The following is a 112,089-nucleotide window of genomic DNA, read 5'->3' as shown; positions in this document are numbered from 1 at the left end:
CAGTTTAACATCTTATCCGAAAGATGGCACCTCCAACAGTGCTGCACTCCCTCAGTACTGCATTGGAGTGTCGGCCTTGACTTTTGTCCTCAAGCCCTGGAGTGGAACTTGAACCCAGAACCTTATGCTTCCAACTGAGCCACAGCAGACACTTTAGTTGGTTGAGCAATGTTTTGGTCAGGGCACTACTGGGAAAACTCCCTTGTTCTTTGAAAGACTGCCACGGGATTCTGTGTCTTTGACATTCATCTGACAGAGCTGTGGGGGTCTTATAGTGGAGCACTCCCTCAATATTGCACTGTGGTGTCAGACCAGATTTCCAGAGGTTGAATTTTTCTTGTATTCCAAAAACATCCAACCAGTACTCTAGCTGCAGTCTAGCTAGTGTTTTTATAGAGTTCTAGCATAGCCTTCCTGCTCTTATACTCAAGGCTTTAACCAATAAAGGAAAGTATCCCTTATATAATAAAAGCAAAATACTGCAGATGCTGGAAATCTGAAATAAACACTGAAAATGCTGGAAAAACACAGCAGGTCTGGCAGCATGAAACAGAGTTAACGGTTCAAGACCAGTATGTCTCTTCTTCTGAAGTCATCCCTTGTACCTTCTTGGCTACCTTATCTACCAGTCCTGGTGCCTTCAGGGATCTCTAGACATACACTCTGAGCTATCTCTGTTCTTCTACATCGCTCAGAATCCTACCAGTTATTCTGTATTCCTTTGCCTGGTTTGTCCCACTTAAATGTATTACTTCACACTTCTCCGGATTGACTTCCATTTTTTTCTGTCCACCTGACCAATTAACTGATATCTTCCTCACTATCAAACACCTTTAAAGAATAAAGGTGACTCCATCCTCTGCTCTATTCACCAGGACACCTGCAGCTTCTTGGCTCTCTAGCTGGGAGCTCCTGGCGTCGCCATGGCAACGCTCCCCTCACCGGGAATTCTGGGAGGGCTGATGGCGAGCGCTGATTGGCTGCGCCTCTGAGGGCGGGGCTTCTGTCATGGCGGCTTCCAGAGTGGGGCTGTTGTCGGCGCGGCTTCGAGCCGCCGGGCCCAGGTAAGGAGCTGCCCGAGGAGGAGAGGGGGAAAACTCGGTCAGATGCGGTGCAGGAGACAGACTTGTGGCTGTTGGTTTCGGTACCGGGAGAGAGGGAGTGGGTTAGGCTGCGCTCAGACAGCCTCACCTCACCCGTCCTGTCCTGTCAGCCTGAAGCAACCGGTGCTGGGGCTTCGACCTTGCGGCTTTATTGCTAAAATAAACATTCAAGCAAACCGCGTGTGGTCGGTCACTCCTCAGGACAGTAGTTGCCCCGGGTTTACATTAAGTGCAGGCTCAGGAAGCACTCTTGGTAAATCGAAGTGATTTTCATGAGCTCATCGCCCTCGCACCCCCTGGATGTGCCACAAGTTGTAAAGAAGGATAGAAACACTTGTACTTCTTTCGGACGTCCTTAGGATGCCTCGGCACTTTTGGAAGTGTTGTATTGCAATGTAGAAAATGCACAGCAAGGTCCCATAAACAGCAATAAGGTACAAATCAGATAACTGATTTTAGCATAAAAGCAAAATGCTGCGGATGCTGGAGATCTGAAACAAAAACAAAATGCTGGAAAAACTCAAGCATGTCTGACAGCATCTGTGGAGAGAGAAAAACTGTTGACGTTTCGAGTCTGTATGACCCTTCAGAGCTAAAAAGTAGAAATGTGATGAAATTCATACTGTTTAAGGGGGGGGGGGTGGAGCAGGTGAAGGATCGAAAGTGGGATAAAAGGGGGAATAAAAAAGGATAAAACAATGAATAAATGAATTTTAAAAATTAAAAATTATAGATAAGTGGATAAAAAATAATGAATATTGAAAAAGGGGTTAAAAAAAGGGTGAAGATAGAGGAAAGAGTTCTGAAGTTGTTGAACTCAATGTTAAGTCTGGAAGGCTGCAAAGTGCCTAATCTGAAGATGAGATGCTGTTCCTGTGGTTTGCGTTGGGATTCACTGGAACACTGCAGCAGGCCAAGGACAGGCATGAGAGCAAGGTGGTGTGTTGAAATGGCAAGCAACAGGAAGGTCTGGGTCATGCTTGCGGACAGACCGAAGGTGTTCTGCAAAGTGGTCACCCAGTCTGCATTTGGTGGCTCCAATGTAGAGGAGGCCGCATTGGGAGCAGCGAATGCAGTAGACCAAATTTAAGGAGGTGCAAGTGAAGCGCTACTTCACCTGAAAGGAGTGTTTGGGCCCTTGACGGTGAGGAGGTAAAGGGGCAGGCATTGCACCTTCTGTGATTGCATGGGAAGGTTCCGTGGGAAGGGGATCAGGTGTTGAGGGTGGTAGAGGAGTGGACCAGGATTTTAGTGGTGTTGATTGAGGGATAAATATTGACTTGGACATAGAGAGAGCTCCTGTGCTGCTCTTTGAAATAGCGTCATGGAGTATATACGCCCACCTAAGGGCAGATAGGGTCTCAGTTTAACATCTTGTCCCCCTTTACTGCACTGGGAGTGTTGGCCTGCATTATGTACTCAAGTCACTGGAATGGTCTCGGACACACAACCTTGTGACTTGAATGAGTGTGCTATTGGTAGTCGTGGCTTTTAAACCATCACAAGCTTCAGTCCCTTCTCTTTTTTGATTTAAGTTTGTAGGTGATTCAAAAAAGGGCTGTGTGTTTGATAGGAAAATATCTGTAGACTCCAGGAAGATATCAGTGGACTGGTCAGGTGGACAGAAAAAATAGAATTCAATCTGGAGAAGTGTGAAGTGATGCATTTGGGGAAGACAAACAAGACAAGGGAATACACAACAAGTGGTAGGATTCTGAACAGTATAGAGGAACAGAGAGACCTTGAAGTATATGTCTACAGATCCCTGAAAGCAGCAGAACTGGTAGATAAGGTGGCCAGGAAGGTATAAGGGAAGCTTTCCTTTATCGCTAAGGCCTTGAATGTAAGATCAGGAAGGTTGTGCTAGAGCTCTATAAAAACCAGTTAGACTGCAGCTGGAATACTGACTGAAGTTCTGGGCACTGTATTACAGGAAGGATGTGATTGTACTAGAGAATACAGAAGAGATTTATGAGAATGTTGCCAGAAACGGAGCATTTTAGCCCTGAAGAAAGATTGAGGTTATTTTCTTCGGAACAGAGGAGGCTGAGGGGAGATTTAATTGAGGTGTATAAAATTGAGGGGTCTAAATAGAGTGGGAAAGAGGTATTTCTGTTAGGTCAAGAACCAGAAGGTATAGATTTAAACTAATTTGTGGAAGGATTGGGTTCTAGATTTCTCTGAGAGTTTGGGTTCCCTTGGGTGCTGAGGATCTGGAGTGTCCTACTTGAAAGGGTGGTAGGGGCAGAAATCCCGCCCCCCCCCCCCGCCCCCCCCCCCCCCCCCAATTGCGTTTTTAAAAAAACACTTGGATATGCATGCAAGATGGCGTAAGCTGCAGGACTACTGACCAAGAGCTTGAAATTAGGATTAGTCTTGATGGCTCTTTTTTGATTGACATCGACAGGATGGGCTGAATGGCCGCCTCCTATGCTATAATTTTTGTTTTCACACCTGCCCTCCATCCTTGTTTGCCACATTACGCCCAGGTTGTATTTTTTGACTGAAGTTGGCATGGTTTTGTTTCTTGGCATATCAACGCCCTCATTCCTTGAATGCATTTGGGGAAAAACATTTTTCAAGCTTGTTACTTCCACCCTCCCTTGAGACCTTCAGTTAAAACAAGAGGAACACAATGTTTTAAACTGTCACTGTCTTCATGAGTTGTCAAGTATATAAATCACTCAGTTCTTATTTGTAAAACTTGTGTTTGCAGACTTCAGTGCTGTTCAAATGAGGGAGTAAAGACCAAGCTTGGTTTTTGTTACTTAATTTTTTTTTTCTTTTTATTAAAACACAGCTCAGTTCTGTAATACTCTAGCTTAGAGATTTCAGGCAACCTTTAATTAGAACTTAGAAATATTTAAAAAGCAGAATGCTGCAGATGCTGGAATTCTGAAACAAAAACAGAAAATGCTGAAAATACTCAGGTTAGGCAGCATCTGTGGAGAGGGAAACAGTTAACGTTTCAGTTCTGCTGAAAGGTCATTGACCAGAAATATTAACTCTGTTTCTCTTTTCACAGATGCTTCCTGACCTGCTGAGTATTTTCCAGCATTTTCTGTTTGTATTTCTGATTTCCAACATCCACAGTATTCTGCTTTTTTTACAGTTTGATTCACTGCCACTTCTCTTCCAGGAAAGCCTATCTTAAAGAAGTTCTGCTCTTCTCTCTGTGATTTCTGTTGTTTCTTTTACTCTGTTCACTTTCATTGCTTTCTATTTCCCATTCTGTATTTAGTTAGAAATAAAAACAAAAATACCTGGAAAAACTCAGGTCTGACAGCATCTGCAGAGAGGAATACAGTTAACGTTTCAAGTCCATATGACTCTTCATCAGAACTAAGGAAAAATAGAAATGAGATGGAATATAAGCTGGTTGAAGGAGGGGTGGGACAGGTGAAGCAGTTAGAAATAGTTGATCTGATTTTTTTCCCCCCCAATTTAATGAAGCTCTGCACCTTAATTAATATTGAAATGTTAATCAAACTATGATTCATATACTTGTCAACTAATTAAAATGGTGACATTTAAAATGTTATGCTCTTGTTCTGACTGAAGGCCCTAAGGGAGGTGGGAGCAAATAGCTTGAAGAAATGTTTTTTTTTAATTGCATTCAAGGGAGTGAGGATGTACTAAAATTGCATTCTTTTCAAAAGGAAGACCAATTTCTCCTTTGTACTCGCCATGATTGTGGTGACTGTTCTGATGCAACTTATGGTGAGCATCAGCAATCTTCCATTAGAACTGGAGTAGACCATTTAGACTATTAGCCTATTCTTGCATTCAACTAGATCATAAGGAGAGGTTGCATTAACTTGCCTTGTCCACCCTTGTGTTTAAAAGACTGACCTGATTAAGATGTTTAAAATGATAAAGGAATTTGGAAAGGTAGATACAGAGAGACTATTTTCCCTGGTGTGGGAATCCAGAGCAAGGGGCCACAGTGTTAAAATTAGATCCAGGCCATTTAGGACTGAAATCAGGAAGCACTTTTTCACACAAGGGTAGTGCAAGTCTGGGACTCTCCAAAAAATTGTAGGTGTTGGGTCAATTGGACTTTAAGATTGAGATCGATAGATTTTTGTAAGGTTATCAAGTAACTTCTCTCTCTCATGCTATGATTCCCCCCCCCTATCCTGGCCCTAAACCTGCATTTGTCTCTAGTTTCTCTCCTATCTTCCCTCATGCCCTCCCCAAGCTGCCCATGAGAGACTCTTAGCTTTCAACTCTATTCTTGCTAAATTGCTGACCACCCTCCAAGTCACCTGCCATATCCTGATTTGGAAAGTTATCACCATTCCTTCATTGCTGAGTCAAATTTCTGGAACTCCCTTCCTAATAGCACTATGGAAGTTTACTGTGTGAACTGCAACAGCTCAAGAAAGCAGCTTACCACCACCTTCTCAAGGGCAAATAGGGGATGGGCAACAAATGTTGATGTTACCAGTGATACCCATATTCTGTGTATGGATAAGTTTTTTTTTAAAAAAACAGTAAAATAAATGCTGCTGAGATCCCCATCCACGCTATTGTCACCTCCAGACTCGACTATTCCAATGCTTTCCTGGTTGCACTGTTCCACCCTCCATAAACTTAAGTTTGTCTAAAACTCTTCCTTTATAACCTGCATCGAGGTCCTCTCACTGCTATGCTTGCTGACCTATGTTGGTGCCTTGCCCATCCAACTTGCCTTCCTGGCCTCATTAATTCTCTTGTTTAAATTCCTCCGTGCCCCTCCATATCTCAGTTACTTCCTCCAGTCTTAACTCTGGCTTTGTGTCCATCTCCCACTTTGTTCACCCGAGCATTGGCAGCTGTGCTTAAGCTCTTGAATTCCATCCTTAAATCTCTTCGTCCCTCCACCTGTCCTCCTCATCCTTTGAGACACCTCTTAAAACCTACCACTGAACAAACTTTTAGTTACCCCACCTAATGTTTCCTCCTTTAGCTTGCTGTCAAGTTTTGTCTGATTACACTCTTTGAAGTACCTCGTTGTTGTAAAGATGGGAGGAGGCTCAAACACTGGTCTGAGTAACCTGTTTCTGTGACATATATCCTACACAATGTTTTGTGCTCCTCCTATTTATATGTGGACAACAAAGATTTTGAAGAGTTATTCTGCTGAAACAAATTGAGTTCTGTTACAATGAAAATAATAACATTGATCCTGCAAGCTGTTGTAATGATGTAAAAACCCTCAGAGAAAGAATCCTACCCTCCCCTGGCCTACATGTGACTCCAGCCTCACATTATGTGGTTAGCTCTTCAATTTGCATAAAATGTTGAATTATCCAGTAGTTTAAGTGCCTTTAACAAGGGTGGGTTGTACATTCTTCGGGCTTAAAAATCCCTGTGTTCCCTCTCTTTCCCCCCTACCAACGCTGCCTCCAGTAATGTTTTACTGTGCTTTTGTGTTAAGGTGTTTAGTATCTAAGTTCTGCATTCAGTGAAGTCCACTGCCCTGGCGTGCAGTCAGCTGGTTTACTTTAAGGCTAAGGTGCTGCTGTTGGTAGCCTAGAATAAGAGGCGAGGTTTAGACCATAAGACGTAGAGGAGAGTGTGAGAGGAGGACCCTGGGACAGGCAGTCAGCAGCACCTAGAGGATCTAGCATCTAGTCTATACTCAAGTAGGAGTAAGGGTGAAATAAAAGCAAAGGTCCATATTCTATTGAGTTAAGATATGTCTGGGGAGCTCAGTCCCATTAATTTGCTCATCCTGTGCTATGTGGGAAATCCTAGCACGTTTCAGGACGTGGTCACCCTGCAGCTTAAGCGAGGGAATGGATGTCTGCCAGATAGAAGGTGACCAGGCAGGTAGCGAGGGAATCCTCCGAGTGCATCTTGCTTGCAAACCATTTTTCGGCCTTGGAAAATGGTGAGAGTGTTTTTGGTGTAGTGAATGATGATTTATGTTCATATCCTACTAACTGAATTGATAACCTGCAGGCTGATGTGTGTTTTATGACATTTAAACCTGATATGCAACCACATAGCTGTCCTGACTCCTTTCCCTCTTTTTTTTCTGCTGCATGTTAGTTTGAAGTTTCCCAATTGTTCAAGTAGTATCTGCACCTTCCAGGGGGCTAGACAGCTGGATGGCATTAAAGGTTTGTCTCATCTGCTGACTAGGGTATGGTGGTGTAATGATAATGTGACATGACTTGTAATCCAGGGAATGAGAGTTCAAATCCCAGTTTGATAACTTGAATTCAATTTCTTTTTTAAATCTGGAAATAAAAAGCTAGTACCAGTAAAAGTAGCCATGAAGATCTTGGATTGTCATAAAAATCCAAATGGTTCAACATGTCATACAAACTATGAATTAGGTGCAGGAGTAGGCCATTTGGTTCCTCGAGCCTGCTCAGCCATTCAATAAGATCATGGCTGATCTGATTGTGGACTCAACTCCACTTTCCTGCCTACCCCCGATACCCTTTGACTCCCTTGTTAGTTAATAATCTACCTCAAAAATATTCAATGGACCCGCTTCCCCCTCTCTCTGGTGAAAAGAGTTCCACAGACTCACGACCCTCTGAGAAAATTTCTCCTTATCTCCATCTTAGGGAGACCCCTTATTTTTAAACTGTATGCCCTGGTTCTAGACTCTCCCACAAGGGGAAACATCCTTTCAGCATCAACCCTGTCAAGCTCCCTCAGGGCCTTATATGTTTCAATAAGATCGCCTCTCATTCTTCCAAACTCCAATGGATTCAGGCTCAATTTGTCCAACCTTTCCTCATAAGATAACCCCTTCATCCCAGGAATCAGTGGTGAACCTTCTCTGAACTGCTTCGAATGCAATTATGTCTGTCCTTAAATAAGGAGACCAAAACTGTACACAGCATTCTAGATGTGGCCTCACTAATGACCTCTATAACTGTAGCAAAACATCTCTACTTTTACACTCCATTCCCCTTGCAATAAATGACATCCTATTTGCCTTCCTTATCATTTGCTGCACCTGCATACCAACATTTTGAGATTCATGCACCAGGACAGCCAGATCCCTGTGCACCTCAGAGTTCTGCAATCTCTCTCCATTTAAATAATTTGCTGTTTTTCTATTCTTCCTGCCAAAGTGGACAAGTTCACATTTTCCTACGTTATACTCCATCTGCCAAATCTTTGCCACTCATTTAACCTATCTATATCTCTTTCCAGACTCCTTATGTCCTCTTCACACTTACTCCTACCTCTCTTTGTGATCAGCAAATTTAGCAACCTTACATTTGGCCCCTTCATCCAAGTCATTGATGTAGATTGTAAATATTTGAGGGCCCAGCACTGATCCCTGTGACACTCCCCTTGTCACATCTTGCCAACCTGAAAATGGTTCCGCTATTTAAGAAGGGTTGTAGAGATAAGCCAGGGAACTACAGGCCAGTGAGTCTCACGTCAGTGGTAGGGAAACCATTGGAGAAAATTCTGAAGGAGAGAATCTATCTCCACTTGGAGAGGCAAGGTTTGATTAGGGATAGTCAGCATGGCTTTGTCAGAGGGAGGTCATGCCTAACAAATTTGATTGAATTTTTTGAGGAGGTGAGCAGGTGTGTAGATGAGGGTAGTGCAGTTGATGTCGTTTATATGGATTTCAGCAAAGCCTTTGACAAGGTCCCACATGGGAGACTTATAAAGAAGGCAAATGCACATGGGATACAGGGTAATTTGATAAGGTGGATTCAAAATTGGCTTAATTGCAGGAGACAGAGGGTGATGACAGAAGGAAGCTTCAGTGACTGGAAGCCACTGTCCAGTGGCATACCACAGGGATCTGTGGTGGGTCCCCTATTATTCGTCATTTATATAAACGACATAGATGAGTATGTGGGGGGTAGAATTAGTAAGTTTGTGGATGACACAAAGATTAGCTGGGTGGTTAACAGTAAGGTTGAGTGTCTTGGGCTACAGGAAGATATAGACAGGATGGTCAAATGGACAGATAAGTGGCGGATGGAATTTAACCCTGAAAAGTGTGAGGTGATACACTTTGGAAGGAGTAATTTGACAAGGAAGTATTCAATGAACGGCAGGACACTAGGAAGTCCTGAGGAACAAAGGGACCTTGGCGTGTGTGTCCATAGATCTCTGAAGGCGGAGGAGCATGTTAGTGGGGTGGTGAAAAAGGCATATGGGACACTTGCCTTTCTCAATCGAGGCATAGATTACAAAAGTAGGGAGATCATGTTGGAGTTGTATAGAACCTTGGTGAGGCCACAGCTGGAGTACTGTTGTGCAGTTCTGGTTGCCACATTATAGGAAGGATGTGATTGTATTGGAGGGGGTGCAGAGGAGATTCACCAGGATGTTGCCTGGGATGAAACATTTAAGTTATGAAGAGAGGTTGGATAGACTTGGGTTGTTTTCATTAGAGCAGAGAAGACTGAAGGGCGACCTGATCGAGGTGTACAAGATTGAGGGGCATAGACAGGGTGGATAGGGAACAGCTGTTCCCCTTAGTTGAAGGGTCAGTCACGAGGGGACATAAGTTCAAGGTGAGGGGCAGGAGGTTTAGGGGGATGTGAGGAAAAACATTTTTACCCAGAGGGTGGTGATGGCCTGGACGGAGCTGTCTGGGAGGGTGGTGGAGGCGGGTTGCCTCACACCCTTTTAAAAAGTACTTGGATGAGCACTTGGCACGTCATAACATTCAAGGCTATGGGCCAAGTGCTGTTAAATGGGATTAGGTAGGTAGCTCAGGTGTTTCTCATGTGTCGGTGCAGACTCGATGGGCCAAAGGACCTCTTCTGCATTGTGAGATTCTGTGATGGCTCTGGTTGGCCTCCACAGAGGGACCAAGGCCATGGCACTGTGGGTGGTCCAGCTGCTCAGGGGGTGGAGGAAGAAGTGTGGTAGGGCAATAGTGGTAGGGGATTCATTAGTGAGGAGAGTAGACAGGCACTTCTGCGGCTGTAGACGTGACTCCAGGATGGTGTGTTGCTCCTGAGTGTTAGGGTCAAGGACATCACGGAATTGCTGCAGGGCATTCTGAAGGGGGAGGGTGAACAGCCAGAGGTCATGGTCCAATGACCAAAGAAGAAAGAGAAATGAGGTCTCGCAAGCAGACTTTAGGGAGTTGGGTAGGAAATTGAAAAGCAGGACTTCAAAGGTAGTAATCTGCGGATTACTCCCGGTGCCACGCAGTAGCAAGTATTGGAACAGAAGGATAAAGCAGATGAATGCATGGCTGGAGAGATGATGCAGGAGGGAGGTCTTTAGATTCCTGGGGCATTGGGACCATTTCTGGGGGAGGTGGGACCTGTACAAGTTGGACGGGTTACATCTGAACAGGACCAAAATCCTCGCGGGGAGGTTTGCTAATGCTGTTGGGGCGGATTTAAACTAAATTGGCAGGGGGATGGGATCCTGAAAAGTAGTTCAGAAGGGAGAGAAGCCGAGATAGAATTAGAAGTTAAAACGCGAGTAAGTGAGTCTGGAAGGCAGAGGAAGCATAGGCTAGATGAGAAAGAAGTGAGTTTAGTAAGACTAAATGGGATATATTTTAATGCAAGGAGCCTGAGGAATAAGACAGACGAGCTAAGGCCACAGATAGGCATGTGGTAGTATGATATAGCTATGACTGAGATTTAGCTTAAAGGGCAGGATTGGCAGCTCAGCATTCCTGGTTTTAAGGTATTCAGATGAGATAGAGAGGGGGATAGAAGAGGAGGCGGGGTCACAATATTGATCAAGGAATCAATTATAGCAGTGAGGAGGGATGATATATTGGAAGGATCATCAAAAGAGGCCATATGGGTAGAAGTAAAAACACAGAAGGAGCAAACACAATGTTGGGTGTGTACTATAGGCTGCCAAACAGTCAGGGAACGATAAAGGATTGTTTTAACCGAGCAGTTGGTAAAGGTGAGTTATTTTTTTTTTTAAATCCCAGAGGGAAACTTTAAGCAACTGTCAAAAGATATAATTTTAAGTGTTATGCTTGAGATGCAATTCTAAATTCAGGAATCAAACCACCAGTTCTCGAGAGGTTTTATATTAAGCTAAATGAAATATTTTATTAATTTACACAAGTTAAATATATACAAGTCTCTATGAATTACTATAATCATAACTTTTAACAAATTCCTAAACTAATCTCCATTAAGGCAACAGTAACCCAAAAACTTAACCAGACACCAGGCAAAACATTTTCACCTTATGAATTCAAAATGAGGTTCTTTTCACTTTGGTTCCTGTGGAGACAGTTGGAAGCTTACAGCTGCTTTTGACCTCACATTGCCTCTGCTGTACACACACAACACTGCTGAAGTTTTACCTACCACAGCTCTTTGAATGTAAATTCTCATTGTGCCACCAGCCTTTTCTAACAATAAAACCCCTTTCATAGTACCAATTTTATTAGCAATATAAACATATTGGTCTCTGCTCGCTAGGTGCCAGAATTCACCCCACTTCTTGAATGCTCTATTCAAAGAATGCAAATGTACTCTGTCTCTCTTACATATCAAAACTAATACACATCAAAGCACCCTGACTAGCTGGCTTTAATCCAATTAAGACACACCCACAGACTAAACTTCTATTTTAAAAGAAAAATATTTTCCAATAATAAATATATTAATAACTTCATGACAAGGATCAAACATGTAATCAAATTTCAGAGAAGTGTAAGAATAATAAGGCAGTGATAGTAGGGGATTTTAACTACCCAAATATTAACTGGGATAATTTGTGTGCAAGGTAGGGTGGGAGCAAAATTCTTAAGTTGCATTCCGGAGAATGCTTTTAGCCAGTGTGTAGAAAGCCCAACAAGGGAGGGGCCAGTTCTGGACTTAATATTTGGAAATGAGCATGGGCAGGTGGAAGGCGTATCAGTAGGGGAGCAGTTTGGAGATAGTGACCATAACTCAGTTAGATTTAGGATAGTTATGGAAAAGGATGCGGTTGGGCTGGGAATAAAAGTTCTAAACTGGGGAAAGGCTAATTCAACGAAGATGAAATACGATTTGGCTCAAGTGGACTGGGAGCAGCTACTTACAGACAAAACCATGTCAGAGCAGTGGGAGGCATTCAAGGAGGAAATAGTGAGAGTACAGGGCAAATATGTTCCTGTAACAACAAAGGGGGGAGGCAACTATGGCGAACCCTGGATGTCAAAGGACATAGAGGTTAGGATTAAGAGAAAAAGAGAAGCTTGTGACAGATACTGAGGGTCAATGTGGCAAAGTCCCTAGAAGAGTAAAAAGTGCAGGGAGAACTTAAAAATGAAATTAGGAAAGCTAAGAGAGTCCTTGAGAAAGCATTGGTGAGTAGAATAAAGGAAAACCCAAAGGGTTTTTTAAATATATAAAGAGCAAGAGAATAACTAGGGAAAGAGTAGGGCCAATTAGGGACCATAGAGGTAATCTGTGTGGACCTGGAAGATGTGGGTACAGTCCTCAATGAATTCTTTGCGTCAGTCTTCATAATGGAAAAGGATGACACAAGTATAGACATCAGGGTGGAGGCCTGTGAAATACTAGAGGGAATTAACATAGAGAGAGAGGAAGTACTAGCAGGTTTAACGGCCTTAAAAGTGGATAAATCCGCAGGCCCGAATGAGATGTTTCCCAGGCTGTTGAGGGAGGCAAGGGGAGAGATATCATGGGCTCTGGCAGTAATTTTCAAATCCTCTTTGGCCACAGGTGAGGTGCCAGAAGACTGGAGGACTCCAAACGATATCCCATTTTTTTTTTAAAAAAGGAGGAAGGGATAGACCAGGAAATTACAGGCCAGTCAGCCAAACATCAGTGGTGGGCTAGTTACTAAAAAGAATTCTGAGGGACAGAATATATCTGCACTTGGAGAGACATGGATTAATCAGGGATAGGCAGCATGGATTAGTTAAGGGAAGGTCGTGTTTGACAAACTTGATCGAATTTTTTGAGGAGTTAACCAGGAGTGTTGATGAGGGTAATGCATTTGATGTGGTCTACATGGATTTTAGCAAGTCTTTTGATAAGGTCCTTCATGGCAGACTGGTCAAGAAAGTAAGAGCCCATGGGATCCAAGGCAAAGTGGCACGTTGGCTGAGAGGCAGGAAGCAGAGAGTGATGGGAGAGGGATGTTTCTGTGACTGAAAGTCTGTCTCCAGTGGGGTTCCGCAGGGCTCGGTGCTGGGGCCCTTGCTGTTTGGGGTGTATATTAATGATTTGGACTTAAATGTAGGGGGTATGATCAAGAAGTTTGTAGATGACACGAAAATTGGTCGGGTGATAAATAGTGAGGAGAATAGCCGTAAACTGCAGGAGGATATCAATGGACTGGTCAAATGGACAGAGCAGTGGCAAATGGAATTCAGCCTGGAAAAGTGTGAGGTAATGCACTTGGAGAGGGCTAACAAGGCAAGGGATTACACTATGAATGATAGGACCCTGGAAAGTACTGAAGATCAGAGGGACCTTGGTGTGGATATCCACAGATCTCTGAAGGTAGCAGGGCAGGTAGGTAAGGTGGTTAAGAAGACATATGGGATACTTGCCTTTATTAGCTGAGGCATAGAATGCAAGAGCAGGGAGGTTATGCTTGAACTGCATAAAATGCTGGTTAGGCCACAACTGGAGTACTGCGTGCAGTTCTGATCACATTATAGGAAGGATGTGATTGCACTGAAGAGGGTGCAGAGGAGATTTACCAGGATGCTGCCTGGGCTGGAGGGTCTGAGCTATGAGGAAAGATTGGATAGGCTGGCGTTATTTTCCTTGGAGCAGCAAGGGTTGAGGGGGGACCTGATAGAGGTGTATAAGATTGAGGGGCATGGATAGGGTGGATAGGAAGGCACTTTTTCCATTAGTAGAGGGGTCAATAACCAGGGGGCATAAATTTAAGGTAAGAGGTAGAAGGCTAAGAGGGGTTGAGAAATTTTTTTCACCCAGAGGGTGGTGGGAGCCTGGAACTCACTGCCTGAAAGGGCGATTGAGTCAGAAACTCTCGTAACGTTTAAGAAGTATTTCGGTATTGACTTGCGTTGCCTTAGCCTCCAGGGCTATGGGCCAAGTGCTGGAAAATGGGATCAGTATAGTAAGATCTTCATTGACCGGTGCAGACACGATGTGCCGAATAGCCCTTCTGTGCTGTAAACGTCTGAGTCTACGTAGGAGCAGAAGTAGGCCATTCGGCCTGTCAAGTCTGCTCCGCCATTCAATGAGATCATGGCTAAGTCTGATAATCCTCAATTCCACTTTCCTGCCTTTTCGACATAACCCTTGATTCTCTTACTGATTAAAAATCTGTCTATCTCAGCTTTGAATATAGTTAATGACCCAGCCTCCGCAGCCCTCTGTGGTAAGGAATTCCACCGATTCACTCCCCTTGGAGAGAACAAATTCCTCCTCATCTCTATGTTAAATGGGCAACCCCTTACTCTGAGATTATGCCCTCTGGCCCTAGACTCTCCCACAAGGGGAAACAACCTCTCAGCATCTACCCTATCAAGCCCCCTAAGAATCTTTTATGTTTCAATAAGGTCGCCTCTCAGTCTTCTAAACGCCAATGAGTACAGACCCAACTCACTCAACCTCTCCTCATAAGAAAATCCCTCTATACCTGAGATCAACCTAGCGAGCCTTCTCTGGACTGCCTCCAATGCCAGTATATCTTTCCTTAGATAAGGGGACCAAAACTGTTCACAGTATTCTCGGTGTGGTCTAACCAGTGCCTTGTATAGTTTTAGTTATAGTTTTTAATTTTATAGCTTTAACTTCCCTATTTTTATACTCCACTCCTTTTGAAATAAAGGCCAACATTCCATTTGCCTTCCCTGTTACCTGCTGAACCTGTATGCTAGCATTTTGTGATTCATGTGCAAGGACTCCCAAATCCCTCTGTGCTGCAGCTTTCTGCAGTTTTTCTCCATTTAAGTAATATTCACCTTCTCTGTTCTTCCTGCCAAAGTGCATAACTTCACATTTTCCCAGATTATATTCCATCTGCCAAGCTTTTTTCCGCTCTCTTAACCTGTATATATCCCTCTAGACTTTTTATGTCATCCTCTCCACTTGCCTTCCCACCTATTTTTGTGTCATCTGCAAACTTGGCAATAGTACATTCACTCCCCTCATCCAAGTTAATATATATTGTAAATAATTGTGGCCCCAGCACTGATCCCTGTGGCACTCCGCTAATTAAAGCTGCCATCCTGAAAATGCCCCCCTTATCCTAACTCTGTCTTCTATTAGTTAGCCAATCCTCTTTCCATGCTAATATACTACCCCCAACACCATGGGCTCTTAAGCAGCCTTATGTGCAGCATCTTATCAAACGTCGTTTGGAAATCCAAATATATTACATCTACTGGTTCCCCTTTATCTATTGTGCTTGTTACCTCCTCAAAAGATTCTAATAAATTTGTCAGGCATGATTCCCCCTTCATGACTCTGCTTGATTATATTGTGTATTTCTAAATGCTCTGCTATTACATGCTTTATAATAAACTGTAACATTTTCCCAATGACAGATGTTAAGCTAAGTGGCCTATAGTTACCTTGGAAGTGTTTATATTGTTGAAACATAGCTTTTTCCAGACATTTCTCATGCCAGCTGGATTCGGGAAGTATACGATAGATGTTTTGCTGAACATTACATCCAGAAACATTGCAGCATAATATATTGAGTAGGATGTCAATGTGAGAATTGACCAGGATCTAATGGACAGCCCTACCAGGCAGCTAAGGGATTGAGTGCAGTCAAGAATCTGTCGTTGGATTTGGCCTTTCATGCAATCATGTGCCATTAGATTTGGCCCTATATGTAGTTCCAGAAAATGAGTAAAAGACTGCTGACAGCTCTATACCATATGTAAGGCACCTTGAGCCCTATCCATAACCAGAAGCAGGATGCTCTGTGATAGTCAGGTTGTCTTGTCTCAATTTTTGCACATTCCTTTCACTTTTGAATTTAATGAAGATCTCCATGGTTGGATGTTTGAATGGCTGAACCTGTACAGCTAGAAAATGATGGCCTAATGAACACCTAAAGCCATTAATGCTTGAACCACTCTCTTTGCTCCCAGGCAAAAGAGATACCACTAAAATAATCCAGGAAAGTGTCTAAACTGCAAATCAGTACAGGTTTTTCAGAGGGAAAAAAAAACAAGAAATGCTACTCGGCAGGTTTGGTAGCGTCTGTGGAGAGAAAACAGAGTTGCTGTTTTGGGTTGATGACCTGTCACTGGTTGGAGCTATCCCTTTTGAATGTCATTGTTTGGCTCAATCCACCCACAAACTAGCACGTGTTTTCTCCATTGTTGACCGTTCCCAAGGTGGCATTGTGACAGATGCATCCCATCGAGGGAAACTTTCACCCGTGAGGAACAGTGTAATTGGCAGGTGGCTGAGTTGCTCTTGGGCATTTCTTAGTGGCAAGAGACATAGGAGCAGGTCTGTTCAGCTCTGAGACTGGTACCTGGTGAGTGGGGAATCCTAACACTGCAAAGAAGAACTTTCCCTTGTTAATATAAGATCCAGTTTCACTAGTGAAGTCCTGGGTACTCTAGGTTGGAGCAGAAATGCAGCTGTCAATTAGGGGCTGGTGGAAGTGTGGATTACCTGCTTGCTCCAGTTGTTTTGTATGAGCCATTGGTTCTGCTGTATCTTAATGCTGCTGCTTTCTTTCCTGGTTTTCAGTCTGCCGTGGTCTGTACGCCTTCCCTTGCTGACTCTGTACTGCTCAAGGCCGTCCATTCGGAGATTTTCCAATTGTGAGTATGCAATTTGTCTGATTACTTTATGGCGGGGAGTTCATTAAATGTCTTAGAAAGGTGGCTCATAACAATGTCTTTACAGAGGGGAGATGGGACTAGTAAATCAGAGGCCTTGGCTAAAGCCCAGGGGACGTGGGTTCAAATGCCATAGTGGCAACTGGTGGAATTTAAATTCAATTAATTAGTAAACATATGTAATTGAAAGCTAGTCTCAGTAGTGAAACTACCATCAATTGTTGTAAAAACCCATCTGGTTCACTAATGTCCTTTAGGGAAGGAAATCTGCCATCCTTACCTGGTCTGGCCTACATGTGGCTCCAGATCCACAGCAATGTGGTTAACTCCTAATGGCCCTATGAGTGGCTTGTTATGCCATTTCAGTTCAAGGGCAATTAGAGATGGGCAACAAATGCTTGCCTTGACAGTGACACCCACACCCCATGAAAGAATTTTTTAAAAACTTGCTCATGATGCTGACCAGTACTGTGGCTCTATGATTGTTAGACCCTATTGGAAAAGAATAGTGACCTGAGAACCCAATGAACACAAAAACCAATTTGCATACAGTAGAATTCCACAAACTGCAATGAGACAAATGACTAGATAATTTTTAGTGATGTTGGTTGAGGGATAAATGTTGGCCAGGACACTGGTAAAACTCCCTTGCTCTTGTTTGAAATAGTGCCATATCATCTTTTTAAGTTCACCTGGGAGAGCAGGTGGGGCCTTATTTTAAAGACTCACCCAAAAGGCGGCAGCTCTGACAGTGATGCATTCACTCAGTATGACACTGGAGTATCGAGCTAGATTATACGCTCAAGTATATGACGTGGAACTTGAACCCAGAACCTCCTGACTTAAAAGCAAGTGTTCTACACAGCCGACACTAAACTTTAACCCGGTAGTGGTTCAGCTATGTTAGGGCAGACTCCACATTGTATACTGCAAGCAAATAGCGCCCAGAGTCCAGATCAGTGGATTCAGCATCGAAGAAGTACTTAATGAGGCAAAGAAGACCAGTAGCTGCAGTGAGATTTACAGGTGGCTGATGTGAAGCTTCCAGTTGTCTTACCGCCACAGATTTGGAACCTGCTGGACAAGTTGGAGGAGCCAAGAGCCCATTCTAGGCCTCCTGGTCCAGCCCCTTGAGTTAAGAGACTCCGACTGCACCCATCTTCTGAAGATCACTTACTGGGGCTTGCCTGAATTGTCATCATCCACAAATACTGCCATCAGCAGCCCAAGCCCCTGTGTGGCTACCAGGGCCCATCATATTCTCCTTGAAGGAATTGGAACATCTGATCCCCGGACAAAATGGCACCACAAGAGCTCAGGCCAGTATAAGGAGGATTACAAGACCAAAATGGCAGTCTTTAGAGCATTCAATCCTTCTGCATGCAGTCACTTCCAGTCACGTGGGTTCACTCAATCCAGGTTATTATAAGGGCAGACCCAGAGCTTGGCTCCAACCAACTAAAAGCCTCACTGATGGAACTTCACAAGCTCAATGAGAACTGCACAACTATAGTCAGCCCCAAGCAGATGGAAATCTGTAAATGTCAAGTTGTAACCATCCCAGTGCAGTAAGCAGCCTAGCTATGCAATATATGTGAAATTTTAAAAAAACAAAATCTTGGAAACACTCAGCAAACTAGGTAGCATTGGTTGAGCGAGAGAAATAGTTCAATTTTCAGGTCAATGACCCTTCATCAGCATTGTTACGATCTGTGTCCACTAAAGTGGACTACTTGCAAGGAAGCTTATCGCACAGGGCTACCTGCATGCTATACACCAAAACTAGCTAGACAGTCCACGATCGACAGAACAAAGCTGTGTAACCCTGCCATATCCAGTTAAGATCATAAGAAATAAGAGCAGGAGTAGGCCATTCAGCCTATCGAGTCTGCTCTACCATTCAATAAGATCATAGCTGATCTCACTGTGACCTTAATTGCCCTTTCCTACCTGCCCCCTTACTCTTGGCTCCCTAGTAGATCTAAAATCTGTTTAACTCTGCCTTGAATAAGTTCAATGACCCAGCTGCCACTGCCCTCCATGGGAGAGAATTCCAAAGACTAATGACCTGCTGAGAGAAGAATTTTTTCCTCATTTCTGTCTTAAATGGGAGACCCCTTATTTTTAAACTGTGCCCCCTAGCTCTAGATTTCCCCAGGAGGGGAAACATCCTCTCAACTTCTACCCTGTCAAGCCCCCAGAAACTTATGTTTCTATAAGGTCACCTCTCATTCTTCTAAACTCCAATGTGTTTAGGCCCAACTTGCTCAACCTTTCCTGATAAGATAATCCCTTCATCCCAAGAATCTGCATAATGAACCCTCTCTGAACTGCTTCCATTTCAAGTATGTCTCTCTTTAAAGTAAGGAGACCAGAACTGTACACAGTACTCTTGTGTGGTCCCACCAATACTATGTACAGTTGTAGCAGGACTTCCCTACTTTTGTACTCCATCCCCCTTGCAATAAAGGCCAAAATTTATTTTGCATTCCTAAATTACTTGCTGTATCTGCATGCTAACTTTTTGTGGTTCATGTACAAGCACACCCAGATCCTTCTGTCCCACAGCATTCTACAGTCCCTCCCTATCTCTATTTAAATCGTATTCTGGTGTTCAATGTTTTCTATTCTTCCTGCCAAAGTGGACAAGCTCACAGTTTCCCATATTATGCTCCACCTGCCAAATTTTTGCCCACTTGCTTATCTATATACCTTCATAGACTCTTCTGTATCTTCCTCACAACTTGCTTTCCCACCTATCTTTGTATCATCAGCAAATTTGACAATACTGTTTGTCCCTTCTTCTAAATCATTAATATAGATCATAAATAGTTGAGGCAGCACTGATCCCTGTGACACTCCACTAGTTAGAGTTTGCTAACCTGAAAATGATCCATTTATCCCGACTCTGTTTCCTGTTGGTTAACCAATCCTCTATCCATGCTAATATACTACCCTCAACACCTGGCATCTTATCGAATGCCTTTCAAAAATTCAAACACACCAAATCTACTGGTTCCCCTTTACCCACCCTGCTTGTTAAACCCTCAAAGAACTTTAATAAATTTGTTAAACACGATTTCCCTTTTGCAAAACCATGTTGACTTTGCTTGATTGTATTATGAGAATTATAGTAGAATAATATTAAGAATGAGTTAAGAATGGTAACAGACTGTTGAGCAATTTACAAGAGGAGGGGGAGGCTACATGAACATCTCCATTCTCAAGCATGGTGAGGTCCAGCACATGTGTGCAAGAGACAAAGTTCGAAATGTTTGCAAGTGAAGAGTTGATGAGTCTTCTCCTCCTGTAGTCTCCACTTTCATAAGATACTGGTATCCAGTCAAATTAGTTTGCCCTATGCAACATTAAGAAGTGACTGTGTGCTCTGGGTACATCAAGGGTTGCAAGACCATTGATAATGTAATACCTAAACAGTTACTTGTTTACCTACCAAGCTGCTCTGGTGCTGCTATGACACTGGCAGTGAAAGTTATCTAGATATTTCTTACCTGTGGGGAGACGGTGGCATAGTGGTAATGCCACTGGGCTAGTAATCCAGAGACCCGGGCTAAAGCTTTGGGGACATGGGTTCAAACCCCACCCCGGCAGCTGGTGGGAATTTAAATTTAATTAATAAATCAGGAATCTAAAGTTAGTCTCCGTAATGGCAACCATGAAGCTATCATCAATTGTTGTAAAACCCATCTGGTTCACTAATGTCCTTTAGAAAATCTGCTATTCTTACCTGGTCTGGCCTACATGTGACTCTAGACCCACAGCAATGTCTTTGACACTTAGCTGCCCCCTGAAATGACCCAGCAAGGTCAGTTCAAAGGCAATTAGGGATGGGCAACAAATGCTGGCCTTACCAGCGATGCCCACATCCCATGAAAGAATAAAGAAAAAAACTGATAAATCTAAATCAATCAATTCCTGCCCTACCCACCTCCTGCTGTAGGAGTCATCATGTGATACCACCTCACCAATAACCTGTTCGCTGACAAACAGTTCAGCACTGACAGAATCATCTAGCTCAAGTCCTCCCTAAAGCCTTGACCTGAGCAAGAACTGAATACCAGAGGAGAGGTGCCCTCAACATCAAGGTGTCATTGGCACAGCAAACCCTGTGAAGACTGAGTTCAGTCTACTCATATAGCCCTCAGCAGGACCCGGACAATATCGAGGCTTGACTTGAGCGCATGTAACATTCGTGCAACGTTAGTATCAGGTAATGACGATCATAGCTATTGACATTTGAACATCCACATTGTTGAGTTCCTCAGCTTTAACACCTTGGCCACCACTGTTGACTAGAGACTTATCTGGATGATCTTTAAGTTTCCTTGTTGAGATGGAGGCACCTGGCTTAAAAACCTATTATTAAAGTGTGTGACCACATACTGAGTGTTGTTGAAATATTTAAGTGCAGGATTTACCACAGCAGAGCCCAGCCCTGTCTTAAGGATATCCACACGTACTTCCAGCAGGAGTAGGATAACAATAGGAACCCTGACCGATTTTTCCACATGCTAATCTGAGAGCACTGAGTCAGTTGCCATACCCATCCCTCATGCTCTGACTTGATATCAGCTACCTCTGCAAAGGTGATCAAACCTGAAACCTTGTAGTTTGTGTGGCTTGGTTACTTGCTGGATTAACTCCAAGTCAGCAGATGAGTTCAGTGATGCACTCATCCTGGCAGCATGTGTGCTTAAACCATTTATAAATAACATTTACTCTTCCCTCTAGCAGTGGTTAAAGAACTGATGGATCTGTGATCTGTGTCTGACTGGTACGAGTGTTGGGTACAAAAAGCTCATCCGTTACTAAGCTACCTGGCTTGGAATATGGGGTTTGTAGTGTACACTAGATGTTAAAAGTATGCATAAAGCTATATATCATTTGTAATTTTCAAAACGCACAAAGCAGCTATAAACCTATGTGGCTCCTCTTGGGGGCACTGTTGAATTGCCAGGAGTTTAGATGAATCATTCGCTCTCGTGCACACCCTACTGGCCTGGGGCAGACAGAAGAGGACTGGAAGATAGTGGAGGAGCATGCTTTCTTAGCCAGGGAGCAGTTGGGCTTGTAGGTTCCTGAAAGGAAGGAGAAGATAAAGTTTTGTCTGTACAGATGTTGGCTACCGCTTATGAGTATAGCTTTATCTACCTAAATTTTTGCACTTAGAAATTAAGGAGCCTGAAGTGCTGATGTTCTCATTCAGCTTATTTAGCATGTTGATGTAAGAGCATAGAAACTGCTGGATGAAACACAATGGGGGAACTGGAAGCAATAATTTGAGAATCTGGATGGTAGTGTTACGACCGGGATGGGAGGAGTGTGCAGATTATCTAGCCCCACTGCTCCACAGGTCGCGCCATTAGTTTAAAAGTTTAATTCACTCACCAAAATGGCCAGTTATTTACCTTTGCTACTGTTGGACCCAGAATGAAAGAGACTTTAACCAGGCTAATTTCAATAAAATCAGAATGATTGATTTATTGTAAAGCAAATTTTTTTTAAAAACCAGTTGCAGGCACTGGTTAACACAATTGTAATCTGGAATTATAACTATCTATCCTTTTTAAAAATATCCACACACGCACCCCCCACATGCTCACGTGTGCACGCGCACACACCCCTGCACACGTGCGTGCGTACGTGCGCGCACACAAGATAAACAAGGTCTCTACAGAGGGGGGCTCTGGAGGATAAAATAAAGGATAAAGTTCACAGGGTTTCAACGCTGTCGATCTAGACCTCCCTCATGTGAAGACCAGTGGTCCCAGTAGTTGTCTGTAGGTTCTTGCCAACAAAGCTTCGGCGTGGAGGAGAATATAGCCAGATCAATCCTTCTCGTCTCAGCCCCTTGGGTTTCCAAAGATAGACAAGTTCCACTGAGATGAGGATTCTTAGCTGTGCTCCTGACCCCTCTATTTCAGGCAAGGCAAGGCACATACAAGCTGGGCAGCTTTTTACTTTCTCAGTCCATCCCCAACTGAACTCAAAAAAAACCAAGTTCAAACCTTAAAGCTCATCTCAGTCATGTGATTTCCAGTAAATCACTAGCGTTTGCCATTAAACCAGGTTTTGTCCATCCATTAAAATAATGGCAGTGCAAACAGCTCTTCCCCCCCTCAAGTACCATGCTAGTCAGGTGATTTCTTGGAAAAGGCATTCTTGTTCCCAGTCCTTTTTGGGGGGGGTGTCCAAATAATGCAATTTCCTTCCAAATTTTAAAAGAAAAATACAGTTTGTGAAGATATGGTTTTCCCAACAATAGGAATAATTGAAACATGGCTGCATAAAGAACAGGATTGGCAGTTGAATTTTGCAGGTTAGAAAGAATAGGGAAGGCAGAAAGAAGTGGCTGTACTAAATAGAGACAACATAATAGCAGTAGTACAAGGAAATATCTAATGTCAAGATAGAAACAGAACCTAACGTCAAGATATGAACTAAGACAAAGGCTGAGAAGGAATCAATAGCAAAAGGATAATTTCCAGACCACCTAATAGTGGAAAGGAATTGGAAGGATAAATATTTAGGCATTTAATGATCATGGGAGATTTCAACTATTTCAAAATGAACTGAGGAGATAGGGAAAGGAGAAAAAGATTGGAGTGTTTGATGTGCTCTATGTAAGAGGCCAAATGAGCTGAATCACTGCTGAATTTAGTAAAGGAAAATAAACCAGAACAGAAAAGAGCAGTAAGCATCAGGGAGTATATAAGCAATAGCAATTACAACTTAAACTTTAAAATAATTGAGAAAGATGTAAGTAAGACAAAGACCAAAGTAATAGATTAGAAAAATAATAATGTTGAAGGGATGCGAATGGAACTAAGGAAGGTAAATTGCGGGGGGGGGAAAAATTTCAGTTAGAGAGAAAGAACGACCGTGGGAAATATTTAAGGCTGTTTGACAGGGTTTGAGACAAATACCTTTCTATCTATAATCAAGAACAAACTGACCAATTAATAACAAGAATGAATAGAGAAAGAAAGGCAAACACTAAGTACATAGACAATAAAGGAGAGAATAATGAAAGGAACTGTGAAAAGGTTAGGAAAGAAGTCAAAAAACAATTAGGAAAGCAAAGATGAACTACAAAATTAAATTAGCCAGGATATAAAAATAAATTGCAAAGTGTTCTACAGACACATAAATAAAAGGAAAATGAAGAAAGGAATGGGACTACCAAAGGAGACGCAAGATAAACTCATGGACAATGACAGCAAACCAGCAGAAATATTGTATCGTTACTTTGCCTCAGTACTTACTAGGGAGACTAACGAGGTAGGCATGATATAGGAGAAGAGATCAAAAAAGATATAAAAATATATTTAAATAGAATGAGGGGAGGGAATTGATGAATTAATTAAACTTAGAGGATAAAATCCCTGCTCTGATTTTCTCCATGCATGTTAAAATAAGTTAGGGAAGAGATAGCAGAGCATATTGTTTGAATGTCTAAGAAAAATTAATTAGAAAAGGCAATAGATCTGGAGGCCTAGAAGACAACTAATGTTATTCCTATATTTAAAAAGGGAGATTGTCCAGGGAACTATAGACTAGTTAGCTTAATGTTGATGGCAGGAAAAATATTGGAATCCTTACTCAAAGATGTAACAGAGAAGCACCGAGAAGCTGAAAATATAAGCCATCATGGAATCAAAACGGAAGATCATACTTGACCAAACTTAACTGAATTCATTGGAAAAATAAGAGTAGTAAGGGTAATATAGTAGATGTAATATCTTTGGATATTCTAAAGGGCTTTGATAAAGTGCTGGAAAATAGACTCCTGACTAATGTGGAATCAGGAGAAGTGGCAGAATGGAAAGTAAGCTGGTTATGTAACAGAATAGGAGTTAAAGGTGGCTATTCAGACTGGAAAAAAGGTCGGAAGTTGTGTTCCGTAAGGATCAATGCTGGGACCAATGTTGTTCATAATTTACATTAATGAGTAAGACTCAGGAATTAGAAGCACAATTTCTAAATTTGCAGACAACACCAAATTTGACTGTGTAATTCAAAGAAACACAAATATAACGTAATGCAAAGGAAAAATGTGACAAAATACAAGAAGGCATTAATATACTTGCAGCATAGGTATGTAATTGGCAAATGAGTTTGAATGTAGATAGGTGTCAGGTAAAACATTGGGGCTGTATACTGTCTGGATAAGAGAACTAGAGGCTTACACTCGAAGGGGTGGGGAAGATAAGAGTGTAAATGGTACTAAGGCTAAGGACTGACTTATAGAGAGGTCTTTAAGATAATTAATGAGTTTGGTAGAATAGAAGTAGAGATGATGTTTCCACTGGTGGGGGAAACCAAAACTAGAGATCATAAATATAAGATAGTGTCTAATAAATCTGATAGGGAGTTGCAGAGAAAACTCTTTAAAAAGTAGTAAGAATATGGAATTTGCTACCACAAGGAGTAGTTAAGGATGGATGTATTTAGGAGAAAGCTGGATAAGCACATGAGGGAGAAAGGGATAGAAGGATATACTGATTGGTTTAAGACCAGAAGGGTAGGAGGAGGCTTATGTGGAGCACACATGCTGGCTTAGTGAATTTGGGCTGAATGGCCTGTTTGTGTAGTAGACTCGGTTTAAAAAAAAGACCATTGCCCCATCTAGTTCACCACCTCCGGTAATGGAGTTCTTGGTTAATCATAGCAATTAATCTCTATGAATTAGCCTACAATAACTCCAGTCATGAGGTGAGGAAATCCAGAGGTGGATATCTCTCAGGCATACATCGTCTCAAATTAATCATATACTGTATCCCAAAATGTTACCATATTTTCTGAAAGAGATCTATGTAATTTGAATGAATCAGTGCTAACTCCTTTCGCCATTTCCCTAGGGAGTCTGTGCCAATGTTCCCTCTAAGCTGCAAGCACAGCAATTGGAAATGTGCCATGCAAGGAAAAAACAGGCCGCAGACATGCAACGTTCTCTTTCAGGTGCACACGTGCAGTTGTGCGTAAATCTTAAAGGGACCAGACAGTGCAACAAGCTAGCTGCATAGCAGCAAACAGAAGTTAGAGGGAACATTGATCAATGCTGTAGATTGACCACTTGCTCATTGAAATATTGTTTCTGCAGATTAATTTTGATTTACTTTCTTCCCCTAGTGTAAGCCGCTAGTTCTACAAGACGAGGTGAAATAGTTTGCCTTGATCTATGTTATCTGGTCCCTCTTGCAATCCTAAAATAGTTGCGATACCACCTCTTGATTTTCTCTCTTCCAGTGAGGACATAATTAGTCCTCATATTCCAATACCTCTATCTCCTCAGTCATTCTGGTTCTCTTTTTTTTTGTATCCTTTCACTAGCTGTAATATCCTATTTGTACTGTAGCAATCAGAACTGTGCATAGTATTATTCTAAGTGTGGTCGCCACAATAAATGTGGCAGGATTACCTCGATATTTTAGCTCAATATTGATCTTCTACTACACATCTGTTCCGTTTTATTTACTGTGTTGTAGGAAAAGTTGTGCTTAAGTCGATAAGATTTAATGAGTTGCTTTTCAAATGCAGCTCTTGATTAATTACCTCAAATTCCTCTTGCCAAGTTGAAACCTATTATTATCAGCTGCTTCATTCTTGTGTTATACAGTTCAAATTATTCTCTCCAGGTGCAACTCAAGTTTGGAAAATCAAAAATTATTATACTGCTCATAGTGTTTATGAAGACTGTACTAGTGATAAAACTGGCTGTTGGCAGGTTACTCTAATTTACGTTATAATCTCCACTTGTTTTCGGTCCAAACAGATCACCGGATTCTGCAGATGATCTCTTTTGGAATTGTGACTCGTGTTCGTCCTTTGCACGTGTTCGTGGCCACTAGCGGCGGGTATGTGGGATACTGTCAGTACCATAAGTACAAGCAGCGAGAACTGGAGCGCAGTGGATTAGAAGGGCTGGTGGAAGAGAGTTTAGCGTCTGACTGGCAGGTGGGTCAATGGGCATGGTGACTGGACGCCATCAATGGTGCTTGTTTTACTGTATTAGGACAAAGGCCCTCCCTTTAAATAATCAGATGGCAATCGAGTGCAGCACACCATGTGTTAAAGAATGAAACTTTAGATAACTTTGATGTAATCCCATTGTAAAACCACTTGGCTCAGTTTGGATCCTGTACAGATTTTATGGTTAAGTCATCAAGTTTTTGTAGAGAATTCTTCTGTAACACTTGCTGTTCATCCCCACCCCCACCGTCTCCTCTTGTCTTTATACTTTCTAGGCAGTTTATATAACCTGGAAAGAGTGAATTTATTTTCAAACAATTTTATATCTTTTTACATTGTATCCTATTACTGTTTAGAAAATAGACTAATATAGAACAAAAAAATCCCACAGTGGTTAAAAAGTGGAATGGGGGAGTGGAGCTTTAGTTTGAAGATACTGAAGAGAGCATGAATAGACTAGTAATAGACCATATGACAAAAAATTATATGGGAAAGAAACTGAGCTGGTCAAAAATTGATTGAAGCAGCACTAGGAAAAGGAAAGAGAAACTCTCTTGGGCTGAACTCTGATAGAGCTAAGAAGTTCACCTAAAGTTATGGGAATAAGTGAGTGGTTAACTGTTTAATTAAATTATTGTTTTTTTAAACTACATTGGTACAGGAGAAATGAGCTACAACTGGACAGGGCAGGATCAGAAACACTGACGATTAAAATAAGAACTGAGGGTGAAACTGAAGGTAAAATAATAAATGTATACTTAGAAATGCTCACCAAAGAGATTTGATGGGAGAGTTGGGGAACTGGAAGCCTAGAGTGAGTGTACTGGGATAATGGGGTTTGGGAGAATAGCAGGATACCAAAGAAAAGGGCTTCAGTGGGAAAATAAGGGTACGTATGGGATGGGCTTCAATAAAAGATTGACTGTACTAGGATAACAGGGAATGAGGGTACTGGAGAAAAGGGTTTCCATGGAGAATATGGGCTTTGGGATACTGGGCGGTAGAAATGAGGGCTTTGGGGCAGAGGATACTGCAGTGATCTTCAGTGGTAAAGTGAGGGCACTGGAGGATGGACTTCAGGGTGGGGGGAAGTGCTGAAGTGATGAGATTTGGGGGGAGTGAGGGCACTTAAGGGATGTGGTACTGGAGGAATGGGCTTTACTTACCCATTAAAGGATACGGGAGCAGAATGAGGGTACTGATTGCCAAGGCTTTTTCTTATCCTTGACTTTGTTCTTGAATAACCAATTGGGATTTGATAACAGTCTTTACAGAATGATGACTTATAGCACAAGAAGGAGGCCATTTGGCCATCATGCCTCTGCTGGTTGTTTAAAAGAGCAGTCATACTTATTCCCATGCCCCCTGCTTTTTGTTGTAACCCTGTAGGTTCTTCATCCTAAAGTACCTGTCGAGCCCCACTTCAAAATTATTTATAGAACAGCCCCACCATCTTTTTGGTCAGTGCTTTTGTAGGTGAAAATTTTCCCCATCTCCCCTAGATCTTTTGCGAATGATTTTAAATCTATGACTTCGTTATTGACTCACTTGCCAGAAGGGCAGTTTTTCCCTATCTGCTATTAGTTTTATATCTACACAGATATCCCTTGTTTATAGTGCTTTCCAAGAGCACATTTTTGTTTGAGTAGTTTTAATATAAGGGAACTTACTCAAATAGCGCTGTTGGCCATAACTTCAATTTTCTATTTAGTGTAGTTGTTATTACTGTGCATACGTTAAGAAGCATGCCAAAATTCTGTTTCAATGCTAACCTAGTTTACAATATCCTCTTTGCTGCTTTCAGTTTCACAACAACCTCATTTTTTGTAAAATACAATGCAGTGGGGATTACGTTGAGAGACACATTGAGTAAGCCTTGCCATTTCCAATTTGCAACAAAAGAGTTTAACTAAAAATGAAGCTGCTGTTTCATTTTTCCCCCTCTTGCACTTGAAGCTGGATATGCTTCTGGATTTCTCCAACAGCAGCAGTGGTTGCCTCAGAAGACATTGCCGAGGTAACCACATTGCTGCTTCATTCAGAGCCGGTAGCCTGGGGGAAACTGGGAGGCTGCAGACTCCATAGAGAGACAGTTGCAAAGCGAACACAGCTGGGACCTGAATATCCTAGGGCATTTGACATTTTGGAAGGAGAGAAAAGGAGGTGGGGGTAGCTCTGTTAATAAAGAAAGAGATCAGTACAGTAGTGAGAAATGATCTTAGTTCAGATGACCAAGATGTAGAATCAGTTTGGGGGTAAGTAAGAAATAGCAAAGGGAAGTTTTCACTGGTGGGAGCAGTTTATAGTCCCTCTGACAGCTACACTGTAGGATGCAGTATAAATCAAAAAATAAAGAGGGCATGTAAGAAAGGTACTGTAATAATCATGGGAGATTTTAATCTTGGTATAGATTGGACAAATCAAATTGGCAAAGGTAGCCTGGAGGATGAGTTCATAGTGTATTTGGGACAGTTTCTCAGAACATTATGTTCTGGAACCAACCAGGGAACAGGCTATTTTAGTAAGGTGTAATGAGACAGGATTAATTAATGACATAGTAAAGGATTTTCCAGGTAAGAGTGATCAACTGAATGTGAAATTTTATCATTTTATGGAGGCTGTGGGTCTGAAACTAAAGTCTTAAACTTAAATAAAGGCAATTAAAAAGGTATGAAGACAGAGCTGGCTAAAGTGGAATGAGAAAATAGGTTAAAAGGTAAGACAGTGAAGCAGTGGCAGATATTTAAGGAGATATTTCATAACTCTCAGCAAAGATATATTATGTTGAGAAAGAAAGACCCTACGAGGATGATGCAACATCAGTGGCTAACTAAGGAAGTTAAGCGTGGTATCAAATTGAAAGAAAATATGCATAGTGCTGCAAAGATTAATAGTAACCCAGAAGATTAGGAAAATTTTAGAAACCAGCATAGCATGACAAAAAAAATAAAGGGAGAAATTGGAGTATGAGAGAAAACCAGCATGAAATGAAAATAGACAGTAGAGGCTTCTATAAATAGATAAAAAGGGAAAGAGTAGCTAAAATAAGCATTGGCCCTTAGAGAGTGAAACTGGGGAATTAATAATGGGAAACAAGGAAATGGTAGAGACTTTGAACAAGTATTTGTACCTGTCTTCACAGTAGAAGTAGTACTCAGAAAACTAATGGGACTAAAGACTGACAAGTCCCTGGACCCGATGGCTTTCATCCTAGAAAAGAAGTGGATTGCAATCTTCCAAAATTCCTTAGATTCTGGAAAGGCCCCACTGGATTGGAAAGCAACAAATGTAATACCTCTATTCAAGAAAGGAAGAAGACAGAGAGTAGGAAACTTTAGGCCAGTCAGCCTAACATTTGTCATTGGAAAATGCTAGAATCCATTATTAAGGAGGTAGGTACAGGGCATTTAGAAAATTAATGCAATCAGGCAGGGTCAACATTATTTTGAGAAAGGGAAATCATATTTGAAAAATTTATTAGAGCCCTTTTGAGGATGTAACAAGCAGGGTGGATAAAGGGGAACCAGTAGATGTAGTGATTTTAGATTTCCAAAAGGCATTCGATAAGGTACCACATATAAGGTTGCTATACAAGATAGGAGGTCATGGTGTTGAGGGTGACATATTAGTATGATAAAGGATTAGCTAACTAACAGGAAACAGTTGGGCTCAGTGGATCATTTTCAGGTTCTGAAACAAGCAGAGTGGCATGGGGTCAGTGCTGGGGCCTCAATTATTTGCAACCAATATTAATAACTTGGATAAAGGGACTGACTTATTGTAGCCAAATTTGCTGATGATACAAAGATAGATAGGAAAGCAGGTTGTGGGGAAGATATAAAGAGGATATACAGATGGAGTTTATGTATAATGTGGAAAAATGTGAGGTTGTCACTTTAACAGGAAGGTTGGAAAAGCAGAATACTTTTTAATTGGGAGAGACTGCAGAATGTTGTGATATGGAGGGACCTGGGTGTCCTTGTACATGAATCGCACAAAGTTAGCATGCAGGTACACCAAGTAATTAGGAAGCCAAATAGAATGTTGGCCTTTATTGCAAGGTGGGGTGGAGTATAAAAGTAGGGAAGTCTTGCTTCAACTATAGAGGACATTGTGAGACTGGACCTGGAGTACTGTGTACAGTTTTGGTCTTTCTTAAGGAGGGATATGCTTGCATTAGAAGAAGGTTTACACGGTTGAAGGGATTGCCTTACAAGGAAAGGTTGGGCCTATACTCATTGGAGTTTAGAAGAGTGAGAGGTGATCTTATTGAAGCTAAGATTCTGAGGGGCCTCAGCAGAGTAAATGCTGAGAGGATGTTTCCCTTTTTGGGAGAATCTAGAAGGAGGGGACAAAGTTTCAAAATAAGAGGTCTCCCATTTAGGACTGAGGTAAGGAGGAATTTCTTCTCCCAGGGTCATTGGTCTTTGGAATTCTCTTCCCTAGAGAGCAGTGTCGGGTGATCATTGTCATTGAATTTTTTCAAGGCAGAGTTAAACAGATTTTTGATCAACAAGGATTATGGGGAGACAGGCAGTAAGGTAGAGTTAAGGCCACAATCTGACCAGCCATGATCTTATTGAATGGTGGCATAGGCACAATGGGCTGAATGGCCTACTCCTCCTATTTCTTATGATTGCACTAATATGGAGGCAACTCAGAATGCGTGGCATATCTTGGTTTTAGTTTATCTTTTAAAGCTTATTGTCAGGCTGTGATTTTTATTTTGGGTGGGGGTGGGGGATTGCAGAGTCCAACCCCACCATTTGTTGGTTCAGCCAGTTTTCTGTTTTAAAGATACATTTACAATAGTCTCCAGTTTAGGTTTTTTTTTTAGGTAACACTTGCTGTGTCTGGTGTGGTTGCATTGAGCAGGGAGGAAGGTAGTGGCCAGCGTTTTGTCCGGTGCAGGAATGTAACCCGCCTATATTGCATGTTTTCCTTATGGCAAAATTATTTTTGTTTAGCGGACCATTTTTTAGGGAACACAGGCGTGCTAAAGGAGGGATAGATGTATTACCAAAAATATAAAGTGTAACTGGTTACTTTTTAAAGGTTTTACAAAGTATTCTGTTTTCTTTGTATCAGTACTGAAGATGTTTCTTTTTCCTCGTGTTTCCAGACATCCATGCACTTTTGAGCATGAGCCACTGGATTGTAAACATTAACTGTTCTCACCCCTTCCAAACCCAGGGAATGCCCAAAATTGCTGCCCTAATGTATTTTTGTAATTCAGGTCAAAATGTGTGGATTTGGCACTATAGCAGGCCCTGCCTTTCGAGCCCCCACACACCCCAGAACCCCCATCTCAACCAGGCCACGAGGGTGGAGTCTGTACAAGTTGTAAAGTCAGAGCTTGCTTGTGTAAGGCTCTATGTAAGCACAAAATTGTCATATGTCATATATTAGCATAAGTCACGTAATGCGGTGCTGCATGATTGAATTATTATGAAGATTTATTTTTCCAAAACTAAAGCATTATATTTTAATTTGGAATGAGTTGCCAGGCTGGTGCAGCAAATGCTCTGACTGCAAACAGATAAGTCACTTAATGTTCAATATTTGTTTCAAATCTGTATGTTAAGCTGCATAGTGTTTCTTTGTAGGCATAATGTGTTTGTACATTGTGTGTTTTTGTCCTCTGGAACAAAGAGGCACGTCTACCATTAATGTGTATCTGATTTTTGTTTCATTATGACCTGTAAGAATGTGGAGACAATTTAGGTACTTGGGTGCTAGAATTGTTTTGTCTGTTCGGCCTGGCGATAGACCTTGTTGTCACGAGAGTTGTGAAATGATCTCTACCTTAGCCTGCATGCATGCTTCCACTTAGACAAGCTCTACCTAGAGGGTACAAAGAGTTGTCAGTTGTGCAGTGTTGATATGCAATTCAATGTTAAGGCTCTTTGAAGCCAGTTTGATGAAATATATGCTTCTGTTCTACTAATTCCTCAATGTTGACTGAAAATAAAACATTGGAGATTTCTCATTACTGAGAAAATGAAAGATTCTCAACTAGTTGTGCTTTTTGTGTGTACTTCTCTCTCACTTTCCCCACTCCCCAAAGTTGAGTATTTTAATAATATTTTCTGCCTTTCATTGGCCTCTCCCAGCTGACAGGGTAACAGGTGGATCTGCTGTCGGAGGTGGGCTTTGGCAAATGATGGGCTTTCTCTACCCCCATGTGTTATGTTTTATTTGATTGTCGATGGAACTCCAAAAGTTGTTAAACTTCAAAGATTGTAAGCTGCTGTCTGATTTATGGTCATTTCACATATGATGTGTTGGCACTGTGACCTTTGATATTGCTGATTCATAAATACCCTACTCCAAAGTGCGCACACTTCCTGTACATAAAAATAATATTTAGTAATTTTGCACAAACCTTTGCAATGCAGGTATCTGCAGGCAGCCTGTTCAGTGCAGTGTGGAGAACTTAAGTGTAAGCCTTTAAAGAAAATTGGTGCATGGTCGTGAAATCTGCAGCATCCAACCAAATCTTGGGTTCGATTAGTGTGATGAGATTTAGTTGGTTTGATGACCATTGTGTAAGTAGCTTGCTGATACATTATTTCCTTTTGTTTAAAATTGCTCATTGCAGTGTTTTAGAAATGACTGAGATTACTGAATGTTGCCCTGGGGATATAAGAATATGTGTTCCTAATATTGCTTTCTGTTATATCATTCTGATACAAAAACTTTCAAGAAAATGTTCATTATTACCTTAATTGTGGTTGCCGCCTGTTGTCTACGTTGTCTTTCCCTTTAAAATGCTGCTAATGTTTGTATCTATACGAAGTAGACTGTTTCTTCAAATTAATTTGCATAACCAGGGTACAAGTATGACCATTTGGTTTTGATGAGCTGTTAATCAAATCCTTTCAATGTGAGCTGTGGTCATATTTTTATTCACCCTCTCAAGTGCTGGAATAACATGTAAGTGGTATGCAGAGGGAAAGATAAAGTTGTTGTTGAAAAACCTTTCCAAGGTTGGCAGTGTGAGGTGTGGTGAGCCCCAGGATGAGGCAGTTTTTCCTGCACATAACAGCTTTCACACGAGGGAATTGTCTAGACTCTAGAGTTACAGTCTACAAGACTGTTTTAAAGATAAGGCAGTTGAAGATTTCCTCTAGTTTCTGTGTTGTGGCAACCATGTTATAAATACTTTGTATTTGCAGCTGGACTGTTGTTACGTAAGACTGGAACTTGTTTTATTCACTGTTGTGTTCACGTTAACATGTTCCAAGTTTCACAGTTGGCCCTAAATTGTGGTAAATTACTTACTGGAGAATGTGTGTTTCCCCATCACTTTTCAAGGTGGGAGTTAATGTTACTGGACCAATGCTTACATTTAAATTATTTACAAGCAAAACAATAGTATGATACTAAATTCCAAAACTAGCAGCAACAAATTAGAACAATGGAATCAGAATAATCTTACAAAGGGTTAGTGTGCCCTGTTCAGAACCATGTTTCGTACAAGCTGCAAAATCTCTAGAAAGAATCGTAGGACCATTACAGTACAGAAGGCAGCGATTCAGCCTATCGTGCCCACGCTGGCTCTCCTAAGGAGCATTTCAGGTACCCAGGTACTACCACTCTCCACCCTCTGCCCACATCCCTGAACATTGTTCTTTTATCTGAAAAGGAGACGACAGCCTTTTTCTTAGACCTTAAAGTTGTGACAGAAGTATGTGACACGATTTTCAATTTGTTGATGGAGTTAGTTCTTCACAGGCTGGCACTAAAGCTTCAGGACAACCCCACAGCATTGATGCAGCTTAACATAAGAAGATAAGAACAAGGAGCAGGAGTAGGCAGTTCAGTCCCTCGAGCCTGCCCTGCCATTCAATATGATCATGGCTGATCTCATTTCAGCCTCCACTCCAATTTCCCATCCTCTCCCCATCACCTTTCAACCCATTACTAAGTAAAAATCTGTCTATCTCCTCAAATTTATTCAGTGTCCCGGCATCCACTGCACTCTGAGGTAGTGAATTCCACAGATTCACGGCCCTTTGAGAAAAGTAATTCCTCCTCATCTCTGATTTAAATCTACCATCCCTTAGCCTAAAACTATGGCCTCTCATTCCAGAATGCCCCACAAGGGGAAACATCCACTCCACGTCTACTTTGTCTATCCCCTTTAGCATCTTATATAATTAGATCTCCTCTCATCCTTCTAAACTCTAGTGAGTATAGGCCCAAACTGCTCAATCTCTCCTCAAGACAAGCCCTGCATCTCTGGAATCAATCCAGTGAACCTCCTCTGAACCATCTCCAATGCAACTACATCCTTCCTCAAGTAAGGGGACCAAAACTGTGCACAGTATTCCATGTGCGGTCTCACCAATGCCTTGTACAGTTGCAACAACACTTCCCTATTTTTATACTCTCTTTTAGCAATAAATGCCAAAATTCCATTTGCCTTCCTTATTACCTGTTGTACCTGCATATTGGCTTTCAGCGATTCATGTACAAGGACACCCCGATCCCTCTGCACTAAAGCGTTCTGAAATTTCTCTCCATTTAAATAATAAGTCGCCTTTTTATTCTTCTGACCAAAATGGATAACCTCACACTTATCCACGTTAAACCCCTTCTGCCAAATTTTGGCCCATTCACCTAACCTGTCCATATCCATTTGTAAATTTCTTATTTCTTCATTGCAACTTACTTGCCCACCTATTTTGGCGTCATCTGCAAATTTAGCTATAGTACATTCTATCCCTGAATCCAAGTCATTAATATAGATTGTAAATAGTTGGGGCCCAAGGACCGAACCCTATGGCACCCCACTAGTTACAGCTTGCCATCCATAAAAAGACCATTTATCCCAACTCTCTGCTTCCTGTTGGTTAGCCAATCCTCTATCCAAGCTAATATATTACCCCTAACTCCATGTGATCTTATCTTGTGTATTAATCTTTTGTGCAACACGTTATCAAAAGCCTTCCGGAAGTCCAGATATACTACATCTACAAGATCCCCATTATCCGCTTTGCTTGTCACATCTTCAAAGAACTCTAGCAAGTTAGTCAAACACTATTTATTCTTCATAAAACCATGCTGACTCTGATGGATTGCATTTTGACTTTCTAAATGCCCCATTACTACTTCCTTAATAATGGATTCCAACAATTTTCCAATGACAGACGTTAAACTAACTGATCCATAGTTTCCTACTTTCTGCCTCCCTGCCCCCCACCTTTGTGAATAAGGGCAGTTGATGAAATGTTAGCATTTTTCCAATCCACTGGAACCTTTCCAAAATCCTGGGAATTTTGGAATATTATAGCCAATGCATCCACTACCTCCGCTGCCACTTCCTTTAAGACCCTAGGATGTAGGCCAATAGGTCCCGGAGACTTGTCTCACCCTTTAATCCCAATAGTTTGCTCACAACTTTTTCTCTAGTGATGGTGATTGTTCTAAGTTCCTCCTTCTCTATACCTTCTGCACTACCTGTTACTATTGGGGTGATACTAGTGTCCTCTGCCATGAAAACTGAGGCAAAATATTGATTATGCGCCTCTGCCATTTCTGCGTTCCCCACTATTAACTCCCCAGTCTCATCCTCCAAGGAACCAACATTCACTTTAGCCACACTCTTTCCTTTTATATACTTGTAGAAGCTTTTGCTATCAGTTTTTACATTTTGCGCTAGTCTTCTTTCATAATTTGCCTTTGCTCTTTTTATTTTTTTTTAGTAACCCTTTGTTGATCTTTAAAAGTTTCCCAATCTTCCAGCCTGCTCCTGACCCTTGCAATTTGGTATGCCTTAGTTTTTGCCTTTGTTATCTTTAACTTCCTTGCTTAGCCTTGGATGTTTTTTGCCCCTCTTACCATCTTTCTTCCTCTTTGGAATATATTTTACTTTGGGAGGAATTGAATATCTCCTTAAATATCTGCCACTGTTCATCAACTGTCCTACCTTGTAGCCTCCCTGCTCAGTCCACTAGGGCCAAATCTGCCCTCATGCCTATGTGGTTACCTTTGTTTAACTCCAGAACACTAGTGTGGGACTCAAGTTTCTAGCTCTCAAACCGAACTTGAAATTCTAGCATGCTATGATCACTCTTCCCTAGAGGATCCTTTACTATGAGATCATGAGAGCCTTTGGAGTGAATCTCACAACATCCCAGGAACTAGACGACAAGATGCACAGTAGGAACAAGAATAAATCATTTAGCCCCTTTGGACATTCCTGGCATTCAATCTATGGCCTAACTCCATATACCGCCTTTGTTCTGTGCCTCTTAGATTCTGTTACCCAAAGATATATCAATCACAGATTTATAATTAATTGATCTAGCATCAGCTGCCATTGGCAGAAGAGAGTTCCAAACCCTTGCCACCTTTTGCATGTAGAAGGGTTTCTGAACTTCATCCTGAAAGCCTGGGTCTAATTTTGAGGCTAAATTCTCTAGTCCTAGATTCCCCAACCAGTAGAAAGTGTTTGTCTCTATCTACCCTATCTGTTCCTCTTAATGTCTTGAAAACTTCAATTAAATCACCCCTTCTAAATTCCAGAGAATGAAACCCTGATTTGTGACTTAAGTCTCAGAATCCAGGTATCCTTCTGGTAAATTTATGCTGCAATCCTTCCAAAGCCAATATATCCTTCCTAACATGTGGTGTCCAGAACTACTGTCAGTAACTTTGTATTGTCTGACCAAGGTTTTGTGTAACTGACACACTCCTAACACCTTGTATTCTAGTCCTCTAGATATAAATGCCAACATTCCATTAGACTTTTTGAACCTGATATATTTTGATGATCTAGAGCCCTAGGTCTCTTTGGACTTGCAGTTTTACTAGCTTTTTACCACTTCAAAACAACAGATCAGAGTACTTTCTGGGTCCAAAGTGAATGACTTCTATATTGAAATCCATTTGACCGTTCATGTAATCTATTAATTTATCTTTGTGTCTTTGGCAATGAATATGTGGCTCTTTATCTAGTCATCTAAGTCTTGCAATTTTCCAATCTAAAGGAATAGGTCCTGAAGCAAAATAGCTTTGGAAGCTCATAGTTAATGCATCTGTAGTGTTCTCTCCTCCTTCCTTTAAAGCCCTGAATGGAAACCATCTGGTCCTGGGGATTTGTCACTCTTTAGTGCCATTATTTTCTTCACTTCTTCAGTTAATTTGCTTACTTTAACTATGGTGAGTCTCTGTCTCTGGTTCAGTATTAAATTCCATGATATGCTGTCCTCTTCCTCTACTGTAAATACTAAAGCAAACTAATGATTTAATGTCTTCCATTTCCTTATTTTCAATTATTATACTGTTAATCAGTTTTCAAGGAGCAGACATTGCTCTTAACCACCCCCTCTTTTTTTTCTAATATTGTAAAGGTTTTGTCTTTATTTTGATGTCCTTTGCAGGTTTTTTCCATATTCACTCTTTGTAGCTCTTCTTATCTGTTTTGTTGCCCTTTGCTGTTCTTTTGTATGTTTCCTGTTTGCTAGAATCTGCGATATTTTTGTGTGCTTTTTCTTTTAGTTCTGTTATCCCTTGCCTCTTTAGATGCCCATGGTGTTTTTTTTAAAAGTAGAGCTCTTACCCCTTAGGAATCTGTATCAAATTATAACTTCCACTGATCTTATGTCATTATACCCATTAACAGAATTCCCCAGTTTACTGTGGGCAGTCTCTGGCTCGTCCCATTGAAGTCAGCCTTACTTAAAATCTAGAAGCTTGGTAGCTGTTTCCTGTTTCTCCCCTTCACCCTTTCAAACACATCATTGAACTCATTATGATCGCTGTTAGGTAAATGTTCTCACACCATTAGGCCGTTAACTAAATCTGGCTCGTTACACACTATTAAATCTAAAATAGTCTCCCCCCTTGCTAGTTCAGAGACATATTGTTGCAGAACACTGTCCTGAACACACTCAAAATTAGCTACCTTGTTGACATGAGTGTGTCCGCTTCTCTCAATATAAAAATTAAAATCCTTCTTTAAAACCATCCTGCCTTTGCTATGTGCTTGTGTGATCTTTGCATTCATATATTCTGTCATTTCACAATTGCTTCCGGGGGCCCTATACACAACTCCCACCGCAGTCTTGAATCCTTTAAAATTTCTTAATTTAACCTATAAAGTCTCTTTTCTCTCATCAATGATTTCAAAAGAAAATTGGATGGGCACTTGAAGAAAATAAACTTGCAGGACTAAGGGAACCAAGCAGGGGAAGTGGGACTGATTGGATTGCTCTACGGGGAACTGGGCATGGACTCAATGGGCTGAATGGCTGCCTCCTGTGCTATACATGACTCTGACTTAATTGCTCTGTAACCATTAATTCTACTCCTTCCTATTTATCATTTTCCCCATCTTTATAACCTGGTATATTTAGTTCGAAGTCCTTATTTATTTCATTCACAGAATATGGGCATCGCTGGCTAGGCCAACATTTATTGACCATTCCTAATTGCCCTTGAGAAGGTGGTGGTGAGCTGCCTTCTTAAACCACTGCAGTCCATGTGGTGTAGGTACACCCACTGTGCTGTTAGGAAGGGAGTTCCAGGATTTTGACCCAGTGACAGTATATATTTCCAAGTCAGGAAGCTGTGTAACTTGGAGGGTAACTTGCAGGCGATGGTGTTTCCCATGTGTCTGCTGCCCTTGTCCTTCGAGGTGGTAGAAGACATGGGTTTGGGAGGTGCTGTCGAAGGAGCGTTGGTGAGCTCCTGCAGTGCATCTTGTAGATGGTACACACTGCTGCCAATGTGCGTCAGTGGTGGAGGGAGTGAATGTTTGTAGATGGGGCGCCAATCAAGCGGGCTGCTTTGTCCTGGACGGTGTTAAGCTTCTTGAGTATTGTTGCAGTTGATCTCATCCAGGCAAGTGGAGAGTATTCCATCACACTCCTGACTTGTGCCTTGTAGATAGTAGGCAGGTTTTGGAGAGTCAGTAGATGACTTATTCGCCGCAGGATCCCTAGTCTCTGGCCAGCCCTGGTAGCCACAGTATTTATATGGCTAGTCCAGTTCATTATCTGGTCAATGGTAACCCCCAGAATGTTGATGGTGGGGGATTCAGTCAAGTTAATGCCATTGAATGTCAAGGGAAGATGGTTAGATTCTATCTTGTTGAAGATGGACATTGCCTGGCACTTGTGTGGTGCGAATATTACTGATTGTCTTGCAGCCGTGTTTCAGTAACAGCTGCCATGTCATGCGCTCCAAGTTGAATATGTGCCTGCAATTCATTCAGCCTGTTCCTTATACTCAGTGGATAATGGAGTAATTAATGTTTCATGTTACCTATGTACAAGTATGTAGTAAAGTATATAATTTGCATCCAGAGCAAGATCGAGTTCCAAATCTTTCTGTCCCCCATTTTGAACTATAATGAGAAGTCACCTTCCATTTTAACTTAGCTTCAACTTTTGTTTTTAAATTACTAGAGATACTAATTTACCCTTTTCAAGTTCTCTGGACGTGGGTGATATCTGGCCTACACCGGCTACATTTATTGTCTGTCCCTAATTGTCCAAAGATGATGGTGGGTCTTACTGAACCGCTGCTGTTCTTGTGGCGGTGTTTGTTAGGGAATCCCAGCATATATTCTACGACAGTGGAGGAATTGTGATCCATGCCCATGCCAGATTGTGAGAGACTTGGAGGACAATTTGGAGATGTTCCCATGGCAGTGCTGCTCTTTTCCTCCCTAATGATAGACTTTGCAGAGAAGCAAAGTGCTGTTGAAATGCCGCAGTACACCCTGTAAATGATACATATTGTGGGCTCAATGTGCTTGGGTTAATTTGTACATTTTGGTATATTTTTGTGTTTGTTGATAAATATAAGGTTGGAAATGGAATACTTTTGAATATGTAGTGTCAACATTGGGCACTTTGAATGCAGTTAGATGCAAGATACGTTTCCCTTACTCTTCCCAAAGTATACTGCTTCATTATCCGTTGTAAAAGAGCGTCCTGGTGTACATCCATTGATTGCATACACCAACAATGTTTTACTTTTGTTCTTTCTTTCCCCACTCATTTTCATTGCCCACAATTTGAGCACAAGTCAGTTTGCTGTGATGCCCCAGTAGAATTTGAATGCAATTTCTCCAAACTGGTTTGTGTACTACCTTAACAACCAGCAAAGGGTAGCATTTCATCCTATCATATACGTATGCTATCTGTTATAGCTTGTGTAATTGCCTGCATGCAGAAAGTGAGTTTTGAAGTGTGTTGATGGACTGCATCAGTAGGTAATGTGGAAGCTGAATTGATGCATGTGTGGTCTTACAGCAGGTTGTGAGACATTGTGCCCACATTCTCGTTATAGACTGTAAGTTAACATACTCCACTGTCAGGCTATCACTTTAAATCAGTTCTGATTGAAGTGCAGTCCAGCTAGTTCTGTTGAGGATTTTCGGGCTATATGTAAAATGAAACAATATGAGCTTGACAAAAGAGTGTCTTTTTTTGTGCCCCTTCCCTACCTAATGCACTGGCCAACGGTTTCCATAAGTTCATGCAATCATAATTATGCACTTTTGCTTTTCTGCTCAGTGGAATTAATGTAGTCTGGGTTTAACAACCCTCTTTGTAGTTAATGGCTGACTTGGAAATTAACTGGGATCTTCTGACAGAAAATATCCCACACTAAATGAGTAGTTTAAGTTTAGCATTAAGTAATTTACAGCAGCAATATTATGAAGCAAATACTATACAGCACAATAAAGGTGTGGAAAAGATCAGTATACTCCATAGAGTTAGTTTATCGCTTCATAATTCAAATGTTCTTCCATGGAAAAAATTAGTGTGGCCAAAAGCTGTTCCAGCAGTCTCACTGGTTTTCTTCTTGGAATATCTAATGCTGTAATATCTGTTATGGGAGTTTGTAAGCTGATGGATCTCTCCAGTCTTCCAGGTGCCAGAAGGTCAAATATGACCATTGATCCCAGAAAGATTCTCTTGATTTTCTAGTTTCTTTGACAATAAGTTGTCCATTATGATCCAAAACAGTACTACTGTTTTGATGTGACAGTAATAGCGAATCTAATTGTAATATATTTTACTTTACGGAATCATGAATGGCAAAATGAATGCACATGATCTTAAGTGCATGCAGGACCTGCTTTATTTACAAAGTAAACCTTGTGCCTCAAAGTAATTTTGTCTGAACTGCTTTAAGATGGATTTGAGAGATATGATAAAGTGCTGTATAAATGCGAGTCTTCATTTAGCTGCTCGACAATTAAAAGGCTGGTAGAACCTTGAGAATTGTATAATTAGCTGATTGCAACAATTTACAGCACAAAATCTTAATTCTCACGTCAGAGATTCAGTGATTCTGTGCAACCATTTTAGATTTCAACAAAGCTAGTTGAATCCATCTCATTCAAGTTAACCACTGCTCTTAGGCATCCAAAGGGTAAACTGCTTAAAATGTGATGCACTAAATGACAGAAGCAATTTATACACACACAGTAGATCCTCGTCTGACCTTTATGCTAAACTAGATTGATTCAGAGTGCATGCAGCTGAGTCTTTATCATGTGTGTAAACATGCAAGACAAATTCACAATTTGTGACATGTCCATCAGATACCAATCTGGTTAGATAGAGTGGAACATTACTTTAGCCCAATATACCTTAACTCATGAAACTCCAATAACACCCAGTAGAATCATACAGTAGAGAAGGGTGATTTAGCTCATGGTGCTTATGTCGGCTCTTTGATAGAGAGTTCACTTTGCCACAGTCCCCAGCTGTTTCCCTCCAGCCCTACAAGTTGTTCCTTTTCCACTAATGCTCTAACTTTCATACTTTTCCTTTTCAATAAAGTTACCAGTTTTCTTTCCACCTTTCTCTTCTGCTTGCCTAAATATATATCAATACAGCAAGGACTCGATGGGCTGTTATGACTCTATATGACAATTGATGCTATGGTACAGTGTACAGACATTGATAGTCCTCCTGTATTGTGTCTAAGTGGCTATACAGGTACTTTGTGTCAACCCAGATTATCCTACCCTCACTCAACGTTCTCTTAAAATGTGTGTGCCCACACTTGCACTTTAATGCTTACTTTCTAGCTGGTGTAGCAGAAATGAAGAGCCAGATGCCTTAGCTGATTTTTTTTCATTTCCTTCTCTGGATAGAGTCTCTGAGAGTCTAATTGTAGTGGCTTACTTGTGCCATGACCGAGAGTGAATTCAGCACACCCTGGTCTTGCAACTTAACAACTTTAAGGGAATAGTGTTGAATGCATGGATTGGAGCCAAGCATCAACTAGTTTGATATCATCAAAATCATTTTCATTTAATTTAATTACAGAGAGAAGGTACTTTAATCTCTTCAGCCTGGCATATGTTCAAGGTCAAGTCAAGAGGTGAAAGGATTAATGCACCAACCCATTTCAGCATTAGGCCACCTGATAATTTATATTTCCAATATTGACCCTGAATTGAAGAAAATAAGGGCCAAAACCTATTAGTAATCCCTTGGTTTCATTTACATCTCAACTTCCACTATATAAATTAATTCCTTGTTTCCTGTTTTTGAACCATAATTAGGAAGAAATTAATTTCTGTACAAAATCTGATTTGTGAAACCTATTTTAATTTTGTTTAAAATTTAACTTCTCCCAATAATCTACTGGCTAAAGTTCACTTGACTGATACCTGGGATGGGGGTTGCAGTAGTGGGTTATCTTACGAGGAAAGGCTGGATGGGCTGGGCCTGTATCCATTGGAGTTTAGAAGATTGAGAGGTGATCTTATTAAAACATATGAGGGGGGACTTGACAGGGTGAATTCTGAAAGGATGTTCCCCCTTAGGGAGAGACTAGATCTAAGGGACACGGTTTAAAAATATGGGATCTTCCATTTAAGACAGAGGTGAGAAGAAATTTTTTCTGAGGGTCGTGGGTCTTTGGAACTCTTCTTCCCGGAGTGCGGTGGTGGCAGGATCAATGATTATTTTTAAGGCAGAGGTAGATAGATTCTTGACTAACAAGGGAGTTGAAGGTTATGAGGGGTAGATGGAATATGGATTTGAGGCCATAATTAGATCAGCCATAATTTATTGATTGGTGGAGCAGGCTTGAGGGGCTGAATAGCCTACTACTGCTCCTAATTCACCTGTAAAGATGCTACTGGGTATAGCATTAAGCTGTACAGATGATAAGATCTCAAATTTGAGTGTTGGTCTTTGATGTGAGGTCAGCTAAATCAGCAATGTTACGGATGTTGCAGTTAGTCTCAGTGGCTCTGAATTTGGCAGAGAAATCGTATTGGGTTCCTGCTACTGATCATTAAACATCCCAAATCACTTCAAACAAAATTTAATGCCAATTAAATACCATGAGGTATTAGTGCAGGTGGAGATATGTTTATATCATAAAGGAGGAGAGAGTGATATGGATGCGAAGAAGTTTAATGAGAAAATCCCATAGGTTAGGGCCCAGGCAGCTGAAGGCCATTGGTGAAGCGGTAAAAATCGGGGATGCACAAATGGGCAGAACTGGATGACTGCAGGGATCACTGAGGAGATTGGAAAGAGGAAATAGGAAGGGGCAAGGCTTCAAAGGGATTTTAAAATCAGGATAAGAAGTTTAAAATCAAGGTTTTGCCGGACTGGGTTGCAATGTAGATCAACAAGCACAGATAACATTTACATGTTTTAAAAAGGCTTCTTGGAGAGCGGGAAGAGGGTCCAACCATGCTCCCTTTCACCAAGAATTAGCACTTTGAGGGCAAGGGATAAAATTGGGACAAAGAAAATGCCTTGGGAAGTCTATGCACAGTGGCAGTGCAAAGTGTCACCAGGCTGTTCCCCAGCATCAGGAGTGAGTTATGAGGAAAGATTGACAACACCTAGAAAGGTAGCATCTGAGCGATGATCTTATAAAGGTGTACACAATTATAAGCAATGCAGAGAAGGTTTATTTGACTGATTCCTGGGATGAAGGGGTTATCTTATGAGGAAAAGTTGGACGTGTCAGGCCTATATCCATTGGAGTTTAGAAGAATGAGAGGTGATCTTACCGAAACATATAAGATCCTAAGGGGACTTGACAAGGTGGATGCTGAAAGGATGTTTCCCCTTGTGGGAGAGACTGGAACCAGGGGACACTGGTTTAAAAATAAGTGGTCTCCCATTTAAGACTGATATGAGGAGAGATTTTTTTTTCCTCTCAGCTTATTAGTCTATAGAATTCACTTCCCCAGAGAGCAGTGGAGGCAGGGTCATTGAATACTTTTAAAGCTGAGTTAGATTCTTGACTGACAAAGGGAGTCAAAGGGTATGGGGGGGTGGGGTGGGGTTCGTGGGTAGACAGGAATGTAGAGGCCACAATCCGATCAGTCGTGATCTTATCAAATGGTGGAACAGGCTTGAGGGGTCGAATGGCCTACTCCATGTCATTTGTATGTTCATATGTAATTGTTAATGGTATAGAAAATATTAAACTTGAGAAGATTTGACAAGGTAGATGCAGAGAAATTATTTCCCCTAGTGGGAAATCATAAACAAGGAGGCACAATCTTAAAATGAAACTAGGCCATTCAGGAGTGAAATCAGGAAACATGTTTTTCATCCAAAGGGCAGTGGAAATCTGAACATTGCCAAAAATGTACAGGATGCTGGAACAATTGGAGCTTTCAAGACTGAGAGCGATAGATTTTTGTTCATTAAGGATATCAAGGGATTTGGGGCAAAGGTGGTTAAATGGATATGAGGTATAGATTAGTCATGACTATAATCAGACAGGAACAGGTTTGAGGGGCTGAATGGCTGAACTCCTGTTCCTCTTTCCACAAGCTGCAATATTATTTTAATTTAAACTGATGACTTAAAACTAGAAGGCACAGGTTCAAACTAACTGAAGATTTAAGGACTGCATGAAGATGGAAGAGAGTAGGGAGAAAAGTTAAGTCAATTGAGAAATAGTGACTTGCTGTAAAAGCTTTGGGGTTTAAAAGCCTGCCGATTGCAGGAGGAAGATACAACCACGAGGAGCAGTGGAGTTACACAGTTTAATGCCTTTTATAGCCCTTTGTGTGTAATACAATAAACATTTTAAGGAATATTTTAAATTTGGTATAAATGGAATATAGAGCCCTTAGCAAAATGTGTGATCTTTAAAACAATTCTCCACTCAGTCAATTGATTTTCTTCAACCTCGCTGTACAAATAAAGCTGTTGTTTCACTTGCTTGGGATGATGCCCCATCACATCCTGTCACAAGATACAATCTCATTGTGGGATGTTGACATCATAAATGCTGAGCTGTCCCATTGTCTCTTTCTTTCATTTGCAGTTCCTGGTTCAATCTATGTTGTAAATAATAACTGGGCTGATGTGTTTTTTTTAAGTAAATACATCCAATTCCTCCCCTGGTTGCCAGTAGTGTTGAGCGCTTATGTTTGAGCGCATGCGCATGTGTGATGTTTCTGTTCATTAGAGCACAGGTAGAACAGTGAGCACTCATGTGCAGCGCGTGCTGTTCTCTGTTTTTCCTTGCTATATGCTGATTATGTTGGGGACCCAATGGGGGTTGTCATCCCATATTTTATCATGGCTGTTATGGCACAGCTGATGGTAACTGCTGAGTTCAAATCCCAAAAGGAAACTTGAAACAAATGCCACAACTTGTTTTGCAGTTCATATAAATTTCGAGATGTGTGCCTTGAATTCAGTAATAAGACCACCAAGTCTTAAGTCTTATAATTTTTTACAAAATTAATTTAAACATTTAATATGAGAAATGATTTTAAATACATAGATCTACAAATTACTACTATGATAACTTCTAAATCTCCTAATCAATCTAGCTCCCAGTTACACTTCATTAAGGCAACAGTAAAACACAGATTTTAAAAGACCCAGGCAAAGTAAACGATACCTTGAACGGTTGGATTCAAAGTGAGTTATCTTCAATTCAGTCCCTGGAGACAGCAATTTGGTATATACAGGCTGCAGGCTTTTCACACTTGTTGGATCTTAAACTGCCTCCCTTACAACAATCTTCTCTACTTATACATATTTTCCTCTTTGAATGCAAATTTCCATTGTTTCACTATGCCTTTTGAACTTTACCCCTCTATTAATAAAAAAATCTATCATAGTACCAATTCCACCAGTAATCTTTGGGAAAAATAAATAAACACTATTTCTTACTACTTCTGCTGGCTAGGTGTACATTACACCCTCTCCTTTGAATTCAAGCCACTGTAGTTTGTTTAAAAATGCAAATGTTTCCTTTGCACTTCACATTCTCAAACTTCCCATGTTTACCTAATAAACATTTCAAACCTAAATTCTCTTCTTACATCAAAGCACCCAGACTAGCTGCCTCTAATTCAAATAAATCTCTCACAAACACACACATAGACACATCCCACTATCACTCTATTTTACAGTAAATTCCAGTAACATTATGGCAATTATTATATCTTCCTGACAATGGCATTCTCTTGGAGCTGTGCACACCCGGGAAACCTTTGGATTTGGCGTTATCTAATACATGGAATTCAAGCCTCAATCACCATAATAAATCTCGGCACCAGGAGATCCATACCAATAGTCATTTGGTAGTAAAGAACTTGAATATTTCTGAAAAAAAGAGACATTGAAGCTTTTTGCCTTGCACTCATAAGGACACTTCGCAAGAACGCCAATATAAGGGGAAAACAATTTAACACGAGTGGTAAAAGCAAAATACTGCGGATGCTGGAAATCTGAAACAAAAACAAAAAACCTGGAAAAACTCAGCAGGTCTGACAGCATCTGCGGAGAGGAATACAGTTGATGTTTTGAGTCAGTATGTATTCACCACTAGCAGGATGCTGGCCGAAGCCAAACAGACATTCTGCCTATCAGCCAAATAAGTAATATGTTATATGAATTTCAGTGCTATTGTGATGCTTGGTACGTAGGCTGTGTGTCCCAAAGACTGGCAAATCATATCAAACAGCACGTCCTAGCCACTGTTTGCAATGGGCAAGGTACGGACCATCCCAACCGGCCCATGCTTGCAAAACTCAAAAGTGTCCAACATTAGATGTGATTCCACGATTAGACAGTTGCTAAATAATCCTGTGTGCTAAGAATTATGCTGACAACCAATTTAAGATTCACTCAGGTTCACAATTTGGCGCATTTGCATGTACTAGAAGTACACATATTAATACATAGGGCCCTGGTCTTTGCAGACAGAAAGAACATGTACATACACTGTGCCTGTTTCAGCTAAACAAAATAAGTGACAGCCATTTGCTGACTCATTCCTCAGGGCAATGCCTTGACCAATCATGGTCAAGCTGCCTGGTTTAAATTTCAAACAATGCTTGGCAGTTAACTGGTGCATTCTTCATTGCAGTGCCTTTACCAATTGGAGTCCACTTGCCAACTAATCAGCGCTCTCTTATATGGTATAAATTGTTGTTTTCCTCTTATTGGTATTCTTGCAAAGTTTCCTGATGAGTGCAAGATGAAAAACCTCAGCATGTCTCTTTTCTCAGCAATACTCAGGAACCATATCATTGGGTGCTGCTAAGAAACACCAAATTTAAAATTGCTATCAGTATTTCTGTGGCCAATTAAACAAAATCTACATTATTTGGTGCACTGCACATGATGAAAATGAAGTTGCTCTTAATTCTAGACAGATTGCAAAACAATTTGAGTCTCTGCCATAGAATCATATAGTGCAAAATGAGGCCATATAAACCAGGCAACTTGACCCTGATTGGTCAAGGCATTGCCCTGAGGAATGAATCAGCGAGTGGCTGTCACTTATTTTGTTTAGTTGAAACAGGTGCAATATGTGTACGTGTCCTTTCTGTTTGCCAAGGACAGGGCCCTGTGCATTAATCTATGTAGCTTCCAGTACATGCAAATGTCCCACATTGCAAGCCCGACTGACGATCTTAAATTGGTTGTCAACATAATTCTTAGTACACTGAGGATTATTTAGCAGATGTTGTCCAAATGTTGTGCCTGTGCTACCTCTTTGAAATAGTCCCACTGGCCTCTTCTTTCACTCCACCCATTTGTCCCTTTTAAAATATATATCCAATTCCCTTCTGAAGTTACTGTTCTTCGGGAGCACACAGACATGAAGGTGTCAGAGGGAGTGCAAAAACCTCCAAGCACCTCGTCTGTCCAACCTTTCAAGTACCACCTGCCCCACGTGCGGCAGAGTCTGCAGGTTGGGCAATAGACTTATCAGCTATCTCATAACCCATCAAACCAGAGTGGAAACAAGTCATCCTTGATCCAGAAGGACTGCTTGAGAAGAATGTCTGTTGGAAAGGTGAAACCAAGATGTTTATTTGCTGAAATATTGAAGACTGGGTGAACACAGTTGTGCAAGACCATTGGTTTGTGCTGAGCTTTGTGACCTGCAGGGCTACAGACCTGGTGCAGGAAGGTGGGATCCTTCTGTGTCTTAAAGCGTCATATCACAGTTAGGTCTCAGTGCCCTGGGATTTGGCGTGAATCAGCCAGGGTTCATCACACGAAGAATGGCCAAGAGGGGGAACTGAGCTGTAGCAGGACTTGGAGAGCAGTTCTGAAAAAAAAAAATGGACCTGTTGAGTTAACTTGAATTTGATTTCCAAGTACAGTATAGTGGGTGTAGGATGAGTAGCTATCTTGTGGACTGAACAGCGGTGGTGGGAGTGGGAGAAGACAGTTGGCTCCCTATCAATTTAGGGCAGTGGGCTTTGTGCTGTTCAGGACGTGTCCATTGTATCAATAATGGGCATTTACCGACTGGCCTGTTAAAGTGGGGTTGGGATGGAATTTAACCACGCAGGGTCCTGTATTTCTTTGAGGGGGAAAAAGGGCTCGCTATCTTTGCATTTCCTGGGCAAAGCCGCGATAACTGAGATGAAATGGGCTGTCTGCAGCAAAGTAGGAGGAGAGCGCTCTCAGCAGCTCAGTGCTGTTCCTTGTGGTCAATCTCCCTCTAGTGCTAGTGCAGAGCCGGCTTTGCGGGACACGGCGGAGTGAGGGTGAGTTACTAGCGGCGCCGGGGATCCCTTTGTAAAATAGTGGGTGGGGTTTTTGAGGGTGGTGGTGGGGGGTGGTGGTGGGGGGTGGGGGGGTAATGCTAGTGGTCAGAAAAAGCCCGTTGACTAGCTTTAAAGATGTAGGAAATAAAGGATTTAGTGTCGTCGGAGAAAGCAGAGAGAAAAAACAAGAAACGCTTCCTCCGCCCCTTTCCTCAAATTTTCTGCTTGGAGGAAATGAGACCAGAAATGCCGCAAGCTTTTTGTGAAAGGAAAATTAAATTAAGATTGAACTATGTGATTTGAGTATATCTAAATGCTCATTTTAAAAAAAAGCTAAATTCAAAATGGTGACAGATTGGATTACCCATCTTTGAGCAGCTATTGTATGTGGTTGTGTGCACTGAACAAAGGGGCTGTTTAATAGTTTATGTTTGAGACTGGGGTGGAGTGAATGATTAATCAGAAACTGGAGACTTACTAGGTAATCGAGTGCACTCTATTGAAATCGATTTGTTAAATGATATAGCATGTGAAATTAACACACTGAGAGACCAATAATTTAAAATGGGTGTCTGAATATACTCTTGTCTTGCCCCTTTGGTGTGTAGCCTCCTGCCCCCTACCTCAGATTGGCCGTTTGCAAGGTTTGGATGAAGATGGGAGGCAATTCAGCCCCCACCCTACTGATTCTGGTGACTCCTGTTAGAGCAGCAGGCTGTTTCCTCTCCCTAGCCCAGTGTCCTATAACCAACCCTCTGTGATCCTACACTTGTCATTTGCAGTGCTGACCCTGTGGCTCTTTCGCTCTGCTGCTGTGCCATGTCTCAGAGCATTATTCCATGTTGTCCCTTCCCCCTTGTGCATTTTTTGTGTAAGTATATAACAACTGTTAATCTCAGGTTTCTTTTTTCGAAGCATTTATTTTTTGCTCGCACAGACAGTGCAGGGACTTAAACAATCTCCCTCTCTGATACCTCAAGGACAGCAAAGTAGTGCCTCCGCAAAAAAACCCAGCATAATATGTGCTGAATATTCTCGATGTGTGTTTCAGAGGGAGAATATATAATTGGGCTGGACACTGCAACCCCTAAGCCAACCTTTTCTAATGTCATAGCCACAGTGGAGAACTTTTACAATAAAAACATTGGCTTTTGTTTTCTCTTGGAAGAACAGAGACCTTTGCAGGAATATGATTCTAGACTGGAGTATAGAGCAGTTTTTGATACTTGAATATCGAGAGAGGATTCTGTCAGGAAAAAAATAATTGTGTGACTGTAGAATCGGTCTTGGGATCATGTATATCATCAACTGAGTGCAGTGTCACTTTTACTACCCTTTCCCTAAGCTTTACAACCTCTATTACATCAGTTAACATTGATGCTGGAGATTGAAATGTTTTCAGCTACTATCTACAAGTCTTGATTAGATCTGGAATAAAGCTCCCTTACTCTCAAACTTAGTGTTACCTAACAATAGCTTCATTTACAAAACAAAAACAGAATTACCTGGAAAAACTCAGCAGGTCTGGCAGCATCGGCGGAGAAGAAATCAGTTAACGTTTCGAGCCTTCATGGCCCTTCGGCAGAACTGAAGCATAGTTAGGAGAAGGGAGAAATATAAACTGGTTTAAGGTGTGGTGGGGGGGAGAGACGTTGAGGGTGTGGTGATTGTGGAGATGAGCAGATAATCAAAAGATGTCACAGACAAAAGGGTCAAAGAGGTGTTGAAGGTGGTGATATTTGTCTAAGAAAAGTGCTAATTAAGAATGGAAGACAGGATATTCAAAGTACAGCTCTAGTGGGGGTGGGGTGGAAAGACTAACAAGGTTTTAGTTTTAGATTTAAAAATAATGGAAATAGGTGGGGAAAGAAGAATCTATATAAATTATTGAAAAAAAAAATAAATTATTGAACTGTCGGCGTGACATTAGCCGTCTCAATTTCTCTGCTCCTCTCACCCATTCTAATCTGTCTCTCTCTGAACTCACTGCACTCCGTTCTCTCAGGTCCAACCCCAACATTGTCATCAAACCCGCTGACAAGGGTGGTACTGTTGTTGTCTGGCGCATTGACCTCTACCTCGCGGAGGCTGAGCGTCAACTCGCAGACATTTCCTCCTACCTCTCCCTGGACCATGACCCCACCACAGAACATCAAGCCATTGTTTCCAGGACTGTCATTGACCTCATCTCCTCTGGAGATCTTCCTCCCACAGCTTCCAACTTGATAGTCACCCAACCTCGGACGGCCCGCTTCTACCTCCTACCCAAAATCCACAAACAGAACTGTCCTGGCAGACCGATCGTGTCAGCCTGTTCCTGCCCCACGGAACTCATTTCTCGTTATCTTGACTCCCTTCTCTCTCCCCTTGTCCAGTCCCTTCCCACCTACATCCGTGATTCCTCTGACACCTTACGTCACATCAACAATTTCCAGTTCCCTGGCCCCAACCGCTTCCTCTTCACCATGGATGTCCAATCCCTCTACACCTCCACCCCCCACCAGGATGGTCTGAGGGCCCTTAGCTTCTTCCTTGAACAGAGGCCCCAACAATCCCCATCCACCACTACTCTCCTCCGTCTGGCTGAACTTGTTCTCACACTGAACAATTTCTCCTTTAACTCCTCTCACTTCCTCCAAATAAAAGGTGTGGCTATGGGTACCCGCATGGGCCCCAGCTATGCCTGTCTCTTTATGGGGTATGTGGAACATTCCTTGTTCCAGTCCTACTCCGGCCCCCTCCCACAACTCTTTCTCCGGTACATCGATGATTACTTCGGTGCTGCTTCATGCTCTCGTCGGGACCTGGAAAAATTTATTAATTTTGCTTCCAATCTCCACCCCTCCATCATTTTCACATGGTCCATCTCTGACACTTCTTTTCCCTTCCTTGACCTCTCTGTCTCAATTTCTGATGATAGACTGTCCACCAATATCCATTACAAGCCTACCGACTCCCACAGCTACCTCGACTACAGCTCCTCACACCCTGCTTCTTGTAAAGACTCCATCCCATTCTCTCAGTTCCTTTGCCTCCGTCGCATCTGTTCTGATGACGCTACCTTCAAAAACAGCTCCTCTGACATGTCCTCCTCCTTCCTTAACCGAGGTTTTCCATCCACGGTCGTTGACAGGGCCCTCAACCGTGTCCGGCCCATATCCCGCGCATCCTCCCTCACGCCTTCTCCTCCCTCCCAGAAACATGATAGGGTCCCCCTTGTCCTCACTTATCACCCCACCAGCCTCCGCATTCAAAGGATCATCCTCCGCCATTTCCGCCAACTCCAGCATGATGCCACTACCAAACACATCTTCCCTTCACCCCCCCTGACGGCATTCCGTAGGGATCGTTCCCTCCGGGACACCCTGGTCCACTCCTCCATCACCCCCTACTCCTCAACCCCCACTTATGGCACCTCCCCATGTCCACGCAGAAGATGCAACACCTGCCCCTTCACTTCCTCTCTCCTCACCGTCCAAGGGCCCAAACACTCCTTTCAAGTGAAGCAGCATTTCACTTGCATTTCCCCTAACTTAGTCTACTGCATTCGTTGCTCCCAATGCAGTCTCCTCTACATTGGAGAGACCAAACGCAAACTGGGCGACCGTTTTGCGGAACACCTGCGGTCTGTCCGCAAGAAAGACCCAAACCTCCCTGTCGCTTGCCATTTTAACACTCCACCCTGTTCTCTTGCCCACATGTCTGTCCTTGGCTTGCTGCATTGTTCCAGTGAAGCCCAACGCAAACTGGAGGAACAGCACCTCATCTTCCGACTAGGCACTTTACAGCCTTCCGGGCTGAATATTGAATTCAACAACTTTAGATCTTAAACTCCCCCTCCCCCCATCCCCACCCCGTTTCTCCCCCCCCCCACCCCACCTTTTTTTTTCAATAATTTATATAGATTCTTCTTTCCCCACCTATTTCCATTATTTTTAAATCTAAAACTAAAACCTTGTTAGTCTTTCCACCCCACCCCCACTAGAGCTGTACTTTGAATATCCTGTCTTCCATTCTTAATTAGCACTTTTCTTAGACAAATATCACCACCTTCAACACCTCTTTGACCCTTTTGTCTGTGACATCTTTTGATTATCTGCTCATCTCCACAACCACCACACCCTCAACGTCTCTCCCCCCACCTTAAACCAGTTTATATTTCTCCCTTCTAACTATGCTTCAGTTCTGCCGAAGGGCCATGAAGGCTCGAAACGTTAACTGATTGTACCCTTGTAATGGTGTTCTTGAAATGGTTTGGAATGTGATTGAAGATATTTTATGAATAAAGTATATTTTTGCAAAAAAAAAGTTAACTGATTTTTTCTCCGCCGATGCTGCCAGACCTGCTGAGTTTTTCCAGGTAATTCTGTTTTTGTTTTGGATTTCCAGCATCCGCAGTAGCTTTTAGCTTTTTGTTAATAGCTTCATTTAACTTGGCTTCTCATCTTTTCAACTTTAGCCTACACAATGGCTTTTGACTCTTCAGCATTTTAATAAGAAAAGCACTCAAAAACTCCTCTCTGCTTCCATTCCCATCCACGAAGATGAAGTCTTCCATAGGATTTTGTAGCATTTTAGTTGATTCTAGTCTTAGCCTACCCAGTTATTGTGAAGAAACAGCAATGCACATTGAAGGTTGAATCATGTGGCCAAAACAGTAGGGTACTGAGACGTGAGGAATTTTAACAACACTTTTATTGTCCATCTGTAATTGCTCTTTGTATTTCAAGGCTCAGCCACATAGTGTGGAACTGGACTCAGTGTCTGCCAGATGGGGTAGGAATGGACATTAATAAACCTGCTAGATTTTTACCTGGTGCCTGCCCACAAATTTCCATATTTATTTAGTCATGGTGGGCTTTGAGCTTACGATCTCTGGACTGCTAACCCAGTATCAACAGCACAAGGTGACTTGTACCCTTTGAGTAAAGGTTGAAGAATCTTGAGTTATTCGGCCTGAAAGGAGGTGTTTAAATACGATAGTGGACAGAAGAGAGAAATTCTGAATATGACATCAAGCTAAACAGTGACATTTGGATAAGAGGTGAGAGGTTCAAGCTGCCAAAATATAAATTTGGGACTCATACCAGGATGATGCCCTTCACACAGTGATCAACAAGCAAACAAGATAATGGAGGCAAAAAGTCTGGCATAATTTAATAGAAGTTGTGACAGGATCTGGGCACTGTAGGTCTTTTAACAACTTATTTATCATATCAGTTGTCCATGTGAGGTTGTGAATTTTAGCCATGGACTATGTTCACTACAGATTGCCTCAGTGTCATTTCACTTATGAGTTATAAAGCTATCAGGGAGACTTCAATTCTAACGATCTGAAAGGGCAGAGTGACTGCACACCGTGACAAAGATGAAGCAGCTTTCTTTTGATATAGTTTTGTAAAGCTCCCTTTAAATTCAGTCACAGTCTGGAGGAGTTTTTAAAATCACTAGCTTAAATCAATACAACTGTTGTATATATGTTGTATATATTGGCAGATAAATATTGGCATATTTATCCCTCAACCAACCGCACCAAAGTAGGTGATCTGGTCAATATAACATTGCTGTGAAGCTCTAAAGAGTCACACGGACTTGAAACGTTAACTCTGTTTCTTTCTCCACAGATGCTGCCAGACCAGCTGAGTTTTTCCACCATTTTTTGTTTTTATTTCATATTGCTGTTAGTTGGACCTTTCTGTACACAAATTAGCTGCCATATTTCCTACATTAAAATGGTGACTTTCATTTTTACTGGGCTGTAAAGCACTTTCGGATATCCAGAGGTCATGAAACGTGCTATATGAATGCAAACCTCTCTAAAACCAGATACAAAGCTGTAGCAACAACCTGCATTTATATAGTGCCTTTAATGTAGTAAAATGTCGCAATGTGCTTCACGGGTGTTATCAAACTAAATTTATCATCAAGCCACATGAGATATTAGCCAGGTAGGCTTTAAGCAGTATTTTAGAGGAGGAGAGAGATAGGTGGTAATGAATTCCAGAAGTTGCTGTTGTTGTCTGGCGCACTGACCTCTACCTCGCAGAGGCTGAGCGTCAACTCACAGACACTTCCTCCTACCTCCCCCTGGACCATGACCCCACCACTGAACATCAAGCCGTTGTTTCCAGGACTGTTACCGACCTCATCTCCTCTGGAGATCTTCTTTCCACAGCTTCCAGCCTCATGGCCTCCCAACCTCGGCCGCTTCTACCTCCTACCCAAAATCCACAACAGGACTGTCCCGGCAAACCGATCGTGTCAGCCTGTTCCTGCCCCACGGAACTCATTGCTTGCTATCTTGACTCCATTCTCTCTCCCCTTGTCCAGTCCCTTCCCACCTACATCCGTGATTCCTCTGACACCCTACATCATATCAACAATTTCCAGTTCCCTGGCCCCAACCGCCTCCTCTTCACCATGGACGTCCAATCCCTCTACACCTCCATCCCCCACCGGGATGGTCCGATCGCTCTCCATTTCTTCCTCGAACAGAGGCCCGAACAGTCCCCATCCACCACGACTCTCCTCCGTCTGGCTGAACTTGTTCTCACACTGAACAATTTCTTCTTAAACTCCTCTCACTTCCTCCAAATAAAAGGTGTGGCTATGGGTACCTGCATGGGCCCAAGTTATGCCTGTCTCTTTATGGGGTATGTGGAACATTTCTTGTTCCAGTCCTACTCAGGCCCCCTCCCACAACTCTTCCTCCGGTACATTGATGATTGCTTTGGTGCTGCTTCATGCTCTCGTCTGGTCCTGGAAAAACTTATTAATTTTGCTTCCAATTTCCACCCCTCCATCATTTTCACATGGTCCACCTCTAACACTTCCCTTCCCTTCCTTGACCTCTCTGTCTCAATTTCTGATGATAGACTGTCCACCAATATTCATTACAAGCCTACCGACTCCCACAGCTACCTCGACTACAGCTCCTCACACCCCGCTTCCTGTAAGGAGTCCATCCCATTCTCTCAGTTTCTTCGCCTCTGTCGCATCTGTTCTGATGATGCCACTTTCAAAAACAGTTCCTCTGACATGTCTTCCTTCTTCCTTGACCGAGGTTTTCCACCCACGGTGGTTGACAAGGCCCTCAACTGTGTCCGGCCCATCTCCCGCGCATCCGCTCTCACGCCTTCTCCCTCCCAGAAACATGATAGGGTCCCCCTTGTCCTCACATCACCCCACCAGCCTCCGCATTCAAAGGATCATCCTCCGCCATTTCTGCCAACTCCAGCATGATGCCACCACCAAACACATCTTCCCTTCACCCCCCGGCAGCATTCCGCAGGGATCGTTCCCTCCGGGACACCTTGGTCCACTCCTCCATCACCCCTTACACCTCAACCCCCTCCCACGGCACCTTCCCATGCAACTGCAGAAGGTGCAACACCTGCCCCTTTACTTCCCCCCTCCTCACTGTCCAAGGGCCCAAACACTCCTTTCAAGTGAAGCAGCATTTCACTTGCACTTCCCTCAGTTTAGTCTACTGCATTCGCTGCTCCCAATGCGGTTTCCTCTACATTGGAGACACCAAACGCAGACTGGGTGACCGCTTTGCGGAACACCTTCAGTATGTCCGTAAGCATGACCCAGACCTCCCTGTCGCTTGCCATTTCAACACTCCACCCTGCTCTCATGCCCACATGTCCGCCCTTGGCCTGCTGCATTGTTCCAGTGAAGTTCAACTCAAACTGGAGGAACAGCACCTCATCTTCCGACTAGGCACTTTACAGCCTTCCGGACTGAATATTGAGTTCAACAATTTTAGATCATGAACACTCTCCTCCATCCCCACCCCCTTTCCGATCCCCCTTTTTTTCAATAATTTATATAGATTTTTCTTTTCCCACCTATTTCCATTATTTTTTAATGTATTTCCATCCATTGTTTTATCTCTGCCTTTTGGCCTATTTCGATCCCTTCCCCCCACCCCACCCCCACTAGGGCTATCTGTACCTTTATTATCACATTCCTTAGATAATATCACCAGCTTCAACACCTTTTTGTCCTTTTGTCTATGACATCTTTTGGTTATCTCCGCCTCCTATCACTGGCCCTCTATCCAGCTCTACCTGTCATATGAGTCATATGGACTCGAAACTTTAACTGTGTTCCTCTCCGCAGATGCTGTCAGACCAGCTGAGTTTTTCCAGGTATTTTTGTTTTTGTTTTGGATTTCAAGCATCCGCAGTTTTTTGCTTTTATCCAGAAGTTAAGACCTTGGCAGATGAACATATGGCTGACAATGGTGAAGCAAAAGAAATCAGGGGCATGCAAAAGGCCACAATTGAAAGAGTGCAGAAATTTTGAAGGGTTATCAGGCTGCAGAAGGTTTACAGAGATGTGGAGGGATTTGAAAACAGGGATGAGAATTTTATTGTTAGGTTGGTAGCCAATGCCAGCCAGCAAGTGCAGACTGAACAGGAGTTGGTTTGAGATATGATACGGGCAAAAGAGATTTTGATGAGCTCAAGTGGAATTTTGGAGGGTTAGTCACAAGACCGTTAGAACATCACTTCCACTTTCTCCACACACAGCCCAGGTTTGGAAGGACAGAATCTAAAAGTGATTCTTTGAATGTTTTCATGATTCAAGGGGAATACTGCGTAAACATCACATCCACCATTGCGATATGCAGAAATCCTGATAAGGGCACAGATTGTTGCAGCAGTGTCTGCCCATTGACAGTGGATGGGTTGGAATGTACCCATGAAGTAAGCAGCCAGCCACACAGTCTGAAAGTGTGGAATGTCAATTGATGTAAAGGCAATGAATTTGCCTCAGATACTGTATGCCTGTTCTTTTTTTTAAAAAACCCCTTCAGCTATAGATCTTTTAATTCATGCCTCCTTATGTATGCTTGCTGTAAAGTGTGGAATGCGTGAATAGTGTTTATCCATAGCACAGCCTTTGAAGAAAAATCATAACAGATTGAAACTCTTTTGTTCTAATAATAAACTTTGATAATAGTGATGGCTGTGAATAAGAAAGAAAAGTGGTTTAAGTGAACTTCTTGTAGCCTGTCACAAAGGTCCAGGTTTCTAGAACATGGTACTAATCACTGAGTTCTGATCAGGTATTGTAGCTGATAGCTTGTCATAATATATCAGATTGCAATTTTTTTTAACAAAATGGATGGAAGTAATATTTGGGAAGGAGAGTGGAGATCATTCCCATGAATCTCTTGGGCTACTGCACTGCAGGAATTCACCAATATTCCTCCTACAGCACCTTCCAAACCCGTGACCTTTGCCACCTAGAAGGACAAGGGCAGCAGACATGGGAACACCACCACCTCAAGTTCCTGTCCAAGTCACATGCCATCCTGACTTGGAACTCTATCGCTGTTCCTTCACTGTCGCTGGGTAAAAATCCTGGAACTCCCTCCCCAACAGCACTATGGGTGTACCTACACTACTTGGACTGCAGTGGTTCGAGAAGGCAACTCACCAGCACCTTCTCAAGGGCAACTAGGGATGGGCAATAAATGCTGGCCCAGCCAGCAAAGCCCACATCCCATGAATGAATAAAAAAAACCATGCTGTCTTTTCACCCTTTGATTTTGAGTTCAGCCCAGTTCTGTGTCTGGGTGTCAGCTGTCGCTCTGTTAGTAGCATTCTTATGGTCAGAAAGTTGTTTGTTTGAGACCCACTCTAGAGATTGAGTATAATTTAGTACGTTGCTTCAGTGCAGTCCTGAGGAAGTGCTGCACTGCTGGAAATGCAGTCTTTTAGAAGAGGATGAGGTAGTCAGAAAAGAACCCTATGACATTGTCTTGACAAAGCACAGGTATTCCTTGGTGTGCTGGCCAAAATCTCTCTCTCAGCCAACCTCACTAAACGAGATTATCTAGCCATTATCTCATTGATGGTTGTGGGAACTGGTTTGATGCAGTTTTGCTGTCACTTTTCCTATGTTACATCAGTGACTACACTTCAAAAGTACTTCATTGGCTGTAAAGTGCATAGGAATGTTCTGAAATCATTAATGGGACTGTACAGGTACAAGCTCTTTCTTTACCAGCTGAAAAGATCCTAAGTCTAGGGCATGCTTATCTCCATAGAAACGCATGGGTTAAGGTTCCTGTCTCCTTTAGGATCACTCTTGATATCAGTGTCGAGGTGGGTCCTGAAGCACCTCTATTGAAAGCAATGATAGGGGTCATTGAACTGATCTGGGTACTGATCAGGGACCGTCTGTTTCTAGGAATGCTCACTACCATCTCTAGAAGCAGAGTACTCACCATTTACTGTCAATTCTTCTTGATTCCATGTTTTTGTTTTTATGACAATTGAGTAGAAATGCTGATTACTTCAGGTTCTCCTGGGTGAGTTGGGTTCACTAGTCATATTGGTAGAAATCTTAGCAGTTGGGACTCACCTGCAGTAATGCTCCCTTCATGGTTCACGCAGGTATGGCAGCCACTGAACTAATGTAATGACCAAGGACAAAAATCCAGCTCTAATGAGAAAAATATGTAGCATGGAATTAAACTGAGTAAGAAATTCATACATCTCAGTTCAGTGACACCATTATTTTCAGATTTTGAAGGGTTACAGGAAACTAAAGTTCTGTTATTTATCCTAAATCAAAAGTTGAAGTAAATTTAAGCTTCTCAGTTTATGTAAATTTAATACAAATTCTATTCTAATTAATTTAATGTATTGTAATTTATTTCAATGAATCTTGGATTTCGCACAAAGGGCAATGAAGCATAGAGTTGAGCAGAACATCACCAATGCTCACAATGCTAGGGAGCCAGTAGCAGTTGGAGTGGGTTGTTGGTTAATTTCATAGGGACCGTTTGCTTCGAGGTAGTCTTCTCATACTAGTGGGAAAACTGGACCATTCTAATGGTTACTATAGAATCCATATTCCACAAAATTTCAGCCAGATCTTAGCTGCTTCATTGTTGAATCTCAAATTTGGTTGAGCACTTGAGCAAGTTCTCACTTGGGCATTTAAAGATCCCCCAGCCGAAAACTGCCACACTTCTATGAAAGACCAATTTATTAACACAGTGCAGATTTATTTTTGACATGTGTTGCTTTTATGGCCAGGTGTTTAAAGATGCCAATTCCCCTAATTGCATTGGCTATACATATCCTAATTTATAGTCCTTTGGTAGTACAGAACTTGAATATTGCTGAAAAGAAAGATTTTTTTTTTAATTAAAGCTTTTTGTCTTGCACTTACCAGGATAATTCTCAAGAAAGCAATGTCAAGGAAGAAACATTTATACTGTATGAGCAGAGAGTGCTGATTGTTTGGCATGTGGACTCTGGTTTAGGCATTGCCATGAAAAATGCATCAGAAGGTGGTGACTGACAGTTAACTGCCGAGCATTGTTTGAAATTTAAACCAGGCAGTTTGACTCTGATTGGTTAAGACATTAGAAATGAAGCAGCGAATGGCTGTCACTTATTTTGTTTAGCTGAAACAGGCACAATGTGTGTACATGTTCTTTCTGTCTGTAAAGAACAGGACCCTGTATATTAATAAATGTAGCTTCCGCTTCCAGTGCATGCAATAGTGGCACACTGCAAGCCCGACTGACGATCTTAAATTGGTTGTCAGCATAATTATTAACACACTGAGGATTATTTAGCAAATGTTGTCCAATTGCGGAATCACATCTAATGCTGTACACTGTGCTTTGAGTTTTGCAAGCACAGGCTGGTTGGGTACTGTCTATACCATGCCAGTTGCGAACACTGGAAGGCACATGCCATTTGATATGATCCGCCAGTCTTTGGGACGTACCTAGCATCACACTGACACTGAAAGTCATACACCACATTACCCATTTCTGTGATAGGCAGAACATCTTTTTGGCTTGACAGCAGCATCCTGTTAGTGGCGAATACCACTCGTATTGCTACTGCACAGTAGCAGTGTGAAACAGCTAACTTCACCTGTTGCTCAAACTTTTGAGGTCCCTTGCCCTTCCAGAGTAATCTGAGGTAGACTGGGCACTTTTCAGGTTTGAAAGCGATGGCCTTAGGCCCATTCATGAGTTTGTGCAATATGAACTGATCAGGGAAGCCATTATCCCGCAGGATCCACCACCTTAAACATTCACTCCCTCCACCACCAACGTGCAGTGGCAGCAATGTGTACCATCTAGAAGATGCACTGCAGCGACTCACCAAGGCTCCTCCGACAGCACCTTCCAAACCTGCGGCCGTTGCCGCCTAGAAGGACAGGGGCAGCAGACATGGGAACATCACCATCTCAAGTTCCTGTCCAAGTCACGTGCCATCCTGACTTGGAACTCTACCGCCATTCCTTCACTCTCGCTGGGTAAAAATCCTGGAACTCCCTCCCTAACAGCACTATGGGTATACCTGCACCACATGGACTGCAGTGGTTCAAGAAGGCAACTCACCACCACCTTCTCAAGGACAGTTGGGAATGGGCAACAAATTCTGGCCTTGCCAGCGACGCCCACATCTCATGAAAGAATAAAAAAAGAATGGGAAGGCTAAGGAAGTTGTTTCATGGTTTTTATGACAATTTGGGAAGTAATGAGTTGGTGTAGAATGGTGGCTTTCTACATGTACCACCATGTGCTTGGAACTAAGTAGAAAAAAAAGATGAGTTTAGGCATGCTGGCCATTACCACTACCTGTAAAGCAAAGGAACTGCAAAAATAATTGCAGGATGTGGGAGGTTTGAGGCTAGCAGGGTGTGAGAGAATGTCTGGCAAAGACTGCTGTATGTTTCTCACTTCCTGTCCAGGACTGAGGGGTATTGGAAGAGCCTCCTCAGGTTAAGCCAATAGCAACCGTATCTTGTATTTAATGGATTGATCACCAAAAGAAGCCTTTGGTACCAAAGAGCAAATTGAATTTGTTTACAACAAAAATGTATTTATGTAGAACCTTTAAAAACATCCCAAGGCACTTCACGGTGTGTTATCAGGTAAAAATTGACACCAAGCCACCTAAGGAGATCTTGGGACATTAGTAAAAGCTTGGTCAAAGAGGTGGGTTTTAAGTACTGTCAGAAAGGAGGAGGAGAGGAGGTTTAGGGAGGAAATTTGAGAGCTTATGACAGCTGAAGGCGCAGCCACAGTTAGGTTGAGCAGTGGCGTTCTCACTGGTCCAGACCCAGTCACTGATGCAGTGAGCCTACTGACATGCCCGTCACTCAGCTGATCCAGGGCAGGCGAGCAAGACCCTGCCGAAACGTTTTATTTTAGAATGGCTGCAGTTCATGTAAAGGATGAGGGTAATCGTCTGTCTGCATTCAAAATAAATGCTTCCAGGAACTTTTTTATTTCCTACAACAAGAATTTTTTGATAAATTGGGTGATCTGTACATAAATAGTCCATAAATTGATAGTCTAGTTTATTGAGATGAAAGGAGCTATGCTGTCCATAGAGTGGTGCCTAAAAGCAGAAGCTTGATGGCAAAGTAATCATTTGCAGGCTGTACTCAAAGGACCCAGGTTTAAATTGTGTCCTTTTACTTACTCTTAACCTCACTTTTCTCCCTAACTTGCATTTATACAGCACTTATTGTGACATCAGGATGCTCCAAACCGCTTCACAGCCAATGAAGTACTTTTTGAAGTGCGGTCATGCAGCAGCCAATTTGCACACAGCCAGCTCTCATAGATAGCAATGAGATTAATGACCGGATAATTTATTGGAATTGTTGATTGAGGGATAAGTGTGGACCAGGACACTGGGGAGAGTATCCCTTTGCTCTTCTTTGAAAAGTGCTGTGGAATCCTTTGTGTCCATCAGAAAGGACAGATGGAGTCTCGATTTTAATGTCTAATTCAAAAGATGGCACCTTGACAGTGCAGCATTCCCTCAATCACTGCACTGGATTGTCAGCCTGGATTATGTGCTCATGCCTCTGGAATGGGACTTGAACCCACCACCTTGTGACTTGGAGGCCAGAGTGCTATCACTGAGCCGCAGTTGACACCTACCCCATTTTTTCTTATTTCTACCTGTGAGTACTTTTTTCTTTAAACCCCAAATCTACAATGCTCTGACTGGAATAAACAACCCTGAATTGTCCATTTGTGAGTAGTGAGGGGAAATGGTGGCTGTGGCATTCCCTGATCGTCGGTCCATATCCTTGACTGCAGCTTTCCATAGATTTCATGCAGACTCCTCCCTCATAATATTTTTTCCAGGGGCCAACCTTGGGGAATTGTTTTTTGTGTCCAAGAAACAACATTCAATGGATTGTTTGCCCTGTAGCAACTGCACATTTCAAAATGGAAAGTGCGAAGGGTTTAATGTGATACCACTGAGCATTCCGTTCTCAATAGTCAGCTGTGACTGATCTGCCTGGACTAATTAATTAATCTCTGTGAAATGAAAGGCGGATTGCTGTATTAAACATGACATTAATGTGTGTTGCTGCACTGTTGTAACCTCTATGCTGCACCAGGTATTCAACGAGTGAAACAGTACTGGGAAGAAATGTTTCGCCATATTGAAATAAAAACAGAAAATGCTGGAAATACTCAGCAAGTCTGGCCCTGACAGCATCTGTGGAGAGATGAACAGAGTTAACCTTTCGAATCCATATGACTCTTCAGAGCTCTGAAGAAGAGTCATACTGACTCGAAACATTAACTCTGTTTCTGCCAGACCTGCCGAGTTTTTACAGCATTTTCTGTTTTTATTTCAGATTTCCAGCATCCGCAGTATTTTGCTTTTATGCTATGGTAACGCATTGGTTCAGGCACCTGAACTAATGATCTGGAGACGGGTTCAAATCCCACCATGGCATTTGGGAATTTCAATTTAGTTAATTAAGTAGAAATCTGGAATGCAAAGCTAGCATCTTTAAAATTAATTATGTAACTTCCAGATTGTTGTAAAAATTCATCTGGTTCGCCAATGTCCTTTAGGGAAAGCTTTACCTGGTCTGGCCTATATTTGACTTTAAATTTACAACAATGTGGTTGACCATTAGCTGCCCTCCAAAATGGACTAGCGAGTCACTCAGTTCTACCAAACGGCTATGACAAAATATAATAGTAAAACTGGGTGGATTCGGTGGCATTAGATTCAGACATGATAAAGGCATGCCCAGCTTAGTTGGCCCTGCAAAGTCTTCTTTACTAACATCTTGCAATTTGTGCTAAAATTGAGAGAACTGTCCCAGACTAGTCATATTTACACTATCATACCTTTTAGTCAACGTCCCAAACTCCTACATCACCACCCCTGGGTATGTCCTGTCCTACCGTTAGGACAAATCCACCATTGGTGGCAGCACGGTGGTATACAGGAAGGAGTCCTCAACATTGACTCTGGACCCCATGAAGTTTCATGGCATCAGGTCAAACATGGACAAGAAAACCTCCTGCTTGATTACCACCTACCACCCTCCCTCAGCTGATGGATCAGTCCTCCTCCGTGTAGAACACTCATTTGGAAGAGGCATTGAGGTTAGCAAGGGCACAGAATATACACTAGGTGGGGAACTTCAACATTCATCACCGAGTGGATCAATAGCACTACTACTGACCGAGCTGGGCAGTCCTAAAGGACATATCTGGCTCCTTCAACCGGGACTCCCAATCCCAGGACCTTCAACACTCAGAATAACAAGAGCAGCAGGTGCATGGGAGCATCTCCACCCTTAAACTCCCCTCCAAGTTAAAAACCATCCTGGTTTGGAAATATATTACAGTTCCTTCATCACTGGGTCAAAATCCTGCAGCTTCCTCCCTAACAGCACCATGGGTGTACCTACATCTCGTGGACTGCGGCGGTTCAAGATGGTGGTGCGACACAACCTTGTCGAAGGCAATTGAGAATGGGCAATAAATGCTGGCCTTACCAATGACACACATCCAGTGAATGAATAAAAAACATACACATAAATCAACTCAAAGTTTGGGATGTAAAAGAGCGAGCAAGATTCGGTTTTATGATGTGCTGTAGAGGAAGAAAGGAGGGAGAGTTAAAATAAAAATATTTTTAAAAAGGACTTGAGAATTTGTGACCGTAAATCACCTATACATTTAACACTAATCTAGGTTTCATCAACGATGGATTTCTACTGGATTATTTGACGTTATGGTTTTATATTAAGTGGTTGAATTGACGAATGACTGTACACTAAATGTACTGAAAATAATTTTAGTAACCTTTAATTAATTTTATTTACGTCTGTTGAGAAACATCCAGCCGGCAGTTAAATGGGCAGCAATGCCCTTAATCTTATGTCTTTGAAATAAAAGCGATTTGGATTGTAAGGTTGCAGTAGACATATATAATTTTAAAATGTCAAGTGCTGTCTTTATTTTGATAGTATGGCTAAATAGTGTTTAACCCATAGGAGTCCAATTACAATTGTCCTGCTGTTCCAGTTAGTGGTTTTGTGATCACTGTGCTAAACTTTTTTAAATTGTTTTCATACCCTGCCCAATATATTTTTTTTAATCCTTTGGGGTTTCTGATGAATTAGGTCCTAATTTCAAATAACAACAGAAAATGCTGGAAGTGCACATCAGGTCAGCCAGCATTTGTAACGAGAAAAGACGGAGAGCAGTAGTTAGTGGATTGAATGACCCGTTCCTTAATACCTGATTATAGAATGATACAGTTTGTAATGGGACCATTTGGCCCATCATGTATTTGCAGTCTCTTTGCCCGAGTTACCCGAATAGTTACACTCCCTTGCAGCTTCCCCATAGTCCTGTATTTTTCCCCTTTAAGTATTTATCCAATTCTCTTTTAAAGTTGCTATTGAATGTACTTCCATCACAATGTGTGTTCATGATTGTAACAGATCATATCAATGAGGAAATCGTTAAACATTAAAAAGAATACGTATTCATGAATTGCAACCTTTGTGCGTAAAGGAAGCTAAAGTTGACGTGCAAAGGAAACGGGCGGTTAAAGAGGAAGAGGAGTCACCAAGAGTACAGCATAGAAACAGGTGTTTGCATTTTATTGTACTTAAATGCAGATCTTGGATTCCTATTCCCTGGCTGGTTCTCCAATATGTTACAGTGCCATGTCATACCATTATTCCATGAAACCAGATTAACCATTCATTTATCTCATGGATGTTTTTGGGACCTTGCTCTGTGCAAAATAGTTACTGCATTTGCAGAGCTAAGTCAATGCACTTGATAGAAATTCGTTCTATGGCTTTGAGATGTGCCTAGGCACTGTAGAAATGTTTCTATCTTTCAGGGAGAGGACAAACACAATGGAAAAAAAATATCCAGTGATGCAGATTAAATGGTAAATTAGATAAAACCCCAAACATCTCAACTTGTTGTGCCACCTTAATGGTTTATGCACATATACATCAGGTCCCCCTGCTCCTGCACCCTCTCTAGAATTATCTCTGCGTTCTTCCTACCAAAATGAATCACTTCACACTTCTCTGCATTAAATTTCACCTGTCACTTGCCCACTCCATTCCACTAACCTGTCTATGTCCTGCCATATGCCTTTGTCATAGTAGATGAAGATCAGACAAGCAATGCCCAAATACTTCACCAGAACTGATGAACAATCCTCCTAACCTCTGATTTGACAAAGACTTGTATATGTGCAGCTCTTCATCACAACCCGTGGATGTGTCATTACATTTACCAGGGGCTGCAAGGAGGTTGTCTGCTTGCTGCTTGATTGGGAGTTGGGCTTAGTATAGAAGATAGTAAAAGAAAAATTTAAAGGGAAGAAAATGATTTTGGTAGTGGCTGATGGAGCAAGATGGGCCACAAGATTTTTAAAATCTGAAAGGTGGAAAAGGAGACAGAGTAGTGTACCTATTGACTGAGGTATTTAGAGGCCTGTGATTATTCCCAGTTTTGATGGTCTGAGGAAACCACTTGCCAATTCCTTGCTCCTACTTAACAATGTTTCTGGGAATTCTGTGGAAGTGAGCACAGATTTCCGATTGTGTCTGCATCACATTCCAGATGTTAGCCCCTCCTTGATTAAAAAAAAATTCACCTGCCTGGGGAGAAAGAAGCAGAATAAAAAAGGGAGAACAGTGAATGAAGTATTATGGCTAAAATGTTCAGAAGCCATGAGAGGGATTTGAAGGCAAGAATCCGAATTTTGAATATTGAGGCGTTGCTTAACTGAGAGCCAGTGTAGTTCAGTGAGTGCAGTGATAATGAATAAATGAAACTTGTTACAATAAAGTCATAGGCAGCTTAGTTTTGGATGACCTCAAGTTTACAGAGAGTAGAACATGGAAGGCTGGCCAGGGGTGTGTTGGAATAGTCAAGTTTTGAGGTAACAAAGACATGGATGAGGGTTCCAGCAGCAGATGAGCTGAGTCAGCTAATGTTATGGAGGTGGAAATGGACAGTCTTAGGTGATGACATGTTCAGAAGTTCATCTTCGGCAAATATGACACTAAGGTTACAAACAGTCTGGTTCAGCCTCAGACAGTTGCTGGGGAGAAGGGTGGATTGTTGGCTAGGAAATGGAGTTGCGGTGTGGGCCGAAAATTTAGTTAGGGAAAGTTTCTACTCATCCAGTCGCTGGATGTCGGACAAACAGCCTGCCAATTTAGGAATGTGGAAAAGGTCAAGAGGTGCCAGTGAGGTAGACCTGGGCATCATCAGAGAACATATGGAAACTGACGCTGTGTTTTCAGGTGAAGTCGCCGAGGAGCAAAATGTAAATAATAAATAAGAGGGGGCCATGGATTGATCCTTCAGGGACAGCAGACGTAATGGTGCGGGAACAGGAAGGGAAACCATTACAAGTGATGCTTTGACTGTAGCTGGTTAGATAAGAATGGAACCAGATGAGAGCATCCACCTAGCTGGAGAGGAGTTGGAGGAGGATGGTATGGTCAACCATGTCAAAGGTTGCAGACTGGTCAGGAAGGATGACGTGGGAGGAAGTTTACCTTTGTCACAGTCACATAAGATGGCTTTTGTGACTTTGAGACTGTGTCAGGGGAGAAACCTGAATAGGGGGATTCATATGTGGAGTTCCAGGACAGATGGACACAGATTTGGGAGGTGATAGCGTGTTTAAGGATTTTAGAGGGGGAAGGGAGGTTGTAGGTGTAATTTCCTAGAAAGAGGGTTGGGGATGAAGGTTTGATTATTTTTGAGGAGGGGTGATGGCAGCAGATTCGAAGGAGAGTGAACCTTTAACAATATTAACGAATATGGGAGCCAGGAAGAAAAGTTGGGTGGTCAGTTTAGTGGGAATAGTATCAAGAGAGCAAGAAGTGAGTCTCTTGGACAACTTGAGCTCAGAGAGGGCATATGGGGAAATAGAAACTAGAGAAAATTGCAGGTTCAGGGCTAGGGCAGCAAGGAACCTTGGAGGAAGTTGGTCCGTGGCTTGGGAAGTTAGGGAAGTGGTGAGGCAGTTGAACAGATGGTAATTTGAATAAGTCACCTTTGAGTCCCAGCCCATCATCTAATTTGATGGTGGTTGTGATTCTGCATGAACAAAAGAACTTGCAAGCATGTAGTGCCTTTCACATTCAATGCATTGCTTTTGAAGTCTAGCCATTGTCATTTGGGTAAGCACAGCAGGCAGTCTCCACATGGCAAGGTCTCACAAACAGTAATGCGATAGATAACCAGATGATCTGAAAGCAAAGTACTGTGGATAATGGAAATCTGAAATAAAAACAATGCTGGAAAGACTCAGGTCTGGCAGCATCTGTGAAGAGAGAAGCAGAGTTGATATTTCAGATTCTGATGACAGGTCACAACTTGAAACAGTTGCTGCTGGATGACCGGAGTATTTCTAGCATTTTCTGTTTTTAATCAGAGGTTTGAGGGAGGAATGTTGACCAAGACACTAGGAGAACTGCTGGCTCTTTTACAGATATTGTCATTTGGCGTTTGGTAGTACAGAACTTGAGTATTGGTGGAAAAAGAGAGACTTTTTGTCAAAGCTTTTCGTCTTACACTCATCAGGAGAATTCGCAAGAATACCAAATGTAAGGGGAACAACAATTTATACTATATGAGAAGAGACTATCAATCACCACTGATCATTTAGATCAGAAAGAGCAAGGGTCATAACACCGAACCTTGGGGAACTCCACTACAAACCTTCCTCCAGTCCCAAATACATCCATTAACCACTACTCTCGTCTTGTCACTCATTCAATTTCGTATCCATGTTGTTACTGTCCCTTTTATTCCATGAGCTATAACTGCTTATAAGTCTGTTGGTGTGGCACTGTATCAAATGCCTTTTGGAAATCCATGTACAGCACATCAACAGCATTACCCTCATCAACCCTCTCCATACCTCATCCAAAAAACTCCAGCAAGTTAGTCAAATATGATTTGCCCTTAACAAATCCATGCTGACTTTCCTCAATTAACCTGAATTTGCCAAAGTGACTATTAATTTTGTCCCAAATTATAGTCTCCAGAAGCTTCCCCATCACTGAAGTTAAACTGACTGGCCTGTTGTTGCTGGGCTTAGCTTCACACCCTTTTTTGAACAGGCGTGTAACACTTGCGATTTTTTCCACTCCTTTGGCACCGCTCCCGAGTCTAAAGGAGACTGTAGAATTATGGGCAATGCTTCCGCAATTTCCATTCTGACTTCCCTCAGTATCCTTGAATGCATCTCATCTGGTCCTGGTGCCTTATTAACTTTAAATACAGACAACTTATTCAATATCTCCTGCTTATCAATTTCAAACCTTTCAAGTACCTGAATTACCTCCTCTTTCACCACTACCTGCACATATTGTGACTTTCTATCACCAAAGTGGTTCATTGCTGATTTTGGGAATCAAGTGGAGATCGTACAACCTGCACTCAGTTTGACTTCCTTAGTGTCCATTGTTTTTTTTAAAATCTCTACTTCTTTCAGAAAACTTAACCCTCAAAGGATCATTATTTAAAAAGAGTGCACATTTTCAGGTGAAGGCCTATTATTAAAAAAAGCCTCCTACTATCTGACGGATTATGATTTCAAAATGTGATCTTACAAAATTTATAGTATTTTTCTAATATCCCCTTTCTTCCCCATCCCTCCCTGGCCTTCCCAACCAAACTTAGCTACTAAGCAGCCTGCTCACATAATAGGCTAAAATAAAAGCAAAGATCTGCAATTGTTAGAAATCGAAACGAAAAGCAGAAAATGCTGGGAACATGGAGGTCAGATAACGTCTGCAGAGGATAAATTTATACTGAAAAAGCCAGTACAATTATGACGGTACAGGCTATAAGTATAGGGCTTTCTTATTGGCTGCAACATGGTCAATCAGTTTGAAACTCAAACTTCATGTGGTTTGTTCTAAAATCTTATATCCTTAAACCGTGTGGTTTGTACATTAACGCACTGTGCTCACAGCTCTTTGCAACGATTCCCTTGGGATAAGACTTGGTAAATGAAACCTACACCATTGTGGTGTGGTATGGAACCATCCAGTAGTATCTCCATACCCCTTCCTCTGCTCTTGTGCTTTCAGGAAGCAATGTTGAATATAAAGGAGTTGCACTGTGCCCAGTTGAGCTGTGGAAAAAGTACCCAACATTGCAGTCATGGTCTGCGTGTAGAAAGAGTTCTTTGAGCTGTGTGACATAAGGGTAAAGTACTGGTCAGTCATTGCTAGTAGAGAAAGAGAAAAAAGAAAAACTTGCATTTATATAGCGCTATTGGTGACTACCAAGCGTCTCAAAGTGCTTTGCAGTCAATTAAGTGTAGTCCCATTGTAACGTAGAAAATGTGGTAACCAATTTGCACACCACAAGCTCCTACAAACAGCAATATGATAATGTTGATTGAGCGATAAATATTGGCCAGGACCCCAGCAATAACTCCCTTGATCGTGTTTGAAATCGTGTCTTGGAATCTTTTACATCCACCCAAGCAGGCTATGGTTTAATGTCCCATCCAAAAAACAGCACCTGGGACAGTGCAACACTTCCTCAGTACCACACTGTGTGTGTCAGCCTTGGTTTTTGTGGTCAGGCCCTGGCATGGGACTTGAACCCGGAACCTTGTGACCCAGAGGTGGAAACAATGAGGTGACAAGTAACATACAAGAAAAGTGTTGGTTTAGCTCAAATTTTATTTCCCACTGAGCCAAGTAAATCTGGTGTGAGCACCTGCCGATAGCTGTAATTTAGTTTGTTCTACCCCATTGAAGAATTTTTCACTTTCTGATTTTTGTTGTTAAATCCGTATCCTAGTGTAGTTGAATGTGGTGGAACTTTCCTTTTTGTAGTAGTTTTTTTTCCTTGTCAAAATTGGCATTGTGACAGCTCTCTGTCCTCCCAATTTAGCTCAGATTGTGACAAGGCTGCATTTGTATTGAGGCTATCCCAAATTCTCCCGCTACAAACAACATACACACAACACATTTGCAATATCATCAACTCTGAGCTTTAATTGACCTAAACAGAAGAGCAGCCTTGTTTCTATTTTGCTCATTCGCTTAGGAGTATGGATACAGTACTTTGCTCATTTGTGAACCTGGGACTAGGAGTCAGCAATTCAGACCCTCGAGCCTGCTCTGCCATTCACCTAGATCATGACTGATCTGTAACTCGTCTCCATCTATCCGCCTTGGTTCCGTAACCCTTGAATGCCTTTTATAAACAAAATTCTGTCAACCTCAGTTTTGACATTTTCAATTGTTCCAGCCTCAGCAACTTTTTTGGTGGGGAGAGAATTCTAGTTTTCCACTACCTTTTTTTTGGGAGGTGCTTCCTGACATCATGCTTGAATAGGCTAGCTGTGATTTTAAGGTTATGCCCCCTAGTTCTGGACTCCCCCCCACCCCCAACCAGAGAAAATAGCTTTGAGTCTGTGGTTTCACCCTTTGTTCCTAGGCAGAGAATGTTGTTATTCAAAGGAACCTGAAAGAAGTGGATAGCTGCTTTTCCTTTGTGACTCTGTTAGGGTCCAATATGGACAATCTTCAAGTCCTGCTGGTGTTGGCTTGGATGGTTTTAGCTCATTGTCCTCATCTGATAGTTGTTGAGTTGTGTGGCGAAGCAATCTCCCAAAAACATTTCACCTTCATTATTGATGATCTTAGGCATGAAGTCGCACAGGGAACCCTACATCAAATGTGCAGGATAGCTGAGTCCAATATGCAGAGGAGGCATGAGATAGATCACTCTGATTCATGTAGCAACCTCACCATTGCCCTGACACTGAAATCAGTTGGCTCAGCACAAACATCAGTTGGCATCAGCTTTGAGTTGAGTTGCTGACAATTCAAGCTTAATTGCTCAAATACCAAGGGATTTTACTGCAATGACAGTTTTGTGATATGTGTATTTCAGCAGTTTTCCGCAACCTAGATAGCTCCACCTTCTCCAAAGTGGTACCTTGTGTACAAAATGGAACTAGCTCTATTTAAAAAAAAATATTATTATTATTTTAGCTTGCTAGCTCTTAGAATTGAGGATCCCTTTGTGGGCCAGATTTATATAGAGAAGGCTCATGGTTTGTATCTTAAGATAAATCTTGCTGAACTTAACAGATTAGCATCCTCTTTTCCTGAGCATGTTGGTGCTCGCTGGGTGTGGTTCTGTGGGTGCCGGTGTCTGGTGCTCGCTGGCTGTGGTTCTATGGGTGCCAGTGGCTGGTGCTCGCTGGGTGTGGTTCTATGGATGCCAGTGGCTGGTGCTCGCTGGGTGTGGTTCCATGGGTGCCAGTGGCTGGTGCTCGCTGGGTGTGGTTCCATGGGTGCCAGTGGCTGGTGCTCGCTGGGTGTGGTTCTATGGGTGCCAGTGGCTGGTGCTCACTGGGTGTGGTTCTATGGGTGCCAGTGGCTGGTGCTCGCTGGATGTGGTTCTATGGATGCCAGTGGCTGGTGCCTGCTGGGTGTGGTTTTATGGGCACCATTAGCTCTAAGTGGCTATTCTCCTTGTGTTCGCCTAAATGGTGAATGCTGAAAGTTGTTTCGACCACAAGATACATCATATCTGAACCGACTTCAGCCCACAAATAAGAACCCAGCTGATGTTTCCCAATCTCTCCACCCCCATCTCCGCCAATGTCTAGCCCAGTGACATTGATACCAATTGCTGTATCCTTGTCAGTGCCCAGTTGAAATTAGCTAAATCGGCACAGAATGCCCATCTAGTCCCTGAGCTACTGCACATCACTTCCCAGCAAGACTGTCATGAACTGAGTTTTTAAATTTTAATATTTGCATGTGGCAGGTGCTCTAACCCCTAACCCCCCATTAGATTCTGGAGCGTTCCACAGGTGCTGACCATTTACTGTGACTTTGCCCAAGTCACCTTTCCTCATCCAAGAGGGAGGTGTCAGCTGTGGCTCAGTTCATAGCACCCTCGCCTTTGAATCAGAGGGTTGTGGGTTCATGTCCCACTCCCGGAAACCAAGAACTGTGATTGTACTCGAAAGAGTTGCAATCTGTGACTGTTGATAACTCGAAAGAGTTTCCTCATCCAAGAGTCTACAGTGTTAAAGGCTACTAGATTCTGAAGGACTTCATGCCAGAGCCTGATCTCGCCTCGCCACATAATCACACTTCCTTAAGGAAACTTTGGCCTATCAATGGGAAAATCAGTCTGAGATGCTGAGACAAACTACAACCCTAATCCTTCCCAAGATCAGCTAATTCTGAAAATCAAACTCAGAGCAGTTTCATAACAGGTAGGGAGTTTTCCAACTGATGCTGACTTTCTATTTAAACAGAAGAGACCTCCTGTGGGTACTGTTCTCAGGATGGGTCCCTGAAACTTGAATGAGCTGGAATTATATTTGTTCAGATAAAACATTTGGAGCACACTGAAAATTTGTTCCAAATGTGTCAAGTCAGAAGGTGGGAGATAATTTCAGGAATGCATAAACTGCAACTTTTGTCACAATATTGGGAGGAAATACCAATCCACTTCCTCCAGACAACATAGAACGAATTCAGGTCTGGTAGTGTCACACTCTCGTAATGATGTCTGGACATCAGGTATTTTGGGCAGTGCCCTATTCTATATGCATATACATGCTCTGGACTCCAGCCAGGAATAACGTTTACTGTTCCCATCATCACCCAACTCAATAGAACATGCATAGTGCTGCTACAGGAATGCGGGTTACAAAAAGAGGGCCAAGTTAGGTCAGCTCCTCACTTGTGTCTCAGTTGTTTGCTTCTCTGCGCTGTGCCCAGCGGGACCCTCCATACCAGCTCCAAAAACTGAATTGTCAGTGTTCAGGAATCTGATATGGTTCAGATCTGCTGCCTACCATGAGACAGAGGCAGTGCTACCACTGGTTATGTTGGGATCCAATATGCTAAGAGATAAAATGGGCGATGCTTTGAATTCAGGCTTCAGATTGCACCCACCGCCGGTGACAGACATGAAACTGCTTGTACTTTCACCATGATCCTCCTGTGTATGACTCATCACTGCTCTATAGTCCTCACTTGGCATCACGTTTTATGACAGGCAAAAATAAATAATTTACATTTATAATGGTATCTTTCACTGTACGGACATTCTTGTGACAACACTGCAATGTCTTTGGAATATTTTAAACTGCTCCAGATCTCACTTATTTTAGATCCTCAGTTTCATTTTTTTTAACTTAACTTTGCATTGAAACAATTTTTTTTAAAAAAAACCTTAAAGTCAGTGAAAAAAACTAAATGATTAAAGGTGGAAAATGTTTTTGTAATATGGGATGTTTTGCCTTGAAAAATAAAAGCCTTTGATTTGAAACCAAGAACCCGAGAAACCTGCAGCAAAAACAGAATCTGGGCTGTTTCTTTTTACCAAGACTGGGATAGAGGCTGCGTTTGTGTAACGCTCCTAGTGCCAGGGACACAGCAGAGCCCCTTCCAGATTGGGCGAATACAAAGAACAAAGAAAAGTACAGCACAGGAACAGGCCCTTCGGCCCTCCAAGCCTGCGCCGATCATATTGCCTGTCAAACTAAAACATTTTGCACTTCCGGGGTCCGTATCCCTCTATTCCCATCCTATTCATGTATTTGTCAAGCTGCCTCTTAAACACCACTATCGTTCCTGCTTCCACCACCTCCTCTGGCAGCGAATTCCAGACACTCACTACCCTCTGCGTAAAAACTTGCCCCACACATCTCCTCTAAAGTTTTCTCCTCTCACCTTAAATCTATGTCCCCTAGTAATTGACTCTTCCACCCTGGGAAAAAGCTTCTGACTATCTACTCTGTCCATGCCACTCATAATTTTGTAAACTTCTATCAAGTCGCCCCTCAATCTCCGTCGCTCTAGTGAGAACAATCCGAGTTTCTCCAATCTCTCCTCATAGCTAATAACCTCCAGACCAGGCAGCATCCTGGTAAACCTCCTCTGCACCCTGTCCAACGCCTCCATATCCTTCTGGTAATGTGGCGACCAGAATTGCACGCAATATTCCAAGTGTGGCCTAACCAAAGTTCTATACAGGTGCAGCATGACTTCCCAGCTTTTATACTCAATACCCTGGCGATGAAGGCAATCATGCCATATGCCTTCCTGACTACCTTATCCACCTGCGTTGCCACTTTCAGTGACCTGTGGACCTGTACATCCAGATCCCTCTGCCCGTCGATGCACTTAAGGGTTCTGCCATTTACTTAATAATTCCTACCTGTATTAGACCTTCCAAAATGCATTACCTCGCATTTGTCCGGATTCAACTCCATCTGCCATTTCTCTGCCCAAGTCTCCAACCGATCTATATCCCGTTGTATCCTTTGACAATCCTCTTCACTATCTGCAACTCCTCCAACCTTAGTGTCATCTGCAAACTTACTAATTAGCCCAGTTACATTTTCCTTCAAATATTTACGTATACTACAAACAGCAAAGGTCCCAGCACTGATCCCTGCGGAACACCACTAGTCACAGCTCTCCATTCAGAAAAGCACCCTTCCATTGCTACCCTCTGTCTTCTATGACCAAGCCAATTCTGTATCCATCTTCAGCTCACCTCTGATCCCGTGCAACTTTACCTTCTGTACCAGTCTGCCACGAGGGACCTTGTCAAAGCCCTTACTGAAATCCATGTAGATAACATCCACTGCCCTTCCATCGTCGATCATCTTTGTCACTTCCTTGAAAAACTCGATCAAGTTAGTGAGACACGACTTCCCCTTCACAAAACCATGCTGCCTCTCACTAATATGCCCATTTGCTTCCAAATGGTAGTAAATCCTGTCACAAAGAATCTTCTCCAATAATTTCCCTACCACTGACGTAAGGCTCACCAGCCTGTAATTTCCTGGATTATCCCTGCTACCTTTCTTAAACAGTGGAATGGGCGGGAGTGATGTAGAATAGATTAATGGGGTGAGCTGAGAAAGCAGTTGAAAAGGCAAACCTTAATTAGATTTCTGAAAGGGAAGGGAGGAGTCAAAGCGAAGATTTCTGAGGATGTTTGAAGGCACGCAAAATGGCTAAAACGGAAGGTTGAGGTAATGAGAGCGAGGAGATTGTTGAGATAGGATTGTCCATCCCCCCTGAAGGGGCTGACTCTCTCCATCTGCCCATCCCCCCTGAAAGGGCTGACTCTCCCCATCTCCCCATCCCTCCTAAAGAGGCTGACTCTCTCCATCTCCCCATCCCCCCCCCGAAGGGGCTGACTCTCTCCATCTCCCCATCCCTCCTAAAGGGACTGACTCTCTATCTCTCCTAAAGGGGCTGACTCTCTCCATCTCCCCATCCCTCCTAAAGATGCTGACTCTCCCCATCCCTCCTGAAGGGGCTGACTCTCTCCATCTCTCCATCCCTCCTGAAGGGGCTGACTCTCTCCATCTCCCCATCCCCCCACTGAAGGGCTGACTCTCCCCTCCCCATCCCCCCTCGAAGGGGCTGACTCTCCTCTCCCCGTCTCTCCTGAAGTAGCCAACTTTGTCAGTATCCACAGTGTCTGCTTTGGCTCAGTTAGTAGTACTCTCATCTTTTAAGTCAAAACATTTTGGGTTCAAATGTCACTCCAGGATTTTGAAGACAAAGTAAAAGTGATGAACTCCAGTACAGTTCTGATAGAGTTTTGCACTCTGAAGTGCCATCTTTTGGATGAGACATTAATACCTCTGAAGTAGATATATCAAATTCCACGGCACTATTTTGAAGTAAAGATGTAGAGTTCTCTTTGGTGTTGTGGCCAATATTTACCCCTCAATCATTATCACTGAAGACAGATTATGTGGCTATTGTTTCATTGCTGTTTGTGGGAGCTTGCAGTGCGCAAATTGGCTGCCATGTTTCCCACATTCCAAAAGTAGTCATTGGCTATAAAGCATTTTGGATTGACCTGAGGTTGTGAAAGGCACAATATAAATGTGAGCCTACGTGTGCCTCTTCCGATACTCTTTTCTCATAGTAACAAGGAACAGGTTTTTTAAAATTAAGTTGGGGGTACTGAGGCCAATTGTAGAACCACTACCGTCCCTCTAGCTGAGACACAAAGTGAGAATTAAAGCCGGGGTTGTACTAGTCTGTGCAGCCCGGATACGTTCTTCCTGCAGCAGTTGAACCATGGAGGAAATCATCCTGTAAATGGTCACATCATTCCGGAATTTCAGACAGCTCAGTTTCAGGTAATAGATATTTCCATTTGGATGTTTTCGTCTGTGATAGACTTCAACCACAAGAACATATATTGAATGATTGCAGCCACTTCTTGGAAGGTGCCAAGTGCGGCCTTAGTACAGGATTAACTCATTACCATCTCCTGTCATTTAAAAAAAATGTACTGAGCTGACTGAGCAGCAGCTTTCATTTCTCGCAAGGATTTCCCAACTGTAAATAAACTTTTGAAAACTGAGTGTTATTAGGCAGCCTCTACTTGTGATTATTTACTGAACATCCCTCTTTTTTTCTCTGCTCTAAGTTTCCTTGTGCATTAAAACTGACTCCTCACAGCCCCTCTGCACTGTCACGTCAAACACTCAAAGGGCAGGTGCAGCATGGGTTAGACACAGAGAAACGTTTTCTCCACATTGAACCATCAAACACTCCCAGGGCATGTACAGCAAAATTGTACAGAAGCAAAATACTGCAGATACTGGAAGTCAGAAATAAAAACAAGAAATGCTGGAAATACTCAGCAGTTGAGGCAGCATCTGCAGACTGAGATAGAGTTAACGTTTCGGGTCGAGGTGACCTTTCATCAGAACTGGTTCACCAGTCATCTCGACCTGAAATGTTAACTCTTTCCCTACACAGATGCTGCCTGGCATGCTGAGTATCTCCAGCACTTTTTTTGTTTCCATTTCATGTACAGCACAGGTTAGGTACAGGGTAAAACCCTGTCTACAATGCTGCATCATTCACAGAGTCATAAAATAGATCAGATACAAGAGTGAAACTTCGTCTTTGTTGACGGCAAAATACACCCAGGGTAAGTGCAGCATGCATTAGATACAGAGTAAAGCACATGAGCTTTGGGGATTCTTTAAATTGCAGTCTGTGTTCAGCGGTAAGATGTTCCAAAAGACATTTAATTTGGGTATCTGCCTCCAGAAGTTAGCGTTCTCTGCAATAATGTGAAATTAACTGGTGGATGAGTCAGATGTGAACACTGGTCTGCTGCTGCTAAAACCCATAATGAAAATTTCCTTTCTGCCGTGGCTGTTCAGAGATAAAAGTGAACTTGAGTCTATAGTAAATTGTGCTTCAAGAGAGCAGATTATTTGTTTAAAAGTTAACTTTCTGTATTAATGATTGACCACTGAAATTTCATTGATTACTTAAGTAAAAAAATTACAATGTTACAATTACAAAATTACAATTTAAAAACAGCCGCAAGCATAACAGGTCCAGTGTGAGGGGAGATTGACTGTCCTTGACATCGAGGCAGCGTTTGACAGTGTGGCATCAAGGAGCCCTAGAAAAACCGGAGCCAATGTAAATCAGGGAAAACTCTCCACTGGTTGGAGTCATACCTAGCACAAAGGAAGATGGTTGTGGTTGTTGGAGGTCAATCAGCTCAATCATGGGACAGCACTCTAGGAATTCCTCAGGGTAGTGTCCTAGGCCCAGCCATCTTCAGCTGCTTCATCAATGACCTTCCTTCCATCATAAGGTCAGAAGTGGGGATGTTTGCTGATGATTGCACAATGTTCAGCACTATTCGCGATGACTCAGATACTGTAGCAGTCCATATCCATATGCAGCAAGACCTGGACAACTTTCAGGTTTGGGCTGATAAGTGGCAACTAACATTCCTACCACACAAGTGCCAGGCAAAGACCATCTCCAGCAGAGGGCATTTAAGAGTCAACCACATTCAATGGCATTACTATTGCTGAAACCCCGACTATCAACGTCCTGGGGGGTTACCATTGACCAGAAACTTAACTGGGCCAGCCATATAAATACTGTGGCTATAAGAGCAGGTCAGAGGCTAGGAATTCTACAGCAAGTAACTCACCTCCTGACTCCCCAAAGCCTGTCCACCATCTACAAGGTACGAGTCAGGAGTGATGAAATACTCTCCACTTGCCTGGTTGAGTGCAGCTCCAACAACACTCTAGAAGCTCGACACCATCCAGGACAAAACGGCCTGCTTCATTGGCACCCCATCCACCACCTTAAAGACTGACTACCTCCACCATTGATGCATAGTGGCAGCAGTGTGTACCATCTACAAGACGCACTGCAGCAACTCACCAAGGCTCCTGCGACAGCACCTTCCAAATCTGTGACCTCTACCAGCTAGAAGGACAAGGGCAGCAGATGCATGGGAACACCATCACCTGCAAGTTCCCCTCCAAGTCACACACCATCCTGACTTCTTGGAACTGTTTCGCCATTCTTTCATTGTTGCTGGGTCAAAATCTTGGAACTCCCTTCCTAACAACACTCTGGGTGTACCTACACCACATGGACTGCTGCAGTTCAAGAAGGTGGCACACCACCACCTTCTCAAGGACAAGTGGGATGGGCAATAAATGCTGGCCTAGCCAGTGATGCCTGCATCCTGTGAAAGAATTTTTTTAAATGAATTCTTGTGTTTTAATAGATGCTAGTATAGAATGATGACCAAGTGGGTGGAGAAGATGGACAGTAGAGATTAGTGTTAGGGATACATGTCAGGATGTGGGGGATGCTGAGTACAGTCAAAGGTTTATACAGTTTAAAAATTAACTTGTGGATGGTGCCAGATTGGAGAGGCTGCAATTAATATAGAGAGAGTACGACAAAATAAAAGAAGACATTAATAAACTTGCAGAATGGCCCTATTATTGGTAGATGAACTTCTCTATAAGATAGTACATTTTAATGGGAAGAGTATAGAGGCCATATAGTCTTTGGAAAATAAATGTTTAAATAGGGTAGGAGAACAGAAGGATGTGGGGATACCAATACTCGGGTCACTAAAGTAGATACTGAGCTTAATAAGGCCGTAAAAAAGCATTATGGTTAATTTTGGAGGAATAATATTGAAAAACATATTATGTCAAACTTCTATAGAACCTTGGTTAGACTACACTTGGGGTCCTGTGAACAGTTCTAGTCTTCATATTATAAAAGGGGACATGGAGGCACTGGAGAAGGTGCAAAAAAAGATTTACTAGAATGCTACCAGAACTGAGAGGTTAGACCTATCGGAAAAGACTGAACAGGCTGGGGCTCTTTTTCTCCAGAAGAGAGGAAACTGAGGGGTGACCTGATAGATGTCTTTAAGATTATGAAGGAGTTTGATAGTGGAGAGGTGGAGAAGATGTTTCCACTTGTGATCGAGACCAGAATTAGAGTTTATAAATATAAGGTAGACACCAATAAATACAATAGGGAATTCTGAAGAAATTTCTTTATCCATAGAGTGGTTAGAATTTGGAACTCAAGACCACAGGGAATAGTTGAGGTAAATGCTATAAGATGCATCCAAGGGAGAGCTGGATAGGCACAGAATGGAGAAAGGAATAGCAGGATGTGCAGACATGAGGTAAGATGGGAGGAGGTTCATGTGGAGCAAAATCACAAGCATGGCCTGTTTCTCTCCTGTAAATACTTTGTAATACGTAGTAAAAATAACAAGCCGTAGCAGGAATATGAATTACATTACAGCTGAGAGGAATTTCCTTTCACTACAATAATTACTCAGATTTGTAGAAAAAGTTCAAATTTTGCTGACATTAAATTTTTATCTTTCTAGACATATGAGTCCCCTCTGTCTTGCCATTTCTTGCCCTCGCCCTCCCTACCTCATAATTTTGTTTAAAAGCGCTCGTGTGAAGCACCTTGGGATGTTTTATTACATTAAAGGCACTATATAAATGCAAGTCCCCAACCCAGGGAGGTAGGTCAACTATTCATACTACAATGCAGATGAGCAAACTTGGGAGAATATGGAACTTGAATGTGGGATCCTCCTGGTCTGTACTATATGAGAAGTGTAGGATTCTCCTGCTGTGCACCAGGAGAACGTGGGATCCTCCTGATCTGTACTAAGTGAGTGCGGGGTCCTCCAGCTGCTCTGCACTGTTGGCAGAGTGCGGGGTCCTCCAGCTGCTCTGCACTGTTGGCAGAGTGCGGGGTCCTCCAGCTGCTCTGCACTGTTGGCAGAGTGCGGGGTCCTCCAGCTGCTCTGCACTGTTGGCAGAGTGCGGGGTCCTCCAGCTGCTCTGCACTGTTGGCAGAGTGCGGGGTCCTCCAGCTGCTCTGCACTGTTGGCAGAGTGCGGGGTCCTCCAGCTGCTCTGCACTGTTGGCAGAGTGCGGGGTCCTCCAGCTGCTCTGCACTGTTGGCAGAGTGCGGGGTCCTCCAGCTGCTCTGCACTGTTGGCAGAGTGCGGGGTCCTCCAGCTGCTCTGCACTGTTGGCAGAGTGCGGGGTCCTCCAGCTGCTCTGCACTGTTGGCAGAGTGCGGGGTCCTCCAGCTGCTCTGCACTGTTGGCAGAGTGCGGGGTCCTCCAGCTGCTCTGCACTGTTGGCAGAGTGCGGGGTCCTCCAGCTGCTCTGCACTGTTGGCAGAGTGCGGGGTCCTCCAGCTGCTCTGCACTGTTGGCAGAGTGCGGGGTCCTCCAGCTGCTCTGTACTATTCCAGCCTTGGCATGCAAATTCTCTACGTACTGCACATTTTCATCTTTCAGAAGTTTGAAAAGCGTTTTTTCTAAAGTCTAGACCAAACTGCCTTTACACATCATGCAGCGATGTGTGTAGTTTGAGATTAATAACCGCAGGGGGCACCATCCAGTGTGAGTGACATTGAGTGGCCGGATAGCCATGGTAGCAGAAATGTCTCCACACATCAGGCTGAAACAGAATGTGATCTTGGTGGGGAGGCGGTTACTGCTAACCAAATAACTGTAAAGACCGACAGGAAAGAAGGCAGTAGGGATACTTAATGCTCCCACCTGCTGCACGCAAGCGGAGACATACTTCTGAAGGCATTCTCACTCCTATGAACTGAAACCACTCCCAAGAAATCCCCTGCCACCCCCCCCACCCCACCCCAATTTTAAGCTTCAAAACATCATCTAGGTCCACAAAAGAAAAAAGTCAATTTCTTATGGTAAGCATGTTCTGTATTTACACCGTAACAGAAATAAGGTGCTAGTAAGTTTTAAAAATAGTTCATGGAAATAAAATTTGGTTTGATTATAGGACACAACCAAATGTGATGACAGGCAGTCAGCAATCTTTCGACCTCAGGACCAATGGGGTTTGCTGTCTGCCATCTGGAAACCCACAGTCTAAAGTTGTGATTGGTCAGGACAAGGTTATTACTTTTATAAAAGCAAAATACTGCAGATGCTTATTACTTTTATGTTGCTCAGAATCTACTGAAATAATCTGGAGGCCATTCTTGGGATCTATATAAAGGAGAATGAATTACTCAGTGCATATTAAACCACTTCATGAAACAAAGCCTTGGATTTGACTCCAGGAGAAAAACACCCAGGGCTTTGGAATTTGTGCTGACTGCTGGTCTGTTTAACCCTTGAGGCTAAGCTTCTAGAGCGTAATCTTATATAAACTAGAATGTATTTGCTTCTGTTGCCACAGTGACTATATTTTGTGAGCTATTTAACAATTCCAGATTTCATCCCTAGGCTACGCTGATTTAGCTATTAATCTGCTGTGTGCAAATGGCTACCACATTTGCCTACATAACACACTTGTATAATTCCTATAGTATCTTTCAGAACGTTAGAATTTCCCAAAGCACTTTACAGCCAATTAAGTACGTTTTCTAAATAAAGTTTAGTCAATGTTTGGTATAGAAAATATTAATTCTAATTAATTATAAGTAATTAATTGATATGGCTTGAAGATGTATAAGTTTGTATCTAAGTGGAGATTCATTCATATTTCTTTCTTGGTCACCATCTTTTTTGCTGAATTGTATATCTAGGTCTTGGACGAGAAATGATTAGGGCCTGGCTGTGATGCCTTCACAGCAGAATAACCTGTTGATGTTCACACATGAAGATTGGGCAAGATACCAGGATGCAACAGGCGACTGTGGCACTCTACCTCAGCCAGTGCCTCAATAAGAGGATCTGAGTTTAGCCCCGTCCTGGGCAATACATAACTCAGCGGCAAAGTTGATGTGATACAGAACCATCAGGAAGGTTCAACCCTTAGCGTGTGCTGAGTTTGTCAGTCATTCCTGGCTGAGCGGCAGTGGGATCATTGCAGTTAGCCCTGGTTGCCCTGAGCCTTGAAGAGGAGAGAAGCTGCTTTGTGCTCCGCTGCTGATCACAGTACAGCAGGCCCAATTGACAGTGTGTGAGGACATCTGGTGAAACCCAGGCCAGGATTTTCCCCTGGGCCTCAGGACCCCAACATATAGACCAAATGGACTTCCTGAGTTCTGATGAAGAGTCATACGGACTCGAAACGTCAACTGTGTTCCTCTCTGCGGATGCTGTCAGACCTGCTGAGTTTTTCCAGCTATTTTTATTTTTGTTCCTGAGTCCACACTTGCTGGGAGCCAGGTCAGAGGAGCTATTTAACAGAAGGCGGCCTCTTAATTGGCTGCTCCTCCATGCTTGCTGTCCTGTTAAGGACAGCGGCCAGGATTCCAATGATGCTGGCCCAATCACAGGGGTGGCACCTTTGGAAAATGGGCAGCATTGCTGAGAGAGGTGCAGCTCAAAATGGAAGCATCCTTGGGGTTAAAATAAATCTTATAGAGGGGGAAATTGTAGCAGAATGGAGTGAAAAGCTCTCTTGGAAAATGATTGGGGCCTGCAAGATGGGTCTTTCTGCAGCCCAGTCAGTGGGGCTCAAGAGCTTCCAGTTCCAATGACCCCTATCCCATCCAACAACAGGGAGGCCATTTCCATTGAGTTAGTAACTCTTTCGAGTTATCAACAGATCACATGTAACTCTTTCAAGTACATTCACAGTTCTTGGTTTCCGGGAGTGGGACATGAACCCACAACCTTCTGATTCAAAGGCGAGGGTGCTATGAACTAGTCTCCCCATGCTCTGCTGCCAACAAAATGACAATGAGCCAGAAAAATCACCTCAAATTGGGGCCTTAATTATTTAAATTGCCATTCAGTGGGCAGCCAATCCACATCCAATCACCCACCCTGACAAACTTCCCTGGCAGCAGGAATGTGTCAGGGAGCCATCCTGATTTCCATCCACTATTTTCCAGACCCCCTCCCGCCCTGCCTTCCAAGCCCACCACCCCTGGGTTCAGGAAAATTCAGCTCCAGGACTCTGATTAGCACAGATGTCTTAACTTGAGGTATAGAGTTCATGCAAACATCAGTGAGTGTGCCGCCTAGCCTGTGCCTCAGGAGGAGGTGGAGTATCAATCAGTTAGCCTTTTGTCATATTCCTTGTACTGTAAAGTTTGGATGTGTATCACAATGCTTGTCTATTTGCCCATCTTCCCTCAGGTTGTTGTTTCTTATCTGGGTGAAAGAATCCTGTGGTTGCGCTGGGTTGTGATCATTTTGTTTTCTTGCCTGTAATTTGGGGGAGTCAAAAGTCAACGTTAATTCATATAAAATTCAGCAATAAGCAGTAGATAGCCTAGGAGTTAAAGAGATGCAGTACTCTCCTATTGTTGGAGGTACATTAGATGTAGAAGCACTGGAGAAAGTGCAAAAATGATTTACATGGACACCAGAACGAAGGCTGTAACAATCAGGAAAGTCGAACATGCTGGGTGGTTTTCTCCGGGAAAGCTGAGGGGTGACATGATTTGAGCTCTTTAAAATTATGGAGGGATCAGATGGGGGTAGAAGTAGAGAAAATGTTTTCGCTTGTGGAGTGGGCATAAATATAATACATCCAACAAGGAATTCACGAGAAACTTCATTCCCTAGAGTAGAGTTGTGTCCCATTTTGGTCACCATAGTAGAGAGTCCTTGAAAGGCTATGGAGGAGATTTATCAAAATGGTTCCCGGTTCTCCAGAGTGAAGGAGATTGAAAGGTTTGACAGAGGTATTCAGAGTTATGACAAGTTTAGAAAAGACAGAGAAAGAAAAGCTGTTCCCATTAGCTGATTGTATAAGGACTGGGAGGTGAGGGGTGGCTGTTGGTGGGGACACGGATTCAAGGTTTTGGGCAAGAGATGCAGGCGGAGATGTGACGAAGTATTTTATGCAGCGAGTGTTAGTTAATGACCTGGAACTCGCTGCCTATGAGGGTGGTGGAAATAGATTATTTCAAAGGAAAGTTGGATAGGCTCTTGAGGGCAATAAACTCACAGGGCTATGGGGATACTGAGTGGGTGAATGGGGCTGACTGGATTGCTGTACAGAGAGACAGCACGGACTGGATGGGCTGAATGGTCTCGTCACAAACTGACTCTGGTAGCAATGTGTAACTACATGGGGTAGTTGAGGTGAATAGATGAGGGCCAGTATTGACCAGTTGGGCCTAATGTCCCCCCCGGTTCTGTCAGACACTCTGCGCGCATCATTTCCAGCTGCTGTACTGATGATGAAGAGTATTAGTGACCCGGCCACTCTCTCTGTGTTTAGGTGCCGGATCCGAGCCGCATTCCCCTTTTACATCCGGGCCGTTTGCTGGTGACAGGCGGAAGTGGAGGCAGGCCGCACTTCTGGTGACGGGGAGCACGCTGTTGACGTCACTGCCGGTCCCCCTCCTCCCCGCCCTCCCTCCCGGGAATTTCCAGGCTCTAATCCCTGGGTCATGTGTCAATCAAACCAGCAGCAGCAGCAGCAGCCGGCGGCGCTGAAGGGAGGGAAATGGTGAGATGTCGTAAATCTTTGCATAATACTACCACTACATGTTACAACCTGCACAGAGTTAAAATTCATGTCCGGAGATCCCGTTGCACCGATGCAAGCCAGGCAGAGCTGCAAGAAGCTGACGGCTCGGTGGTGTCTAATGGTGCTGGTTCTAGCAGGCGAGCACGCTTCAGGTACTGTGGAGGATATCTCTTTATATCTCTCTGTGTGTAATGGGACCTGCAGAACCTAAAGCCCGTGCCTGACCCCGTAGCCGCCGTTACATGCTGCTGTGTAACAGCTCGCAGACTGGATAGGTTCTGGGAGAGGGCACCTGCTGGGGTTAGCTGGGAGGGAGAGGGCGCCTGCTGGAGTTAGCTGGGAGGGAGAGAGCACCTGCTGGGGTTAGCTGGGAGGGAGAGAGCACCTGCTGGGGTTAGCTGGGAGGGAGAGAGCACCTGCTGGGGTTAGCTGGGAGGGAGAGAGCACCTGCTGGGGTTAGCTGGGAGGGAGAGAGCACCTGCTGGAGTTAGCTGGGAGAGAGAGAGCACCTGCTGGGGTTAGCTGGGAGGGAGAGCGCACCTGCTGGGGTTAGCTGGGAGGGAGAGCGCACCTGCTGGGGTTAGCTGGGAGGGAGAGCGCACCTGCTGGGGTTAGCTGGGAGGGAGACCGCACCTGCTGGGGTTAGCTGGGAGGGAGAGCGCACCTGCTGGGGTTAGCTGGGAGGGAGAGCGCACCTGCTGGGGTTAGCTGGGAGGGAGAGCGCACCTGCTGGGGTTAGCTGGGAGGGAGAGCGCACCTGCTGGGGTTAGCTGGGAGGGAGAGCGCACCTGCTGGGGTTAGCTGGGAGGGAGAGCGCACCTGCTGGGGTTAGCTGGGAGGGAGAGCGCACCTGCTGGGGTTAGCTGGGAGGGAGAGCGCACCTGCTGGGGTTAGCTGGGAGGGAGAGCGCACCTGCTGGGGTTAGCTGGGAGGGAGAGCGCACCTGCTGGGGTTAGCTGGGAGGGAGAGCGCATCTGCTGGGGTTAGCTGGGAGGGAGAGCGCACCTGCTGGGGTTAGCTGGGAGGGAGAGCGCACCTGCTGGGGTTAGCTGGGAGGGAGAGAGCACCTGCTGGGGTTAGCTGGGAGGGAGAGAGCACCTGCTGGGGTTAGCTGGGAGGGAGAGAGCACCTGCTGGGGTTAGCTGGGAGGGAGAGAGCGCCTGCTGGGGTTAGCTGGGAGGGAGAGAGCGCCTGCTGGGGTTAGCTGGGAGGGAGAGAGCGCCTGCTGGGGTTAGCTGGGAGGGAGAGAGCGCCTGCTGGGGTTAGCTGGGAGGGAGAGGGCGCCGCCTGTTGGGGTTAGCTGGGAGGGAGAGGGCGCCTGCTGGGGTTAGCTGGGAGGGAGAGGGCGCCTGCTGGGGTTAGCTGGGAGGGAGAGAGCACCTGCTGGGGTTAGCTGGGAGGGAGAGAGCACCTGCTGGGGTTAGCTGGGAGGGAGAGAGCGCCTGCTGGGGTTAGCTGGGAGGGAGAGAGCGCCTGCTGGGGTTAGCTGGGAGGGAGAGAGCGCCTGCTGGGGTTAGCTGGGAGGGAGAGAGCGCCTGCTGGGGTTAGCTGGGAGGGAGAGGGCGCCGCCTGTTGGGGTTAGCTGGGAGGGAGAGGGCGCCGCCTGTTGGGGTTAGCTGGGAGGGAGAGGGCGCCTGCTGGGGTTAGCTGGGAGGGAGAGGGCGCCTGCTGGGGTTAGCTGGGAGGGAGAGGGCGCCTGCTGGGGTTAGCTGGGAGGGAGAGGGCGCCTGCTGGGGTTAGCTGGGAGGGAGAGGGCGCCTGCTGGGGTTAGCTGGGAGGGAGAGGGCGCCTGCTGGGGTTAGCTGGGAGGGAGAGGGCGCCTGCTGGGGTTAGCTGGGAGGGAGAGGGCGCCTGCTGGGGTTAGCTGGGAGGGAGAGGGCGCCGCCTGTTGGGGTTAGCTGGGAGGGAGAGGGCGCCTGCTGGGGTTAGCTGGGAGGGAGAGGGCGCTGCCTGTTGGGGTTAGCTGGGAGGGAGAGAGCACCTGCTGCAGTTAGCTGGGAAGGAGAAGGTGCCTGCTGGAGTTAGCTGGGAGGGAGAAGGCGCCTGCTGGGGTTAGCTGGGAGGGAGAGGGCACCTGCTGTGGTTATCTGGGAGGGAGAGGGCACTGTTTGCTGGGAGGGAAGGGGTTCTTACTGCAGCTAAGTGAGAGATGATACAGGAGTTGAGAGGGGTGGGTTGGATGGGGGGAGGGCCTTAGAGGCAGATGGGAAGAATGCCAGGAGAAGATATTTGTGAGTGGGGGCAGAGTGTCAGCAGGAGTTGAGCAGAACAACAAAGAGATGTGATTCATTGCCTTGTAAAGCTATCAGATTGATGCTGAGAGGGATGCAGGAGAAGGGGATTGGTGTTCTTATGCAGTGACGCTGCTGGCTGATGATTGGCCGGGTATTCTCTGCAGTAGAGAGAGGTGGAAGGGAAATGGTCCTTGTTTGGGGAAGCGCGGCTAAATGAGTGCACAGCAAGTGTGCACCGTGTCAAGCAGAGATGGTGCGTTTCTGGTGAGTGTTGTCGGATATATTTCCTCTTGATGGTTTAGGAAGGTGTGATAGGCCAGCGGCAGGAATACTGGTGAAGGGTGGTGAACAGTGGGTTTTTTAATGCTCAGATTTAATTAATCATTTAAAGCAATAAAATTGAGAAATTGTGATGAGTTGGGAGCAGTGAAAGAGGGGGATGGGCCACCTCATCTGTTACAGGAATGTACAAGGACTATCATTGTGGGAGTTGAAGGGATGTGGCATTGTGTGGGTTAAAATGGAGGGATATATAGATCAGCCTGATGCTGTACCTATCCAGACCACACTGATGTTTAGTCTGAAGAGAGATCTTTGCTCCTCCTCCCCATTTAAGATGCAGCACCCTCCTGAAGTAGTCTCAGCCCTCCAGTGCGGCTGCTGTTGCTTCCCCCAGTTGTCGTCCTCCTCTGCAGGTTGTTTATGTATCGAAGCAAAATGTCCAGAGAATATTAGGCACTTCTCACTCAATGTGCTCATGCTGGTGATTTTTCAGCTACTTTTGTCTAGGAATGAAAGGGCATTGCTCAAAGTTCTTTCCACTTTCCAACCTTTCAACATTTAATCCTTCGATCACTCAACTCGCACTGGGCTTGTGTCCAAACACAACGAACCATGCTCTCAGTAACAGAGCAAGGTTTCCTGTGCTGAGATTCACCGTTTAAAGATTTGGATTTCCTGGATCAGACAGGGCATTGTTTCTTTACAGATCATAAAATGTTTGACTGGGACTTGCAGGATATGCAATGTCTTGAGTACATTTATATGATTGTGCCTAGTGTTTTTAGGACAAAGCGAAATGTAATTATTGATGAATCTGTTGCTCCGCTTTGGCAAGTTATTCTTGTCTTTAATAGGGCTTGATGTTATACTGACACTGAAAACAATAGGGTTTTTTATCGTTAATGAACTTTAAAATCAAATCATTGAATGAGGCATGATTAACCAGATTGCACTGGTCAAAGACTCGGGCCCCTCCTTTCACATCTCACTTGCCCCAGCTCGGCCTCCCCCTACCAAGCCCAGCCTCGGCCTCTCCCTCTCCCTCTCCCTCTCCCTCTCCCTCTCCCTCTCTCTCTCTCTCTCTCTCCCTTTCCCTCTCCCTCTCCCCGGCCTCGCCCCTGCCCCCGCCCTTAGGGCATAGCACCTGAATTTTCTTGTTGCCATTCTAGCTCCCTCTGGGTGGACCAGCTCTCATAATTTCTGTCCTCTTCCTGCCCCTAGGATGAAACCTCTGCTCACCCAGTGCAGTTCAGCTCTGAAGACACACCTTTACCTATTGGTCTCACATTCTGCAACTGTTGCAAACTGCCTCCCTTAAAATAAGAGTTGGCAGCGGGAGATCCTGGATTTCCAGTTGTGCCCTTGAACTTTACCTGTACCATCAGTTAACCAGGTGTCACCATAAGGGCAAACTGGAACAGCTCAGCTCCTTGCCCCCTGACTAAATATACCTCACATTAGCACTGGCAGGCATTGATGAATATGAGATGGGCAGGGAAGTTCTGTGATGAATCTTCATCTGATCACCAGTTTGCCGCCTTGTCTGTCTGCCACCTTGGTGCCGATTTGTTCCACCTTCAGAATTAATCACCCGGCTCTAATACATCTATGGGCACAGTGTGTTATTCGTTATAGCCTAAAGGGAACATTCTTGACTTAACGTTCTATTCCATCACTGAATACTGTAAAACCTCTGTTCATCCAGTATTCGCATACCACAGTAATCCACAAGCTGTGCTTCTCGTGTTCAAGGTGGCCTGGGGGTTGGGGGGGGGCGTGGTGGGGGGGAGAAAGCTGCTTTCTCTTCCCCATCCCTGCCCTTTATAATTAGTCTCAGCCTTTATTTTTTTTTTCCCGAGTTAAAGAAGATATAGTCTTTAATACACCACAGAACTCACACTCTGCAAACATTTCCGATACTGGCCATTCCCCTCAAAGTGGAAACACTGTGGATGGTCTAACACCTCCTCACTGACATCATACAATAGTTAAACTCCTCTCCTCCACAAACTCAAAAGGTTTAATAAATACTCTGGGTCTGGAATGTTCCCTTGCTCCCAAATTCAGATAAACAGGGTAAACCCAAGGGACAATCTTTGTCCTTGCTGTTCTTTCAGGGCTCCCCTCCCCTCCCTCACCGCAGCAGCTGTGCACGCGAGAGGAAAGGTGCATAAGTGTTCTTGCTCCTGATTGCTATCGAGAAACATGTGGGTGTCAGGCAAAGACAGGCTTGTGGGTGTCAGGCAAAGACAGGCTTGTGGGTGTCAGGCAAAGACAGGCTTGAGCTGGATTGCACTGCATGCCACAGCTGAATAACCTGCAGACACTGTCTAAGCTCACATGTGAAGAATATCCACTTTGGCGAGGTACTTGGGCAGAGCTTGTGTCAATGGAGTTGCACCTCAGCACGGCTCAGTGGCTCAAGGGGAGGAGAAGCTTCTGTGTACTGTAGGCCACTTCACTGCTCCCTGTGTTGTTAATGAGACTTTTCCTCATTTACTGCTGCTCCACATGAGCCAGAAGCAGCCGCCTAGTTGGTCTGTGTTGTTCTGTCGTGATTGAGAAACAACCTGTGCTCACTCTCTGGCTGAACCACGCAACATGGCATGAAATCAAATGGGACAAGGCAGTTAATCCTGTTGGTACAGTCCTTCCAGCTCCTGGCAGTTTCAGATTCCAGCAGCCCCTCCATGGCCTCCCCAAGTTAGCCATTCTTCTGACATGGCACCAAAGCTAATTACAGCAATCCATCATGGATGATCCACAAACTGATTTGGATTAAACCAGTGGTTGCTGAGGGTTGTTTGATCTAACAGATTTTTGTTACAGAACCTTAGAGAGAAAAAATTGGCCAAAAACAACTTAACAAGCAGCCCAGCTGTGGGCCAATTGTAGGATGATGCCAGGCAGGAGAAGGCCATTCGATCCATCGTGTCTGTGCTGACTCCGAGAGATAACCACTAGCCCCATTCCCCTACCCTTTTATGACCTTTGCAAATATTTTGTCCACTTCCTTTTTAAAAGCTGTTGTTATAATCTGCTGTTGCTAGGCAATGACATGTCCTAACAATGTGTTTATCTCTCAATTCTTTCACCTACCTTATATTCCACTAAGTTACTGCCTTGCCAAACAGAGGGATTAGCTTTTTTTCCCTGATTTGTTTAGTCCAAACTGTTGAGCACTTCAATGAGATCTCCTCTTAAAAGTTCCCATATTTTCCTGGTTAGAACTAAAGCTTTTTCTTCACCTGGGATCATTTTAGTGCAGTCTCCTCTGCTCTCTCTGCAAGGCCTTGCTTTCATTCTTATCAATGTATACCCAAAGCTGGACACAGTGTAACTGTGATCTTACCAATGTAGAATGCACCAGGCCTCATGCTGTCGTAATTGCAGAAGATGCCAGTGCGTAGCTGGCAGTGACACGGCCGTTAATTGTCTAACAATTTGGAGTTGCCAAAGTCAGTTTACCCACATAATCTGCGCAAACGGGTCTGGTTTTAGGTTCTGTTTGGAGAGTGCATGTCTGCTTTTGCACTTCACAGTGTCCTGACGATCTGTTCAGGAGAGATTTTTTTTGTTGGTCTAATTTGCCCAAGCCTGCCACTTTGGGGGTGTAGAGGTGGTGCGATGGCATGGTATCTGTGACAAGTCCCTAGAATCCCGCCCCGGACCTTGCGCCCTGTGTTGAATAAATCCTTGGAGAACAGGGTTCACAAAGTTTCCTAGGAGCAAGTGCAGCAAGAGGAAGTAATTATATTAATATTATATTAATAATACTAAGTTGTAAGAACTGCTCAGGTGGCAATGCTACAGGAATACAGGAAGCTTTCAATGAAATAGATTTTAAACAGAAAAATGAGAGCCATTTTCATCGTATTAGTGCTACAGTCTGACAGTAAATCTGCTGTACATGTTTTGTTTCCCCATCTCAGGAATTTTGAGGACCCTGTTGATGAATGAGGTGGACAGGTGGAAGTTTTTCAAATCTGACTCTTTAAAATTCAGTTGTTACCCTTCACCTTGACACTATCACCTTCCATTTTCTAAGTTGCACAAATATGGATTTCTTTTGGTGGGGTTAAAAGAAAGTAAAAAGAAACATGAAATAACAAAGTAGTGTGTGTGTGAATCTCACCATTCAGGTCAGCTAACATCAAGCTCTGAGCAGAGCGGTTTTGTCTCTGAAGTTCTGTTTGGGCTGTCGCGTTATGTTTGGGCTGTTCCATTGCCTGACCAGCTGTATATGTATAATTCCACAGGTTACATTTCCCCCAGTTGGCTTTGCGACGCAGGTTAGGCCAACTGAGCTGTATGTCCAAGCCTGCACTCAAGCTCCGTTCCTGGCCTCTGTCTTTTCTCTATTTCTTCCTGCCATTTAGTGTCCTTAAGCCTCTTACTAAAGTAGGATGGCGGCCAACAAGCAGGGTAAGTGTATGATATTTCTGGGTTTGGGGTTTGGGGTTGTGACAAGGGAGTGCGAATCCCAGGATACAGAGTTTGTCTGCTGTTTAACTTGCCATGTATTCCCTTGCTGTATAATTATGTCCTGTGATTTATGCTGCTCCAAACATTGCGTGTGATCGCTCTGTTTATGTTATGTGGCCCAAAGTTGGTAATTAGGTAGCTGTATGTTAAAATAAACTTACATAAAGTGAGCAATGATCTGTGTGTGTGTGCGCGCGCGCGCATTCTGCATCCCCCAGCCCTGGCTCTGTTCCCCCCTTCACCACCCTATCATTGGTGGCTGTACTATCAGCTGACTTTGGAATTCCCTCAAACCTCTCCTCCATTTCTCCTCCTTTGAGATATCCCTTAAAACCGATCTCTAGCCTAATCTCTCCCTCCATGGGTCAGTGCCAGTTTTTGTCTGATTATGCTGCTGTGAGGTGCTACTTTGAAGGACACTCTATATATGTAAACCATTGTTTATGACTGACATCATTCATTTACATCAACTTAACTTTGTCAGCCTGCTCCCTTGTAAGGGATCTGTCATCACATTGTAGACAAGGAATTTTGTTAATAAGAAATTTGCATCTCGATGGGATTTAAACCTCAATGATATTCAGTGAATGCATTGTTGGAGTGGCCATTAAAGAGCAGTGAGGTCACATCTCCTCCAGTGGGCGGTTCAACATTCCCATCATTCAGCTTCTTTCTGCTCCTAAATAGATGCGGACATATGCATTAAAAGCCAAAGCAAAGGAAGTAAGATCATTGGTTGGAAGCTGTGGCTCGGTTTAAATTGCAATCGGACCATTTTCTCTTTTTCTAAAGAACAGGGAAGCGTAGTTTGGAGCGTTACATTGTGCAGACATGACGATGCTGACTGTGTGCCAATGCCGCATTCTTGGCTCGGATAAGCTCAGCTCAGGCGCACGGTTACTCACTGTCAGCACTAACAGCATAAGCTTCACTAGAATGTCAAACAGACTGTTAGTTTCCATCTAGTTCTGTTGCTCTGTTGCTGGGGTAACATAGCCTGACTCGAATCAAGACTTACGATGGTTTTATTTATCTTTTGAAAGATCTGAATTGGAACACATTTGCAGGGGTTAATGTTTGTATTGAAAGAGTAGGTCAGAAATCTAGTTTTTATGCTGCCCTTAATGCTCAGCTGGTGAAACAAGGTGGGCGAAGAATTTGAGCCAGGTGGACCTATTGTTTAGCTGTTATTTCAGCTATTGGTCACAAAGTTCAAGAATTCCCTCCCTTAAACCTCTCTGCCTGTCTCCACCTTTAAGACCCTGCTTAAAACCTACTGTATTGACCAAGCTTTAGTTACCCCTCCCAGTGTCGTCTCAGTGTCAATTCCAACTGATTACGCCTTTGTGAAGTGCCTTTGGACTTTCTCTGTGTTAGATGCCGTATAAATGGAAGTTAAGGTTTTAAAACTCGCCTTTTAAAAATTGCCCCAGCAGCTTCCTTTTAGCTGGACTTCAATAAGCAAAACACTGTCCGAGTATTATCTTCCCTGAGGGATTAGTAACACTGCCTCCTGCCAGTACAAAAAAGGCCCTGTCCCACTATCGGAGTCTGCATTGCTAAGGAAAGCAGAACTCAACTTCATATATATAGAAGCAAAATACTGTGGATGCTGGAAATCTGAAACAAAAACAGAAAATGCTGGAAAAACTCAGCAGGTCTGGCAGCATCTGTGGAGAGAGAAACAGAGTTAACGTTTCAAGTTCGTATGACTCTTCACAGAACTCTGAAGAACTCGAAATGTTTACTCTGTTTCTCTCTCCACAAATGCCGCCACACCTGCTGAGTTTTTCCAGCATTTTCTGTTTTTGTTTCAGAACTCAATTTTAGTTGGATTAGTGTGGAGAGGTTGACATCGTGCACAACTACCATGTCAATCAGGGATTGCTGTACAGAAAGCAGGCAATCCGTTCAGAATAGCTTTTTTTTTAGAAATTCCTAACTTTGTGCTGTCATTTGTATCTGTTGCTTGTTCTCCACTTTGAATGTCAGGCCTCATTTTTTGCTCTGCATGATGCTCTTTGTCCAATTAAAGTTTTTCAGAAGTTGATAATATGCGTATAGTATTAAAGTGTCAGTTTCAGAAAGAATGGTGCACCACAGTCTTGCTTTGTTTCTGTTTTCATGCCAGCTACTGGCACTCGGCTCCAGCCATTTTATCCCAGCCTTCAACCAGTGCAAATCATTCAGCTTCAAGACCTGCACTGAATGCCTTCATAATATTATCTGATGCTGGCTAAGTCTAAGTGACATGACAGGCCCACCTTGTTCACTGCAGGCTGTGCCATACACCAGCTTATTCCAAACAGGCATAGAGTGGCTGATTTCGAGGGGTCCCTGTGTGTGAACCTCCAACTTCAGAACCAGAATCACTCCAGAACAAACAGTGGCTGAAGTGTTGGAACTCTTTAATTAAGGAAGTGTCATGCTAAGCACTCATCCAAATGCTGATCTCAGTCGATTCTGACACAGATTACAGCAATCTGATGGTGTTTCAAATTGTGAAAGGATGAGATGGTGGATGAAGTTAGACTATTTCAGTAGTCGAGGGGCAATAGAAGATGAAATGTTGGAAATTTAGAACAGAGGCCAGGAGAAACAGTGAATTGAGAGTTGCGGAATTCACTTCCAGGATTGGAAGTTGAGACAGGAACCGTCAAGATTCCATTTGATGGGAAACAAGGTAAAGAGATTTGACAACGGGTGGGCAAATATGCTTCGGACTATTTGCTTGCATGTGGGGTGGGGGGCAATTGCTGGAACTGGGCTGAATGGCCTATTTCTTGTTTGTAACTATGTACTGATGCTGTGTAACAGGAGGAGGCAGCTGCAACCTTATGTAAAATGAGGCTGTAACAACAGGGGCAAATCATCAATTGAGGAAACTCATCCTTGAGATGGGTCTGAAGGATTTCTTTAGACCGTGTCATTTGGCTTAATGAGCCTTCTGTAGCACATGATAGACTTTATGCAGATGCAGCAACACATTTGTACTAACACTTAAGACACGTACAGTTTGGACACTGGTAGTTGCCAGTTTTAGATCTGAGCCACAGTGGTCATTCAACCTTCTGCCTTTGAGGAGGAAGGTGATTGGGAAGAGGCTGGAGAGGAAGCAATAACTTTCCATTTAGGGGCAGGAGTGATCAATCCTTCTTCCTCAAGTACATAACGTGTACCATGCAATGCTGGGGCCATGTATAAAACTCCCATTAATCCATTTGTATCTTTCAATGCTGAAACTAACAGGTTTTAGCGTTCTGCTTTAGGATTTATTGACTAGAGACAGCAGCGTTAAAAACAGTAGTCCACACATATCAAGTGGAGCACAATAGTGAATACAAAATATAAGCACAACCAGCACTGGGAGGTGTGGACTTTGAGAGTTTGATTGCCAGGATTCAGTCTCTACAGGGAGCCCGCAGGCTGCAGCCTGGGTGCCCCTGGTTTAGGGGCATAAGCAAGCGAAGGAACCTGCCTCACTGCACTTCAGGCACTCCATCTCCAACCTCCCTTTCCTCTCTAAAGTCCTTGAACGTATTGTTGCCTCCCAAATCTGTGCCATCATTCCCGGAACTCCATGTTCAAATCCCTCCAATTAGGTTTCTGCCCTTGCCACAGTACCAAAACTGCTCTTAATCAAAGTCACAAATTATACCCTCTGAGTGTGATAAACTATCCCTTCTTGACCTGTCTGCAGCCTTTCATGCAACACCTCCCTCCATTGTGCTGCTGTGTGGGACTGCCCTTGCCTGATTCGATTTATTTCTATCCAGTCATAGAGAATTTCCTGCGATTGCTTCTCTTACCACTCCGCTGTTACCTCTGGATCCCCAAGGGTCTATCTCCAGCCCCCTCCCTATTTCCCATCTACATACAGTCCCTTGGTGACATCATGTGAAAACACATCAGAATCCATGTGTAAGTTGACAACACCCAGCTATACTTCAGCATCGCCTCTGTCTGCTCCCTCTGACTTGTCACACTGCTTATCCAACATCCAGTATTGGCTGAGCAGGAATTCCTTCTAGTCCCATCAAGGGAGGAGCAAAGCCATTGTCTTTGGTCCTCACCACAAACTCCATTCCCTAGCCATCGAGTTTGTCCCCTCCCCAACAACTGTCTTGGGCTGACTTGGACTGTTTGAGACCTTTGTGTCCTATTTAACCCCAAGCTGAGCTTCTGAAGCCATATCCTTTTTGTCACCAAGACTGCCTATTTCCTCCTTTGTTACATCAACCCCTGCTTCAGCTCATCAACTGCTAAAACCTTCATCCCTGCCTTTGTTCCCTGCAAACAAAACTTATTCCGAGGCTCTCCTGGTCAGCCTCCCAGATTCTACCCTGCCAATTTGAGCTCATCCAAAAGCTCTGTTGTCTGTATCCTGATTTGCACCAAGCCCTGGTGTTCCATCACTCCTGTGCTTGCTGACCAGTTTGGCTGTGGCCCAGCACCATCAGGGATTCAAAATTCTCACTCTTGATTTTAAATCTCCCCATAGCCTCGTCCCTCCCTAGCTCTCTAACTTTCTCCAGCTCTATAAACCCAAGATCTCTGTGTGCCTCCAATTCTGGCATCTTGCACATGCCTGATTTTAATTGCCCACCATTGGTGGCCATGTCTGTAGCTCTCGAGGACCTAAGCTCTGGAATTCCCTTCCTAAACCTCTCCACCTCTCTTTTAAAACACTCCTTAACGTCCACTGCTTTGACCAACTTTGTTACCTGTCCTAATATCTTTTTGCGTGACTCGGTGTCAAATGTGGTATCTGTGAATCAGCTCCTGTGAAGCACCTTGGGATGTTTGACTATGTTTAAGGTGCAATATAAATATGTTTTTTTGCAATAATTAAAACCAGTGGCTACAGTTGTTTTAGTTAAACAGAAGTTATCCATGTCTGCCCCTCTGCCAGGACATGGCTTTCTGTAGTCAGGTGGATCTGAATGTAGACTCAACCCCAGCTCTTCCCACCACCCACATTTCGATTTCCATGTAATTGACGTCATTGGACCAACCAAAGGGAGGGGGTTTGAGCAATTCCATCTTGTCAAAGCTATTGCCTGGTCTTCTTTTGCTTGCTCCCTTTAAAGACTCAGAGCCCTCAGTCACTGCTGGGCAGTCATGGTGTCTGGGGACCAGGAGTTAAGTAACAGTTTTCCTTAAGCAGCTAACTGCTGCAGCCAGCTCCCTGGGAGTTTGCAGTATGAAACTTGTTGCACCCGAAAATGAATTGGTGTGAGACGTTGGAGGGTTGCTTCATAAGATTTTCGCAGGTTTCGAACTTGGAATTGACCTTAACGTGTTGAAATTAATTTTAAAAGTCTGTATGCTGTTGTTGCTAATAAAGATTTCACACATTTTAAATGATGTGAAAAATAGGGCTGTAAGACTTTCCCATTCAACGTGACAATTGAGGAATGTGTGTATGTTTACAAGTAAAATTATTCCTTTAATGAATCATAAAGCAGCCTTTCCGATGTAACTCCATCCTCTTAAATGTGTTTCAAACCTCATATTGTGTCCTGGAAAATGTTTGACGGCCTTTGTACCATTTTGCCATGTGATATTCGGTGATTTCAGTGTATAAAAGTCAGTTCATGTTGCCCCTCTTCTGAACTCAAAACGCTAGCCCTGCTGGTATCAAGCATTTAAATGTTGCTCTTCTGGCTCTTGCAGGTTGGCTTGTATAAAACTATTCCCACCCGACTGCTGTCTCGTGCATGGGGTCGCCTGAATCAGGTGGAGCTGCCCACCTGGATGCGGAAGCCAGTCTATAATTTGTACATATGGACGTTCGGAGTTAATATGAAGGAAGCAGCAGTGGAAGATTTGCAGCATTACCGAAATCTCAGTGAATTCTTCCGCAGAAAGCTAAAGCCACAGGCACGTCCTGTCAGCGACTCTCATTGTGTGGTAAGAACTTTGCAATACAGTTCTGAAGATTTTGCCAAAAAAGAATCAACCCAGGTTACAAAACCTTGTACTTTGTTCTAATTCTACTTTGGATATGTTTCCTTTTATTTGAATTGCCTAGAGGATAATTCACATTGGTCCACTTGAGCCTTCTGGCCTGTATTGTTTCTCTGAAGAGAATTTTAGATCCATATCCCCGAGGAGCAGATTTTACAGCTAGTCTCTGTGCTCTGAGGCTAAGGACAAGAGTTCAGCTGGGGTTCCTGCTCCTGATTGTTGTCCAGTGCCTCCTGCTGGAGAATGAATGTATGTTGGGTGATGACAGACTGCTCTTTCGCCCTCCCTATTCCATCAATCCTGCCAGCGTATTGCTGTCTGAGCCTACAGGTGCCAAAGGGCCACCTGTGCAATATTGTTCTACCTGAGCAAAGGTAAACACCTACAGGAGGGTCCCAGTGTTTCCATTTTGAGCCTTGCACCTGGTTTTATACAATTCAAATTGATGCTAAGGCATGAAGGGTGCTGACTCCTGCTTTGGTGCAAATGCAGTCTCATTTTGGTGTATTATTGTTATGCTGAATACCACAGAACCACTACCTTCAAATGTAGTGTTGCTGCTTCTAATAACAGGAGACAGTAATAGCACATCAGCTTCCAGTGTACCAGCACAAGGATAAATTACTGCTGGAAATTTAAAATAAACACAGGAAGTTCTGTAAATGACAGCATTTGTGGAGAGAGAGAAACAATTAACATTTCAGGTCAGTGACGGTTCTGTCGAAGGCTCTGATAAGCTGGGGAGAGAAACAGAGTTAATCTAGCAGTGATGGGTTAGCAGCAAACTTCAGGGAATGTGTTACCACACCAGATGTCAATTTTTATTAAAACTGGAATAAGTTTACTGAAGTAACAGGAGACCTTTCCTCCTCCTAGGATATCTATACATGCCTTAGTAAATGAAGCATCAGAGAATGAAGATAAAGGGCTTCCTGTTACATCAGGGAAGGAGCAGACGAGGGAGTCAGTGCGACAGCCGTGCAGCAACTTTGTACATAGTCAGTTTTTCCGAATGTTCACTGTGATAGCACAATGCAACAGAGTCACGATGGATGCATCAGATCCTGCCCAGGATTTCCTCCATATTCAGCCACAACCCTTAAAGCCTTAGCTATCCCACCCATTGTGAGAGCAGTGCAATGGTCACCTATATATCCCATGCTACGGGCAGTTTAAACATTGTGTGTATGGCGAATGTGTCTTGGCTGTAACTGACCTAGCAGCATTGGGGAATCATGTACTGATGGCCTTTCTCCTCATTGCCATTTTGTAGATCAGTCCTTCTGATGGAAAGATCTTACATTTTGGGAGAGTGAAGAACTGTGAGGTGGAACAAGTGAAGGGTGTGACTTACTCACTGGAGACTTTCCTGGGCCCACAGACCTGGTCAGAGCACCTTGAGATCAGCAACAGTAAGTTCACTTCCTCAACACCGGATCGGGTTGATTTGTTTTCAGACAGTTTCTAAAAGCTTCAGTTAGCACTGGTGCAATTTACAGTACAGAACGGATTCACATTTGTGTGAATGGAGCTTTGTGGGCAGGCCTCCCTGAATTATATTTTAAATGCCTTTTGTGTAGGAAAATAATGTTTCCCTGCAACTGAATGAGGGAGGGGGGATGGTTGTTCTTTCAGGAGTGAAAGGTGGGAAGGATCTTAGCTGTGTGCACAGATTGGGGGTGAGTGCGTGTACAAATTACCTGCTATTAAACTGTATCACTAGCGTAATGGTAAATATGGTCCATTCTGTCAGTGACAGTGTATAGGGTAAGGTATCTAGCAAGAATCGAGGTAAAAGAGAACACAGCAAAATAAAGTGCAGGGTATGTTTAATTTACGTCATGGGCAGCCCTCTGGAATTCATTCTTTCTGTGTTGGATGAATTTCATAGGAAGACAAGCATTTGTTGCCAATCCCAAATTGCTCCCAAACTGAGTAGCTTTCTAGGTCATTCTAGAGGGATGTTAAGAGTAACCACATTACTATGGGCCTGGAGTCACGTTAAGGCCAGACTGGGTCTGGAGGGCAGATTTCCTTCCCTAGAACCAGATAGATTTTTATGACAATTGATGATGGTTTCATGGCTATCATTACTGAGATTAGCTTTCAATTCCAGATTTATTAGTTGAGTTTAAATTCCACTAGCTGCCATGGTGGGATTTGAACCCATGTCCCCAAAGCATTAGCCTGGGCCCCTGAATTACTAGTCCAGTGACATTACCACTAATCTACCATCTCCCCAGGTATGTGCCTGTATAGGTTTCAGGAGGTATTTACATTAGTTCATTCAATAACAACAGCTTGGACCTGTATGTCACCTTTAATGCTGAAGATGTTTCAAGGGGCTTCACAGATGAGCCAGGATTGGTCAAAGGCTTGGTCAAAGAGATAGAATTGAGGAGCTTTAAAATAAAGAGAGTTGAGATGTGAAATTTAGGAAGGGAGTTCCAGAAAGTGAGATCTAGTTTGGTGAGGACTCCACTAAAGGTCAGGGCGAAAGGTTGTGCAGAGTCAGGAACAAAGTAATGGGGATAATGGAGCTGGGGATGGTTATAGAGATGGGGTGAGATGAGGATAATGGAGTTGGAGGCGATCACAGAGATGGGGTAAGATGAGGTCAGGAAAGGGTTTGAGTGCTGAGGGAAGAGGGATAAAGAAATGTCGAAAGGCAGAGTTTGTGGCGGGATCAAAGACAATGATTTTGGTCTTCCAGTGTTCTGCTGGAGGAAGTTGGAACTCATCCAAGAATGCATGTTAGCACAGAGATGGTGGAGAGGTACTGCTGGATCCTGTTGGTATGTATATGGAAGCTGACTCCATGGGGGTGGAGTCAGATGTCTCTAAGGGCATCATGTAGATGAGGAGGAGGCAGGACCAAAGAAAGTTGCTCGAGGATTCCTGATTCCTCCTTCATTAATATCATATTGAATTTTACCAACCTAGTGCTCACATTGTGCTCCCTCCGAGCACTGCCTGTAAATAAAATACAAAGTCAGGTCAGTCCTTCCGAATTGCAATCTGAAAACATCTCTAACATACTTGGTCAGGGCTTTGTAAAGCAGTTGAACTGCAGCAAAATTCCATTTAGGCCGCACCAGCTGTTTACTATGAAGTCTAATGTACAGAGCTATTTTGTAGCAGAATCCTATTCTAATCCACAACTTGCTGCGTAATTTGTTGTCCTGCAGATAAAAGTGAGACAACTTTCCAGGACCACCTGGTGACGAGGGAGGGCAATGACCTATATCACTGTGTTATTTATTTGGCACCTGGAGATTATCACTGTTTTCATTCACCAGCTGATTGGAGAGTTGCACACAGGCGCCATTTTCCAGGTAAGAGTTTTATTGTTTGCTTTGAAACAGAATCAAGCCCTTTGTTAATTCAGACTGAATCTCCAACAGATTTTACTGAGCAGTGGATTGAACTCTGGCCTTTCACGCTTGGGACCTGGGTTCAAATTGCACCCAGATTGATGGGCTGAAAGTTTCCCCTAGCTACGGGCTGTAAAGGGTTCTAACTGGACTGAGTGATGATATGTAGATTGCCAAGGTCGATGGCACAATCTCTTTAATTTGGCCACAATTAAAAAGGTCACCCTGGAATGTTGCATACAGAGGCAAATGCCTTAGATTGATGCAGCAGTGCATGTTTTTCTGAGATTAGGATTGAAGAATATTGTTGGAACAGAGAAGAAGGGAGCTTTACTTTGCATCCTGCCGTGCTATGTCTGATTTGGGAGAGTTTGTGGAGCTGGCGGTGAATGTCCGAACTGAAAGGTGTTTCATTCCCCATCACCAACATCTCGGTGCTTGGCCCCAAAGGAGGTTAAAGTTTTAATGTTGCCAGTGCATGATGTTCCCTGGCGGTGAATAAAGTAAGTATTGTGAAGAAATAAAGTGGAACTAACCTGTTCCAACCAAGAAATGGTGAGATGGAAGCAACGAGGGGAGGAGCAATACATGATTCACATCGTCATTCACAGCTCTTTGTCAGGTCCTACAGGTTAGCCTACAAACATTCTTGGTTGAAATGTGAGTGTCCTGTACTAGCCGGAAATAACCCTAATATTTATTCTTGATCCATTATTCCTTTTCCTCTCTTGGCCCCTTGCCATTGGAAATTTACAACTTCTGTTACTGTCCTCTGAGAAAAGAACAGTCAGAATATGGTGTCGGGTTACCAAATAAAAGATCAGATTTTTTTTTGAAAAGTTCGTACCCACTACAGCTGATTTTAATTCCAACTCTTGAGCTAATTGTTCTATAGCACTGCGTCTTGTCTATTCCAACCCAAGTTGACGGTTCCCTTTTCTGCCAGTTTTCTCCGTACACAGCTCTGAAAGGCATTTACTCCTAGCTTGACTATATTTGTATAGCCCCCTCTTTTACCTGGCTCAGTTTGGCCATTCTTTGTGAATAGCCATTGCCCAAACTTGTGTACTTCTAGCACGAGTACTGGATAACAGCGAGGAGTAAGAACTGTTACCAATCTTGGGAATCTGAATCAGACTATGACATCCTACCATCACCCAGTTAACAAATCACTGCGCTGGGATTAAACCAAGAATCCTATTGATGGCAAATGATTGGCTTAACCGGCTGGGTCTTCAGAGAAGCCTATCACTCTCACAGTTAACATTGTCTTGTTTCTGGCCTGAACCTGAAATTTCACATCAAACTAGGTTCAGGTCTGAGCTACAGACAAATCTAATTTCCACCAAAAATGGATCCTGGTTTAAAAGTCCAATGGAGGCACATTGTCATTGTGCCTTTGTTTTAATGTGCAGATCAGATCTTGTATACCGTTACCCATGCAGATCTGCAACATCATGAAACTTGACCTGTGAATAGTCTCGAGTGACTTCATAGAACGTATCTGTTATGAGACTCTGCCAGTTCCACTCTGGATCCAACTAAATTGGTATGGGAGAGAGTCCCCGGAGTGTATGAACAGAAGGTAGGCTGTTCAGCCCCTTGCCTGATTTTTCCCACCCTGCCTGTGGGGAAAAACCACAAACCTCCTGAAGACCTTTCTGAGAAGCCAGTGTTGTGGGTCCTATTACAATATGCTTGGGTACATCAGCCCAGTTCAGCATTGCACTGTGTACAAATGTCAAATAACTGATATTTGATCAGAATAAGGTCTCCAGCTTTCCTGTGCCTGCTTCTGGTATAGAGCCACCTTATAAAGATGACTCTTACTTGAGAAGAATGTGAATGAGGTTGATTTAAGGAAAGTTTCACTCAAAATGTATTTAGTATTTATGCAAACTCTTGGATGATAGGCTGCCAAAATAGAACTGCTTTCTGCACAGATTGACAGCAGTACAGAGAGTTCTTTTCATTACATAATCTCTAAATAGGATTCACAAAGCTGCTGATGATCAGATCATGAAGCATCAGCTAGCTCACTGGATTCTATATTTAAATCTGTGTCACAGTAAGAGGAGGAGGGACAAATGAGGCCAAAAATAACTTGTATGATTCTCCACTTTCCTCTCACTCAACTTGACACAAAACTCAAAGGAAAATATTTGTGGAGATTTTCAGTTTGAGAATTAGAATGATAGCAGGTTTTGAGGGATTCAGTTATGGGAAGAAATGGGTGAAGCTGTGGCTGTTCTTGGAGTAGGAAAGGTTAAGGGGAGATTAATAAAGGTGTTCAAAATGAAGGGGCCTATTGGAGTAAAGAAGAAACAAATTGTTCCCACTGATAGGATTAGTAACCAGAGGACACAGCTTTAAGAAAATTTGGAAAGGGACTAGAGGGGAGTTGAGGATTTTTGTTTTGATGTAAGGAATTATGATCTGAACTGTCTTGCCTGAAAGGATAGATGAAGGTTCATAACTTTCAAAAGGAAGTTAGATGAATGCTTAAAAAGGAAACATACTCTGAGCTATGGGGAAATGGCAGGGGAGTGAGTATGATTGGCTAACTGTTGTACAGTGGGTCAAATGGCCTCCATTGCTGTAAGATTGTATATTCAGATAGGACAGCAGGATTGCGCATTGTAATTTACTATTTACTGCTAAATGGAGGGAGACTGGTGTGTTGGGTCACTGTGCCATGTCGTGTGTGTGGTTACCAGTATATTAGCATGTTGCAGGGTGTACAAAAACTACAATATTGTTTGTGTTTAAATATCAGACAGCAGTAGAAAGGTCCTTTTAATAAAACCAGTTTGTCTATTTTGAGAGGATTGTTCTGACCTGTCCCCTTGCCTTTATTCAGGCTCCCTTATGTCGGTTAATCCTGGTGTAGCTCGTTGGATTAAGGAGCTCTTCTGTCACAATGAGCGTGTTGTCCTAGCTGGAGAATGGACACACGGCTTCTTCTCACTCACTGCAGTCGGTGCCACAAATGTTGGATCTATTCGCATTTACTTTGACAATGTAAGTACAGTTGATATGTATAGAAGGAAGGTGAATGTTTTTAATTTTTTAAGTCTAGCTCAGTATGTGATTTCCAGCTTGGTGCTGCCACTGTGGGTGGGTGTGTTCTGGTAATCAGGGAGTTGCGCTTAATTCCACTGCTTCCAATTATTTAGTTTAAGAACTGGTCTGATGGTGAGGGGAGAACTGATGTGCATGAAGGATATTGTGTGTGTGTGCATGGGCCTAAAACCTTGACCCGTGTACAGCTATAAATTAGCAATCTGTACATCGGAAATTCATCTCCATTCCATTCTTGGAACAAAGAGTTCGTAAAATGCATAGTATTAATTGAAATCAAAATGAATGAGTATGTTCCTTATTCTCCCTTTCTCCCTTCCCCGACATCTTCAATGGAGCTTCGAGCTTCTGCTCAGCATGAGCAATAAGGAAATCACCTGAACTATACAGTAGCTTACTGCCCCAGTCAGACTTGATCACTAAGCCTTCATTTTCTGGAACAATTACTATTCTGCCACCTCTCTAAGTTTGGATAGAGAGCACCTTTTTTTTGAAATGGGTTGCAGAAAATCTGACCTGGACACAATGAATATCATTAAACTTGGGTCTTTCTGTTTCTGTGTTTTAGTGTGGAAACATTGATCATTAATATTCTCAGAAAAACAGTTTGGAACAAGAAATAAAACGATTCCATTAAACTCACCTCTCTGATAATCTAAATCTCCCATCAAAGCCCATTCCTCCAAAACTCTTAACTCTCCCATTGAAACGTATCGGTCCAGTACCTCGTATATTTTGACAATTCTTGACATCTTTGTCTCTATTACTACCCTGTAAATTCTCTCTGATCCTGTTTCCTGAAGTAGTAATATGGATTTTGTTGTGCAGTTTAATGTTTTACATACCTCACCGAGGATTCCACTTTAATCGTCATTTACACTTTTCAATTGGAATCAACATTTTTGTGCTTTCTGGTGTTTCTACATATTTTTAGTGGTGTGGTGCCCAGAATTGAACACATTTAGTCTTAAGTTCCTTTCAAATGAACAATCCTTGCGACATGCAGGGTTCCTACTCTTACCACACTGATTTCAAAAGTTAGCTAATGAGTTAATGATCATTAACACCACAAGTGCTCCTTAAAAAAATCTGCAATTAATATCAGCAGATTCCTCTAATGCCTCCTTTTTGCCTATTGCTTTTCATTATTCCAATTTCATTACCTCTATTCATTCATTTTGATAACTTAATTCATTTGTGTTTAGTCAGCCTTTTTCCTTGGCGTAGATCTGTTCATTTTTTGATGCTGTTTCATCTGCAGTAAGTCAAACCTCGAGGATGGGGATTTGGGAGCGGTGGGTGTGGGATGTGATTGGAGCGTCAGATAGGAGCTGTGGGTCAGGAACTCAGTCTATTTTCCTTTGGGTTCAGTAGAAGGAAAATCAGATGTTTCCTGTAACAGACACTCAACTCACAGTGGCTGCTTTAGGCTCTAGTACAAAGCTGGAAATCATCACCACCACCCCACTTGAGCTCTGCTTCTGTTGTGTAAAATCCTGTAGCGCAATGGTTGCTCATAGTCAATCTGGGATTTAAATGAAAATGCGGTAGTGTTTTTTTACATTTAATTGTCACTGTTAAGCATCTTTGCTGGAGAAGAGAATTTTTACTGTGTCATTTGCCTTGTGAAGGACCTGCACACCAACAGTCCCCGCTACATGAAGGGTTCTTACAATGACTTCAGCTTTGTTACAAACAACAACAAAGGGATTACCATGCGAAAAGGCGAGCACCTGGGTGAGTTCAACTTGGGCTCCACCATTGTTCTCATCTTCGAGGCACCAAAAGACTTCACCTTTAACCTTAAACCTGGACAGAAGATCAGGTTTGGCGAGGCCCTGGGGTCCATCTAATAGAATTATCATCGATGGCATCTCAAGTTGGATGGGAGCAACGAGGAGTGAGTTTGGACTAAGGAATAGTGAAAAATGGCCATTACTGAATGTGGTTTTAATTCTTGTTGCTGCTCCTCCTTTCGTCATTACTGCAGAAGCATCTCCCATTGCCTCCATATAAGGGACCAGCTCTACCACTATTGGCACTATGGATTCTCTTGAAAGATGTACTGACCTGACTCAGTTGCTCCTTTATAAAGGAAGCTGATGGGAGGATAGGACTTTCAGAGCATGTGCAGTGCCATACCCTCTCCATGCAAAGGGAGAACCTGGCAGGTCACCAGGGTTAACAGGACTTTGAAAGATGGGCTGAATTTGAGAGCCCTGGTCTAAATGCGAGTGGCAGGGGATTCCGATAAACTTTTGCAGGAGCTGGTGATGCTTGAATATTTGCTGAGTAGCTCCATGCAGGTGAACCAGTGGGTCATTCTAACTTTTAGTTAATGCAGTATTTTTATATACTAAAAAAAGAAAAATCAATGCAGTTTCTCATCAAATTACATTTCAGAGAAAATAAATTTAATGACTATACCAAAACTTACTGCAGCTGATTGCTGATTTTTGGTTAATGTGGGTGTGTTTTTCTAGAATCAAGGGGTGAAATGCTAAAACTTGGCTGTTCCGTTTTGGTTTAAGCTTTAACTCAGACATTGATTCTCTTCAGCTGTTTTAGTGAACAAGTGAGGGAAAGGGAAATAAAGTTTGGTGCAAGATGTAAAAACAGGTCACCTGATATTGTATAGAAGTGGATACTGAATGGGATTTGACAACATCTAAATGATGCAAATGAGTTTATATTTTTTACAAGTTCACTGTTGATTCTGTAATTATGTCTATGCAATGGAAAAGTCTAAGGAACCTTATTTCCTACACTGTCCATTACTTGATACATATCATGTACAAGAGCCATGAGGGGGGTAACTGGAGGGGTGGTTGGTGGTCACACAGACAAATGCTTATTTTGTTGATGATTTATTCAAGCACTTTGTTCCACAGCAACGCACTACCAAGCTCACAATTGATGAGCAGCGGCCACTGGTTCACGATGCCTGTTGGGTTCTGTGACTTTCTCTTCACCCACCATGTGTTCTGAGGATCTCTGTCCATTTATCTGTTAAAGTCCTAAAGCAGTAGCCATAACAAACTCTGAAATCTCTTTTTGGAACCTGAGACCACTTTCCTGATTTTCTTTCACAGATTGTGTGTGTGCGCGCGTGTGAGAGAGAAAGGGGGTATCACTTATCTGCAGCATTATGACGAGGAACAAGGTTTTTAATTTAATTGTGCCAGTCAGTCATATTTTTGTGATCTGTTTCTTTTGTGTGGTTGCATCAAGAGTACCTGGTTCAAAGTGTTTATTATTCACTGCAGTTTGATTTTCATGTGGAGCAGTGAAAGCTGCCACAGTGGCCAATGAAAAAAAAAATAAAATTCTAGTATTTCACAAGAATTTTTCACTGATTTCCTTGGTTTATTTTAAAACTTTCTCACAGTTGCACTTTCGAGAATCAGTCGCACAGATTTGGTTTGAAATCATACCTGAACTCAATGCAGCACGAGAATATTGTTTGTGTTGCTTCCTGTATGTTGGTTGCTATCCAGGATCCCAGGCTGGGGTATTGTTCCACCTTTCAATGCTTTATCATATCCAACTGCATATGTTCCAGTGGGGAATGGAAATACTAACATATTTCTCTCTCTCCTGTCCCCTTGCTATGTTCTCAGTATGGATTAGAATTAGCCTTGATTCTTTAAGCTCAGACCCAGAGCAAAGAGCCCACTGTTTGAGATTTTAGTGCTGTCTTATGGCTGCTGCCAAGGGTGTTTTGCCTTTCATTGTTATAGCCAGTGCCATTAACATAGCAAAACATCCCAAGGCACTTCATAAGAGCCTTTATCAATCAAAATTTGACACTGAGCCCCAGGAGATATCAAGGTAGATTTTAAGCAACATCTTAAAAGGGGGATACAGGTAGAATGGTTTAGGGAGGGAATTTCAGAGCTTTAGGCCCTATGCAGCTGGAAGGCATGGCTATTTTTTCTTTCATGTGGGTGTCACTGGCTAGGCCAGCATTTTTATTGCCCTTGAGAGGGTGGTGCTGAGCCGTCGCCTTGAACCACTGCAGTCCATGTGGTGTAGGTACATCCAAAGTGCTGTTAGGGACGGAGTTCCAGGATTTTGACCTAGGAACAGCAATATATTTCCAATTCAGGATGATGTGTGGTGTTCCCATGCGTTTGCTGCCTTTATCCTTCTAGGTAATGGAGGTCACGGGTTTGGAAGGTGCTGTCAAAGGAATCTTGAGCCACCCAGAGGCAGCATTTAAAATTGGGGATGTGCAGAGTTGGAACATCACAAAGAATTGTCTGGCTGCAGCAGGTTGTAGAGGTAGCTAGGGGCAAAGCAATGGAGGCTTTTGAAAACAGGGATGAGGATTTAAGTTAAATATTGCCAGATAAAGAGCCAGTGTAGCTCAGTGAGCACAGGTGAATGGGACTTGATGGAAGTTGAGATGCAGGCAGCAGAGTTTTGGAAGAGCACATATTTTTATTGGATCGAAGCTGGAAGTTTAACCAGGAGAACATTGTGTTACCAGAAATTACCCATTAGGCTAGTTCAAATCTTGTAATGAGACAAGGTTAAGTTTGACAAACTTAAGTCCAAAACAAGAGTCTTAAACTTAAATTACATAGGTATGGGTGGCAAGTTAGCTAATGATGATTAGAGAATAGAATAAAAGGTATGGAGGTAAATTTACAGTGGCAAATATTTAAAGAAATAATTCAGAATTCTCAAATACATTCCATTGGGAAAAGTAATCTATCCATTGCTTACTAAAGAAATTAAGGATATTAGATTAAAAGAGGCTTATGTTATGAAAAATAGTAGAAACCAACAGATGATCGAAAAAATAGGAGAGCTAACTAACCAAGAATATTAAAAACCGTAAGATCATCTATAAGTGTGTAAAAATGGAGAGTAGCAAAAGTAAACATTGGTCCCTTAGAAGCTGGGGAATATAGAAATGGCATAAATGTTATATACATTGTTTAATCTGGCTTCACAGTAGAAGATGCAACGAGCATAGCAAAAATAGTAGGGTACCGAGGAGATAATTAGTGAGGAACTTAATATCACTAGAAACAAAAAGATACAAATGAGACTAAAAGCTCAGATTCCCATACCTGATGGTCTAAATCCTAAAGTTCCAAAAGAGGTGACTAGAAATTGAATGCACTGGTTATGAACTAAAATTCCCCAGATGCTAGAATAGACCCAGCAGACTAGAAGGTAGCAAATGTAACACTGCTAATCAAAGGAGGGAGAGAGAAAATGGAATTACAGACCAGTTAGTTTGACATAAGTTGTTGGGAAACTGCTGACGGTCCATTATGAAAGTGGTGTTAGCAAGGAAGTAGAAAATCATACGATTAGGCAGAGCCAATGCGGTTTTATGAAAGAAAAATAATTTGACAAATTTTAGTTTGAGGGTGTTACTAGGAGGGTTGATAAAGGCGAACCAATAGACATTTCACAAGGTGTTACATAATGACACTAGGGGTTGGTAATAGTCAAAGCAGAATAGGGCATTTTCAAATTGGTAGGCTGTAACTAGTAGGGTGTGGAACTTAGAATCTATATTAATGACTTAGGTGAACGGACCTAGTGTATCCATGTTTGCTAATACAAAGCTAGGTGGAAATGTAAGCTGTGAGGATATAGATGGGTTAAGTGAGTTGGCAAGAAGGTGGTATTAATGTGGGGAAATGTGATATTCACTTTGGTGGGAAGAATAGAAAGTTAGTATTTTTGCAAATGTTAACAGACTTCTAAATGTTGGTGTTTAGAGGAACTAG

General features: G+C 43.1%; 1 protein-coding gene across 4 annotated transcripts; it reads left to right on the top strand.

Annotated features, from left to right (window-relative positions):
• The first annotated feature begins 996 nt into the window (after positions 1 to 996).
• On the top strand, positions 997 to 109,681 carry pisd (phosphatidylserine decarboxylase). Of its 4 annotated transcripts, none has more exons than XM_078553846.1 (8): positions 997 to 1,064; positions 16,727 to 16,800; positions 26,615 to 26,796; positions 99,588 to 99,824; positions 101,155 to 101,293; positions 103,070 to 103,216; positions 106,116 to 106,276; positions 107,968 to 109,681. In XM_078553846.1, exons 1-8 carry the CDS (start codon positions 1,009 to 1,011, stop codon positions 108,187 to 108,189), a joined length of 1,218 nt encoding a protein of 405 aa, XP_078409972.1. In that variant the 5' UTR covers positions 997 to 1,008; the 3' UTR covers positions 108,190 to 109,681. The 4 variants fall into 4 exon arrangements, with proteins under 4 accessions (XP_078409972.1, XP_078409971.1, XP_078409973.1 ...); XM_078553845.1 differs by lacking the exons at positions 997 to 1,064; positions 16,727 to 16,800; positions 26,615 to 26,796 and adding exons at positions 49,764 to 49,801; positions 86,659 to 87,062; positions 93,686 to 93,851; XM_078553847.1 differs by lacking the exons at positions 997 to 1,064; positions 16,727 to 16,800; positions 26,615 to 26,796 and adding exons at positions 86,659 to 86,889; positions 93,686 to 93,851.
• The last annotated feature ends 2,408 nt before the right edge of the window (positions 109,682 to 112,089 follow it).

This window comes from Cetorhinus maximus, chromosome 12, assembly GCF_964194155.1.
Source record: "Cetorhinus maximus chromosome 12, sCetMax3.hap1.1, whole genome shotgun sequence".
In the NCBI taxonomy this organism is placed as follows: Eukaryota; Metazoa; Chordata; class Chondrichthyes; order Lamniformes; family Cetorhinidae; genus Cetorhinus; species Cetorhinus maximus.
The sequence above is the reverse complement of the archived record's forward strand: the minus strand, read 5'-3'. Positions and strand labels throughout refer to the sequence as shown.

Bases quoted from the DNA above. Each gene is read 5' to 3' on its own strand.
- pisd (XM_078553845.1), top strand. From the start codon at position 86,887: ATGGTGAGATGTCGTAAATCTTTGCATAATACTACCACTACATGTTAC. The intron at 101,294-103,069 runs GTAAGTTCACTT...GTTGTCCTGCAG, and splicing joins GCACCTTGAGATCAGCAACA to ATAAAAGTGAGACAACTTTC. The intron at 103,217-106,115 runs GTAAGAGTTTTA...GCCTTTATTCAG, and splicing joins ACACAGGCGCCATTTTCCAG to GCTCCCTTATGTCGGTTAAT.